The sequence below is a fragment of the Oncorhynchus kisutch genome, linkage group LG8 (assembly GCF_002021735.2).
Source record: "Oncorhynchus kisutch isolate 150728-3 linkage group LG8, Okis_V2, whole genome shotgun sequence".
NCBI classification, from domain to species: Eukaryota; Metazoa; Chordata; class Actinopteri; order Salmoniformes; family Salmonidae; genus Oncorhynchus; species Oncorhynchus kisutch.
This window is the reverse complement of record NC_034181.2, coordinates 34586306-34708201: the sequence shown is the minus strand read 5'-3', so window position 1 is coordinate 34708201 and position 121896 is coordinate 34586306. Positions and strand designations below refer to the sequence as shown.

The window sequence follows — 121896 nt, the reverse complement described above, 5'->3', positions numbered from 1 at the left end:
CATATTCATTCAGACAGAATTCAGCCTGTGGGCAGATGGGAAATGATGGCTAATGAAGCTGTATATTACATACAAAAATAGCAAAGCAAGGGTTTTTCAATCCTTTGACACAGCTCATCTAACTGTGCTAATAGAACATTTCCCAATCCCCTGACTAATGTGATACTCTTGACAGCACAGGCCTGAACAGAGTATAGTGTCAATGTTGATGCACAGTGCTCACATACAGGGCAGGCCACTGGTTCAGAGGACATTTAGCGTCACTAGGCACATGCCCCATCTAGTGTTGCCTGATGAAAAGACATCCCACGGCTGCAGCTCACCCTCTCCATCTCGCTCTAGATATATCAACACACACACACAAGAGCAGAGTGAACTATGCAGTGTGAGTCTGTGTGTATTTACACAGACAGTCTCTGTCCCGTCTCCTGTCCCATGGAGGCCCATTATCTACTGTATTTGTTTATAGAGCGAAGTGACATGTAGCGTATTTCAGACCCCGCACACGGTCTTAGAGTACTTCTTGTGCAAACATACCAATAAACATCTGGAACAAACCTACATGGTAAAGTTTAGACAGATAGGGCAATGGAACATACTTTCTTTTTGTCTAATGTAAGCCGTTGACGTCAACCAAAAAAGGCTCAAGTAACGATGACAATGCTTTTTTCATGTAAGAGGGACATGCAGAACATTCTCAAAAACCAGCCCACTCAAATGTTAAATATGACATAGGCTTTCAACTTAATTGGTTCTGTACCTCAAAAGCTTAGAGACCCAGAATGTAATATTTGAAGGCTCAGGGCTATATCACCGTGTCAATGCTTTGTTTCAGTAATAAAACTTCAGTGTTTTCATACCAATGTTAGGTAATGTTTTAAATGTTATTAGGCTAAGCTTCTTCTGTATACAAACCAAAGGGCAATTCAGGATATTGAAAATGTCCTAATATTTCATAATACCTGATCTTGGATCAATGCCATTATGAAGAGAAAATGTCAATATAATGGCGCTCATGACTAGCACTGACTGAGATGCTGAATAACTTAACCCAATATAAAAATTATCACTCTCAGTTGGCATAAATCTACACCAGGCTAACAAAAACAATGTGCAGTGTCATTGTCAGCTTAGTTCTCAGATTGTCATGTTATGGCACACACACAAAGATATAATTTCAAATCATCTCAGGACTATTACATTGATGTGCGCATATCTCTGGGAAATCTTTTCCTTTGCTAAAAGTTTTTTTCCATTGGCATGCTTCCAGTTGAAGAAAAATCACAATGCTCTCTAAAACATACTCATCTTCTGCCCGGCTCTGATTTGATATTACTCTCACTCATATCGTGGTAACTCCGACAGCTGAGATGCATTAAACCGTTCCTCATTCTCTAAGAATAGATGAGAACACGGATCCTCTATGCTTAGATATCTGTATATTTATCTTTGAGCTATGATGGGATCTCACCACTGGGACTTTGAAGAACATGATGATAAATGACAAAATACAAGTACATATCATAGAGAATGATAGTGGCCAAAGGGCACAATTAGCATGGACTGTGTCATTGAGGACTCCCACCATTTTAATGTGTCAACTGGGTGAGACTTCCAAATTCATTGGCTGATCCCTCCTGTTGGAGTCATGTCCAACCGGGTCATCAGGAGGGATTAGCCTATCGTGAAGAAAATGTACTATTTATAAATGAAGAGATCCTCAATGGAGCTGCCCATACCATCACAGATGCTATAATTGCAGATGCAAAGACAAGTCCTCCATCTCTATAGTCCAGATCATCCTACAACAGAGGCTATGACTACCTCTAAAGAATCTGAATAAAGGATAAACTGTTGTATAACGGTATGTATGCTGAAATTCAAATACTATGTGGGTGCTACTCAAAGAGGTGGTGTGGCGGCATCTAGGTTTCCATATCGAGGCCTCTGGATCCTGCAGTTATCCATCACGTCCTGAGAGAAACACCTACGTTTGTTAGAACTGCTTTTACTGCAAATAAACATAACAATTGTAGGGAGGCCCAACCAGGCTGCACTCTTTCGCCAACAGCTGTGCTTGACATCTAGTGGTAGTCAGACAAACATTTTCAGGTGGAACAAAGTGATTTTCTTGTTTTCCATTTTGCCAAACAAAGCACAACAAACATGAAAAGATTATGGAGACTTGAAGTCTGATCTTTATATTGTAGATAGACGATACAAGCTTGCAATGTAAATTGGGAGTGCCCTAAACCAGTGGTCTCTCTACTCTTTAACACACAAGCAATGTTGCAATTTGAACCAAAAGATAGGATAGAATGCGAAGTCCATGACAATGACAGAGTACACCAGTATATGTTCCGGTCTGTGTCGGAGAAGGCAGGGTGGTGATGACTGTTCAGAGTCGCATGGCGACAGCTGCCCCCGGCGCCTGCAGCTCCTGGTCCAGGAGGCGGAACAGCATGGCACATTTGTTGCGCTGGGGGGTTTGTCCCAGGGTGTGGTGCAGCCGGGCCTGCAGGTAGTGGACATCACGGAGACGCTCCTTACAGTCCAGCATGGAGAAGTAGGCTGCAGCCTCTCCCAGCGATTGCACAGCCAGGCCTAAAGCTGGAGGGAGACAACAGGGAGGAAGACTCTGAACGACTCCTGTCTGTGTACTTACATGACAAAGTAATTGTATCCACAAACATGTACATTTGAGGTAGTGAGTGATATTAAGTTTGTGTGCTACCTGCATGCTTCTGGCCATTGGACCGGGTCCCAGCCATGGCCATCTGACAGCGGGCTGCCAGGAGCAGAGCTCTGCCCTTATCCATGACCGCTCCGTGGGCCAGGATGGGCTCCATCGCCTCATGAAGGACACCCAGAGCCTGCTCCGGCACTCCCAGCATCAACTGAACAGGGGGAAGGAGAACACAAACTATTGGGAGTTTTTAAATATAACCCAGTATGAATTTCCTTGTTTTTCTAAATGTGGCAGTTTACTTGGCATACAATATGCAGTTCTGTCTAAGTTAAGGGGTTTAAAGATGTGTGTGTTAGTAGGTGTAGGGGTTTGAGTATACGATGGTGTGTTTGCCATAACAGGGTTACATATTGCATGTGCACGTCTGTTCTGCTGACCTGAGTGAAAGCCAGGTGAAGGATGGTCTCGGAGGCCAGGGCCTGTAGGTGGTGCTGTCTGGCCAGGGCCAGGGCCTGCAGCAGGAGAGGAAGGGCTGTGGCAAAACCTGACGACTCCCAATGCAACTCAGCTGTGACCAGCATCACCCTGCACAAGGCATACCAATATGTCTAAAACACATAACTGATAAACAACCCTTACCCCAAAAATATGGAGTCTGTTGTTTCATTTAGAGCCTACCTGATGATCATCTCTGTGTACTTGGTCTTCTCGCAGTACAGCTGCAGCCTCTGCAGGATACTGTATGCTTCAGTAGTCCGGTTCAAGGCCTTCAGCACTTGAGCTTTCCTGTTAACACGACAGATATACACATGGGTCGTTCCACGAAAAGAATGCGGTTTGCGTCCCTTTAATATTTTAAGTAGAAATTGTGCACCAATATTGCAGTTTAAAAGCCTGTTCTATGAAATGAAGTGCCCTTTAATATAGACCACCTTCACTAAATCTGTCCCTTCGTCAACACCGTGTCACTTCTAGGAAGATTTCAAACCACACACCCCCAAAATGTATACTAGTTTCCCCATCATTGTAAAACCCTGGTTATTTTGTTACTTGGACAAAGTTATTTCTGAAGATTCTGTCTGTCACTCATTTTAAGGTCAACACTTACATTAATTGAACTCAAATTTTAATCTGGTGAAACTACTTCATTTTAAAAGATTGTTTCAAAAGAAAAATGTAACATTAATAGTTCAATTATAGTGTAAAAAAAGCAGGTGATCTGGTTCTACTCTTTTTGGCAATTTTCTGGTGTTCTGTGGTGGAAAACTGAGCGTGTCGAGAATAACATGTCAACCCTGTTACCCATAGATAGACAGGCTTGAAACGTTTCAGCAATGTCACATTTTTTTTGTGGAGCTTACATTCAGTTGCCCCTCCCTGAGGTACATAACAAGCTTTCATTGTGCCTGTCACAAGAGGATTTGTGGCTGATTTAATATGAAATCATCAACCCTGTTACAGTCAACCCTGTTCCTTTTTCTGCCACTTAGTATAGTCTTATTTATTTGCATCTCTTGAGATGGGAAAAAGTGTGTTTCATCAAGTTGAACATGTGCTCTTTATGACAACGTTTTTGGGACCAAGTTACACAGCACTGGAAGACTGTGTAAAGGTGTTCTATGTTCTGAGTCATGACCATTCCTTACCTATAAAGACCCTCAGTTTTGTTCAAGGCAGCAATGGCTGTGACATGGGGCTCTGCAAGGTGGTATTTCCCATCATTCATAGCTCTGTCAAACTGGATCTTGAGGTCACAGAGCATCCACAGCTAGGTGACAGAACATAAAACATTAGAATGAACAGCCCACTTCATACCAGCCATGTCAGTGTCATCGCCTTTGAAAAGAAGACAATGGTGTTTCTGTGTACCGCAGCAATAGGAAAGTTCTAAACATGGGGATTGAGGCCAAGTCTAAAGTTGATGGATAGAGAAGAGCAGGAGTTCAGAATGGCTCACCTTGGCATGTTGGGTGTGAGGTGGGAACTGCTCCTTCAGATGCTTCAGGACCTCAGACACAGCCCCATACAGGCCCTGGAGGGAGGGAGAAAGGAACATGTAACTGGTGCAGGCCTCACTCACAGCCTACACAAGTGCACATGTCCTGAGCTTTAATCTGGATCACATCAATGGTTAGGAAACAGCCCTGAGTGACTAAATGAGCACGGAGGGAGACGTGACAGAGGGACTGAAGCCAAAGAGAAAGAGGTGGGATGAGGTGTACCAACTACAGTACCTGCTCAGCATGAAGCTCAGCCAGGTGGCAGAGGGCCACAGCAAAGGCCTCTGTGTTGTTCTGCTGGACCCCAAAGTTAACCTGCTCCAGGCTATTCATGTTCAGGAGGAGCTGGGCCTGCTGCTGAGCCATGGTGCTGGAAGAACACATACGTTCAACAGGACATTAATGTTGGAGACATGTAGTCAGTGAATGTGTGTTGGATTAATTCAATTAGTCAAGACTGGATATCAATAATTGACATTCACTCTTTTTTTCTTACCAATCGAGTAAAAAACAGGTTTCATACTGAAAGATAAACTTACTGGTTAGGATTGTTTATGTTCAGTGTGGATTCTGATTGTCAGGGAGGATCAGGATGCGTGAAGGAGACCCACCTCTTGCCATACATCCTCCATATGGACGTTGTCTGAGCCAGGCTGATGTCTATGAGCTCTGACAGGCTGTGCTTCCAGTGCAGGATGTCTGTGTCCTTCAGAGCGTCCATCAGCTCATGGGCTGTCTTGCCCTGGACCGCCCCCTGCTGGACCAGGGACTGAATGCCAAGAGACACCAGGTACTGAGAAGGAGAGAGAGAGGGTGAAGGTAATTTGAGGCTTAGTAAACACCTGGCTCTACTGAACTCCCATAGCCTGACCTCTCAGTTTCAAACCTAAGGGCAGAACCATCATTGCCAGTATTTACTCTTCTAGAGCCACTCTCCAAATTTGTTGATTCTTACATTAAGCCTATTGTGGAAAAACTCCCAGCATTCGTCAAAGATTCTACAGATGTGATTAATAAAATATCAGAACAGTCTAATCTCCCTGACATCATCATATTGGCTACATTTGATCTAGAGAGGCTCTACACAAATATCTCTAATGGAAAAGCCCCAGATGCACTGGGATATTACAGGACCGTGAAGGAGAAATGTCACCACCTAATGAATTAATCTGTGAACAGCTTCTCTAGTTCTCAATCGCAACTATACTGAACAAAAATATAAATGCAACAATTTCAAAGATTTTACTGAGTTACAGTTCATATAAGGAAATCAGTCAATTGAAATAAATTCATTAGGCCCTAATCTATGGATTTCACATGAATGGGCAGGGGTGCAGCCATGAGTGGTCCATGGAGGGCATAGGCCTACCCACTTGGCAGCCAGGCCCATCCACTGTGGAGCCAAGTCCAGCCAATCAGAATACATTTTTCCCCACAAAAGGGCTTTATTAGAGACAGAAATCCCCCCCCCCCCCCCGATGATCTCATATGAAGAAGCCGGATGTGGAGGTCCTGTGCTGGTGTGGTTACATGTGGTCTGCGGTTGGACATACGTCAAAAACTACATTGAATACAGCTTATGGTAGAGAAGTGAACATTCAATTATCTGGCAACAGTTCAGGTGGACATTCCTGCAGCCAACATGCCAATGGCACGCTACTGCAAAACTTGACACATCTGTGGCATTGTGTTGTGTGACAAAACTGCACATTTTAAAGTGGCCTTTACTGTCCCCAGCACAAGGTGCACCTGTGTAATGACCATGCTGTATAATCAGCTTATTGATATGCCACACCTGTCAGGTGGATGAATTATATAGGCTAAGGAGAAATGCTCACTAACAGCAAAGTAAACATTTGTGCACAGAATGAGAGAAATATGTTTGTGCTTATGGAACATTCCTGGGATTTTCTATTTCAGTACAAAAGCTGAAGAACATACACACATCCATGTACATTCTGCAGGTGCTGGAGATGTAGGCAATGTCTTGGAAAATAAAAAAGGCAAAACACTGCTGCTCATGCTCCTAGGTGATTTTATGTCCAACGACAACAATGTCTGATGAAGACCTAAGGGTCGAAACGTTGTTATAAATTGTTTTTTAAATTACCTGGGAGCATGAGCAGCATTTTCCTATCTGTTTTACTTCAGCTCATGAAACATGGGACCAACACTTCACAAGTTGCGTTTATTTTTGTTCAGTGTAAATTCCCACCCAAAGCCTTTCTGATTAAAAACAGTGATCAAGAACCCCCCACACCTTTTTCATCTACAAACAAGGCCCCGATCTTAACAGTAGAATGGTCCAAGCCAGCCTCTACACGGGTTCTAAACAAACCCTCCTTACTCCCTTGAGAGATGGAAATTACGCCTGTAGTTATGGTGCTCAGTGCAACACCAAAACAGAACTGAGTTCCGACACCCTAGGTCTGAAAAAATATGTAGTGTTAAAGGGCCAATCACATGCAATACAAAATGTGATTTCTATCCTACACTGTTTGTGATAACATGTACATGGGCAAGAAATCCAGAAGCTTGAAACAAAGCTCTTTTTGTTCACTTATTCTATAAGACGCAAGGATGAAAATGACCCCGTTGCTTTTCACTTTATCCAATGCGTCTTCTCAATGCCCTGGAATTGTAGAGGTGTGTCACCAGGAGGAGATAATGACAGGTAACTCTGCTGGAGAGAACTCCTCTGGATTCATACTTTAGGCGCCGTTATGACACAATGAGGATTTTGATAGGCGTGTCATGTTGTAATTCTTATCATCTTAGCTTCACACACACACAACCCCTTCACTGGTATGAGGGTGTCCTGTATTCAAGATGACTCTAGTGGCCCGATACTTACCCAACAGGTTACCTTAAATGTAATCTACTTGTTTTCTAGATTTCTTCTGGCTCTACATATGTACAGTGCATTCGGAAAGTAATCAGACACCTTCCCCTTTCCCACATTTTGTGCTGTTACAGCCGGATTCAAAAATGTACTAAATTAAAATAGACACAACACCCAACAAACGAAAACAGGTTATAAATGTTTGCTAATTTATAAAAAATATATTTAAATACCTTATTTACATTAGTATTCAGACCCTTTGCTATGAGCTCCTGTTTCCATTGATCATCCTTGAGATTTCTACAACTTGATTGGATGCCACGTGGTGAATTCAATTGGATACGATTTGAAAAGGCACACACCTGTCTATATAAGGTCCCACAGTTGTTAGTGCATGTCGGAGCAAAAACCAAGCCATGAGGTTGAAGGACAGGATTGTGTCGAGGCACAGATCTGGAGGAAAGTACAAAAACATTCTTGCAGCACTGAAGGTCACTGAAGTTTGGAACCACCAAGACTCTTCCTAGAGCTGGCCGCCCGGCCAAACTGACCAATCGGGGGAGAAGGGCCTTGGTCAGGGAGGTGACCAAGAACTCAATGGTCACTGACAGAGCTCCCTCTGTCCCTCTGTGGGATGGGAGAAACTTCCAGAAAGACAACAGTCTCTGCAGCACTCCACCAATCAGGCCTTTATGGTAGTGGCCAGACAGAAGCAGTCACTCAGTAAAAGGCAAATGACAGCCTGCTTAGAGTTTGCCAAAAGGCAACTAAAGGACTCTCAGACCATGAGAACCAAGATTCTCTAGTCTGATGAAACCAAGATTAAACTCTTTGGCCTGAATGCCAAGTGTCACTTCTGGAGGAATCCTGGCACCATTCCTATGGTGAAGCATGGTGGTGGCAGTATCATGCTGTGGGATATTTTTCAACGGCAGGGACTGCAGCGACACTCACCATCCATCATGATAGAGCTTGAGAGGATCTGCTGAGAAGAATGGGGAAAAACTCCCAAATACAGGTGTGCCAAGCTTGTAGTGTCATACCCAAGAAGACTCGAGGCTGTAATCTTTGCCAAAGCAAAGTAATAAAGGGTCTGAATACTTATGTAAATGTGATATTTCCGTATTAAATGTTATAAATTATAAATGTATAAAATGTTTTGCCTTGTCATTATGGGGTATTGTGTAGATTTATTGATCATTTTAGAATAAGGCTGTAACATAACAAAATGTGGAAAAAGTCGGTCTGAATACTTATGCACTGTATATAGTGTTGCATACATTTTCCTTTTCTTATGACGTTTTTCAGCTTTATTGCTCTGAGAGTATAAGTTCCTTATGCTAACACCACATTCCCTGTATGTTTTTGTTCTAGTAGAAATACACCTATAACATTTTCTGTTCTATCCTGAATTTCTATCTGATATGACAACTTGTGGCCGTTGTGGATAGTTTAGGTGTTATGGGTACCCACAGGTCTCTGCAATTACTTCTGACTCGCTGTGTGGCCTTACCTGTCCCACTATTGTTTGTGGAGATATGCACTGATGAAGGTCGACTGACCAAAAGCTCAGCTATAATTAAAATAAATTTGCTTCTGGCTGGAAGTGTGCATAGATTCTTGTTTAGCCTCCAGCACCTTCACAAATCAGCTTTGGGTGTGCGGTAGATTCTGCCTATTATCTGAATCTATTGCATAAAACCGTACGAGAACCTGGAGTGAGCCAGTCTGCACGCTCATGCTATTCTTACCGGTAGACAGAAGTGGGCAGCCATTTTCACTGAGTCCTCAGTTAGCACAGAACTGTCAGATCCTTTCATCTGTTCAAGGGTATAAAGCCAACTCTGAAAGAGATACAAATACATTAGACAATTTCACAGATAACATATTGGTGCTGAGAAAGTGGTACAAGGTATAGACACGGACCAACCTTGACTACCCATATTGTGTAAATACTCCATGTTGAGCATAGAACATGAAAGTAAAAGCTCCTACCAGGCAATGCTGCAGGCACACGTGATCGTTGGACTCCTGGGCGATACGGATAGCTTCCTGTAGAGCCAGGTCAGCCTGTTGACTGATTTGAGACATTGATTCTTGTCAAATGAAAAATCACCTCTTGCATAGATAAACTGCAACTGATATTGACAAGACTTTCCATATCTACGACCACTACTACTCACTAGTGTCCAAAGCGACAATGCAGTGCTGCCAGGTTGAGGGCAGCGTAGCGGAGACTTCTCCCATAGCCTTCGTCCCCGTTGCTCTTTCCCTCGCTCCCTGACAGGATGAGGCGGTCAAAGTAATGTAACAGACTGTGGGTGGAGATGAAGATGTCCTGGACTCGCATGCTGTTCAGGTAGCTCAGGTAATGCTGCAGACACAAAACAGCTGCCTCAAGCACAATCAGGCTGACCAAAAATCACAAACGCTCACTTTCTTTATGCTCCACACAAATTTCCTGTCAGGTTTGTTTGAGTGAGTGAGTCCACAATATTAACTGATAGTAGAGCCTCACCGCCTCAGCAAAGTCAGGGTTGAACTTGAGCATGTTGTTCAGCTCGTCCTGCAGGGCAGATGGCTTCAGGGCTTTGTTCTCATCATTCTTTAGAAGGTACGCTTGTCTAGCAAGAAAGTACTCTGCTTGCTTCTGCGAGAGTGGGCCTCTGCTTGGGGCATCCTCATTTCTTTAGAAAGAAAAGTAGCAAATAAGGAAAAATAACAATATGCAAAGGATAAACTGATGACCATCATTCTGATGAGAATGATTACTACATGTCATGCCTGATGTTCAACCTTCCCAAGGTCTCCCATGTCACCCCGCTCCTCCGCACACTCCACTGGCTTCAAGTCGAAGCTTGCATCCACTACAAGACCATGGTACTTGCCTTCATAGCAGCAAGGGGAACTGCCCCTTCCTACCTTCAGGCTATGCTCAAACCCTACACCCCAACCTGAGTACTCCACTCTACAACCTCAGGTCTCTTGGATGTTCCACCTATATGGGAGTCAGCTCCCGCTCAACCCAATGAAAGCACTTCTCTTCCTGGCACCCCAATGGTGAAACCAGCTTCCCCCTGAAGCTAGAAAAGCAGAGTCCCTGCCCATCTTCCAACATTAACACACTATTCCCTCTACTACCACCTCTTATTTTACTTATACAAGTGAATTATACAAACCTTAGCTCAGACTCATGCAGCGGTGCAGTATCCAGCTCCTCCTTCTCCATCCTCTCCCCTACATTGTCCTCTGTGCTGGTGAGGTCCATGTCAGAGTCATCTGCAGCCAGGGCAGGCAGCCCCACCTGGACATCACCAGGCTGGGAGTAGTGACTGTGGTAGTACTGCTGCAGGGCTTTGTACAGTTTGTACACCTGGCTGAAGGACAGCTTGTTGTAGGCCAGGAGCATGTGTCTCATGAACAGGCCTGAGAAAACAAAGTCAAGGTCATGATGATAAAACCTCAAATCTCTCAAATTCATATAGCACCACTAACTAAACACGATGCTCCATTGATCCAACCTTTGGACTTCCGAATCAAATTATGTTTACTATTACTCACCAACAACACTGGTCTTATACGCCTCAGAATCAATAGCGCTGAAAGGAGTGGGGAGGGTGGCAAAGAAATATTCCATGTCCTTCAGCTCTCCATCAGCCATTTCATGTAACCTGTTAAGAGAAAGTGTGTGTGATGAGAGCAGACAACATGCATCACTGACCTTCTACACTAGACATAGGCCACAGCAATTGGGTCAAGGACGTATCCATACCGGAGTTTCACAGCATATGCTGTTTGAGGGCAACATTCTTCCACAGTCTTCAGGAATTGGTCAAGAGTCAAGTCTGGACCCTGATAGACAGACAAACCTTTGATAAAGAAAAGCAAGCAATTGACAGTGGAAAGTAGAAGTTGTAAGGTAATCAATAGCTATTACAACCTGTTGTAGAGGCAGGATGAGTTTGTTCAAGCGCCTTCTTTCCTGAAGAGCAATTGGTTTTGACGTGGTCATCTCGTACAGCAAGGCCAGCACAGATATTTTATACGGAGTCACCCAATCTTTGATGCCAAACACATTGGCATGGACCACCCCATTGGTCATCATTGGGTTGAAATACAAACTTTCATGTACGCTCGCCATTGTTTGAATTGGAAAGTTAACTCGCTAGCTAGCTTGCTAAATATTATAAAACTACATTTCAACAGCGTTGTGTGAAGTCAAATAATCAAGAAAAAAATGCAACAATTCGCAAACCATATTATCGAGCTAGCTAACGTTAGCTAAGCTGATATTCCTTGCTAGCTAAAAACGCTAGCTTGCTATCTAACTCCTTGAGTAGCTAACTACCTTTTTTGTAGCCAGGATGCCTAATGTTATTTCAAGTCTGCCACATATGGCAATATTGCCAGTAGTATTTCGGTAACAAACTGCATGAATATTAGAACATGGTTTACCACTCCGTCGCTTTTGCTTCAAACTGCCCTCCTTCTGTCCCTATTTAATGACGTTCCTACATGGCCACGCCCCTAAATGTCACAACAGAGTGGATTGCAGTCATCGATTGGTCCCATCAGCACAACAAAAAGCTCACACAAATGTATTTTCGAATACATTTTAATATGATGGATATCGTCTTCTCCATAAAATGGTAGGTTTTCCATAGTACCATCAGTTCCCTTCATGTAGGTCAGACCTACTTATTCAAGGGCATAATTTTTATATCCTAATTGTACATATCCCATGTTAAATATACCTCACACAATTTAGACTTACATTTGACTTATTAGACACTCTTAACCAGAGCAACTCACAGTAGTGAGAGCATACATTTTCATACTGGTATCCCCTAGGACTCAAACCCACAACCCTGACATTGCAAGCACCATGATCTACCAACTGAGATACACAGGACTCCTCTTGACATGCATTTTTATGAACAAACAAACCAAAACAACAACAACCAAAAGAGGAAAAGTCCCACAAAAAAAGCATACATACAAACCTTTTATATTGCCAGGAATCCTAAACAAACCAATCATGTTCATTAGTAATAGAGGTTTTAATTGCCTTTTAGTTTTAGTTTTTATAAAGTAGTGCCATATTGTCAGTGGTGTAAAATACTTAAGTAAAAACACTTTAAAGTACTACTTAAGTAGTTTTGGGGGGGTATCTATAGTTTACTATTTATATTTTGGGCAACTTGTACTTCTACATTCCTAAATAAAATTATGTACTTTTTACTCCTTACATTTTCCCTGACACCCAAAAGTATGTTTTACATTTTGAATGCTTAGCAAGACAGAAAAATTGTCAAATTCACACAGAGAGAACATACCTGGTCATCCCTACTGCCTCTGATCTGGCGACTCACTAAACACAAATGCTTGGTTTGTAAATGATATGTGAGTGTTTGAGTGTGACTTTCACTTTTCCGTGAGTCATTTTTTATGAAGGTATCTTTACTTTTACTCCAGTATGACAATTGGGTACTTTTTCCACCACTGCATATTGTTAAAATTAATTTATAAAGTAAAAAAAGTTAGGTTTTAAATCAGACCATTTGCATTTTATGATCTGACATTTACTTGTTATTATTATAAATATTTTTTAAATACTACTTAAGTAGGTTTTATGGGTATCTGTAATTTACTATTTATATTTTTGAAAACTTTTACTACACTCAATACATTTCCCCTGACAGCCAAAAGTACGTGTTACATTTTGAATGCTTAGTAGAACAGGAAACGATCCAATTCACACTTATCAAGAGAACATCCCCGGTCATCCCTGCTGCCTCTGATCTGGCGGACAAACAAAACACACATGCATTATTTATAAATGATGTCTGAGTGTTGGAGTGTGCCCCTAGCTATCAATTTAAAAAATACTTAAGTATATTTAAAACCAAATACTTTTAGACTTTTACTCAAGTAGAATTTTACTGGATGACTTTCACTTTTACTTGAGTCACTGTCTATTAAGGTATCTTTACTTTTACTCAAGTATGACAATTTGGTACATTTTTAACCCCTGTAGTTAAAGTAAAAGTTGTCAAGAATATAAATAGTAAAGTCAATTAAAGATACCCATAAAAAAAAAAATCAAGAGTAGGAATGCTGCAGCAGCCCGCAAAATTATTTTTATTCTCAAACCACTTTAGAAAAAAAAGTGAATTATTTTCTTTGGTGTAGGGGAGAGGGGAAAAGTATGTTTATATGCTAAAATCCAAGGTAAAAGTGCCTGCTCATGGAAATGGCCAATGTTACACCAAAATATAAATTCTAAACCACAAACTGAGAAAAACAGTAACTAAAAAAACTTATGGAAGACATTCTTAAAGTACAGTGCCTTCAGAAAGTATTCAGACACCGACTTTTTCCACATTTTGTTACGCTACAATTCTTAAATGCATAAAATAGTTTTCCCCCTCATCAATCTACACACAATACCCCATAAAGTCAAAGCAAAAACATGTTTAGACATTTTTGCAAATAACAAAATGGAAATATCACATTTACATACATTTTCAGACCCTTCACGCAATACTTTGTTGAAGCATTGAGTCTTCTTGGGTGTGACGCTAAAAGCTTGGCATACCTGTATTTGGGGAGTTTTTCCCATTTTTCTCTGCAGATCCTCTCAAGCTCTGTCAGGTTGGATGGGGAGATTCGCTGCACAACTATTTTCAGGTCTCTCCAGAGATGTTTGATCAGGTTGAAGTCCGGGCTCTGGCTGGGTCACTCAAGGACATTCAGAGACTTGTCCCGAAGCCACTTCTGCTGGTGGTGGATGACATGGATGCTGTCACCACCATGCTTCACCGTAGGGACGGTTCCAGGTTTCCTCCAGACGTGATGCTTGGCATTCAGGACAAAGAGTTCAATCTTGTTTCTCATGGTATGAGAGTCTTTGCGTGCCTTTCAGAAAACTCCAAGCGGGCTGTCATGTGCCTTTTACTGAAGAGTCTGGCCAACCTGATTGGTGGAGTGCTGCAGAAATGGTTATCCTTCTGGAAGGTTCTCCCATCTCCACAGAGAAACTCTAGAGCTCTGTCAGATTGAACATCGGGTTCTTGGTCACCTCCCTGACCAAGGCCCTTCTCCCCCGATTGCTCAGTTTGGCTGTGCGGCCAGCTCTAGGAAGAGTCTTGGTGGTTCCAAACTTCTTCAATTTAAGAATGATGGAGGCCACTGTGTCCTTGGGGACCTTCAATGCTGCAGAAATGTTTTGGTACCTTTCCCCAGATCTGTGCCTCAACACACTCCTGTCTCGGACCTCAGTGGACAATTCCTTCGACCTCATGGCTTGGTTTTTGCTCTGACATGCACTAGCAACTGTCAGACCTTATATAGACCGGTGTGTGCCTTTCCAAATCATGTCCAATCAATTGAATTTACCACAGGTGGACTCCAATCAAGTTATAGAAACATGTCAAGAATGATCAATGGAAACAGGATGCACCTGAGCTCAAGTTTTAAGTCTCATAGCAAAGGGTCTGAATACTTGTGTAAATAAGGTTTTTCTGTTTTTTATTTTTTTTAATACATTTGCTTTGTCATTATAGGGCATATTGTGTGTAGATTGCTGAGGATGTTTTGTTTTTTATCAATTTTTGAATAAGGCTGTAACGTAACAAAATGTGGAAAAAGTCAAGGGGTCTGAATACTTTCCGAAGGCACTGTACTTCAGAATCCAATTTAATTAAAACGTTTTATTTAGAGTATTGAAATCTAAAACCCTGTTCTTGGGTATTAATGAGAATATCTTTCCGTAGATAGTGAGGCTTCTTAGTCCTTCACAATTGTAGGGGGCAATTCAAGTGATATTGAGTCATTGTCACGTTTGTCGTATGAGTGAGACCAAGGCGCAGCGTGAGTAGAGTTCCACATAATTTTAATAAATCTAAACTCTGAACAAAACAACAAACAACCAAATGAACCGTGACGCTACTGATGTGCACTAAGGTAAATATACATAGACAAGATTCCACACCAGAAAGTGGGAAAAAGTGCTGCCTAAATATGATCCCCAATCAGAGACAACGATAAACAGCTGTCTCTGATTGGGAACCATATCAGGCCAACATAGAAATACACAACATAGAATGCCCACCCCAAATCACACCCTGACCTAACCAAATAGAGAAATAAAACGGCTCTCTAAGGTCAGGGCGTGACAGTCATAAACCGACCTACCATACAATTAAATATATTCTAGTAACTAGAAGTTACATTTTTTTTTTTTTCTCAATAATGGGGTTAAACTTCAAATTACTCCGTTGTTTTTCATCCTTGCATATAACAATACCAAGATAAGTAACCTTATCTTTAATTGGGATACCATATACTTCCTGTAAAACACAGTCCTTGAGTGGAAATAAGACTGACTTATATTCATTTCCAAAAATGATACCAAGGAAAACTGTTCAATACAGGAACCTTCTTTGGAGACCTCATTCCTGTCTCTCAAAAATATGGTGGTATCATCAGCCAGTTGACATAATTCTAATTCCATGCCAAGTGCTGAAATACATTGAAAATTCCCATTCTTGATATGAAGAGCCATAAATTGAGTAACCAATAAAAATGAAAATGGACAACTTCCCTCTTTGATACAGTATATAACCTACTCTCGATATAAACATTATGTCGTTTTAGGTGAACTGTAGTCAGCAGAGGGCCCCCAAATCCATTGGTAATGCATTACATCAGTGTCTTTTTAGAAACAGCTGCACTGAAATCCCTGATTGTCATTCTGTTCAAGAACATCTACAACTACAAGAACAACTACAAGAACGATCTGCTTTCGTCCACTATTTCCCATATTTTTCCCCAAATGGGTGCACAGGCCCTACAAATCAACATTCAGGGCCTCTAAGAAAAACATTCAATTAAAATCAATTGAATCCAAATGTTGGGCCATGTATGTCATTATTTTTCTATGGGGGAACAACAGTGCGGCTCTGTCTATAGAGTGATAGTGGAAGCACTATAGACCACATACACTAATGTTAGCAGATATGAATTTAATTGGACTATTTCAGATTACTACTAGCAAGAGTGTATATCAGAGAAGATATTTACTTTAAGAAATTCCTATACAAATCAGGTTTAAAATAATGACCGGGCACTCTCTAATAACCAAGCACAGAGAACTTGGGCTCCAGAGTGGCGCAGTGGTCTAAGGCACTGCTTCTCAGTGCCACAGGTGTCACTACAGACCCTGGTTCGATTACACGCTGTATGACAACCAGATGTGATTGGGAGTCACATAGGGTGGTGCACAATTAGCATAAAAGTAGACATCATGCAAAACCACAAGTCCCTGCAAGCTCCTGCACGTCATCTCTAGCTGACACCTTTGCTAACAGGTATTGTGTCAGTTTAAAATGTACACAAGACAGTTCACAGAATTGTCCATTTAAAGAAATATAGCCAATGTATTATGACTTATACTGTAGTACTCTATACACATGCTGCGTTCAACCAATTTCAGAGATTCCTAGTTCCTGACTAGCACATGAATGCGGCAGAAGTTGGTAAAGAGCAACTACATCATTTTGAAGTTGACTGCAGTCAAAACTTCATGACCTTTAATCACGTGGTTTTTTGTCAAGTTCATGCAGTCAGTCATGTAGGCACACAGGCAAGGATATTACTGCCAGTAAGATTGCACCTAAATCAACCATTTATCGGATCATCAAGAACTTCAAGGAGAGCGGTTCAATTGTTGTGAAGAAGGTCTCAGGGCGCCCAAGAAAGTCCAGCAAGCGCCAGGACCTTCTCCTAAAGTTGATTCAGCTGCGGGATCGCGGCACCACCAGTACAGAGCCTGCTCAGGAATGGCAGCAGGCAGGTGTGAGTGCATCTGCACACACAGTTAGGTGAAGACTTTTGGAGGATGTCCTGGTGTCAAAGAAGGGCAGCAAAGAAACCACTTCTCTCCAGGAAGTGGAGATTTCTGAAACTATCTGCCACCATTGTCGCAACCCCTATTACCAGCCTGTTCAACCTCTCTTTCATCTCCTCTGAGATCCCCAAGGATTGGAAAGCTGCCGCAGTCATCCCCCTCTTCAAAGGGGGAGACACCCTGGACCCAAACTGTTACAGACCTATATCCATCCTGCCCTGCCTATCTAAGGTCTTCGAAAGCCAAGTCAACAAACAGGTCACTGACCATCTCGAATCCCACCGTACCTTCTCCGCTGTGCAATCTGGTTTCCGAGCCGGTCATGGGTGCACCTCAGCCACACTCAAGGTACTAAACGACATCATAACCGCCATCGATAAAAGACAGTACTGTGCAGCCGTCTTCATCGACCTCGCCAAGGCTTTCGACTCTGTCAATCACCATATTCTTATTGGCAGACTCAGTAGCCTCGGTTTTTCGGATGACTGCCTTGCCTGGTTCACCAATTACTTTGCAGACAGAGTTCAGTGTGTCAAATCGGAGGGCATGCTGTCCGGTCCTCTGGCAGTCTCTATGGGGGTGCCACAGGGTTCAATTCTCGGGCCGACTCTTTTCTCTGTGTATATCAATGATGTTGCTCTTGCTGCGGGCGATTCCCTGATCCACCTCTACGCAGACGACACCATTCTATATACTTTCGGCCCGTCTCTGGACACTGTGCTATCTAACCTCCAAACAAGCTTCAATGCCATACAACACTCCTTCCGTGGCCTCCAACTGCTCTTAAACGCTAGTAAGACCAAATGCATGCTTTTCAACCGGTCGCTGCCTGCACCTGCATGCCCGACTAGCATCACCACCCTGGATGGTTCCGACCTAGAATATGTGGACGTCTATAAGTACCTAGGTGTCTGGCTAGACCGCAAACTCTCCTTCCAGACTCATATCAAACATCTCCAATCGAAAATCAAATCAAGAGTCGGCTTTCTATTCCGCAACAAAGCCTCCTTCACTCAAGCCGCCAAGCTTACCCTAGTAAAACTGACTATCCTACCGATCCTCGACTTCGGCGATGTCATCTACAAAATGGCTTCCAACACTCTACTCAGCAAACTGGATGCAGTCTATCACAGTGCCATCCGTTTTGTCACTAAAGCACCTTATACTACCCACCACTGCGACTTGTATGCTCTAGTCGGCTGGCCCTCGCTACATATTCGTCGCCAGACCCACTGGCTCCAGGTCATCTACAAGTCTATGCTAGGTAAAGCTCCGCCTTATCTCAGCTCACTGGTCACGATGGCAACACCCATCCGTAGCACGCGCTCCAGCAGGTGTATCTCACTGATCATCCCTAAAGCCAACACCTCATTTGGCCGCCTTTCGTTCCAGTACTCTGCTGCCTGTGACTGGAACGAATTGCAAAAATCGCTGAAGTTGGAGACTTTTATCTCCCTCACCAACTTCAAACATCAGCTATCTGAGCAGCTAACCGATCGCTGCAGCTGTACATAGTCTATTGGTAAATAGCCCACCCTTTTCACCTACCTCATCCCCGTACTGTTTCTATTTATTTACTTTTCTGCTCTTCTGCACACCAATATCTCTACCTGTACATGACCATCTGATCTTTTATCACTCCAGTGTTAATCTGCAAAATTGTAATTATTTGCCTACCTCATGCCTTTTGCACACATTGTATATAGACCCCCCCTTCGTTTTCTACTGTGTTATTGACTTGTTAATTGTTTACTCCATGTGTAACTCTTTGTTGTATGCTCACACTGCTATGCTTTATCTTGGCCAGGTCGCAGTTGCAAATGAGAACTTGTTCTCAACTAGCCTACCTGGTTAAATAAAGGTGAAATAAAAATAAAAAATAAAATAAAAAAGGAAAAACATCAGGGACAGACTGATATTCTGCAAAAGGTACAGGGATTGGACTGCTGAGGACTGGGGTAAAGTAATTTTCTCTGATGAATCCCCTTTCTGATTGATTGGGGCATCGGGGAAAAAAGTTTGTCCGGAGAAGACAAGGTGAGCGCTACCATCAGTCCTGTGCCATGCCAACAGTAAAGCATCCTGAGACCATTCATGTGTGGGGTTGCTGCTCAGCCAAGGGAGTGGGCTCACTCACAATTTTGCCTAAGAACACAGCCATGAATAAAGAATGGTACCAACACATCCTCCGAGAGCAACTGCTCTCAACCATCCAGGAACAGTTTGGTGACAAACAATGCATTTTCCAGCATGATGGAGCACCTTGCCATAAGGCAAAATTGATAACTAAGTGGCTCGGGGAACAAAACATCGATATTTTGGGTCCATGGCCAGGAAACTCCCCAGACCGTAATCCCATTTAGAGCTTGTGGTCAACCCTCAAGAGGCGGGTGGGCAAAAAAACAACACAAATTCTGACAAGCTCCAGGCATTGATGATGCAAGAATGGGCCCAGATGTTACTTGACAGCATGCCAGGGCGGTTTGCAGAGGTCTTGAAAAAGAAGGGTCAACATTGCAAATATTGACTCTTTGCATCAACTTCATGTAAAAGCCTTTGACACTTATGAAATGCTTGTAATTATACTTCAGTATTCCATTGTAACATCTGACAAAAAAATCTAAAGAGACTGAAGCAGCAAACTTTGTGGAAATTAATATTTGTGTCGTTCTCAAAACTTTTGGCCACGACTGTACTTGACAAAATAGATCAGCTCGAACGCCCCCGCGGTCTCGCTTAAGCTCGAGATGCTGGTGGAAAGAAGGAAGACGTAATGAAGTGAGGATCTCTGGGTTGTTGCAATGGTCAGATTATCAGTTTATTGCCACAAATTCCACAACCCGGAGTTGCTATGAAGGTACAATTATTTTCCAAATATTTGTAGTTAATTCTACTTTCCTCAATTTTCAGTAGGTTATTGCTGTCAAGCTAGCTAGCTGTAGTTGACTGTCAGCAAATATGCTAGCTAACTCACAGTTTTTTTGTTTGTTCGTTTTTTGTTCACAAGCTAGGTAGAGGACAATAAATAGATAGCTAACTAGCTTTATATATCCAGCTAACGTTAGCTATGTTGAGTGAGCTGAGTTCAATCATCTCTATATGTAGCATTGATGCTTAGTAACTAATGTAGCTAGCTATTAGCTACTGTCAGTATGAAGCTAGGTACAGTTTGTACAGCTTGTTGCCGAAATAGGCTAGCTAGTTAGCTACTTGGCTAGATTTGATTATTTAACTGTATATGAGTTAGCTAGCTAGATTAAATAGTTTATTCAGGCAAATTCTTTGATGATTGTCCCGACCACCAAGGGAGAGTAACACAGTAATAGCTTGATATTTTGCATCTGTGTCTAACGCTAGGCTACTAGCTAGCACGGTCAGTAGATTGACTGTTTGTCTTGCCTTGTTTGTGACAGATATTTGTGATTTGCATGGATAGTTCAAATCCTCCCTCCTAGGAAGAAATCTTCTGGTCAATTATTGATTTTTGGAATGTATGTTAGTTGTCTGTAGGCTGTTTGTTTTCTGCATCTGTAGAAATCCTAACGCTCATTGGGCATGATATTTAGTCTTTACAGAGGGAGTTCTAATGTTCATATACAATTATCAGATTGTTACCCACTTAATGCATTTTTTAAACGTTCTACCATCTATCTTCAATGAATATGCATTAGTAAGGATACAAACACATACTTTATTTAATTTAATCATGATACAATCTCAAACTTAGACAGCTGTGGTATTTTGCAGATATTAATGGATAATGATTGGTAGAACCTTGTGTATATTCAGATCAGTAGGGGACTCAATGCAGGTACAAGTCAATGTACACAAGCTGATTTACCAGGAGAAACTGCACCTTCAAGAGAAACACCCCCACAACGCATCCCAAAAATGTAAATATATTTAGACTAACAGCAGCAGAAAATGGAACAGTATTACAACAGTATTACAACAGTTGTAATGGGGTGCGTGCTGGTGGCAGGGAAGTCAGGCGCAGGAGAATGAATTTGGTAGAAACGAGCTGTTTAATAAGTATTCAAAACCTCAGAAAACCAAAATGTACAAAATAAAATAAGAGGGTGCAAAACCCGTCGCTCACCAGAACAACTAGAACGCATACATACAACAAACAATCACAGACAAGGACATGAGAGGAAACAGAGGGTTAAATACACAACATGTAATTGATGGGATTGGAACCAGATGTGATGGAAGACAAGACAAAACCAATGGAAAATGAAAAATGGATCAGAGATGGCTAGAAGGTCGGTGACGTCGACCGCCGAACACCGCCCGAACAAGGAGAGGGACCAACTTCGGCGAAAGTCATGACAACATTATTACAACAGTGGTAACAATAGTAGTACACCAATTTATGCACAAATTGATGTGTTGCCTGAGTAAATATATTCCTATATTTGACTACTGCACAGTACTATTGTTCATGTAACAGAGACTAGTATAAAAAGTAATGGGCAAATGATAGGGCCTACGTTTGGAAACGGATTACCTCATTGATAGAGATGGGAGTTGAACTGAAATTGATTTTGTGGAATTATCTTCCCATGTTAATACAGGGGAATGCATTCTCTAGTATTAAATTGCCAGGGAACAGATATTTAGTTGTCATTTGCAGCCTCTCATCGAGGTAATTAGTCAGTTAGTTTATTCGATGCGTGAATCATTTCTCCACTACACACCTTCGCTTTCTCACACGTTCTCCCCTGCAGACAAAAGTATCCCATTTAGAGAAATGTTGATAGGATGTGTTGGATGTAGGTCTATTAGGACCGGTCATCATGCAGTCCCTGGGCATGTCTAGTCTATTGTGCCGTCATCAGTCGCCACAGAGCTATGGGCTATGCTTTTAATTTCCTCAGCCAAAACAAAGTTACGCCTCCAGCCTCTCCTGTGGCTACAATATTAAGAGTATAACAGCCTGTGTTACCTTGACCACTCTATTTTTAGATGTTTTCACACTTGTAATAACCTGTGTGCAATACATTGCGCCATCAAGCCAATCTGTTTGTAGGTATCACTGTGATAATGACTATAGGGTGTCTGGTGTTGCACAGATGGGTCCTAGCTCAAGGAGAGGAGGCTTGTCGACACTACAGGGCTGTTGCTGGTGATGTTTGACAGGGATAACTCCTCACGTCTGTGGAGCTCTGCAGTCTCTTAACACTGCTGTCTGTGTTCTCAAGGCGGGGGCCTCGTCCATGTGGGCTTCATGCTGTGGTCTGCTGAATGAAGTCATGGGCACAGGGGCAGTGAGAGGCCAGCAGCCTGGGTTCGGAGCCGGTGCCGGACCCTTTCGGTTTGCCCCCAGCGCAGGATATTCCACATATCCGCCCACAACCTCAGGGAGCCCCAGCCTCGTATGTAAGGCTTGTGGCCAGGCCTTCTCTGTCTTCAGGAGGAAGGTAGGTGTTGGGTTTGGGGACCATTGGGGTAGCTAGTAGACTTATTGTGTGAATGGCCTATGTCCCAGATGGTTAGAGGGTGTTTTATAGGCTTTGGGGTGATGGCTAGGGTGTGTTTGATAGGCTTTGGGGTAATCAAGAAGGAACGGTGTTTGAGGGTGTTTGAGCCATAGAATAGTTTATAATTGGTTTATAATTGGTATTGACTGAGGAGACACTATAAGATTTAATGCACTGATATTATTAGATATTTTATTAGATCTGATCAGAGTAGCCCTTATATGTTTATTCCAACATACACACCCTACTACAGTAGGCCTACATGTTAAGTAAGGGCCAGTGTTGATTAGTTCCGTCCTTAGACGTAATCTGATGTGTCCTCCGAGGGAGCCAAGATAAGAGATGCTGAATACAGCCAGTTACGTCATGAGACTGCACTTACGAGCCCATGGCACAGCAGTGGTAATTGCTACTCTCCAAATCAAATTGTATTCGTCACATGAGCCGAATACAACCGGTGAAGACCTTATCGTGAAATGCTTACTACAAGCCCTTAACCAACAATGGAGTTTTAAAAAATGTTTTTTTTAAATGACTAAATAAACTAAAATACCAATAACGAGGCTATATACAGGGGGTATAGGTACCAAGTCAATGTGCGGGGGTACAGGTTAGTCGAGGTAATTGAGGTAATATGTACATATACGTAGGGGATAAGTGACTATGCATAGATAATAAACAGCAAGTAGCAGCAGTGTAAAAGAATGGGGGGGGGGGTCAATGCAAATAGTCTGGGTAGCCATTTGATTAACTGTTCAGCAGTCTTATGGCTTTGGGGTAGAAGCTGTTAAGCTATGTTGAGAAAACCACATGTTTTTGTTCTAATGTAGTCTGTGGTAAAAAAAAAAAAGACAAGGACTTAGGCTACTTCCTTAGTCTAGATTTAGATCAGTGTGAGGTTTTGTGGCTGATGCATGCTAATGCTATGGTCTGAAGTTTGTTAGGAGAATTTCTAGGTAAGCACTGTGCTTCATCAAAGGTCTAACCAGAATTCATCAAATGGCAGGGGGAAGGGGGTCTGTTGTGATGACAGAGGGAGACGACGTCTCCATATTGCTGGGTTGAATTCCTTTACTCTGTCTGAACTGGTCCCTCTGCTGCTCTGCGTCACCATGCCAACACAGCGCTTAATCATGCCGCTTGCGTGTTATTACTGTTTGATGTTTGTGACATGAAATGAAGAACTGCCTGCCTCCCGTCCAACTGTCTGGAGAGGGAGGGGAACAGATGCACATGATTGAAAAAATGCAGTAACGGAAAAAAGACATCGACCTTCTGCTTCCTCATGGCTTATTTTGGGCTCCAATATCCCACATTCCTAATCTGTCCAACATAGCCTGTGAAGGTTCTATTGATGATTTCAGAATCTGTGTTGCTTTGTTCAGAACAAACGACCATTCAAGGTGTATAGAGGGAGATGTTTGCACCATTTAATAATTGAACGAGACATGATTTAATCTTCCATCTGCATGAATGTTTTAGTGGAGACAAGTTCTACATGCAGGATATTGTTAGCCTTAGAGTACTGGGCAGGCTTTGTGGATCTTATTAAGGCACAGTGTGCCCTGGTGCCTACATTAGTCTCTGTCCATGTCACTTAGCCTGTCTCTCCACCTGCTTAATGCGCACACTCTATCTCTCTCTCCCCCAGCATATCTGCTGCGACTGTAAGAAGAGTTTCTGCACTCTGTGCTCTGTGCTTCAGGAGAACCTGCGTATATGTGCCACATGTCACCTGCTGAAGGGGACGGCCTTCCAGAGACCACAGCTGATGCGGCTGAGGGTCAAAGACCTACGGCAGTACCTGCTGCTACGTAACGTCCCCACAGACACCTGCAGGGAGAAGGAGGACCTGGTGGACCTGGTGCTGTGTCACCAGGGGACAGAGGGGGAGGAGGACCCCGACAACCCCCTCTACACCCCGCCCCCCTCCGCCGCACGTTCCACCTCCGAGCTGTCTGCGCTCTCAGTCTCCGCCTCTCAGGGGGAAGCTCTCAGCAGGAGCGACAGCTCAGGGACAACCAACCAGGTACATGTGATGCAGGTAGAGAGTGAGTGTAAAAGGTGTTACGTGTGCTCTGACAGCGACTGGGGTCTAAATTAAGAGATGACTGCTACAAATACCTGTACTTTGCCTGCTCAGCTGGTGCAGAGAGCAGTACAAGCTTTACTATGAATGGGAACATAGTAGTCCCCAAGGTATCAGTGGACTAAACAGCAGGTGATTCATCCTAATCCCTGCCTGGACTGGAAGGATTTATAGTGCTCTGTGGAGGTTTCTGTCTGAGTAGGCCTGTTGCGGTGACCATATTACCGGCAGACATTACCGCCGTAATATTCCACGTGACCGTTGAGTCATGGTAATCTCCTCTTATGCACTCAGGACTTGCATTGGTAGTACCCAACTCACTAACGACCATCAGGTCCACTGGAGGCTGCTGATGTAACGTTCCACTGATTCTGCTCCAGCCATTACCACGAGCCCATTCTCCCCAATTAAGGAGCCACCAACCTCCTGGGATCAGGTCCAAATGGCCTGGCTCTGTTGTCCCTCCATCAGGTCCTAATGGCCTAGTACTCAGGGCTCTATTGTCCCTCCATCAGGTCCTAATGGCCTGGTACTCAGGGCTCTATTGTCCCTCCATCAGGTCCTAATGGTCTGGTACTCATGGCTCTATTGTCCCTCCATCAGGTCCTAATGGTCTGGTACTCAGGGCTCTATTGTCCCTCCATCAGGTCCTAATGGTCTGGTACTCAGGGCTCTATTGTCCCTCCATCAGGTCCTAATGGTCTGGTACTCAGGGCTCTATTGTTCCTCTAACCTCACTGACATCAATGCAAATACACTTATCATCAAAACAGTATTGCGATTTTAAAACTCACCTCACTGTGATTGATCAATTTGAAGAAAGAAAGTTCAACAACCTGTTGAAACTGAGTGGAGAACATGTTTGTTGTGGATGTTGTTTCAAAGCCAACGAAATGGACAGTGCTTTCTAAGGTGACGATTAATTCAAAACACCCATACGCATATTAGAGCTGATGCATTCTCATAGGCCTATATACTGTATGAGCCCAAGCCTGAAAATAAACACGGAATTTAAAAAATGATTGTGCCATTATACAATACATAGCCTAATAGCCTACCGCATATTACGCACGGCAGAAAAACGAAATTATTTTATGTAATTGGTCCAGCCTATACTCCAAAATTAGTAATCCCCTTTGAGTGTGGACTGTATTATCATGCATACTGGATAGACTGGTTACCTCATGCTACACTCCAATCTTTCTATCCATGCGTTTGGGAGAGAACATATAGGCCTAGGCGATGCCGTTGGTTCATTGATTGTGCAGGGTGGCTTACAGAGTTAGCCTACAATTGTAGAGAATTTGTATTTGAATTTGAATAGCTTAGTAATAGGGATTTTTATAATCAATAGGCTGACCTATTACCTTTAGCTACAGAATATCTCAAACTTCCACTGATATACCATCTGGTGATGAAGGGGGTCTCATTGTCATGGAAACCCCTCACAGCGAAGCCTTTTATCAGACTGGGACATTTCCAGGAGCCTATTTTGGAGCTAGTTCTCCTGTTTATATAAGCCATGACCTTCTCTCCTTTATACCATCTCCTCCTCTCTCCTTCATTCCTTTCTCGAGCGAGCAGAGTCGGGGTTTCAACAGTTTAATGAAATATGTTTTGTACCTATTGATGTTCCCGAACAGATTTCACTTGGTTTCCCACATTTAACCACTGGGTAGCTGCACGAAACAGGGTTAGAGAGCCCATGGCAGAGAGTTTGGGGGGAATATCACCTGTCATGCAGCGAGAGGCTGCATGCACCTCAAACAGTGGTTGATGAAATCACCGGAGTATCTTACCCGGCATGAGTGAAAAATGCATTTGAGTGCATACAGGTGACATGTATTTGTTCACCTGCTCGTGTTCCTGCCCATTTGATAATGAGCCATTGTAAATTGAAACACATTTTTACATAATATTGAAGACAAAATGAAATTGCTAATAGTCTGATGGGTGAAAATATGATCACTTGATGAGAGAACAGCAGTGTGTAGCCTGAGGCAAGGAACAGAGCACAAGCTTTTTTATGCGACTTTCTCAAATCATCAATAGACTGTAGTTGCATCATGCAGCCCATATATGTTTTGATTTCTAATACATTTGTATCATTCTCAAATAAAGTTGCCAAATAACTCTAAACCTAGCATATATAGGACCTGTTTCAAATGACAACTTTTACGCTCAACATAGACACTTTATATGCACACTCGCTCCAGAATGGGAAAAATATCCTTTCTATTTAATTCAGCTAAGTTCAATAATATTCTTCCTACTATAAAGTCATAGAAAATAATGGCACAGAACTTATAAGCATATCTTGTCTGATAAATGACCAAGCCTATGGCATGGTGCATAGCCAGATAACATACAGCAGGCCAACTCGTATTCTGTTCTTCTTCTATTTTAGGCCTGCCTAAAATAGTGGAGTTATTGTGATGGTGTATATTTAAATAGATTTGACTTTTTAAAATGTAGATGTTCCAGTGACTTGTATGCCTGGAGATGCTAAACGTGTTTATGCTAATTGACGGTCAATTACCGTGAGACTGGTAGTCTATTGCATGACAATAACCGGCTGACAAAGTGGCCCTCCGTCTGAGTCATGTTTGTTTTGTGTGTACAGGATATAGGCGACGCCACGTCTCTCTCCCTCCTGAACCTGGCACCCAGTGAGCACACACCAGAGGTAAATGATAAACCTCATTCCTAGTAGGCTGCTAACTGTAGAAATATGTCCTCTCACAGCGTCTGGAGCTTATTCAGAGGGGTGCAACATTCTCCTGTCCTATTTGACCCTTTCTTTCCAGTGCAGTATGTGTCATGTATGTAATGGCTTATGACTCTCCACGCTCTCCTGCAGGTGAGCCCTCAGACGCGGCCGCGAGCGCGGGCCTCTCTCTCAGACATCTCCAGCCTGAGGGACATCGAGGGCCTGTCTGTTAGACAGCTGAAGGAGATCCTGGCCAGGAACTTTGTCAACTATTCAGGCTGCTGTGAGAAGTGGGAGCTGGTAGAGCGCGTCAGCCGCCTGTACAGAGAGACGGAGGAGAACATGAAGTCATGTGAGTAGCAGTGAGCCTGGTTCCAGATCTGTTTGAGCTGGCTTGCCAACTGCTATGGCCACTACCACACCATGTTTGCCCAACAAAATGGTGTGCAGTAGTTATTTTATCTAAATGTGTTTTCTTTCTTTCCTTCAGTGGAAAACGTCAACACAGCTATAACTGCAGGTAAAATGTCACTCCTCTTGTCTGTCTTTTGTGATGATATGTAGTCTCTGGAACAGGAATGGAAAGTACAGCTACTTGACATGTAAACCCTTCAGTCCTCGTCAATGATATTCTAGCTCAGAGTTCCTGTATCCCATCAATGCTTTGTACCAGGGGTAGATGCTGAGTTGATTTCTGTAGTACAAAAATAACATCATCAGTATTTACTGACTGTTGCTTTACTCCTTCCACACAAGTGGTGGCCTTGCCCCCTCCTCCCATCTGCAATGGAGGGATTGGAGGTAAGGTATCTGAAAAGGGCACATTTTCCCCTGGTCTCTCTTACTGTTGACCTGGTCACTCCTACCATCTCATGGCCCCTCAGCCTGCATGTAACACAGGCATCCAACCTCATACACAGCCCTCAGTCATGCATGCAGGAAGTATCACCTTACTTACTACATGTGGTCCCACTACTACTACTACTACTGCACATCCATCATGCTGTCTTTGTATCTTATCCATACCAAAGGTACCTTCATGCCATCTGAGCATGTCTAGTTATTGGATGCCCCTATTCATTGCCAAGTAAGAACCAGTCACCCATGTGCCATCTTTAAGTTTATTACCTAGAAAGCCAAGATGTCTGTTAATAACTTCACACACACATTTCTAAAAAAGCTAAATCTATACAGCTGCAAGAGGTCTGGGGTCTGAATTCACTGATACACCGTCAGGTGATGAAGGGGGTCTCATTGTCATGGAAACCCCTCATAGCGAACATTTCCAGGACCCTGTATGATTGCTTGCCCTCTGGTTTATACCAGCCATGACCTTCCTAAGATAAGGTACTCTGGATACAAGAGCGAGGAGATATTTTAGCGCGCTCTCTCACTGGCAGTGCCAGTCTCTTCTACCTCTTCAGGGCTTGACATCATCATTGCTCTCCTCCACTCTGATCTGTATGGAATGTCCTGTTCTTCTCTGATTCCTCCCCTCTGTCTTCCTCCAGATGGGGAGAAGGCCCAGCTGACCAACGTGGATGACAACCTGTGCAGGATCTGCATGGACTCCGTGATCGACTGCGTCCTCCTGGAGTGTGGTCACATGGTCACCTGCACCAAGTGCGGCAAGCGGATGAGCGAGTGTCCCATCTGCAGGCAGTACGTCGTGAGAGCCGTGCACGTCTTCAAGTCCTAATGTCTCAACCCACCACTTCCACCATGTCACATCTTCAAAACATTCACCTCCAGAGAAACAGATCTGTGTTGTTCTGTCCCAGTTGTGTGTGTTCTGTTGTTATCCCCTGAAACGCTTACATTATTTGTATACTTGATCATGAATTTGAGAAATGCAGTGTGTTCATTTTTTCCCCACTTCATTTCTTTCTTGGGACGAATCAGTGTTTGACCAATGAAAAGGAGGGCAGCAGTCTACCCTTTATATTAACCCATTCCATTTCTAAACACATCCTTGACATTTTCTCATCTACCGTATTTTTGTGTTATGCTTTTGCTTACTTATGTTGACTTTTAAACAAGAATGTGAGCTGTGTGTGCGTACCATCGTTCCCAGGTACCTACAGAGTGAACCACTAATTGTGACTGTCCCAATGACCAAACCGTATCATGTAATGTCTGCCCATATAGAGGTTTATTTTGATTTGGAAGGAAGTCTCACATTTGTTTTAATTCTGTCATAACATCTTAGCACTGAATGTTAAGATGAATAAGAAAACGGGTGCTAAATACGTTCACATGTTTTTTCTGTTTTCTGTTTGTTAGTATACCAACTTAAATTGTGGATATCGTCACTGTCTGAAAACCTTATCTCCCCAAAAAAACTTCAGGAAATGACCATATTTTCCCATTAACGAAAATACAATTATGAAACTTCAGAAGCTATTTCGAATACATTTTCTTGGTCCTAGATTCAAATGTTCAGAGTACAACATTGAGGGGAGTTACTGCTTTCAATAGATGAAAAACACAACTAAATGTAAAAAAGAAAAAGCATTAATGAGCACGTAATTCCATCAGACAGCAAAAATATGCTTAGAATATTTTCTGTTCTCTTTCTTGGAAGTGGAGGGAATATTGTCTTTTTAATTAATACATTGTTGTAGTTAACACAACTAATCAAATATATAGCTGCAAGTTAACTGCCACTTGTGGAATATAAAGTATATTGAGGAAAAGTGACTTGCTGTACAGTTGCATATAATGTTTCATATCAGTATGAGATGTACATATCTATTTTTTTCCATTTGATTTGAATGTGTAATTGAATTGAAGATTTCCCTCAGATTAGTTTATTAAAGAGTAAGGTTTCACTGTCCGGTGGATTGAAATGTGTTACTGCATTGGTTTGCTTGAGTGGTCTGTCCTCAAATGAGAAGCAGAGCATGATGACAGTCTGTATGGTTGCATCCAAAATGGCACCCTATGGGGCTTTGAACAGTACATGGCACCCCGTGCCCTATGGGGCTTTGAACAGTACATGGCACCCCGTGCCCTATGGGGCTTTGAACAGTACATGGCACCCCATGCCCTATGGGGCTTTGAACAGTACATGGCACCCCATGCCCTATGGGGCTTTGGTGAACAGTACATGGCACCCCGTGCCCTATGGGGCATAGGACAGTACATGGCACCCCATGCCCTATGGGGCTTTGAACAGTACATGGCACCCCGTGCCCTATGGGGCTTTGAACAGTACATGGCACCCCGTGCCCTATGGGGCTTTGAACAGTACATGGCACCCCATGCCCTATGGGGCTTAGAACAGTACATGGCACCCCGTGCCCTATGGGGCTTAGAACAGTACATGGCACCCCGTGCCCTATGGGGCTTTGAACAGTACATGGCACCCCTTGCCCTATGGGGCTTTGGTGAACAGTACATGGCACCCCGTGCCCTATGGGGCTTTGAACAGTACATGGCACCCCATGCCCTATGGGGCTTAGAACAGTACATGGCACCCCGTGCCCTATGGGGCTGTGAACAGTACATGGCACCCCGTGCCCTATGGGGCTTTGAACAGTACATGGCACCCCATGCCCTATGGGGCTTAGAACAGTACATGGCACCCCATGCCCTATGGGGCTTAGAACAGTACATGGCACCCCATGCCCTATGGGGCTTAGAACAGTACATGGCACCCCGTGCCCTATGGGGCTTAGAACAGTAGTGCACTATATAGGCCGAGGATAGGGTTCCATTTTGGACATAGGCACTGAGATTGGGTGGAGAGGTTTCCTGCTCTTAAAATACCAAGCACTGTACTGTATCACACAGTCAACTTCCCTTTGGAAGGGTATGCTAAACAAATTGTGCAAGGTCTGGTCTTTGTATTTGGGAATGTTTAACCTTTTATTTTGGTAATTAAAGATGAATTACATTAGTTTGACTTCGTCTACTTGTCTGGTATGTTGTGATGCCCAGACCACTTTGTCTTGGCAGGCCTTTGAAAAATGCAATTAACAATTTGATAAATGGGAAATTGCTTCAGGAAAATTAATGCAATCCTGTCGGGTGAACTAGTGTTTAGAGTGCTAGATTATGCCGTTGTCTACGAGAAGACAGCTGCAGAGAGCAGCTTCCATGTGACAAATGCTGAATGGAAAAATACAAGCATGGTTGATACATGATCTCAGAGTTGGGTGAGGGGGTTCCAAAAATATGTCCACATGCCAATGTTATTTACTGCTCATTGAAAGCAAAGCCACCCGAGATCACCAGTGACCCTGGCATTTAGGAAATACTCTGCCCTATCAAAAAGGTCACAACTGAGGGTAAAAAATGTCATAGTATGAGAAGTCAGATTTTATACAGAGAAATATACTTTTAATGACAATCATAGCACTTGGTTTTAGATTTACAAATATAAAACTACATCATGTGCATCTGTGTGGCCAACAGCATTCACTTGACATTGTACGCCACAATCACAACACATAAATAATGACAATTATATTATTTGCACAAAACCACAGATATGATTATGGATGATTACTCAAATATAAATAAAGAACATTTAAAATAATGACTAGATCTGTCAATTTTGGAATTAATGATTGGATGAGCAAATGCTCTTTCAAAAAAACGTATTGTATGTATGGGTGAAAAATGATTCAATTACTTTACACACTCACGTTATGTGGTGGCAAGGTAGCCTAGTGGTTAGAGTGTTGGACTAGTAACCGGAAGGTTGCAAGTTCAAACCCCCGTGCTGACAAGGTACAAATCTGTCGTTCTGCCCCTGAACAGGCACCCCATGCCCTATGGGGCTTTGGTGAACAGTACATGGCAACCATCATTAAAAATAAGAATTTGTTCTTAACTGACTGCCCTAAAGGCAAAATAAAAAATTATGGGCTCTTGCTAAAACATGTGAAACACGAGATTGCATTTTCCTGTTTCATACAAATTTCAAAAGGTGTCACAGAGATGTAAAAATACATTTGACTAACTCTTCATATTGGTTGACTGATTCATTTCAAGCTGTATTAAATTTAAGTACGTGAGCAACATTTATTTAAAGATGCAGAAATCGCCCGGCATTTCCTGGTTGCAAAAATTTTAATAGTTCACCCAAATGTTTGTTTGTGGCAAAATAAGCAAGTATAGTGTAGAATACCATCTAAACCACTGTGAAATATATTTTCCATAACCAAAAATATTGTATTTTCAGCTGTTTAAGGCTGGTGCACAAAAGCAAAAGACAAATACAAAACTTAAGAACGGGAAGCATAGAAAGAACTGAACTCTACCGCTTCTTAGACTTGCTTTCAATGACAGGTCTATAACGCACATTTCTATGTGAAATTGGTCAGGTCACCCCAAAAGTTACATATTGCAGCTTTAGACTTTTATAACATGTATTTTATCAGGGTTTTATGTAAAGTAAATCCAGTCCAAGTCAGTAACTACCGTTAAACTGTAATGTCAACTTCAGAAATTGGCACATGATATCAGGTAAAACACAGCATCCAAAAATATATATTACCATCGGTGTCAAGGCAAACTGATATAAAGGATCTGTAGGTCAATATTCAGTTCTATGACATGTCATCTGGGGTCTGTTCATAGGTTGAAATCTGGAGTGTATCAGGTACTGCATACAAAAACTTTCACTGAAACTTAAACATGTTTTGCCCAATGCATGAATTGTTGTATAAAACAAACCTAAATAGTAGAAAAAAATCCCCAACAAATTCAACATAACAAACCTTAAAAAAAAAAGTACAAACACAAAAAGAAACACTCATGCAGGCTGTTTTCCTTCACCATCTCCTTCTGTCCAGTAGCTTTACATCTTCCCCTTTCAGCACAAGGATTCTACAACATCCAGAAAGATCGATGCAAAAAGATCTGCCAAGTCCATTTACACACCTCTGCTTCTCTCCTCAACTCATGTGACATTGTTCGTTCAGAAATGTAACACGGTATATTCTCCAATGAAGAGGAAATAAACATACAAAACCAACCAGTTCAGGCTTGATGGGGGAAACCTTGTCTTGCTCCATTTAGTGCAAAAGGTAGTTCTTATGTTGTGTACATTTTGGCCTGTGTCAGTGTGCCTCAATGAACTAGCTGAGTTTCTGCAGTAATTTGTCCTCTTTGAGGCCAAACTGTACACTTACAGACATCTCAGCTATGAACTGTTCACAGGCCGTCTTGGTCACCTGTTTGCAGTAGCGTAGGTCAATGTGACAGATGCTTCCACAGCGCTTGAAGAAGGTAAGGGAATGGTCTGTCACCCTATTACAAACTGGAGGCGGAGACAAAAACAGCCAGGCATGAGGAAACGTGTACAGAGCCGGATTGAATATTATGTACGCTAAAACACAACAAAGACTATAGTTAAACTCTTAATATAAAAATTGAGATAACAGTTTAAGAATAAATACCTCTTCTATACCCTCTAATATTAACAGATATTATAAAAAGTGAAATAGCAGAGTAACTTAAAAACAGCCTGTGCGGTTGCCCCTATTGCTCATACTGACTGGCTGAGGTTTCCTACCTGACAGGTTGATCTCTGTGAGGGAGTCCCTGGTTGTGGTCCCTGCGGCCGTCAGCAGGTTGACCGACTGGTCGTTGACGTGGTTGCAGTAGCTCAGGTCCAGTTGTGAAAGTACCGGCATATGTCTGATAATCAGACGCAGAGAGGCGTCTGTGATGTCCAGTCCGGCCAGACGCAAGTCCATAACGTTCCTCAGCTTACAACGGTTGTCCAACTGGCCTGAGGGTAGAGAGGAGGAATAAAATTAGTAATTTCCTGTCTCGCAGTCAAACATGGCGAGTAATGGCCTTCATTTTGGTTCTTTAAATAAACACATGTGAACTATCGAAAGATCCCCTCACATTTTCTTCCTAATCGCTTTTAAAAAGAGGAGCCTCACAGTCCTGTCACACCCAGGATAACCACCAGGGGGTGGTTATAACGTAGCCTCATCAATTTCACACAACTCCCCCCTCCGGTTGCCAGTGGTTACCTGGTCTGTTGTCGGTCGGAGGCGAGAGCAGGTCCCTCATCTGGGCATCTTTGAGCCCCTCCACCCACTGCACATCCAGGGTGCGCAGCAGAGGGCAGCTAGATGTGCAGAGGGCAGACACAGCCACCCACGAGCACCCGGAGAGCAGCAACACCCGCAGACCTGCAGGACAGAGCGGAGTAGTGTCAGATGAGTTGCAACGCCGAGATAGAGACAGAGGGATGGACAGTCTCTAATTTCGACCCAAACCATATTTCTCATAGATCAGTGTGACATGGCCATGGTACATACCTGGTAAGCGGTTTATAAGCCAGCTTAGTTGCTTCTTGGAGATGTTGGTCCAGCTGAGGTCCAGTGAGAGGGGCTGTCTGCGGATGATGCCACTCAGCATAAGGGGAGTGATAGATTTACAGCGGTTCAGATCGATTATGGTCCACAGTCTTTTATCACAACACCTGTCAGAGATAGACAATGGAGACACACACTCACTATTTGTAATGGACAGGAAGGTTTTAGATACCTAGATTCAAATATACCAAGTGTTTACGTTTTTAAAAGGCCCGCGATGTGAAGTAACACAGTTTGAGTAGAATGGAGCTCTCACCATCGGTTCCATGTTTTGCAGACACGCATGCAGACACACAGCTCCTTGTGTGTGATGTGTCCGAAGATCTTCACCCAGACCTCTCGCTGCACCGCGTGGGTTTTCCCGTCCACCAGGGGCAATCTATCTGGCGGGGGGCTGATGGGGGGAGGCCGGATGACGTGGCGCTCCATTTGGACACACTTGGGTGGGGAGCGTGGGGGCAGCGGCCGGGTGCCAGGGGAGCTCCTGTTGAAGCCCAGAGGGGTGATTTGGCCGGGGTAGAAGTGGCGCAGCTCCCAGGGAGTGCAGTTAATTTCCTTGGTCCAGAGGTGTGGCCGCTCCCCTCCTAGGTCACTGCCATTGCGGAAGCTCCTCTTTGGCTCTTCATTCTCACTCTCTGGCTCCACCTTCAGGGGCTGGCGGTTCTCATTGGCAAGGCAGTCCTCGGTCTTCTGGATCTCCTGGTTCAGTGCTTTGCTCAGCTCTTTACTCAGCTCTTTGTTTGGTAATCGGCGTTTGCGGCACGCTTTGGGACGTGGGCCCTTCTCCTGGGGTTCACTGCCCCCCTCACTACTGGGGCCAGCCCATGGAGAGCTGCAGTGAGACTGGTCACTGTCTAGAACAGGAGTTTTGAGAGGAGGCCTGGGCAGGCTTGTCTTTGTGTCCTCGTCATCCTCGTACTCTGCCTCCTCCTCGGTATCGCCTAAACGCCCTCTCCTCTCCAGGCCTTGCCGGTACAGAGAGGCCTTCTCCTCTTCATCCACCTCCTCCTCTTCAGTCTTGATCTGATTAAGGAACAGATGTCCATCTGACTTTCCCTGGAGATAGGAAGGTTTAGTTAGAGAGTATGTTCAACTATGTATACCAGAGCACATAGCATCCAGACTTCAAACAAAAGGAGTTGCTTGGCATAGCATGAAAATTGCCACCCATAGTGAGAGTGTAACATTATACTAACAAACACAAACCACATGCTAAAATCGGAGTATCTCTACCTTCTTCCTCACATCAAAGTCCTCTTCATAGTCATCGTCGAAGAGCTTCCTCTTCTTCCTCAGTTTGTCCTCAGGTCTGGGCCGAGGCAGGGTGCTAGGGGACAGGACAGGGGGTTGTCTGTGAAGGGGCTCCCATTCCTCAGGTCTGTGTCTGGGAGTCTCATCCCTCTCAGGCTTCCTCTTGACTGTAGACGTAGAGGTGGACTCGCCCTCCTCCTTGACCACCTTCTGCTCCCTCAGCAGAGAGCCAGGGAGGTTGGACGCGTACTTGAACCCTGGTCCCCTTTTTTGCTTGCAGACCAAAAGGTGGGGAAAAAGGAGACAACTTTATACCTTTTGCTTATCACAACGTTGTCAACAAACTGAGCTACTGTTTCACAAGAGTTAAACGAGATAGACTGTGACTACCACTTCTAGAGAATTTAGGTGTTGGTTTCCCCTGTAACAGAAAGGGCATTGGTAAGTAGCACAGTAAGTAAATGAACAGGAAGTAAAAACCACAAAGTAAATGCATTATGAAATGCCTCACACTTGAAAGAATTTAACTCTTTGGGGAATGTTTTCCAAAGTTCACAGCCTTGTTTATTAAGTCAATGCAAATCCAACACCAGACTACAAAATATGTTGTGGCAACTGAAATCAGTAATATACCCAGTAACATGTACAATGTATATTTCTGCACATACTTGAGGATAAATGATGAATTCATACTGGTACTCACTTTTCCTGTTTTCCCAGCGTAGTTGCATTTGGGACATTCCCAACAGTTGGGAAGTTCATCATTCACCACGCCAGAGGCATCTTTAACCTGAAAACCATGAAGTAAAAGAGCTAGTTGACAAGAAGGGCAGACAGGGAGTCAAGAATAAAGTACAATGTTTTCACCACAGAGAGAAAGCGGGAACTGAAAGCACGACCGGGTCCACTTAACATGAGGTGGTGAAAAACGTTCTTTTCCCCCTCAGACAATTAAAGTGAGAATCTCTGGACAACCGACAACCTCTAGCATCTGATATAAAGACCGTCACACAAATTCCTATTATCAAAAATGAAAAATGTATATTCTTCAGCAATACTTTACCTATCACTTTAGAGTATTGTGTGCATGGAATAGCAAAAAAGCAGTCACAACTTCCCTTCATTTGAACAGGTTTGAGCAAGATCATGCTGTGGTTTGGCAGAATGGTGAGTCACTTGGCATTTTATTTGCATCCGGCTCGACCCGGTAATGTCAACAACACTGCAAAGTTCTATTCTTATGCCATGTGATTTCAGCTGGACACTTCCCCTTCCCAGACACTATATTAGCCTTCTGTAAGTCAATCTGGAGGAAGGAAATTGATGAGCTGGTTCAGTCCGTGTCAAACAACAACAGGAAGTCCCCACCACACCAACGCCTCAAGCTGCCTTGTAAAACTGTCTGAAAGTCAAACACAGTGAATCACCTACCACTGGTACAGCAGCAAACATTCCAGGATACAGTATTACCCTCAAATGAGTCACAAAGCATTATAAAAACCATTCAGGCGAATCTCTCACACACACAAACGATGAGTCATCAAACTCATCAAGTGGAGGCTTGGCCTCGTGTCCAGTCATGACTTGACATGCTCATCCTAGCTCACCTTTAAGCAGTTGGGGTGAACAATCTCACTGCAGATGGAGCACTCCATGAGCATGATGTTGAACTTGTCCTCCTCTTCCTCCAGGGAGTCCTCCTTACCTGCTTCTCCACACACGACACACACAGCCGTGTGGGGCAGGACAGGCTGCAAGGGACAAACACAACATTCCGTGAAACTCATTGATTCAGACACATTGGGTCTACTCTGCCAGTGTGCAATACAATTGGGAAATGGTGTTCATAAGTTGCAACTGGTCATTCTGTGTTTCCTGTTTCAGGAGAATCATTAACAGACATTGGCGACGACGCCAAGCCGTAGACAATTGTCCACTGATTGGACAGAATCTAGACCATTGACACATGAATGAGTCATACTGTGCCAAATAAAAAAAATGTTAGCACTCACTTCCTGTTGTCTCGCTCTGTATCATTGTACTTCTGGTCGGTTCTCTTACGCTGACCATGGTTTTAAACCCTGAACCTCTCATTATGGTTTGTATGTCAAATGCACAGTCTTTGCATGTGGCACAGCACTGCATCATTGAATAAGACAATATTGGCTAACTGAACTCTCTGCTAAATAGTAAGGATAATGAAAAGCCTGTGTGGTTACTATGGCTTTACTCACTGCAATGCACTGCCTCATGATACAGGACTGCTTCATGCGCCCAGGTCCTCCAAACTTCTTCATGTCTTTACAGAAGTGACAGTCTCCACACTCGGTTCGAAGGCACGCCTCACACTTTCGGCAGCGTGTTCTCCTGCGTCTGGCGCCAGACGCACTGCGATTCGACGGCAGTTTGACCACTGCTGACGTCCCCATCTTGGGCTTTGGCCGGTTGGCTGCATGCTGCTGCAGAGAGAAAAATGATACAATTCAAGTTGAGGTGGGCAATTTAATGTACACCGTCACCCAAGACAGTAAATACCATCGACTTCATTACTGAACACAAAGCATCTAGTACTGTATGGTCTAATTCTGACATTCATAAAGCTAGTGAGACAGTAGTGCAGAGGCCACTGGCTGTGAGCCACAAACGTTTCTAGATGACAATGCCAAATCTGCAAATCAGCGTTTGTTCCCCCCCCAACAAAAAAAGATTCTCCCAATGCTCTTCACCCAAGCCTAGAGCCACCAGAAAAATAAAACCATCCAAATGAGAGATTCCCTATGCAATTACTGAGAAACATTTTTGTGCTGCAGAGGCGAGTGTTTCACAGTCCCCCATCTTTTCCTAACCTTTTGAATAGAATAATGAGAGAAGGTGGGAACTAGCAGAGACATACTGTACTTTAACTTTAATGGGAGGGGGTTAGGATTATTTTGAAATAAATAATTTTCATGACTCCTCTTGCAGCAGTAAGGTACACAACTTGAGGTCATGGGAGATACGCTGGGAAAAAAGTTAAGAGAATAATGTGTTGTAAATTGGGTTATTCATTCCCCTGGTGGCTGTTCTTACTGGCACTAAAAACACTTTGTTGTGGGATCGATGAGTGAAATAGCAGGTAGATCTTAAGAAAGGACCATTCTCCTTCCCTGGCAGGCTATAGCATCGGGAGTGGTGGATATGCACCTATAGTGATCCCTGAAGAGAAACTAAACCGAATAGATGTACACCTCAAGTAGAATCTGCTGGTTGTCACAAAGAGCCCGCAGTCCCAGTCGAGCATGGTGACCTGCCTACTATCTCCTGCAAAGGACATCAGTGACCCGCACAGCTCATCTATAAGGCCTATACAACGTTTAAACAACCTACACAAAATACATATATATATATATATATATTTTTATTAAAGGTACGAATTGCATGGTGTCAAAATATGACCGCTATAAAATAAATATACACCAGATCAGTTTTCATCTGGAGGTTTGGAGGAAATATACAGTGCCTTGCGAAAGTATTCGGCCCCCTTGAACTTTGCGACATTTCGGGCTTTGCCACATTTCAGGCTTCAAACATAAAGATATAAAACTGTATTTTTTTGTGAAGAATCAACAACAAGTGGGACACAATCATGAAGTGGAACGACATTTATTGGATATTTCAAACTTTTTTAACAAATCAAAAACTGAAAAATTGGGCGTGCAAAATTATTCAGCCCCTTTACTTTCAGTGCAGCAAACTCTCTCCAGAAGTTCAGTGAGGATCTGTGAATGATCCAATGTTGACCTAAATGACTAATGATGATAAATACAATCCACCTGTGTGTAATCAAGTCTCCGTATAAATGCACCTGCACTGTGATAGTCTCAGAGGTCCGTTAAAAGCGCAGAGAGCATCATGAAGAACAAGGAACACACCAGGCAGGTCCGAGATACTGTTGTGAAGAAGTTTAAAGCCGGATTTGGATACAAAAAGATATCCCAAGCTTTAAACATCCCAAGGAGCACTGTGCAAGCGATAATATTGAAATGGAAGGAGTATCAGACCACTGCAAATCTACCAAGACCTGGCCGTCCCTCTAAACTTTCAGCTCATACAAGGAGAAGACTGATCAGAGATGCAGCCAAGAGGCCCATGATCACTCTGGATGAACTGCAGAGATCTACAGCTGAGGTGGGAGACTCTGTCCATAGGACAACAATCAGTCGTATATTGCACAAATCTGGCCTTTATGGAAGAGTGTCAAGAAGAAAGCCATTTCTTAAAGATATCCATAAAAGGTGTTTTATAAAGTTTGCCACAAGCCACCTGGGAGACACACCAAACATGTGGAAGAAGGTGCTCTGGTCAGATGAAACCAAAATAGAACTTTTTGGCAACAATGCAAAACGTTATGTTTGGCGTAAAAGCAACACAGCTCATCACCCTGAACACACCATCCCCACTGTCAAACATGGTGGTGGCAGCATCATGGTTTGGGCCTGCTTTTCTTCAGCAGGGACAGGGAAGATGGTTAAAATTGATGGGAAGATGGATGGAGCCAAATACAGGACCATTCTGGAAGAAGACCTGAGACTGGGATGGAGATTTGTCTTCCAATAAGACAATGATCCAAAACATAAAGCAAAATCTACAATGGAATGGTTCAAAAATAAACATATCCAGGTGTTAGAATGGCCAAATCAAAGTCCAGACCTGAATCCAATCGAGAATCTGTGGAAAGAACTGAAAACTGCTGTTCACAAATGCTCTCCATCCAACCTCACTGAGCTCGAGCTGTTTTGCAAGGAGGAATGGGAAAAAATTTCAGTCTCTCGATGTGCAAAACTGATAGAGACATACCCCAAGCGACTTACAGCTGTAATCGCAGCAAAAGGTGGCGCTACAAAGTATTAACTTAAGGGGGCTGAATAATTTTGCACGCCCAATTTTTCAGTTTTTGATTTGTTAAAAAAGTTTGAAATATCCAATAAATGTCGTTCCACTTCATGATTGTGTCCCACTTGTTGTTGATTCTTCACAAAAAAATACAGTTTTATATCTTTATGTTTGAAGCCTGAAATGTGGCAAAAGGTCGCAAAGTTCAAGGGGGCCGAATACTTTCGCAAGGCACTGTATTCTGTTGAACATACAGAACATGACTCTTAATGACATAATCAATGCTTTTCAATTAGAGAACACAAATAATGAAACAAGCTCAGTAACAAGAACTTCAAGGCACAGGGAGGGGTGTGAGGACCGTTTATTTGACCTTTATTTAACTAGGCAAGTCAGTTAAGAACAAATTCTTATTTTCAATGACGGCCTAGGAACAGTGGGTTAACTGCCTGTTCAGGGGCAGAACGACAGATTTGTACCCTGTCAGCTCGGAGGTTTGAACTTGCAACCTTCCGGGTTACTAGTCCAACGCTCTAACCACTAGGCTACCCTGCCGCCCCAGTTGACTGCAGAAATCCAAAACAACCACAATCTATTATCAAGCACTGCAAAATCAGAAGGCTATCACACTCCTGTTAGGCTTAAGTAAGCATGTCAACACTGCATGACTGTGTATTTATGGCCCAAACATATCTGCTACTGTATTAGCCAGTAAGTCCATCAATGAAAATAAACATGAATCACAAGACAGCAACAACACACAGGTTCACCAAAAACATCTTACCACCTAGCAATGCTCCTCAATTAAGAATGAATCCACAACAGTGAAAACCTTCCACCCCTGAACTAAACACTGAGATACACACGTCACAGCCCTTACATAATCATCCTCCTGGACTATCCTGGCTAATAAGGACAAAAACCTCAGTTTTATAAAAGCAGATGGAATTCTTGCTGAGGGCTTAAAGAGAGAGAGAGAGAAAAACACACACTACAACAGGGTCATTGAGAACAAAGTGTTCCTTCATGAATACCAAAATAACATTTCACCGGGGACGGGAGACATGCCACAAGAACATTTTCTATCAGGAAGCTTTTCCTCAGGTTTGGAGAGAGAGTTGTTTTTGATGACATTTCATCTTTGGCCATCCTCAAGCATATTTCCAGATCCAAACTGAGATTCTCAAACATATTCCGTTGTTGACGACGCAGCATTTAACAGGGATTTGGAAACACAGACTACAATGCTTTTCAGAATAAATATGATTGACCAATAAGTGTGTGTGAAGACATCAGAAAAACACTGTGACTATCAGCATTGCACAACATTCAAGTGCGATTGCAACACATTCCTGGCACTGTCTTGAACTGTTGAACTTCCAAAAACAGATTTTGAGAGACCTTTGAGCAGAACTCTACAAAATGGTATCCAACACAACAGATCCTTAACATCAAAAAGGCACTAATAGACAGACAGGATCAACGTGTAGGCCCACTAGAATCCCATGTGTGCTGCATGACCTCTTTTCCCCTGGGACACCCTCATCTTCACCCTGACAGAGTGCTTGAGTAAAGTATCTGATACTCTCTTACTCCAAATATTCAAGCGTTGTGTGCAACAGCGTCAGCATGACAAAATGCTTGACAAAGTCTTCTGTGTTTGATGTACACAATTCTGTTCTAGCAAAGGGGCATGAGTTTGTCTTGGTTAAAACAAACAAAATGAGTACTTACCTAACAAGTGGGTGAGTATGGTCTACAAAGCCCTGACCTCAATCCTATATAAAATATGTGGGCAGAAAAAGTGTGTGCGAGCAAGGAGGCCTACAAACCTGACTCAGTTACACCAGCTCTGTCAGGAGGAAATGGGGCAACATTCCCCAAACTTATTGTGGGAAGCTTGTGGAAGGCCACCCAAAACATTTGACCCAAGTTAAACCATTTAAAGGCAATGCTACCAAATTCTAATTGAGTGCATGTAAAAGTTCTGAACCACTGGGAATGTGATGAAAGAAATAAAAGCTGAAATAAAATCACTCTACTATTATTCTGACATTTCACATTCTTTAAATAAAGTGGTGATCCTAATTGACCTAAGACAGGGAATTTTTACTAGGATTAAATGTCAGGAATTGTGAAAAACTGAGTGGTGTATGTAAACTTCCGACTTCAACTGTACACACACACACACAAATAAAAAACGCAACATGCAACAATTTCAACGAATTCATTAGGCCCTAATTTATGCATTTCACATGACTGGGAATACAGATATGCATCAGTTGGTCACAGACACCTTTAAAAAATATATATATTTTTTTAAATGGCATCAGGACCTCATCACAGTATCTCTTTGTCTCTTTGCATTAAAATTGCCATTGATAAGATGTAATTGTGTTCATTGTCCGTAGCTTATGCCTGCCCATACCATAACCCCACCATGGGGCACTGTTGACAACAGCAAACTGTTCGCCCACACAATGCCATACATGTGGTTTGCGGATGCGAGGACGGTCGGACTCATACCCAAATTCTCTAAAACAAAGTTGGAGGCAGCTTATGCTAGAGAAAGGAACATTAAATTATCTGGCAACAGCTCTGGTGGACATTCCTCCAGTTAGCATGCCAATTACACAGTCCCTCAAACTTGAGACAACGCACATTTTAGAGTGGCCTTTTATTGTCCCCAGCATAAGGTGCACCTGTGTAATGATAATGTTGTTTAATTAGCTTCTTGAGATGCCACACCTGTTAGATGGATGGATTATCTTGGCAAACGAGAAATGCTCACTAACAGGGATGTAAACAAATTTGTGCACAACATTTGAGAGAAACAAGCTTTTTGTGTTTCTGGAAAATTTCTGCGATCTTTTATGTCAGCTCATGAAAACATGGGACCAACACTTTACGTGTTGCGTTTATATTTTTGTTCAGTGTAGACCCACACTATGAGGTTGGATTAATACTGTGAAAATGAATATATTGCCATTTTAGTGTAAGAGCTGTTTGAAAAGACCACCTGAAATTTTTGTCTGTTTTGATGGGAGTCTTGGCCTGCCTGGCAACATCACCAGGCGGTATACATAATTAGCATAATAATAAAAAAGCCCCATAAAAATCCATCAATTTAAGATAAATATCTGTTTTTTGCATTCGGTGCGTCTCAGTCCACCGCATCTGCCGACGTCTCACTTCAGCATCTGCGTTGAAAAGGTAACAGAGCTAGAGCGTCTGATGCCTCGCGAGGATCCGCAGAAGGCGGGTGGGAAAGCTGCCATTACCGTCAATATTACTCGCCAACGTGCAATCATTAGACAATGAAGTAGACAAGGTACGATCAAGAATAGGGGGTCGGAGGGGGTCGGTCGGTGCATATTTGTAAACCACAGCTGGTGCAACACAGCTCATCACCCTGAACACCATCCCCACTGTCAAACATGGTGGTGGCAGCGTCATGGTTTGGGCCTGCTTTTCTTCAGCAGGGACAGGGAAGATGGTTCAAATTGATGGAAAGATGAATGGAGCCAAATACAGGACCATTCTGGAAGAAAACCTGATGGAGTCTGCAAAAGACCTGAGACTGGGACGGAGATTTGTCTTCCAACAAGACAATGATAAACATAAATAATAAACAAAAATAAACATATCCAGGTGTTAGAATGGCCAAGTCAAAGTCCAGAGCTGAATCCAATCGAGAATCTGTGGAAAGAACTGAAAACTGCTGTTCACAAATGCTCTCCATCCAACCTCACTGAGCTTGAGCTGTTTTGCAAGGAGGAATGGGAAAAAATTTCAGTCTCTCGATGTGCAAAACTGATAGAGACATACCCCAAGCGACTTACAGCTGTAATCTCAGAAAAAGGTGGCGCTACAAAGTATTAACTTAAGGGGGCTGAATAATTTTGCACGCCCAATTTTTCAGTTTTTGATTTGTTAAAAAAGTTTGAAATATCCAATAAATGTCGTTCCACTTCATGATTGTGTCCCACTTGTTGTTGATTCTTCACAAAAAATACAGTTTTATATGTTTATGTTTGAAGCCTGAAATGTGGCAAAAGGTCACAAAGTTCAAGGGGGCCGAATACTTTCGCAAGGCACTGTATTTGCAGTGTTGACCCTTCTTTTTCAAGACCTCTGCAATCCGCCCTGGCATGCTGTCAAGTAACATCTGGGCCACATCCTGACTGATGGCATCACTGGGGCGGTAGGGTAGCCTAGTGGTTAGAGCATTGGACTAGTAACCGGAAAGTTGCAAGTTCCAACCCCTGAGCTGACAAGGTACAAATCTGTCATTCTGCCCCTGAACAGGCAGTTAACCCACTGTTCCTAGGCCATCATTGAAAATAAGAATTTGTTCTTAACTGACTTGCTTAGTTAAGTTTTAAAAAAATATTTAAAAAATGGCAGCCCATTAGTGCATAATCAATGCTTGGAGCTTGTCAGAATTTGTGGGGATTTGTTTGTCCACCCGACTCTTGAGGATTGACCGCAAGTTCTCAATGGGATTAAGGTCTGGGGAGTTCTGGCCATGGACCCAAAATATCGATGTTTTGTTCCCCGAGCCACTTAGTTATCAATTTTGCCTTATGGCAAGGTGGTCCATCATGCTGGAAAAGGCATTGTTCGTCACCAAACTGTTCCTGGATGGTTGGGAGAAGTTGCTCTCGGAGGATGTGTTGGTACCATTCTTTATTCATGGCTGTGTTCTTAGGAAAAATTGTGAGTGAGCCCACTCCCTTGGCTGAGAAGCAAACCCCACACGTGAATGGTCTCAGGATGCTTTACTGTTGGCATGACACAGGACTGATGGTAGCGCTCACCTTGTCTTCTCCGGACAAACTTTTTTCCGGATGCTCCAAACAATCGGAAAGGGGATTCAGAGAAAATGACTTTACCCCAGTCCTCAGCAGTCCAATCCCTATACCTTTTGCAGAATATCAGTCTGTCCCTGATGTTTTTCCTGGAGAGAAGTGGCTTCTTTGCTGCCCTTCTTGACACCAGGCCATCTTCCAAAAGTTTTCACCTCATTGTGCATGCAGATGCACTCACACATGCCTGCTGCCATTCCTGAGCAAGCTCTGTACTGGCGCCAGGACCGTCTCTCAACTTTAGGAGACGGTCCTGGCGCTTGCTGGACCTTCTTGGGCGCCCTGAAGCCTTCTTCACAACAATTGAACAGCTTTCCTTGAAGTTCTTGATGATCCAATAAATGGTTGATTTAGGTGCAATCTTACTGGCAGCAATATCCTTGCCTGTGAAGCCCCTTTTTGTGCAAAGCAACAATGACGGCACACGTTTCCTTGCAGGTAACCATGATTGACAGAGGAAGAACAATCATTCCAAGCACCACCCTCCTTTTGAAGCTTCCAGTCTGTTTTTCGAACTCAATCAGCAAGACAGAGTATTCTCCAGCCTTGTCCTCGTCAACACTCACATCTGTGTTGAGAGAATCACTGACATGATGTCAGCTGGTCCTTTTGTGGCAGGGCTGAAATGCAGTGGAAATGTTTTTTTGGAGATTCAGTTCATTTGCATGGCAAATAGGGACTTTGCAATTAATTGCAATTCATCTGATCACTCTTCATAACATTCTGGAGTATATGCAAATTGCCATCATACAAACTGAGGCAGCAGACTTTGTGAAAATTAATATTTGTGTCATTCTCAAAAGTTTTGGCCACGACAGTACATGCTACCACAATCAGCCGGACTAAGCGGTGTCTGTATGTAGCCTCGCTACTTTTATAGCCTCGCTACTGTTTTTCACTATCTTTTTACTGTCGTTTTTATAACTTTACTTACCTATTGTTCACCTAATACCTTTTTTGCACAATTGGTTGGAGCCTGTAAGTAAGCATTTCACTGTAAGATCTATACCTGTTGTATTCGGCGCATGTGACAAGTAAACTTGACAAGTCTTATGGAAAGATGAGACGCTCATGAACATGTTGGTAGTGTTGCAACAAATGCTTTCTGGTCTTTCATATATCTCTTTGATGTAGGAGAGACACTTCAGAACAATCTTCCTTTTGAGACTGTAGTGAATCTGTTCTTCAATATGTTTATATAGGCTAATACAGTGCATTCGACAAGTATTCAGACCCCTTGACTTTTTACACATTTTATTCTAAAATTGATTAAACTGTCCCCCCAATCATCAAATCTACACACAATACAGCATGACAAAGCAAAAACAGGATTTTAGAAATGTTTGCAAATGTATAAAAAAAAACAACCTTTACTCTGTTGAAGCACCTTTGGCAGCAATTACAGCTTTGAGTCTTGGGTGTGACCTTACAAGCTTAGCACATCTGTATTTAGAGAGTTTCTCCTATTCTTCTCTGCAGATCCTCTCAAGGTCTGTCAGGTTGGATGGGGAGCGTAGCTGCAGAGCTATTTTCAGGTCTCTCCTGAGATGTTTGACTGGGTTCAAGTCCGGGCCCTGGCTGGGCCACTCAAGGACATTCAGAGACTTGTCCTGAAGCCACTTCTGCGTTGTCTTGGCTGTGTGCTTAGGGTCGTTGTCCTGTTGCAAGCTGAACCTTCACCCCAGTCTGAGGTCCTGAGCCCTCTGGAGCAGGTTTTCATCAAGGATCTCTCTGTACTTTGGTCCGTTTATCTTTCCCTCGATCCTGACTAGTCTCCCAGTCCCTGCAGCTGAAAAACATCCCCCCCAGCTTGATGCTGCCACCACTATGCTTTACCGTAGGGATGGTATTGGCCAGGTGATGAGCAGTGCCTGGTTTCCTCTAGACGTGACGCTTGGCATTCAGGCCAAATAGTTCAATGTTGGTTTCATCAGACCAGAGAATCTGGTTTCTCATGGTCTGAGATTCTTTTAGGTGCCTTTTGGCAAACACCAAGCGGGCTGTCATGTGCCTTTTAATGATATTGTGGCTTCCGTCTGGCCGCTCTACCATAAAGGCCTGATTGGTGGAGTGCTGCAGAGATTGTTATCCTTCTGGAAGGTTCTCCCATCTCCACAGAGGAACTCTAAAGCTCTGTCAGAGTGACCATCGGGTTCCTGGTCACCACCCTGACCAAGGCCCTTTTTTTATTTAACCTTTATTTAACCAGGTAGGCCAGTTGAGAACACCTTTATTTAACCAGGTAGGCCAGTTGAGAACACCTTTATTTAACCAGGTAGGCCAGTTGAGAACAAGTTCCCATGTACAACTGCGACCTGGCCAAGATAAAGCAAAGCAGTGCGACAAAAACAACACAGAGCTAAACATAAACAAATGTACTGTTAATAACACAATTGAAAATAAAAATATAAAATAAATCTATGTACAGTGTGTGCAAATGTAGAAGACAAGGGAGGTAAGCAATAAATAGGCCATAGAGGCGAAATAATTACAATTTAGCATTAATACTGGAGTGATAGATGTGCAAGTAGAGATACCCTCTTGCACCCCAGTAAGTAATAATATGGGGATGAGGTAGTTGGGTGTGCTATTTACAGATTGGCTGTGTACAGGTACAGTGATCAGTAAGCTGCTCTGACTGCTGATGCTTAAAGTTAGAGCGGGAGATATAAGTCTCTGATATTTGCAATTCGTTCCAGTCATTGGCAGCAGAGAACTGGAAGGACAGGCGGCTATACCTGCTGTAGCACGTGCTATGGGTCGGTGTTGCCCTTCTCCCCTGATTTCTCAGTTTGGGCGCGTGGTCAGCTCTAGGAAGAGTCTTGGTAGTTCCAAACTTCTTCCATTTAAGAATGATGGAGGTCACGGTGTTCTTGAGGATCTTCGATGCTGCAGACATTTTTTGGTACCCTTTCTCAGATCTGTGCCTCGACACAATCCTGTCTCTGAGCTCTACGGACAATTCCTTCGACCTCATGGCTTGGTTTTTGCTCTGACATGCACTAACAACTGTTGTCCCAACTAGACAGGTGTGTCTTTCCAAATCAGATGGACTCCAATCAAGTTGTAGAAAAATCTGAAGGATAATCAATGGAAACAGGATGCACCTGAGATCAATGTTGAGTCTCATAGCAAAGGGTCTGAATACTTATTTATTTTTAATACATTTGCAAAAATGTCTGAAAACCTGTTCTCGCTTTATGGGGTAGTGTGTGTAGATTGAGGGATCTTTGTTAAATCAATTTTAGAATAAGTCTAATGTAACAAAATGTGGAAAAAGTAAATGAGTCGGAATACTTTCCAAAATAATATTCATCATAATAATTCTAAATATTTTTCACCATGGAGAATTAAAATTATAAATCAAATAGCTAAACTTTCATTGGTACAACCTTCTAACAACAATTCCAGAAAGCTTAGTTGACCCCCCCCCCACTGGCTTAGACTGAAGGTTTAATTAAAGAGTTTCATTCCTCTCTGCCAATATTAGCTCGTTTTCAGGTTACAGATCCCTCTTGTTAGGCTCATCCAATTAGTCCCCTCACTCAGACCACTGCTAGACAGTCCTAGCAAAATTCTTGCTTGAGAAATTGCAATTGCTCTTGGCTAAGAAGCTATTTGTGTTTCCTTTTGACCACTAATTCAAGAAACAAAATAACAATTATTTTATTGCATTTGGTCTTTAAGACCTTTTTATAGTATTTTTAACCAAAGTGGTCTTGCTGGTATGAAATATTACAGAATCTAGTCAAAAATATGAAGACTAATGTTTGTCTACAGAGTCTTGAGCTTTAATAGTTCCAGACAAGGAACATAAACAAAACAACTGACCAGCACTTACTGTAACTTGGCTGACTAATGTGCCTCGAATGTTAGGTAAGTTTGTTGAGGCCCTCAAACACTAGGCCTAGATGGGGGCCTGGTCTGAGTAAGGCCCTCTGACTCACAGTTTCACTGTGGATATCAGTGCTATGGTAGGAAGTCACATGGTTCACCATCTGCCTAGCTCCAGTGGACCCCAGGACGCCACACCACACAAAAGGGGGGGGGGGGGGGGGGGGTGTCTATGACATCTCTACAACTCTGCCAAAAAAATAAGATTGAAATCATCTCCTTCATGAACAATGACTGTGCGAGTGGGTGTTTAAAGGGAAATGTCAAAATTGTTCTACTTCATACAACAATGTGAAAAGTGTGCGTTTCTGTTTGTGTTAAAAAAAGATGGAGGAAGAGAAATGTTTCCATTGATGTCGGTGGGCATCATGTGATTTTAACCCATTCTAAGTAGGCATTGCCTACTAATTGGTTGATGTCATTGGAAATACTTATCTTCCGCTTATCGTTTTTACTACATCACATATGTTAATCTTGGCGTGGTGCTGGAGATGATGAATATGAAGTTAAATTCTCTTTAATTTTCTCTTTAATGTATTGTGCTTCCTAACTCATAGCTCCCCAGGAAACCACCATTTGTCTTTTAATTGAAGCTGAGAGAGCAAGGAGTTTGAAGCTGGGTTGTGTTTGAATCAGTACTCAGTGAAACAATCCTACATCTTCCTCCATAAGGTCCTGGATCCCACTGGTCTAGCGTGTATTTTCTGCTTGCGGGGCAACCTACAACGAAAAGTAGCCAAACAGGCAAGAGCGGTCAAGTAGTGCAGTAAGAGCTAACCGTTTTTCTGTAAAAAAAGGGGTAAATCGGTTACGGAATTGGCGGCGGAGAGAAAAGTAATTGCTGTTTTTTTCTCCATACATTTTCCTTGGAGTTAAAGAATTTTGCCGTTTGAAATCTAATTCCTGCAATTCTACATATTTGGGCATGGCTATTTCTGTGTTCTTGTGCTCAAACCTAACAAAACCAATGTAGAACCCAATCGGGGCCCCTGGGCATGTACCCTGCTTGCCCTGTCAGTAATCCAGTCATGCCAGAAATACTCCTACATTTGTTTTTAGACATTTCTATTCTCCCTGACTGTTAAGCTTTTATTTTCATGATTTCTAATTCTCAAAGATTACAAATGCACGGTATTTGCATGTACAAAGTATTCAGACCTTCACTTTTTCCACATTTTGTTACGTTACAGCCTTATTCTAAAGTACATGTTGTTTTCCTCAATCTACCCCATAAAAACAAAGTGAAAACAGGTTTATACATTTTAGCAAATGTATAAAATAAATAAATATGCAAATACCTTATTTACACAAGTATTCAGGCCCTTTGCTATAAGACTAGAAATTCCCCCACACCGGTCTATATAAAAAGGTCCCATGGTTATTAGTGCATGTCAGAAAAAACAAGCATGAGGTCGAAGGAATTGTCCATAGAGCTACCGAGACAGGTTTGTGTTGAGGCACAGATCTGGGGAAAGGTACAAAAATATTTCTGCAGCACTGAAGGTCCATAAGTACAGGATGGCCTCCATCGTTCTTAAATGGATGAAGTTTGGAACCACCAAAACTCTTTCTAGAGCTGGCCACCCAGCCAAACTGAGCAATCAGGGGAGAAGGGTGGGCCTTGGTCTGGGAGGTGACCAAGAACCCGATGGTCACTCTGACAGAGCTCCAGAGTTCCTCTGTGGAGATGGGATAACCATCTCTGCAGCACTCCATCAATCAGGCCTTTATGGTAGAGTGGCCAGATGGAAGCCACTCCTCAGTAAAAGGCACATGACAGCCCGCTTGGAGTTTTCCAAAAGGCACCTAAAGGACTCTCAGACCATGAGAAACAAGATCCTCTGGTCTGATGAAACCAAGATTGAACTATTTGGCCTGAATGCTAAGCGTCACATCTGGAGGAAACCAGACACCGCTCATCACCTGGCCAATACCATCCCTACGGTGAAGCATGGTGGTGGCAGCATCATGCTGTGGGGATGATTTTCAGCGGCAGGAACTGGGAGACTAGTCAGGATCGAGGGACAGATTAACGGACCAAAGTACAGAGATCCTTGATGAAAACCTGCTTCAGAGCACTCAGGACCTCAGACTGGGGTGAAGGTTCACCTTCCAAAAGGACAACAACTCTAAGCACACAGCCAAGTCAACGCAGGAGTGGCTTCGGGACAAGTCTCTGAATGTCCTTCAGTGGCCCAGCCAGGGCCCGGACTTGAACCCAATCTAACATCTCAGGAGAGACCTGAAATTCGCTGTGCAGCAACACCTCCCATCCAACCTGACAAGAACTTGAGAGGATCTGCAGAGAAGAATGGGAGAAACTCCACAAATACAGGCGTGCCAAGCTTGTAGCGTCAAACCGAAGAAGACTAGGTTGTAATCGCTGCCAAAAGTGCTTCAACAAAGTACTAAGTAAAGGATTTGAATACTTATGTAAATGTGATATTTATCAAATAAAATGGAAATTTGCTAACATTTCTAAAAACCTGTTTTTGCTATGTAATTATAGGGTATTGTGTGTAGATTGTTGAGGAAAAAAACAATTTAATACATTTTATAATAAGGCTGTAACGTAACAAAATGCTGAAAAGGTGAAGGGGTGTGAATACACTTTGAGAATGATCTTTTCGACATACTTTGTGTGGTTTGAGTCATTCAAGTTTACACTGAAAGCATTTTTCTGTCCCGAAAATGTATATTTTGTTTATGTGCGGTGCGCCTCTGCTAAATTAATAGAGGGTAAACACTGACAGCTCATTGTTCCCTCTCCCAAACCCCCTCTTAAAAGGCACAGAGCATGGTGAGGCCTGAGTTATATGAGCAATGAGGGTCAAGAAAATCATGTTATGTGAGAACAATTCACAGGATATGAGGTATTTTCTTAGTGATCCAGATAGTTGAGACATGGAAGAAATATGTATGTGTGTAAAGCGAGCTAAACCTGAATGTGACATAATGGAGCTACAGCTGGCATGGGCTGAGGTAATGTAATCGATTTACTTTAGTTTAAGTAACAAACCAAGCCTGAGGTTAAGTGAAGTGAAAGGCCCCACATGTACAGCCATGCTGCCTCCTACACTACTCTCCCACACCCTCACTGTTCACACAAAAATACCAGTCACAATGGCCCATCATTTTCCATAATCACAGTAGCTTGACCAAGAACACAATCTGACAGGTCAGTGTGTGACAAAAACATCTAGTAGTCAGAGAGACCATGTATATTCACTGTGTCCTCTTCAGGTTTGATTTAAAACACAAAAACTGAGCTCTGAGGATACTGGATCACATAAGAAAATCAAGTATGGAGATCAAAGAACTACTTTGGTGGGTAGCTCATTCCTTTCTTTCTTGCGTCTGTCTGACACAAGTCGTTTGGATACAAGAGCCAGGGACAGGAGAAGGCGTATGTCTAAAACCTGTGAAATAGCTAAGCTAGCTCTTGCCCAGTGGATTAGTTACCGAAACAAAATGTTTCCCTTTTCCCTCCATTCCCCTGATCAAATTACTACCCTATTCCTGCTCATGATGGCAAGTGAGCAAAGATCGAGAGAAAAGAGGACGGTGGGGGGAGAGAAAATACGTTCTACTCACGATTACAGCTCTAAAGCAAAGCCCCTCTTGAAGAAAAACAACAGCATGCCGATTAGAAAACCAATGTGTTCAGTGTCAATGTTCTGTTGTCTAACCTGTTCAGATTCTGATTCATAATCCTCTTCATCTGCACTCAGTGACAAGGCCATAGTTCCTCTCTTCTCATCGTCTGTCCAGCGTTTTAGAGAAAACTGACATGGCTGAAGCTTCCAGCCCGGCTGCTGTTCTGTTCTCTATTCACCGCTCTCTCTCTCTCTCTCTCTCTCTCTCAGTCGCCCCCCTCTCCCTCTCTTCACACACAGGAACAGGCAGCTGCATAGGCACACACAAGGCGGCAGGAAGCCTCATGCATATGCGTTGGGAAGGTCCGGGGGAACAGGCCAAGCCAATGGAGAGACAGATGGCATTCGGTTAAATGTGTAGATATATGTGAATGCACTCCTTCGCGCCCCCACCCCTCACCCCCTTCACAGTTGTGAGCTATAATTTTTATGAATTTTTATATCTTTATCTCTTATTATTTTTTATTTTTTTAAGTAAACACCACAAACTCATCTCGGGGAAGAAAAAAAAAGGCGAAACTAATCTACGCCCGTTCTGATAAAAACCTTAGGGCATCTAGCCTCGGGGGATGCCTTGCTTGACCACACCCTCCTTCCTTGCTCCTGGCCTGCCCTGCATCTTCCACCAATCCAATGGTTTCTTATGGACAGAAAAGAGCAGAAGCTCTGAGCTGTCCGATCAGGTCCATTGTCTACTCTCCGGCGCCCAGAGTCAGAAATGGTGGTGGAACTGGAGGGGGTAGGGAGGGAATGGTCAGGAATAGCACAGACCGAGGGTCATTAGAGAAGACAGGGGCAAGGGTAAGACATCTGGGTCGTCGGGAATGATGAGGGCGGTTGCATGTTCTAAGACAATATTTTTCATAATGATTGAGGATGTATTTTACTTGGTGACAGATATAAGAAGCCATCAGCTGCTCTGGGTTTGATTGCTCTTTCTTAGTGTCTACGGATAGGCCATTTGCTCCTCTGACTATCTCGTGATTTCTTGGTGTTCCAGTAAGTACTAATGTAGGACATTGAGTACTTTCTTTGGAATAATTAAATGAATTGCTGCAAAAGTATTACCAATTTCACAAAAGTGTGTCATCATCATTATACTGTAAGTCTGTTCTAATAATGTCCATAACCGTATTTTGTTGTTGTTCAATTCATTTCTTGCATCTATGCATATGAACAAATGAAATGGAATATTGCTCAATGCGCGTTATACTGGAAAACGATTCTACAAACCTCTGAAGAGTTTGTTTAGGTAAGAAAGACTCACGAGCCTTTGATTTTCTCATCTGTTTGTTGAGAAACATTTATTGTCATAGGAGACTGAAATGACACATTTACTGCCATAGCCATCAGTCACACTCTTTGAATAAGTCCATGTGAAACTCTTGAAAATGAGGCAGTATATGCTGTTTTCCTTTTCTGGTCACAAGGGACTTCATCTACTTTCTGTTTCTAGGAGCTTTGCCAGGACATTTAGTTCAACACTGAGTTTGACTGGCTGCAGACTGCCCCCAACAACAGGCAATAACACATACAATAAGATTGTTCTGCATGCCTAATTGAGCCTTGTCTTCTCTGACATAAGGGACATAGTACATGATTGTGTCCTCACCCACCTTTTCTTGAGTACTTGGTCAGTGCATAAACCTGTCACCAAAACCAATTAGAATCATTTTAACTGCGCAGATACTCTCAAAGCCAGCAGCAGCAGCACTTGTGTGAGGGGAGAGATGAGTGTGAGAGAGCACATACAATCAAAGCAATATAAAATGAAGAACACATTGCACTAGTATAAATGTGCACACCAAATAGCTTAAAAAGGAAGACCAATAAAGATGAGTTCAACACATTAAAGTATTTGAAAAAAAAGCAGTCCTTACAAAATTATTTCTAAGACTTCATTCTCAGGCTTCATTGATTTGTCATAATATAGGATATGGCCTCCACTAGGTGGGAGTCAAAGATGGCTGCTCAATAGCATGTTTCCTATCAAATCCAGTAATTGGATAAAACATTAATAATAAGTGCACTAATGAACACGACCAAGCCAATAGCACATTAAGACAGTTTACAACACGTCCAAAGTCACAGATGCATCGAACTGTTGCAGATGGAATTCTGGTACTAGAATCTTGTCAATCTTCTATGGCTGAAATGCAAGAAGTGAAAATATATGTTATACATTTGTGCAATTCTATAGTCTATGGATGGACAAACAAATATAATCATCCCATTGTATTTAACACATTGTTTGCATTATTTAGACGAAGTTGACGAGGGCTATTCAAACATGCACCCATACAGATCTAGACTAGACACACAACCCACAAAGAAATGTTCATAGGCTACAACTACAACTTCCGCAAGAAGGCAAATAGAAACAGCATTGGATTGTGGGTAGTATCGTGTCATTTCCTGAATTAGTTTAGAAGTACAATTGTATGTCAAGTCGCATGAGTCCGCAGCGCGTGTATTTTTAATCGACTCTTCAACTTGGAAGAACAACAGGTTGACTGATTGAAAAGTTATTACCAGTAGCCAGCAATGAGTTTGAACGAGCACTCGTTGCAAGCTCTGTCTTGGAGAAAACTTTACTTGAGTCGAGCAAAGCTGAAGGCTACGAGCAGAACTTCAGCTCTCCTGTCGGGTTTCGCAATGGTGAGTACCAGGACCCAGTCATATAGATTGGAGCGGATGACAACTTTGACAAAATGTAGTTATGACGCACTATTTCTTAAGACTACACCTACCGGTAGACTATCCTACCAGCCCGGTCTCATAGACGACGTAACATAGTAAACGTAAATTCTAGTAAATCAAATTAGTATGATTTGTAGCCTGGTCTCAGATTATATGTAATATCGTCAAAGTAAATCAGAGACATCCAAAATAGTATTATATGTTACGTTTGGTAAAGTTATATAAGACAGCTGGTTACCTAAGGCAAAAATGAAAGTAAGGTTGTTGGATGGGTGTATAACGCAAGTTCAAATCTTATTACGGACAACTTTAACATTTTAGCCAATTAGGAACTTTTGAACTACTTACTACTTTGCAACTACTTAGCATGTTAACTAACCCGTCCCCTAACCTTAACCCTTTTAGCTAACCCTTTAACCTAACACCTAAACTTAACCCTAACCCCTAGCTTAGCAAACATAAGCCACCTAACTAACGTTAGCACCTATTCCAATTTGTTAGGCAGGTGGCTAACATTAGCATAACAAATTTGAATTAATAACATATCTTAAGTTTGCAAATTTATAACATATACTAATTGTAATTTGTAACATATCATACTAAATGTATGATGGACAGCCACAAATTTTAATACATACCATATGAAACGTAACATACTAATTGGAGGGTCCTCGATTCACGTTTACTATGTTATGTCTACCCATGAGTCCAGGTTGCAGCATCCTACCAGTATTTGACTACAATGCTGGATAAACCAAGACTGTTTTGATTGAAAATAACCGGCAAACATATTTAACGATATGCAATAGGCCTACAATTAAATGTATTTCTGTATGAAACTGGTTACATTGCAATTTTGATGCATAGATTTGCATATGCATAGTTGAGTGCATTTAAATGTCTCTGCAAGTTAAACCACTATGCAAGGCCAGATGCAAATTAAGGATGGCATTAGTGAGTCATATCTAAACCTTAACCTACCACAAGTAAACTGCAGCAAATCTGACAGTCACTCACCCAACAGAAAGTTGGACCCAGTACAGTTGTCAGCTGGTCAAAAACTCTAGGCTAGGCTACATCTTCCTGTACAGTCCTGCACCCAATAGAGGGTTGCAAGGTGATGTACGACGCCTCCTGGCGGCCATGTTTGGAAGACCACCGAATCAGTTCTTCTGACAATAACAGCTGAGTGTCTACCCCAAGCTGCATGATAAGTGTTCAAAACTACACTGCTCAAAAAAATAAAGGGAACACTTAAACAACAAAATGTAACTCCAAGTCAATCACACTTCTGTGAAATCAAACTGTCCACTTAGGAAGCAACACTGATTGACAATAAATTTCACATGCTGTTGTGCAAATGGAATAGACAACAGGTGGAAATTATAGGCAATTAGCAAGACACCCCCAATAAAGGAGTGGTTCTGCAGGTGGTGACCACAGACCACTTCTCAGTTCCTATGCTTCCTGGCTGATGTTTTGGTCACTTTTGAATGCTGGTGGTGCTTTCACTCTAGTGGTCGCATGAGACGGAGTCTACAACCCACACAAGTGGCTCAGGTAGTGCAGCTCATCCAGGATGTCACATCAATGCGAGCTGTGGCAAGAAGGTTTGCTGTGTCTGTCAGTGTAGTGTCCAGAGCATGGAGGCGCTACCAGGAGACAGGCCAGTACATCAGGAGACGTGGAGGAGGCCGTAGGAGGGCAACTACCCAGCAGCAGGACCGCTACCTGTGCCTTTGTGCAAGGAGGAGCAGAAGGCGCACTGCCAGAGCCCTGCAAAAGGACCTCCAGCAGGCCAGAAATGTGCATGTATCTGTTTCTGACCGTTTGAGCAGACTCCATGAGGGTGGTATGAGGGCCCGACGTCCACAGGTGGGGGTTGTGCTTAGGGCCCAACACCGTGCAGGATGTTTGGCATTTGCCAGAGAACACCAAAATTGGCAAATTCGCCACTGGCGCCCTGTGTTCTTCACAGTGGCTGGAGTGTGCCAGCAGTTCCTGCAAGAGGAAGGCATTGATGCTATGGACTGACTCGCCCGTTTCCCAGACCTGAATCCAAATGAGAACATCTGGGACATCATGTCTCGCTCTATCCACCAACCCCACGTTGCACCACAGACTGTCCAGGAGTTGGCGGATGCTTTAGTCCAGGTCTGGGAGGAGATCCCTCAGGAGACCATCCGCCACCTCATCAGGAGCATGCCCAGGCGTTGTAGGGAGGTCATACAGGCACGTGGAGGCCACACACACTACTGAGCCTCATTTTGACTTGTTTTAGGGACATTAAATCAAAGTTGGATCAGCCTGTAGTGTGGTTTTCCACTTTAATTTTGAGTGTGACTCCAAATCCAGACCTCCATGGGTTGATAAATTTGATTTCCATTGATAATTTTTGTTATTCTGTTGTCAGCACATTCAACTATGTAAAGAAATTCTTATTAAATACTTTTTTTTCATTCAGATCTAGGATGTGTTATTTTAGTGTTCCCTTTATATTTTTGAGCAGTGTACTTAATTCAACACCATGGTAAATTATTGTGCAGTATTTGGCTGCTCTAACAAGGGCAGAAAGACTACGTGAAAAAATATTTTTACAGATCATGAAACACCAAGGAGATAAGACTCAAGAACTGTCAAAAAGCAGAGACACCTTTTTCCCGTCAAGACCTGAACTCGGACAGCTGTTAGTACAGGAGCTGCTCTGATCTTTTCATCATTGGAAGAAGCTAATCTCTGCTTCAGTTGCATAATGCCAAGGGGCCATTGCAAATGCCTATAAGGCTAATGTCACCATACTGATGGTCCAGTGGTTCCCAACTCCAGTCCTCAAGTAACCCCAAAAGTACACCTTTTTATTTATGTCCTGAACAAGCACACCGGATTCAACTTGACAACTAATCGCCAGGCCCTCAATGAGTTGAATCAGGTATGTGTGCTGTTGGGTTGTATTCGAGGACTGGAGTTGGGAAACACTGCTGTAGGCCTATGGCTGCATTGACATAGCCATTATCATCAGCTGCAAAATGGGTTCACATGGCTGTTACTCTCTCTGGATATCAATCAAATAAAACAATTTGGGGTGCTTACAACTGATCAAAAAGGTCATGTTCATTTGAGAGTACAACACAGCAACACAGACAAGTCAGAGACCGATTCCCTTCCCCTCTTTATTGCAGGATTGTGATCTGTGATTAATTAACACTGACACTAGTTCATTTTGTATAATGGATAAGTTACATTTAAACACTTCACTTCGAAGAATCAATACTTTGACTATATGAAATAAAGTGTGTGGGTAAGCTAACTCTTATGTAAAGGTTTAGACATTTTAGTAACAAGTACCTAGGCTATTATTATGAAAGCATCATTTCATCTTTACAAAAAAGTCAATACCAGAGGTAGCCAACCTCACACCACTGATCCCTATTCTCCTTGGTGAGCAGACTTCTATTCCAGCCCAGCAAAAGCACACTTGATTATCAACTAATTTGGTTTGAGAAGTTGAATCAGGTGTATTAGTGCTGGGCTGGAATAGAAGGGTTGGCTGCTCCAATTGTAATAGGTTTATTCATTGTTTGACTTTTTTGAAACTATTTTTATTTACAACATTTACACACCACATGGTATACAAGGATGTACCCTTATTCTCTTGGGACATTCATTGGGACCTCTTCATCTGCATACAGGTTTTCACAGCTTGCTTTATCTGACGACAGAAAACATCACAAAGAAACAGGCTTAATCATACTCAAATAAGACGGCACTGAATGTTATGTTTCTATATCTCTCTTTCCCCAGTTTCTCTCGCTAGGAACTGGAACTCGAATCTTTTCATAATGTCCACCTGCAACAGTACATACCCTATCCAGAGTAGCCTACTCTATCCCTTTGACAGCTGGTGCCCTTAATCCTTCTACCCTCTTCCATGCCATGGCTGTTAGCTAGCTAGATACAAATGACTTTCGAGTTTGTTTTTAATTTACGACAACGATGATGATAAATACCGTGCATTCGGGAAGTATTCAGACCCCTTGACTTTCCACATTTTATTACGATACATCCTTATTCCAAAATGGATTCATTCCCCCCCCCCCTTCAATCTACACACAATACCCCATAATGACAAAGCAAAAACTGTTTTTTAGAAATTGTAGCATGTATTCTAAACTGAAGATCATGATTAGGTGATTATTGGAGTCCGATGTGTTAGCTGGGGCAAAACTGACACTGGAGTTGCCCACCCCTGTTTTAGTCAGTACTTTGTTGAAGCACCTTTGGCAGCGATTAGAGCCTCAGGTCTTCGTGGGTATGACGCTACAAGCTTGGCACACCTGTATTTGGGGAGTTTCTCCCATTCTTCTCTGCAGATCCCATCCAACATGAGAGAGCTTGAGGGGGAGCGTCGCTGCACATCTATTTTCAGGTCTCTCCAGAGCCGTTTGATCATGTTCAAGTCCGGGCTCTGGCTGGGCCACTCAAGGACATTCAGAGACTTGTCCCGAAGCCACTTCTGCGTTGTCTTGGCTGTGTGCTTAGGGTTGTTGTCCTGTTGGAAGGTGAACCTTCACCCCAGTCTGAAAACCTGCTCCAGAGCGCTCAGGACTTCAAGAATTTCTCTGTACTTTGGTCTGTTCATTTTTCCCTCAATTCGGACTAATCTTCCAGTCCCTGCCGCTGAAAATCTTCCCCACAGCATGATGCTGCCACCACCATGCTTCACCGTAGGGAAGGTGCCAGGTTTCCTCCAGATGTGAACGCTTGGCATTCAGGCCAAAGAGCTCAATCTTGGTTTCATCAGACCAGAGAATCTTGTTTCTCATGGTCTGAGAGTCTTTAGGTGCTTTTTAGCAAACTCCAAGTGGTCTGTAATGTGCCTTTTACTGAGGAGTGGCTTCTGTCTAGCCACTACCATAAAGGCCTGATTGGTGGAGTGCTGCAGGGATGGTTGTCCTTCTGGAAGATTCTACTGTCTCCACAGAGGAACTCTGGAGCTCTGTCAGTGACCATCGGGTTCTTGGTCACCTCCCTGACCAAGGCCCTTCACCCCCGATTGCTCAGTTTGGCCAGGCGGCCAGCTCTAGTAAGAGTTTTGGTGGTTCCAAACTTCTTCCATTTAAAAATGGAGGCCACTGTGTCCTTGGGGACCTTAAATGCTGCAGAAAAGTTTTGGTACCTTTCCCCAGATCTGTGCCTCAACACAATCCTGTCTCGGAGCTCTACGGACAATTCCTTCGACCTCATGGCTTGGTTTTTGCTCTGACATGCACTGTATAGACAGGGCAAACTACCTGCCCTGTATGACACCTACAGCATCCGATGTCACAGAAAGGCCAAAAACGACATCAACAACCTGAGCCACGGCCTGTTCACCCCTCTATCTTCCAGAAGGCGAGGTCAGTACAGGTGCATCAAAGCTGGGACTGAGAGACAGAAGCTTTTTTTTTTTCAATCTCAAGGCGACTTTTAAATGGCCATCACTAGCCGATTAACACCCAGTTACGCAACCCTGGACCTTAGAGGCTGCTGCCCTATATACATAGACTTGGAATCACTGTTACTTTAATAATGGAACACTAGTCACTAGTCACTAATAATGTTTACATACTGCTTTACACATCTCATAACAATATACTGTATTTTAGTCAATGCCACTCCAACATTGCTCAATCTAATATTTCTTAATTCCATTATTTTACTTTTAGATTTGTGTATTGTTGTGAATTGTTAGATACTACTGCACTGTTGGAACTAGGAACACAAGTATTTCGCTACACCCGCAATAACATCTGCTAAATTTGTGTATGTGACCAATAAAATGTGCTTTTATTACATTTTGTGTGCCTTTCCAAATCATGGCCAATCAATTGACTATACCGCAGGTTGACTCCAGTCAAGTTATAGAAACATCTCAAGGATGATCAATTGAAACAGGATGCACCGGAGCTCAATTTCAAGTCTCATAAGCAAAGGGTCTGAATACTTACAGTACCAGTCAAAAGTTTGGACACACCTACTCATTCCAGGGTTTTTCTTTATTTTTCTTTATTTTTTTCTTTATTTTTTGGATAATAATAGTGAAGACATAACTATGAAATAACACATGGAATCATGTAACAAAAAAAGTGTTAAACAAATCAAAATATATCGGTGATTCTTCAAAGTAGCCACCCTTTGTCTTGATGACTGCGTTGCACACTCTTGGCATTCTCTCAACCAGCTTCATGAGGTAGCCACCCGGAATGGATTTCAATCAACAGGTGTGCCTTAAGTTAATTTGTGACCCGATTTCAGGAAACTAGGTATGTGCCTTTTAATAACAAGTTTTTATGCCATCTGTAAATACAAATAAAGAAGTTACATTACCAGCCTAGTTGGTTTAGCCAAAGAAAAAGACAGTAACCTTCTCACTAGCCATGATTGGCTGAGATAATGAGTGGGCTGGACATGCTGAGAAGTTTCAGATTGTTCAGCAGCGTAGCGTCTTGTCTATAAAATGAGCTGCTCGTTATGCGTAGATAATTCTTTCTACTGCAGTTTTTTTTATAAAGAGAGAACGTTAGCAATGGAGAATGGCAAATATGTTGCTTCTGCTCTCAACATTGCTGCCCTGAATTTATCAGGCGCTATCGACAAAGGTCAGTGGGAAAAAGTTGTGATGGACTACTTTCTGGAGGACGATTGTGCCATTCTGACTCTGAAAATGAATCAGACGATGAGGAAATCCCTGATGTTAGGTAAAAACATTTCCAGTTGAAGACTTGAGTCTTCTGATGATGGTGATGGGGAAGAAACAGCGATCAACAGTGTTGTTGTCACGGAAGAAGTTGACCAAATTTTGAAATCCGTGGAACACAACGGGCCAAACAAGCTGTGCAAACTAAACGGAAACAACACAGGATGTCTTTTATTTAATCAAAGGGGTTGCAGGCTGCCATGAAGCTTTCATCCATGTATATGGGTAAGAATCTAGCTACAGTTTCAGCTATTATACATTTCTAATTTTGTCCGTTTTTATTGCAAGTTGAGGCTTGCTGTTAGCTAGCCAGCTGGAGTTTGATGGCTGGCTTGCTAGCTGATGTTAACGTTGAACCTAGTTTATTCGGGTAACTTTAGCTATGACAATCGGTTTGTTTTGCTAGTAATGTTACTCTGAATTGGGATTATAGTTAAATTTTTAGCTAGCTAACATTAGCTGGCTGGCTTGCTAGCAAACAATTTGTGTATGAATTGTGTGTGATGTTTTCTCCAGAATGCCATTTCGCATTGCTAGTTATAGCCTAATGTTAGCTAACTAACATTGAACTTATGTGGTTAACATTAGGTAGCTATGACGATCTGTTTGTATTGCTAGTTAAAGCTTGCTGTTAGCCAGCCATCTAACATTAGCTGGATAGCTATCTAGCTAACATTACGTGTATGAACTGTGTCTAGTAATATATCAGAATGCCAGAAGAAAAAAAATTCTGGATTTTTAATTTTTTTTTAGCAGAAGTAGAACACGACTGCCTCTCCTCCACCAGTCACACAAGGAGAATGGTCTAATGCCTCCCATCAAAAAGAGAGCTGGCCCAAGCAAGCAAAGGCAGCAGCGCAGTCATCAACTACATGCACCATTTCTTCACCAACTACAGAGTTGGGGAAACACGTGTGGACCTGAATTGTGATAACTGCAGTGGCCAAAACAAGAACACGTTTGTGCTCTGGAATTGTGCCTGGCAGACCATGCACAAACTCCATCAGTCTGGACCTTCACTTCCTGATCACGGGCCACACCAAGTTTCCCCCCGACTGGTGCTTCGGCCTCATCAAGCAGGGCTTCAGAAAGACCAGAGTGAACACTTTGTCTGAGATTGCTGGTGTTGTGAAGGACAGCACTGTGACGGGTCAACATCCAACAGCTGGTTGGACTGGAGGACGGTACGGTGCTGGTGGAAAGCTATGGCTGGGAACATCTGACTCCGTACTTCAGGCCGCTGCCACAGATCAAGCAGTACCAGCACTTCAGCTGAAAGTAATTTTCATTGTATTGCATGAGGTTATTCTTCTTGGGAGGTGAATTGATGTTGTACAGGGTTGTAATGTCTTCTGATTAATTTTATTTTTTATTTTTTAGTATTTCCCTGTTTTACAGCTTCGATGCTCTGGAGCCTGGTGTTGTTGCCAAGGAGCATTGACTGTCACGACCAGGTTTCAACTTCTGCGCAACGCTGACATCCTTCCTCCAATAGAAGGTCTGCCTGTACAAGCACCACCTGGACTGGACACAGCTAGACAAACTTATCTTTTTGAGAAGATCAGGGAGTTTTGTGACGAAGAGGCTATGGACATCACATGCCCTGCACCAAAGTCAACGGCAGAACAGAAACAGGCTCTTCGACTATAGATTCCCTTGTTCATGGCGTGATTCGGGCGGACCAGTCATCAGCACTATCTGCAGTGCCTCTATTCACATGACTCTCTCCTAACACACATCCCATACGTTGCTCCTATTTATTTCTTTATCCTGCTGCTCCACCACTTTACCCCTGATTGTATGCGTGTAACTACCTCGTCTATCACTGATATTGATATTGTTCTTGTACAAACTGTGTACTTTTTTGACTTTCTGATATTGCTACTATGCAAGTAACCATTTGGCTGTACCGTTTATACCTTCTGTAGAGACCATCCACTTAGCAAGACTTTGATATTGATATACAGTTGAAGTTGGAAGTTTGCATACACCTTAGCCAAATGTGTTTAAACTCAGTTTCACAATTCCTGACATTTAATCCTAGTAAAAATTCCCTGCCTTAGGTCCGTTAATCACCACTTTATTTTAAGAATGTGAAATTTCAAAATGATAGTATAGCTAATGCTTTATTTCAGCTTTTATTTCTTTCATCACATTCCCAGTGGGTCAGAATTTTACATACTCACTTAGTTTTTGGTAGCATTGCCTTTAAATTGTTTAACTTTGGTCAAATGTTTCGGGTAGGCTTCCACAAGCTGGGTGAATTTTGGCCCTTTCCTCCTGACAGAGCTGGTGTAACTGAGTCAGGTTTGTAGGCCTCCTTGCTCGCACATGCTTTTTCAGTTCTGCCCACAACTATTCTATAGGATTGAGGTCAGTGCTTTGTGATGGCCACTCAATACCTTGACTTTGTTGTCCTTAAGCCATTTTTCCACAACTTTGGAAGTATGCTTGGGGTCATTGTCCATTTGGAAGATCCATTTGTGACCAAGCTTTAAACTTCCTGACTGATGTCTTGATGTTGCTTCAATACATCCACATAATTTTCCTTTCCTCCTGTAGCAAAGCACCCCACAACATGATTCTACCACCCCCGTGCTTCACGGTTGGGATGGTGTTCTTCGGCTTGCAAGCCTCCCCTTTTTCCTCCAAACATAACAATGGTCATTATGGGCAAACAGTTCTCTTTTTGTTTCATCAGACCGGAGGACATTTCTCCAAAAAGTACGATGTTTGTCTCCATGTGCAGTTGCAAACCGTAGTCTGGCTTTTTTTATGGCAGTGGCTTCTTCCTTGCGGAGCGCCCTTTCAGGTTATGTCGATTTATAGGACTTGTTTTACTGTGGATACAGATACTTTTGTACCTGTTTCCTCCAGCATCTTCACAAGGTCCTTTGCTGTTCTGGGATTGATTTACACTTTTCCCACAAAAAGTATGAAGGCTGCGTGGTCCCATGGTGTTTATACTTGCGTACTATTATTTGTACAGATAAATGTGGTACCTTCAGGAGTTTGGACATTTCTCCCAAGGATGAAGCAGACTTGTGGAGGTCTACACATTTTCTGAGTTCTTGGCTGATTTTCTTTTGATTTTCCCATGATGTCAAGCAAAGAGGCACTTGGTTTGAAGGTAGGCCTTGAAATACATCCACCGGTACACCTCCAATTGTATCAAATGATGTAATTAGCCTATCAGAAGCTCCTAAAGCCATGACATAATTTTCTGGCATTTTCCAATGAGGTTTAAAGGCACAGTCAACTTAGTGTATGTAAACTTCTGACACACTGGAATTGTGATTTAGTGAATTATAAGTCTGTAAACAATTGTTGGAAAAATGTCTTGTCATGCACAATGTAGATGTCTTAACCGACTTGCCAAACTATAGTTTTGGTAGTGTGGTTGAAATTGGTGGTGTTGTTGAAAAACGAGTTTTAATGACTCCAACCTAAGTGTGTAAACTTCCGACTTCAACTGTATATATAAAAAGGAATATTGATATGTGGTCGTAACATGATTTTGTGACATACGGTCACATATCGTTGCGGTATCAGTGTCCACCACACAAATATATGGCACATACACATAAATATGGTGCATGCATCTGTTTATGTACTGTACATGTGCACCTCACTCAGGTTTCAACTCAGTTTGCATGGCCTGATCACATAGTATCCCATACATAAGTTAAGTGCATGTGTAACAGTATGCTAATGTACTGGTGTGAAGGCATTTGGGCAGTGGCCAAAAGTACTTAGGTAAAACTATCTGTACCTTGTTTATATTTTTGGCAACTTTTACTTCACTGCATTCAGAAAGAAAATGTACTTTTTACTCCATACATTTTCTCTGACAGCCAAAAGTACTTGTTATATTTTGACAGGAAAATTGTCCAATTCACACACTTATCAAGACAACATCCCTACGGCATCTGATCTGGCAGACTCCCTAAACACATGCTTTTGGAGTGTGCCCTTGGCTATCCTTCAATAAACCATTTTTTTTATGAAAAAAATAAGAGCTTGTGCCGTCTTGTTTAATATACGGAATTTGAAATGATTTATACTTTCACTAAAGTATGACAATTTTTAGTACTTTTTCCACCAGGATGTGGCTTGGTGTTATAGCATTTATTTCACATGACCCATCAATTCCGACAAGTGTGTCTGGGTAAGCATCATCTAATATTTATAAACTCTTTTTATCTGGACACTTTCTGTTTACCTGGAATTTTTCCTTGTAGGCTACCACCATTTTTAGTCTTAATCTTTACTACACTACTCACTGTTTAGCACATGACCTCATGTGAATCCTTAAAGAGATGGGCGGAGCTTGCTTAAGAGGGTGTGAACAATGCTGAATGGGCGTAGACAAAGGAGAGCTCTCCAGTTGGTACCAAAACATTCAAGGGCCCTTTTCTCAAAAGTGAGTTATCAAATGTATCAACATTCAAAGCAAAATTACTTTCCCATTGTTCCAAAAAGCATGCTGTGTATAATATACCATTTTGTAGTTCTGAGTCTACTTTTATCCAATGTAAAAAAAAAAATACAACAAATTCTGCTACATAAGACCGAAACCAGGTGGTGAATCACATTTGTGGAATTTCTTTCCTTAATGCATTTCAGCCAATCGGTTGTGTAGGGATGGTATACAGAAGATAGCCCTATTTGGTAAAAGACCAAGTCCATATTATGGCAAGAACAGCTCAAATAAGCAAAGAGAAATGACAGTCCATCATTACTATAAGACATGAAGTCAGTCAATCCGGAAAATTTCAAAAACTTTAAACGTTTCTTCAAGTGCAGTCGCAAAAAAACATCAAGAGCTAGCTCTATGGCTCTCATGAGGACCTCAACAGGAAAGGAAGACCCAGTTACCTCTGCTGCAGCCCAAATAAATGCTTCAGAGTTAAATAAGACACATCTCAACATCAACTGTTCAGAGGAGACTGTGTGAAGCAGGCCTTAATGGTCAAATTGCAGAAAAGAAACCACTACTCAAGGACATCAATAATAAGAAGACTTGCTTGGGCCAAGAACACAAGCAATGGACATTAGAACAGTGAAAATTTGTCCTTTGGTCTGATGAGTCTAAATTTGACATTTTTGATTCCAACCGCCGTGTCTTTGTGAGATGCAGAGTAGGTGAGTTGATGATCTCCACATGTGTGGTTCCCGCGTGACACTTTGCTGGTGACACTGATTTATTTAGAATTCAAGGCACACTTAACCAGCATGGCTACCACAACATTCTGCAGCGATATGCCATCCCATCTGGTTTGCGTTTAGTGGGACAATCATTTGTTTTTCAACAGGACAATGACCCAAAACACACCTCCAGGCTGTGTAAGGGCTATTTGACCTAGAAGGAGAGTGATGGAGTGCTGCATCAGATGACCTGGCCTCCACAATCACCCGACCTCAACCCAATTGAGATGGTTTGGGATGAGTTGGACCGCGGAGTGAAGGAAAAGCAGTCAAGTCGTCAGCATATGTGGGAACTCCTTCAAGACTGTTGGAAAAGTATTCCAGATGAAGCTGGTTGAGAGAATTCCAAGAGTGTGCAAAGCTGTCATCAAGGCAAAGGTTGGCTACAAGATAGCTAGCTAGCTAATACGAATTTAGCTAGCTGGGTGGCGATATTTAATTCACTTAGCTAGCTAGCTATTCAGTATGATAAGTTAACTAGCTAATAATACAGCACATTTTTTAAAATAATTTTCTAAATATATTTACTAAAGTGAATAGGTTCTTCCACTGCCTCTGTATTCTGGGTGCTTAGAAAAAAACTAAATAATGGGAAATCTTCCTGAATTGTTTTTCGGTGGTAGCAAAACACAGCCAGCCATGTGGACGATTGGGGGACACAGGGCAACAAAGTTCCACCAGACTGACTGGTCTTCCAACATGGCGCCCTGTGTGGCTGCTACATGATTTGTAACAACTGCAACCCCTCTATAGAGAAAAAACATGGAATTGTCACATGCAGTGGTTGAGCTTTAAATTACATCATTGTCTTTGTTCAGATTGTTCTGATTCCTCATCCTGTTTGCACGTCGCTCTTTCAGTCAAGCTGTAACCGTGTGAAATTGTCTCTTTCAGGTGGCTATGGTGGAGGTGCAGCTGGAACAAGATCATGTGTATCCCCAAGGGCTGCTGATAGCCTTCAGCGCCTGCACCACTGTCCTTGTGGCAGTGCACCTTTTCGCCCTGATGATCAGCACCTGCATCCTGCCAAACCTGGAGGCCGTCAGCAATGTTCACAACTTGAACTCGATCAACGAGTCGCCCCATGAGCGTATGCATTGCTACATTGAGCTGGCCTGGGCCTTCTCCACTGTCATCGGCACCCTTCTCTTCCTGGCCGAGGTGGTTCTGCTGTGCTGGGTCAAGTTCCTGCCCCTCAGTCCCTCAACTGTTAAAAATAGCACCGACAATTATGGAAGGGCAGCAGCCATTGTCTCCACCTCCATTATGGTGCCGTTTGGACTGGTTTTTATTGTGTTCGCTGTGCACTTCTACCGCTCTCTAGTGAGTCACAAAACTGACCGTCAGTTTCAGGAGCTGGAGGAGCTGTCCAATATCACCCGGCTGCAGAACCAGCTGGACTACAGGGCGGAGACAACCGGTCTGCAGCCCTCCTCCGTCGACTTCCCCTGACGGGAGCACACACACAAGTAGGGAGTTGGAGCAGTACACAGTTGTAAGAAATGTATTATTGACTTGTTTTTCTGTATCTATTTGCATGAGCACCATGAGAAAGGATACTTTATATAGTAATATCATATTTCTTCAGATGTTTTGTATTGGGATTTGGACTCTGCTTTAGGCATTTTTCTACTTGTGTAAATAGTTGGAGAGGTCAGAAGCATTTGCTTTATATTGTTCACTAGTTTGGACTCAAGCCACTTTTAAAAAAACTTTGCATGTCTATTGTCTTCCTTATGGCTTCAGAAACAGATCTGAATAGCTGAATGTGAGTGAGCATCTGTGTGAAATTGGTTTTTAAATGTTTTGTACCTCTTCATTACATAGATGATATTTGTAGTTATGTCACATACACAACTACACTAAGTTTTGTCTAAGGTGGCTGGGGAACACAGTGTGGGACGAACATACTGTAATAACATTTTGTGAAGTAGTTGGATTTTAATTTAACAAAATGATAACTGGCCAATTTCCATGAAAGGAAAACTGGTCAGAGCATAATATGTAATAACTGCTGTAATAGTGCTGGTGCAAGGGAAAAGCAGAATTTAGATTTTTAGTCAGTCTGGAATATATACCTCATATTTTAACATTTCAAAGTCAGTACAATTGATCAGATTTGCTCTGATGGTCATTTGATGAGTTAATGTATTTTAAGCACGCTACTGTTACATGAGACAAATACAAGTGTGAAATTTGAAATGTACACTACTGTACAAAGGTTTGGGGTCACTTAGAAATGTCATTTATGAAAGAAAAGCTCATTTGTCCATTTAAAATAACATCAAATTGATCAGAAATACAGTGTAGACATTGTAAATGACTTGGAAACGTCAGATTTTTTATAGAATATCTACATAGGCGTACAGAGGCTCATCAGCCACCATCACTCCTGTGTTCCAATGGCACGTTGTGTTAGCCTTTTAAAATGATAAACTTGGATTAGCTAATTGATCATTAGAAAACCCTTTTGTAATTATGTTATCACAGCTGAAAACTGGCCTTCTGTAGGCTAGTTGAGTATCTGGAGCATCAGCAGTTGTGGGTTTGATTACAGGTTCAAAATGGCCAGAAACAAATAACTTTCTTCTGATACTCATCAGTCTATTCTTATTCTGAGAAATGAAGGCTATTCCATGTGAGAAATTGCCAAGGAACTGAAGATCTTGTACAATGCGGTGTACTACTCCCGTCACAGAACAGCGCAAACTGTCTAACCAGAATAGAAGAGTGGGAGGCCCCGATGCACAACTGAGCCAGAGGGCAAATACATTAGTGTCTAGTTTGAAAAACCGATGCCTCAAGTCCTCAACTGGCAGCTTCATTAAATAGTACCCGCAAAACACCAGCCTCAACTGCGAAGAGGCGACTCCGGGATGCTGGCCTACACTACACTGCATTTCTGATCTTTTTAATGGACCAAAAATGTGCTTTTCTTTCAAAAACAAGGACATTTCTAAGTGACCCCAAACTTTTGAACAGTAGTGTATTTGTTTAACCTTTTCCTCTACATTATGTAATTAGACAGGTTGGTTGGGATATGGTTCCCAGTTCCTCATGTCAGGCTGAAATACCACCTTCAATGTGAAGTACTTTTCTTAGAGATTGTAAAGCTGTTTGTTTTGCATTTATGACAAATCACAAGTAGCTTCTTCTAAAGGAAATGCTTCAGAGGGCAAATTAATAAATGCATTTTTATGGAGGCAATATATTCAGATCTTTGTCGTCGACCTCTTAATGTGATCCAAGTGCACATATTTACTTTCATCAAATAATGGCACATGATCTTCTGTTTTTATTATTTATGAGTCAATTGTGAAGCGTTCTCTTCCGTATGGTCCACCAACCAAAGGACATCCAGCCAGCTTGACACAACTGTGGGAAATATTGGAGTCAACCCGCATGGAAGGAGTCCTTAATGTTTTATACACTCAGTGTATACTGTATGATGATTGTAACATCCCCCTAAAATGCCATTTGAGGCTAAGATTTGTAAGAGGTCTTTGAGTGCCTGGGGCTTATGAAACCCCACACAATTATATGTCTACACTGCATTGTCTGGTGCCAAATCATTGTCTTATACTGTATTTCTGTTACATTGTGGTGAGACTCCAAAGGGCAGAGGATTGGATTGATATGACCTCTTTATTAGACAATCATTGTGCATTTTGTATATTTGATTATGTTATGCATAACAACCCTATGCCTACTGAATAAAGAATAAGAAAATCCATCTTATGTTGCTTCATTTATTCATATTAAAGTGTTTTTAAATACTTATACGAGATGTACTTTGAATTACTGTTAGAGAGTCAACCTTCTTTTGAATGAAAAATATTGGATGCATCAATATGGAAAACAATGGTACCTTCAATTATTTGCAATGTCCTGCTCAAATTGTTGAAGACCCAATTTCCTTATTTGTGGGTCTATAACTTGAGGGCATTGTCCGTTTCTTTTAAAGAAATACATTTAGAAGATATGTCGAGTTAGCAGGAAGGAAAACCACAAAGGAAGTGGGTTAGCACAGGGTAAAATGAAGTGGACACGCAGCATCAAAAGTGTAAGAGGACTTGTCGTAGGGAGGAGTCATCTGTGTTTTCCCTGAGAGTATAGGTCTAGAGCACTGTCTATCAGGAGCTCACGGTGGGGGATAGCATTATCTCTTGGGTCACAGAAAGGCACAGAATCCTTTCCATTTTGCCTTCCTTGTTGCTGCAATGGCTCGTTTGATAGCCTCTCTGAATATGTCCTCCACATTCTCCTTGTATTTGGCTGAACACTCCAAGTAGAGGTCAGCGTTGATCTTCCTTTTGGTCTCTTCACCCTGCTCAGATGGAGGAAAAAAGAGATTTTTAAATTGAGAGGCACCAACAAGACATAACTATTCCGAGCTAAATCTTCCTGTTGAGAGTTTGATTTCAAATGGAATATATTGCATGACATGAAAAGGTTCCCTGCCTGACACGAACTAGCCAAAAATAAAATGTCAGATAAATACATTTATTCCAGGAGAAAGGGTGATTCAGAATTGTGATTATCACTCAGATTTGGGGTAAGTGGGGATTTGCATTGTCATTACGGTCATTAACATAGTCTCATCACTGCTATTGATCTTTTGAAGGTGTTTTTGGTTCAACCCTTCTGATCAAAGTCTACCTTTCCCAACAAACCACCCTAATTCAACCACTTGTATTGCATTATCAATAAACCCAATAATAATGACATATGTAAATTGTACAGCAGATACAGTATATTCAATGTCTATAAATTATACATAAGGCTATGTAGGAAATCTCTACCTGGATGTATGTGATGGGGTTCTCGCCTGAAGACCACAGTTTCTTTGCCAAGACCTTGTCTTTCCGCAGGTCTGTTTTGCATCCTACCAGTATAATGGGCACGCCACGGCAGAAGTGATGCACCTCGGGGAACCACTGAAAGATATGCTAAACAGAGTTAGATATTCTAAACATTCTATGTCATGCAGTGAAAATACATGTATAGTCAGTGGGATCTTTGTACAGTCCATAGAATAATCCCTGTGAGGGTGACTGCATCTACTTTGCAAAACAAATGTACCATGAACCTGATAAATACTTGCTTGAGCAAGTATTCAAAATATATTTCTGATTGTCAGCTGACATTGTCACCCATCTTCAGGTACATTAATTATGTTGTAGATGTCATGAAACTTATGGCACTGTATGTTAATGCTTCTTCCTCCTCCTGTGGACTGAAACAGACAGAAGAGCAGTAAAGTATGAAGAGAGTGCAGTACCTTGATTAGCAAATTGTCATAACTTGATGGGCAAGTGACATCATAGCAGATCAATATCAGGTTGGCACTCTGATAGGACAGAGGGCGTAATCGGTCATAGTCCTCTTGACCTGAAATAGATGGATGTGTATTAGCAATCTGTCATGAAAATCGCATAGCCAAAAAAATAAAAAAATTAGATAAAAACTAGTTGGCTACTTAAATCAATGCCAGCCTCATCTGTTATTCCTTTATCTTTATTTAAAATCTACTATGACTCTCCTGAGTCACTCTCACTTAAAGTACATTATGATTCTTTAACAACCAGAGGGTGTCTGTTACTGCATTTCTAAGATACTGTAGATCTGACTACTTATGAGCACAACACGCCCACTAAAGACTCAGGATACCTGTTCAGCCAAGTGTTAGTGCACTGGTGCTCTCAAAAGCATGGATATGTAAGACCTGACCTGCAGTATCGTAGATGTTCAGACGAAACTCAGCGCCTCTGTACCTCACGTTGGCGACACATTTTTCAAACACAGATGGTACGTATTTCTGAAAGATAGACAAAAATTGAGTTTCAAATCCAGTAAAAAAAAAAAAAGTTATTTCATAGATGGTAGCTAAAAAGGTTGAAGTTAACTTTGCTCTTTTTGTCATCTCATATGCATATATAAATTGTGTTGTCACTTACATTCCTCACAGAAATGTGTCTACATGCAGAGTAATAATAGTACCTGTATAAATCATGTAAATAGATGGCCTTTTCCCTGAAAAGTGTAAATAGAGAAGAGAAGCAGCCAGCTGATGAGCTGGCTTTGTCAGTTGTCTTACCTCTGGAAAGTCTCCTTTAGTGCAAACCTGGAGTAGGGAGGTTTTCCCACATCCACCATCACCTACTATCACAACCTTAAACTCCTCTCGCCTCCTGGTATGCCCACTGCTCACCCCTGACATGTTCTGTAGCATGCTTCTCTCTGAGAAGCTAGATGAAAATGTGGCAAAAGAGCCTCCACTTGTTGAAGGGGATAATGGAGGCAGACACTTGAGATAACAATAAATTGCACAAAAAAATGAGTAAGAAAACTAGCTTAACCTAGTGAGTTACTAGCACTGGACTACCGGTCCATTGTCACCTTCTACCAGTGGTTTTAAGGAGGCTCCTCTTGATTGAGTACCTACCCCTCCTATAAAAGAAACCCCCCTTCTTTCCTTTCCTGAATGGACACATTACCAACACCTTATCAAGGAACACAAAAGCCAGAAAAGATTGAATTAAAAAGGAAGATTATCCTATCTACCTGACAATCTCTTGTTCCTTAGTTGCAGAACTAAATAAACTGTTAGCAAGAGAGTGAACAAATGGAAACGCTTAATCTATGCCCTGGAAACCAGCCAAGTAGCATTATGGCTATATGGTAGAATTGGCACTGTTCCTCCCTTTCAAAACAGATTGAATTCATGTCACCTAGTGGATCAAATGTTAAGGGATGACGTACATTATTCAGATAGTAGATCCTTTATGTGCTAATGTATAGTGTACTTGTTTGTAGAATCCAATAAGCCACTTTTTCTCTGCTACTGCACGGAGTGCCAAGTCTAGGACCAAAAGGCTCCTTAACAGCTTCTACCCCCAAGCCATAAGACTGCTGAACAATTAATCAAATGGCTACCGGACCATTTACATTGACGACGACCCCCCCCCCCATTTGTTTTGTACACAGCTGCTACTCACTGTTTATTATCTATGCATAGTCACTTTACCCCACCAACACGTACAAATTACCTCGACTAACCTGTACCCCCACACATTGACTCGGTACAGGTACCCCCTGTATATAGCCTTGTTATTTTACGGTGTTACTTGAGTTTATTTGGTAAATATTTTCTTAACTATTCTTGAACTGCACTGTTTGATAAGGGCTTTTAAGTAAGCATTTCACGGTAAAGTCTACACTTGTTCTATTCGGTGCATGTGACAAATAAAGTTTGACTTGATTGTAGATTTAGGTACTTTCTCCAACAACTAACTAGATCCTAAATTTTCCAATTTCCGCCTAGCTGTATACATTTTAATGTAGGCCTATATGGACAGAATCATGATATTATTTTATTCTGTTTAAAGTATCGACCCACTGGGCAATTTCAACTTGGAAATTTGGGTAGTATTTGGTTGATATCCAATAAAAATGTCTGTTTTTGGTTTAGTTGTCATCTAAATGTGTTACCACTGAGCTTTCAACCATTTTAAAACACAACAACATTCAAATTGGAATACAATGTGAGATATTTTCTATTTATACAACAACTTAGTGTTATCACTTAGTGTTATCACTGTGCTTCATCTAATAGCACAACCAAATTACCTGGATTGCAGTTGAGATTAAATTAAAAGTACATGGCGCAAGTGATCAATGCTGTTCAGATTATTACAGCAATTGGGAAGATCTCCACAGACCTGACCTTTGCATGCTATCTTGAACAAGCATGCTTTCAATGATTACATAAAAATATATTTATAGACAGTAGACCTCAAAATGTGGCCGTGGATGTTACTTATTTTAAGGTTGGGTAATTACTGTTACATCAGCTTCTAAGATATATTACAAAAATATTATTGAGTCGTGTTTGGTTGACAACACAATCAAACATTTAAAGGCTCAATGTAGCTGTTTTTATCTCAATACAAAATAATTTATTGGTAACAATTAAGTACCTTACTGCGATTTAAAACAATTAAAATGGTAAAAAAGAAACAAAAATATCTTCATAGTAAGAAAGCAATTTCTCAATCAATAATTTTGTTATGATTGTATGGGAGTGGTCTGAGTGGAGAGGGGAAAACTAAAAATGTGCTATTATTGTCCACCAAAACAGGCTGAAATTTCAGGACGTGATTTCAAACAGCTCTTACACTAAAAGGGTATTATCATGAAGCCTTTTCATTATTTCACACTATTATTCCAACCTCAGTGTGGAAAGATACATAATTTTTTGACTGCAATGGACCTTTAAATGATATCTAATGCTTGGATAGTTTCATCTGAGCCACTGGCTTATTCCTATTCTTCAACTTTTAGTTAGATGGTTTAGTTAGAGACCTGAAGCCAACATAACTTGTCGACAAGTTAACAAATGACAGGCTAATAGGCTATTTACTATATTGCAAAAGTGATTTTGAATTGTGTTTGGTTGACACCAAAATCCAGTTTGTCTACAAATTATTAATTTATATGTTGGATTCACGTCGCCATCTCAACCTAGAATCAAAGTTAAAGAATAGGACCGGATCAAGTCAAACTTTATTTAGTCCTATTCTGTAGCCCTTTACACTCATACCCATATATGGATTGAAAATGGCGGACTTGGAGACTAATACGCTCCTAAATTGGAGCACAGTAACGTGCTATATACTGTATAACGCCAGAGCTCAGGCTCTGCGCTTCACAACTCTGTATGGGTTTTGACTGACAGCACCGTTCATGACAAGAAGTTGCTATCATCCCTCCCGTTAATTGGCCAACTTCTGCTAAATGTTTGCTGTCTGAGTGAGGAAAATGTTTGTAAATTATGAGGAATCAATGTATTTTGAAAGAAGAGATGTTGACAATTATAATAAATACCACTTTGATGTCATACAAGCAAGCCAAACCCATGAGAGTCCAAATGTGCACGTCCCAAATCAAATCTAATTTTATTTGTCACATACACATGGTTAGCAGATGTTAATGCGAGTGTAGCGAAGTGCTTGTGCTTCTAGTTCCGACAATGCATATCAACGTTTATGATCGCTTATGTTTGATGACGTGGGGGTTATACCCTAGGTTTCCCTGAACAGAATGAGCCTGTTTGTAGTATGGTGAAGAAAATTTGATTTAGTCCTATTCTGTAGCCCTTTACACTCGTACCCATGTGGTTTGAACATTTCAGACTTGGACACTGATACGCACCTACGCCACTTCCACGCATCTGAGTTCTCTCATGACTCCCTTCTATTTGCACCTAAATTATGAACTGCTTCTCTGAATTGCCTTGTGAAAGCCTAGCACTGTAAAATCTTATTTTTGAACTTAGCTCGTCTTCCCTGCAAACAATAATGAGTCATTAGGATGTCCCCGGGACGTCACTAAATCACCTAAAGTCATCAGGATGTTGTGTCTCGGTCCCCTGGAGGTTTTGTATAGTTCCCGGTTTGTCTTGGGGGGGGGGGGGGGTTTAGGACTTTCTTGGGATGTTGTGTCATCATGGCCCCTGAACATTCTTGGGACGTTGTGTCATGACCCCCTGGAGGTTTTTGTCTAGTTCTCGATTTGTCCCAGAGACGTCACCTGATGGTTACAAAGAAACATTCTTCCCCCCACCAAAAACAAAAAAGTTATACACCGGGTTCGCACATCCTAGTACACATCACCCCTCGTTGCTGTCATCTAGCCTATTAAGGCCCTGATTGGTGAACCACTGATCCAGATTTGTTTACATGTCCTTACCTGGGATTTGAACTCACAATCTCTTGGTTCACAGCATGGCAATCTTCCTGCTACACCACCATGTCCATCACTGACTGATTTTACCTGTAGGCCTATTCCTACTCTTTGCACTTCAAAGTAAATCTCAGCTCTGTTAAAACACACTGAATAAAAACAAATAAATGTATCATAGACAGTGTTTCAGGAGTAATATTAAAAGAGAATAATATGCCCCACCAACAGACAAATATGCTGAAAACTCTAACTGAAATATAGTGGTGGAAAAAGTACTCAATTGTCATACTTGAGTAAAGATACCTTAATAGAAAATTACTCAAGTAAAAAGTGAGTCACCTAGTAAAATACTACTTGAGTAAAAGTCTAAAAGTATTTGGTTTTAAAACTACTTAAGTATCAAAATGTAATAGCAAAAATATACTTAAGTACTGAAAGTAAAAGTATAAATAATAAAAAAAATGCTCTATATTAAGCAAACCAGACAGCACCATTTTCTAGCTTTTTCATTTATGGATAGCCAAGGGCACACTACAACATAATTAACAAACAAAGCATTTGTGTTTTGTGAATCCACCACATCAGAGGCAATAGGGATGACCAGGGATGGTCTCTTGATAAGTGCATGAATTTGACCATTTTCCTGTCCTGCTAGCCATTCAAAATGTAACAAGTACTTTTGGGTGTCAGGGAAAATGTATGGATTAAAAAGTACACTATTTTCCTTCGGGATGTAGTGAAGTAAAAGTAGTCAAATCTAAATAGTAAAGTACAGATACCCCAATAAACTGCATAAGTAGTGCTTTAAAGTATTTTTACTGAAGTACTTTACACCACAGCTGAAATACATTAAATGAAAGCAATGAGAGAATAGTCAGATTACTAATATATATATATATACACACACACACATACACACACAAAAGTATGTGGACACCCCTTATATTTAGGAATTTGGCTATTTCAGACACATCGTTGCTTACAGGTGTATAAAATTGAGCACACCGCCAGGCAATCTCCATAGACAAACATTGGCAGTAGAATGGCCTGACTGAAGAGCTCAGTGACTTTCACTGTGGCACAGTCATAGGATGCCACCTTTCCAACAGTTCGTCAAATTTCTGCCCTGTGAAGTAGAAACCTCTAGGAGTAACAACAGCTCAGCCACGAAGTGGTAGGCCACACAACACTCACAACCAAGTTCCAAACTGTCTCTAGAAGCAACGTCAGCACAATAACTGTTCGTTGGGAGCTTTATGAAATTATTTTCCATGGTCGAGCAGCCTAAGATCACCATGCACAATGCCAAGTGTCGACTGGAGTGGTATAAAGCGCGCCACCATTGGACTCTGGAGCAGTGGAAACCCGTTCTCTGGAGTGATGAATCAAGCTTCACCATCTGGCAGTCCGACGGACGAATCTTGGTTTGGCGGATGCCAGGAGAATGTTACCTTGCTCAAATGCATAGTGCCAAGTGTAAAGTTTGGTGGAGGAGGAATATTGGTCTGGGGCTGTTTCATGGTTCGGGCTAGACAACTTAGTTCCAGTGAAGACGAATCTTAATGCTACAGCATACAGTTACATTCTTGACAATTCTGTGCTTCTAACTTTGTGGAAGGCCGAAATGGTTTGTCAATGGTTTGTCAAGATCAGTGTGGAAGAACTTGACTGCAGTGCACAGAGCCCTGACCTCAACTCCATCGAATACGTTTGGGATAAATAGGAACGCAGACTGCGAGCCAGGCCTAATCGCCCAACATCAGACCTCACTAATGCGCTTGTGGCTGAATGGAAGTGAGTCCGCTCAGCAATGTTCCAACATGTAGTGGAAAGCCTTCCCAGAAGGCTGTTATAGCAGCAAAGGGAGGGACCAACTCCATAAGCTGATGATTTTGGAATGAGATGTTCGACGAGCAGGTTTCCACATACCTTTGGTCATGTAGTGTAGCAAAAGAGTGCAAGCTGCACTGCTAAGTGCAGAGACGTATTATAGGTAATGATGTAGGGGACTTCTGAAATTTTACCGACTTTGTGGCACAGCACTAAGAAAAGCATACCCCAAATCCACAGGTTGTGAGTTCAAATCCCAGGTGTGGTCATATTGAAAAATCAGTACTAAGTGATCATGTATTCATACTGTCATTGATGAAAGATGAACACTATTTTAGCTGAACAGCGTACCACTTACGTTAAACTCCCCCATACAATTTCGTTACTTATAAAATGGTAGGGGACACCTAGGACCATCACATGACAAAAACCTCCAGGGGAACATTACACAACGTCCCAAGAACATCATTGGGGACGTCACCGGGACAAACCGTGAACTACACAAAACCTCGAGGTGACCATGAAAAAGTCCCAAGACCATTAAACAACATCCCAAGAACGTCCTCTAGTCACCCCCGGGACAAACCAGGAAAGAGACAAAACCTCCAGGAGACCATGACACAACGTCACAAGAATGTTCATGGGACAAAGCGGGATCTATAAAAAGGTATCCCAGAGAACATTCCCTTAGGACCATCACATGACGTCCCAAGGACTAGTAAAATGAAAGTCCTGAGAACATCCCTAAAAAGGTCTTGACGTGGTCTTCAGTGATGTCCAGGAAATGTACAGGGAACTAGACAAAGGCCTCCCAAAGAACGTTCCCCTGGGAACATCACGCGACGTCTGGAGGACTAGTAAAATTAAAGTCCTGAGAATGTCCTATAAAAAGGTCATGACAGGGTCCTCAGTAACATCCTGGTCATTTACAGGGAATTTCAATAAGGTGCCACAGTGAACATTCCCTTGGGACCATCATGCAACGTTCTTAGAATGTTTGCAGAACGTCAGTGGGATAACTTTGCGTCAAAACCCTTAAGGGACCTAATGGGAACATCGCCGAATGTCCTCAGGACATTCCCGGTTTTCTGGGATGTTGGCAATAGAACGAGCTTTCAAACTATGCCCTGATCCAGATTGCAATTTCTAATGGACTGTTTTTTTCAACAGTAATTGTGTAAAAGGCAGGGATGCAGAGCTGTGTTTAAAAGAAAAAGTGTTTTCTTTAGTTCCTCACAGCAAGGAGAGCTCAGAAAACCACCTAATAGTTGAAGACTCTTCTTTGAGTCATAAATGTGCATTGAAATTATTTAGGAACTGTGCACACTTTGAAGAGGTGTGTGACCACTTGGATACACCAGTTAGATCTCACTGAAACCCTTAGAAATTGTGTCACATGTTGCACCTACCCCCAATTTTCCAAGAACATTCTTACCATGTTACAGAATGTATCCAGACTATTTACAGATTTTGTAAATCAACAAATGCGGCAAGAAGTACAGTACATCTCAAATGCACATTAAATCAACAGTGTAATGTTTGGTTTCAGTCTTGTGTCAGGTAAACTGTTGTGTATTGAACTTTGGTCTAATCATTTTCCCATAATCGTCAAACTTCATTTCCAATTGCTACCATGCTTATGCGTTTCATATTTATTTCTGTAAGAAACAGTTCAGTTTATCCCTATAGGCTAATTCCCATGAGTATAAGGGGTTATTAACTTAGATTTTTGGTTGAGATAGACATAAATCCAACATATTAAATATTCATTTGTATACAAAATGGAATTAAAGCCAGACTAAGTCAGTGGCACAGATGGAACTATCCAAGCAGAAGATACAGTACATATCCCACAAATGTTGATATTTGGTTGTGTTGACAACCAAATCCAAAATTAAATAAAAATGTTATGTCACATGCTTCGTAAACAACAGGTGTAGACAACAGGGGAATCCTTACTTGGCCCTACCGAACATTAGAGAGAGAAAAAAATAATAACGCAAGGAATAAATACACAATGAGTAATGATAACTTGTTTATACACGGGTTAGCAGTACCGAGTCGATGTAATTGAGGTACATACAGTGCCTTCAGAAAGTATTCTTACCCCGTGACTTCAGTGGAGGCTGCTGAGGGGAGAACGGCTCATAATAAAATGCTGGAATGGAGCGAATGGAATGTATTTGATACCTGTCACGTGTGCTTCCTCTCCGGCCTCTAGGTCACCAGGCTGCTCGTTATGGCCCACACCTGTCACCATCGTTACGCACACCTGCGCATCCTCATCACCATCTATCACTCCAGTGCTTAATTGCTCAATTGTAATTACTTCGCCAATACGTTATTGCCTTACCTCCCTAATCTTACCCCACTTGCACACACTGTATATAGACTTTTCTGTTGTGTTATTGACTGTACGTTGGTTTATTCCATGTGTAACTCTGTGTTGTTGTTTGTGTCGCACTGCTTTGCTTTATCTTGGCCAGGTCGCGGTTGTAAATGAGAACTTGTTCTCAACTGGCCTACCTGGTTAAATAAAGGTGGAAAAAAAAATCTGACTCACCTGGACTCAATCACTTCCCTGATTACCTTCCCTATATATGTCACTCCCTTTGGTTCCTTTCCCAGGCATTACTGTTTCTGTTCCAGTGTCATGTCTGTGCGTTGATTGTGGTGCTTGTTTTGTAATTAGTTGCAGTTTATTTATTGAAACACTCACTCCCTGAACTATCTTCCCGACTCTTAGCGCACTTGTTACAATACCATTCCACTTCAGCCACTACCATGAGCCCATCCTCCCCAATTAAGGTGCCACCAACCTCCTGTGCTTGACTTACTCCATGTTTTGTTGTTACAGCCTAAATTCAAAATGGGAGACATTTTTCTCACCCATGTACACTCTATAGCCCATAATGACGAAGTGAACATTTGTTGTTAGAAATGTTGGAAAATGTATTGAAAATGAAATACATAAAATATTTACATAAATATTCACACTCCCAATACTTTGTAAAAATGCTTATTTTCTCAATTGAGATCAAAGCCAAGGCTGACAGTCGGTCCTAATATGTTTCAGGATGGAGAATGTTTTTTCAACTGAGGTAGTAGATATGGGAATGGTCAAGACCAGCCAGGTAAGGGACAGATTGAAAATTCCCCCGCCTCCACACTGTTAAAAATATGTTCACATGACCCTCCCCCTCAAAGAATTAACTCAAAATAATGTTTAAGACCACACATAAATAACTGTACAGACCCAGCGTTTATAAACGTGGACATCGACTTTGCCACTTCAGCATGCTTTTGTGGCACAGTTGTTGCCACATGAGGCTACAGGCCAGAAGGTTGAGGGTTCGCCGACCACCACAGACAAACTCACTCTCCCTGTCTGTTTTACTACAGATCAGAGCCGGCTGCAGACAATGATCAGCTAGGGGGAAATCCGATTTCCAACATTTTGAGGCCATATTTATAATTATATAAAATAATTGCAACAAATTTTCCACCAACAGGTTTCTATGCCAATGCACCACACAAACCACACAAACAAAGCATACCGACTTCGGGCCCTTCGTTTTCAACACCACAATAAATAGGCTATGTCAATCTCGGGCAATTAGAAAATACACAAACAAAAATATTATTGCAACATGTAAAGTGTTGGTCCCGTGTTTCATGAGCTGAAATAAAAGTTCCCAGAAATGTTCCATGAGATCAAAAAGCTTATTTCTCTCAAATGTTGTGCACAAATTTGTTTAAAATCCCTGTTAGTGAGCATTTCTGGTGTACCTTGTGCTGGGGACAATAAAAGGCCACTCTAAAATGTGCAGTTTTGTCACACAACACATTGCCACAGAGTTTTGGGTGAGCATGCAATTGGCATGCTGAATTGAGGAATGTCCACCAGAGCTGTTGCCAGAGAATGTAATGTTAATTTTTCTACGATAAGCCACCTCTAACATCGTTTTAGAGAATTTGGCAGTATGTCCACCCAGCCTCATAACTGCAAACCACGTGTAACCACGCCAGCCTAGGACCTCCACATCCGTATTCTTCACACCACGATCCTGGTTGTTGTGGATCGTAGTGGTTGTAGTCCTGCCGTCTCCTTCCTCTGCTCGGTCTCCCTACGGCCCTACAGACTGCGGAGGCCTTGTTAACGCACGTCTTCCGGCACTACTGGGTGCCTGAGGACATAGTGTCTGATCTGGGTCCCCAGTTCACTTCGAGGGTCTGGAGGGCGTTCATGGTTTTCACCCTGAGAGTAACGGGCAGGTGGAGAGAGTTAACCAGGATGTGGGTAGGTTTCTGTGGTCTTATTGCCAGGACCGGCCAGGAGAGTGGGCGGTGTTCATGCCCTGGGCAGAGATGGCCCAGAACTCGCTTCGCCACTCCTCCACTAACCTCTCCCCCTTCCAGTGCGTACTGGGGTACCAACCGGTTCTGGCTCCTTGGCATCAGAGTCAGACTGAAGCTCCTGCGGTGGACGACTGGTTCCGGTGCGCTGAGGAGACATGGGACGCCGCCCATGTTCACCTTCAGTGCGCCGTGATGCACCAGAAAGTCAGTGCAGACCGTCACCACAGTGAGGCCCCAGTGTTCGCACCAGGGGACCGGGTCTGGCTCTCGACCCGAAACCTGCCCCTCCGCCTGCCCTGCTGGATTCTGGGTCCGCGGTTTGTGGGGCCTTTCAAAGTCCTGAGGAGACTGAACGAGGTGTGTTACAGGCCCCCCCCCCCCCGATTACCTTATTAACCCCTCGTTCCATGCGTCTCTCCTCAGGCCGAAGGTGGCTGGCCCACTCCAGGAGTCTGAGGTGCGGGGGCCTTCAGTACCTCGTAGAGTGGGAGGGAATATGCTGGGTTCCGGTGGAGGACGTGTTGGGAGGAGTTCCACCGTCTCCGTCCGGACCTCCCTGCACCTCGCCCTCTGGGTGGTCCCCGAGGCCGGTGTCGGCGGGCTGCTGCAGCTGCGCTTCAAGGTGGGAGGGGGGGTACTGTCACGACTTCCGCTGAAGTCGGTGCCTCTCCTTGTTCGGGCGTCACCGGCTTTCAAGCCATCGCCGATCCACATTTCATTTTTCCATTTGTCTTGTCTTGTCTTGCTACACACCTGGTTTGAATTCCCTCAGCATTAGACATGTATATAACCCTCTGTTCCCCCCCATGTCTGTGTGTGGAATTGTCTGTTGTTTCGTGTATGTGCACGCTAGACTGGTTTGCGCTGGGTTATGTCAACCCATATTGTGTTTAGTGTTCTTAGTGCCGTGTGTTTTGTTCGCCGAAATAAAAGGCTCCTTTGGCTCCCCAACTTCTGCTCTCCTGCGTCTGACTCCCTTACAGCCAGTTATGCATACCTAACACTTTGTGACATCTGCTGGTGTAAAAAGGGCTTCATAAATACATTTGATTGATTGATTGGTAACTACTAAATAAATGTGACAAAAGATTAGGATTTAGGATTTTCAATTGACTTTTTATGTCTCCTACATTACGGGAACCCTGGAGTGTTTATTCACCAGGAGGTTGCTCCATCTGACTCTTATGCTCAGGAGAAAACAAAATGTTGTACTTCCGGCTCCTTGTTGGTGGACTTTACAGCCCTTGGACATTGCCAGTGGGCAGTGATGAGCACACCCTCCAAAACTGAGAGTCTGCAAATGATACATCTCTACTACTATGTTCATTAGTATTTTTCCAACAGAGAATTCAATCTTGTGTTCATGAAACAAGAAACATTGTTTAATACACATATGGTGTCTCTACATTCAGGACACCAATCCTCTGCAGAGACTGACTGATGGGAGTTCATAATTGACAAGGTACAGTGCATTCGGAAAGTATTCCAGTCCCCTTCCCTTTTTCCACATTTTGTTACGTAGCTCTTGTTCTAAAATGTATTATATAAAATGTTTTCCTCATCAATCTACACACAATACTCCACAATTACAAAGTGAAAACATATATTTTTTGTTGCACATTTATTAAAAATAAAACAGAAATAACATATTTACATAAGAATTCAGACACTTTGCTATGAGACTCGAAATTGAGCTCAGGTGCATCCTGTTTCCATTGATCATCCTTGACTGGAGTCCACCTGTGGTAAATTCAATTGATTGGACATGATTTGGAAAGGCACACACTGGTCTATATAAGGTCCCACAGTTGACAGATCTGGGGAAGGCTACCAAAACATTGAAGGTTCCCAAGAACACAGTAGCCTCCATCAATCTTAAATGGAAGACGTTTGGAACCACCAAGCCTCGTCATAGAGCTGGTCGCCCGGCCAAACTGAGCAATCGGGGAGAAGGGCCTTTGTCAGGGAGGTGACCAAGAACCCGATGCTCACTCTTACAAAGCTCCAGAGTTCCTCTGTGTTCTTGGGGACCTTCAATGCTGCAGAAATGTTTTGATATCCTTCCCGCTCCCTAGACCCCACGGACACCCGGGAGGGACTTAATCCCGACCAAGAGAACACAGGAAATTCCCCCTAGATAGCGCTTTGGGAAAAAAGGTGCTATCTAGAACCTAAAATAGTTATGCGGCTGTCCCCACAGGAGAACCCTCTGAAGAACCCTTTTGGGTTCAAGGTAGAACCCTTTTGGTTTCAGGTAGAACTCTTTGGGGTTAGGCCTCCCAAGTGGCACAGCGGTCTGCGCCATTGCTAGCGACTCCTTGTGGCGGGACGGGCACCTGCAAGCTGACTGCGTTCGTCAGTTGTACATTGTTTCCTCCGACCCATTGGTGCGGCTGGCTTACAGGTTAAGCGAGCAGTGCGGCTTGGCAGGGCTATTTTCTCATGGCTCTCAACCGTCGCCTCTCCCGAGTCTGTACGGGAGATGCAGCAATGGGACAAGACTGTAACAACCAATTAGATATCACGAAATTTGGGAGACAAAGGGGTAAAATTATCAAAAATAATTTCAAAAAGAACTCTTTGGGGTTCCATGTAGAACCTTTTCCACAGATGGTTATACAGTACATGAAACCCAAAGGGGATCTACTGGGAACCAAAAAGGGTTCTATATGAAACCCAAAGGGGTTCTCCTACAGGGACAGCCAAAGAACCCTTTTGGAACCATTTTTTCTTAGTGTGGCCTCTTCACAGAGGACAATGGTGCTCCTCTTTTCTAGCTTCCTCTCCTAGCGGCCTCTCTGTAATCAGCAGAGACTCCTAACCATGTGGGTGTTTGGCTTAATCCTAATCCTGGATCCCACAGGAAGATGTCCTTGCATGGCCTGGAGAACCAGCCAGGGCTGGTAGATGTGGAGAACCAGAGAGAGATGGGGAAGTGCTCCTGGAGGGGGGTACAATGGAGAATGAGGTGGAAAATGAGGCGGAAGATGGTTTCTAAAATGACTGCCTCGCCTGGTTCACCAACTACTTCTCAGACAGAGTTCAGTGTGTCAAATCAGAGGGCCTGTTGTCCAGACCTCTGGCAGTCTCTATGGGGGTGCCACAGGGTTGAATCCTCGGGCCGACTCTTTTCTCTGTATACATCAACGATGTCGCTCTTGCTGCTGGTGATTCTCTGATCCACCACTACGCAGACGACACCATTCTGTATACTTCTGGCCCTTCTTTGGACACTGTGTTAACTAACCTCCAGACGAGCTTCAATGCCATACAACTCTCCTTCTGAATGCATGCTCTTCAACCGATCGCTGCCCACACCTGCCCGCCCGTCCAGCATCACTACTCTGGACGGTTCTGACGTGTTATTTCTTACATTAGTACCCCAGGTCATCTTAGGTTTCATTACATACAGTCGAGAAGAACTACTGAATATAAGATCAGCGTCAACTCACCATCAGTACAACCAAGAATATGATTTTCACGAAGCGGATCCTGTGTTCTGCCTTTCAACCAGAACAATGGAATGGATCCCAGCCGGCGACCCAAAAAAATGACTCCGTAAAAGAGGGAAACGAGGCGGTCTTCTGGTCAGACTCCGGAGACGGGCACATCGTGCACCACTCCCTAGCATTCTTCTCGCCAATGTCCAGTCTCTTGACAACAAGGTTGATGAAATCCGAGCAAGGGTAGCATTCCAGAGGGACATCAGAGACTGTAATGTTCTTTGCTTCACGGAAACATGGCTCACTGGAGAGACGCTATCGGAGGCGGTGCAGCCAGCATGTTTCTCCACGCATCGCGCCGACAGAAACAAACATCTTTCTGGTAAGAAGAGGGGCGGGGGCGTATGCCTTATGGCTAACGAGACGTGGTGTGATCACAGAAACATACAGGAAGTCAAATCCTTCTGTTCACCTGATTTAGAATTCCTCACAATCAAATGTCGACCGCATTATCTACCAAGAGAATTCTCTTCGATTATAATCACAGCCGTATATATTCCCCCCCAAGCAGACACATCGATGGCTCTGAACTAACTTTATTTGACTCTTTGCAAACTGGAATCCATACATCCTGAGGCTGCATTCATTGTACCTGGGGATTTTAACAAGGCTAATCTGAAAACAAGACTCCCTAAATTGTATCAGCATATCGATTGCGCAACCAGGGATGAAAAAACCTTGGATCATTGTTACTCTAACTTCCGCGACGCATATAAGGCCCTGCCCCGCCCTCCTTTCGGAAAAGCTGACCACGACTCCATTTTGCTGATCCCTGCCTACAGACAGAAACTAAAACAAGAAGCTCCCACGCTGAGGTCTGTCCAACGCTGGTCCGACCAAGCTGATTCCACACTCCAAGACAGCTTCCATCACGTGGACTGGGATATGTTTCGTATTGCGTCAGATAACAACATTGACGAATACGCTGATTCGGTGTGCGAGTTCATTAGAACGTGCATTGAAGATGTCGTTCCCATAGCAACGATTAAAACATTCCCTAACCAGAAACCGTGGATTGATGGCAGCATTCGCATGAAACTGAAAGCGCGAACCACTGCTTTTAATCAGGGCAAGGTGACTGGTAACATGACCGAATACAAACAGTGCAGCTATTCCCTCCGCAAGGCTATCAAACAAGCTAAGCGTCAGTATAGAGACAAAGTAGAATCTCAATTCAATGGCTCAGACTCAAGAGGTATGTGGCAGGGTCTACAGTCAATCACGGACTACAAGAAGAAAACCAGCCCAGTCACAGACCAGGATGTCTTGCTACCAGGCAGACTAAATAACTTTTTTTCCCGCTTTGAGGACAATACAGTGCCACTGACACGGCCTGCAACGAAAACATGCGGACTGTCCTTCACTGCAGCCGAGGTGAGTAAAACATTTAAACGTGTTAACCCTCGCAAGGCTGCAGGCCCAGACGGCATCCCCAGCCGCGCCCTCAGAGCATGCGCAGACCAGCTGGCCGGTGTGTTCACGGACATATTCAATCAATCCCTATACCAGTCTGCTGTTCCCACATGCTTCAAGAGGGCCACCATTGTTCCTGTTCCCAAGAAAGCTAAGGTAACTGAGCTAAACGACTACCGCCCCGTAGCACTCACTTCCGTCATCATGAAGTGCTTTGAGAGACTAGTCAAGGACCATATCACCTCCACCCTACCTGACACCCTAGACCCACTCCAATTTGCTTACCGCCCAAATAGGTCCACGGACGATGCAATCTCAACCACACTGCACACTGCCAGAACCCATCTGGACAAGAGGAATACCTATGTGAGAATGCTGTTCATCGACTACAGCTCGGCATTCAACACCATAGTACCCTCCAAGCTCGTCATCAAGCTCGAGACCCTGGGTCTCGACCCCGCCCTGTGCAACTGGGTACTGGACTTCCTGACGGGCCGCCCCCAGGTGGTGAGGGTAGGCAACAACATCTCCACCCCGCTGATCCTCAACACTGGGGCCCCACAAGGGTGCGTTCTGAGCCCTCTCCTGTACTCCCTGTTCACCCACGACTGCGTGGCCACGCACGCCTCCAACTCAATCATCAAGTTTGCGGACAACACAACAGCGGTAGGCTTGATTACCAACAACGACGAGACGGCCTACAGGGAGGAGGTGAGGGCCCTCGGAGTGTGGTGTCAGGAAAATAACCTCACACTCAACGTCAACAAAACTAAGGAGATGATTGTGGACTTCAGGAAACAGCAGAGGGAACACCCCCCTATCCACATTGATGGAACAGTAGTGGAGAGGGTAGTAAGTTTTAAGTTCCTCGGCATACACATCACAGACAAACTGAATTGGTCCACTCACACAGACAGCATCGTGAAGAAGGCGCAGCAGCGCCTCTTCAACCTCAGGAGGCTGAAGAAATTCGGCTTGTCACCAAAAGCACTCACAAACTTCTACAGATGCACAATCGAGAGCATCCTGGCGGTCTGTATCACCGCCTGGTACGGCAACTGCTCCGCCCACAACCGTAAGGCTCTCCAGAGGGTAGTGAGGTCTGCACAACGCATCACCGGGGGCAAACTACCTGCCCTCCAGGACACCTACACCACCCGATGTTACAGGAAGGCCATAAAGATCATCAAGGACAACAACCACCCGAGCCACTGCCTGTTCACCCCGCTATCATCCAGAAGGCGAGGTCAGTAGAGGTGCATCAAAGCTGGGACCGAGAGACTGAAAAACAGCTTCTATCTCAAGGCCATCAGACTGTTAAACAGCCACCACTAACATTGAATGGCTGCTTCCAACACACTGACTCAACTCCAGCCACTTTAATAATGGGAATTGATGGGAAATGATGTAAAATATATCACTAGCCACTTTAAACAATGCTACCTAATATAATCAAATCAAATTTATTTATATAGCCCTTCGTACATCAGCTGATATCTCAAAGTGCTGTACAGAAACCCAGCCTAAAACCCCAAACAGCAAGCAATGCAGGTGTAGAAGCACGGTGGCTAGGAAAAACTCCCTAGAAAGGCCAAAACCTAGGAAGAAACCTAGAGAGGAACCAGGCTATGTGGGGTGGCCAGTCCTCTTCTGGCTGTGCCGGGTGGAGATTATAACAGAACATGGCCAAGATGTTCAAATGTTCATAAATGACCAGCATGGTCGTATAATAATAAGGCAGAACAGTTGAAACTGGAGCAGCAGCACAGTCAGATGGACTGGGGACAGCAAGGAGTCATCATGTCAGGTAGTCCTGGGGCATGGTCCTAGGGCTCAGGTCCTCCGAGAGAGAGAGAGAAAAAAAAGAGAGAATTAGAGAGAGCATATGTGGGGTGGCCAGTCCTCTTCTGGCTGTGCCGGGTGGAGATTAAAACAGAACATGGCCAAGATGTTCAAATGTTCATAAATGATCAGCATGTTCGAATAATAAGAAGGCAGAACAGTTGAAACTGGAGCAGCAGCACGGCCAGGTGGACTGGGGACAGCAAGGAGTCATCATGTCAGGTAATCCTGGGGCATGGTCCTAGGGCTCAGGTCCTCCGAGAGAGAGAAGGAGAGAATTAGAGAACGCACACTTAGATTCACATAGGACACCGAATAGGACAGGAGAAGTACTCCAGATATAACAAACTGACCCTAGCCCCCTGACACATAAACTACTGCAGCATAAATACTGGAGGCTGAGACAGGAGGGGTCAGGAGACACTGTGGACCCATCCGAGGACAGATAATGTTTACATACCCTACATTATTCATCTCATATGTATACGTATATACTGTACTCTATATCATCTACTGCATCCTTATGTAATACATGTATCACTAGCCACTTTAACTATGCCACTTTGTTTACATACTCATCTCATATGTATATACTGTACTCGATACCATCTACTGTATCTTGCCTATGCTGCTCTGTACCATCACTCATTCATATATCTTTATGTACATATTCTTTATCCCCTTACACTGTGTATAAGACAGTAGTTTTTTTTTAAATTGTTAGTTAGATTACTTGTTGGATTATTACTGCATTGTCGGAACTAGAAGCACAAGCATTTCGCTACACTCGCATTAACATCTGCTAACCATGTGTTTGTGACAAATAAAACATTTGATTTGATTTGACTTAGAATATGTGGACAACTACAAATACCTAGGTACCTAGACTGTAAACTCTCCTTCCAGACTCACATTAAGCATCTCCAATCCAAAATTAAATGTAGAATCGGCTTCCTATTTCGCAACAAAGCCTTCTTCACTCATGCTGCCAAACATACCCTCGTAAAACTGACTATCCTACCGATCCTCAACTTCAGCGATGTCATTTATAAAATAGCCTCCAAACACTCTACTCAGCAAATTGGATGCAGTCTATCACAGTGCAATCCGTTTTGTCACCAAAGCCCCATATACTACCCACCACTGCGACCTGTATGCTCTCGTTGGCTGGCCCTCGCTACATATTTGTCGCCAAACCCACTGGCTCCAGTTCTATAAGTCTTTGGTAGGTAAAACTCTGGCTTATCTCAGCTCACTGGTTGCCATAGCAGCACCCACCCGTAGCATGCTCTCCAGCAGGTATATTCCACTGGTCACCCCCAAAGCCAATTCTTCCTTTGGCCGCCTTTCCTTCCAGTTCTCTGCTGCCAATGACAGGAACAAACTGCAAAAATCACTGAAGCTGGAGACTCATATCTCCCTCATTAGCTTTAAGCACCAGCTGTCAGAGCAGCTCACAGATCACTGCACCTGTGCGTAGCCCATCTGTCAAAAAAAATATGTATTTATTTCACCTTTATTTAACCAGGTAGGCTAGTTGAGAACAAGTTCTCATTTGCAACTGCGACCTGGCCAAGATAAAGCGTAGCAATTCTACACATACAACACCACAGAGTTACACATGGAATAAACAAAACATACAGTCAATAATACAGTAGAACAAAAGAAAACAAAAAGTCTATATACAGTGAGTGCAAATGAGGTAAGTTAAGGAAATAAATAGGCCATGGTGGCGAAGTAATTACAATATAGCAATTAAACACTGGAATGGTAGATTGGCAGAAGATGAATGTGCAGGTAGAGATACTGGGGTGCAAAGGAGCAAAATAAATCAATACCGGTATGGGGATGAGGTAGGTAGATAGATGGGCTGTTTACAGATGGGCTATGTACAGGTGCAGTGATCTATAGCCCATCCCACCACCTCATCCCCATACTGTTATTTTATTTATTTTGCTCCTTTGCACCCCAGTATCTCTACTTGCACACTCATCTTCTGCACATGTATCACTCCAATGTTTAATTGCTATATTGTAATTATTTAGCCACTATGGCCTGTTCATTGCCTTACCTCCCTTATCCTTGCTCATTTCCACACACTGTATATAGACTTTTCTATTGTTTTATTGACTGTATGTTTGTTATTCCATGTGTAACTCTGTGTTGTTGTTTGTGTCACACTGCTTTGCTTTATCTTGGCCAGGTCACAGTTGTAAATGAGAACTTGTTCTCAACTAGCCTACCTGGTTAAATAAAGGTGAAATAAAAAAAATTATAAAAAATGAGGCGATTGCAAAGGATGAGGTCACTGCAGAGAGCCACACCCTCCCCTGTCTCCTCAGTCAGTCCCTGCCTCTGTCATCGTTCTCACCATGAGGAGTTGGATGTCCTCCACAGTGTCTGGAGGGATGGCCTGGGTGAGGGGGACGCCAAGGAGCTGCATGTCACCTATGACAGGCTGCTGCAGCAAGACAATGGCTTCAGCTGGCTCAGTGACACTCTCTGGGTCCCCCCCCCATAACACATCAAATCAACTAAAATGTTATTTGTCACATGCCCCGAATACCACAGGTACAACCGTACAGTGAACTGCTTACTCATAAGCCCTTAACAAACAATGCAGTTAAAAAAAATATCAAGTAACAAATAACTGAAGAGCAGCAGTAGAATAACAATAGTGAGGCTATATACAGGGGGTACCGATACAGTCAATGTGCGGGGGCACCGGTTAGTTGAGGTAATATGTACATGTAGGTAGAGTTAAAGTGACTATGCATAGATAATAAACAGAGAGTAGTAGCAGCGTAAAAGAGAGGGGGGGGGGGGTGCAAGTAGTCTGGGTAGCCATTTTATTAGATGTTCAGTAGTCTTATGGCTTGGGGGTAGAAGCTGCTCAGAAGCCTCTTGGACTTGGCCCTCCGGTAGCGCTTGCCGTGCGGTAGCAGAGAGAACAGTCCACGACCAGGGTGGCCGGAGTCCTCGACAACCTTTTGGGCCCACCTCTGACACCGCCTGGCATGTCCTTTACTACAGAGCTGTTATTAACATACTGTCGCTGGGGTGGGAAACTGATACAACTAATGGGGTCACAACTGTTATTAGGGGTTCAAGCAGCAAAAGAAAGCCTATTCCCATGAGATGGTAAGGCCTAGGAGGTTGCAACCTTGCATGATGGTAAGGGGCCAAAGGCCACACCCTCTCATGGAATGGCATGCCAATTGACCACATGGTGGCGCTATAACAAGCGATACAAAATGCTAACTTTAAAAGACAATTTTAACAATTTTAAACAGTTCCATAACACACCGGGGGCGGGCTCTGTGTTCCTCTCCTTTAGCATTTAAAAGTACAGGGTGGGGTATGAAAATACCTTGACCTGGAAAGATGGTTTGTTGCAAATATGTACATGATGAGTTATGTCTACATGAGAGCTAATGGCGATGTATTCAGTTTGTGTCAAGCCTTTTACTGGGTTCTTATGGTAATTGTTTTCTCAGGTATTTCTTTTTAAGACAGAGTGGAACTGTATATTTATAATTGATTTGCTACATATTTTTGATAAGTTCACTCTCAAATACAAACAAACACTGTGAATGATGGAGTCTCAATGCAGATCAATTGTTTTATTACATGCTCTTAAATACGAATGCTAAAAGTAACAGTTTGAAGTGAAAGGATACAAATAACTTACATTTGTGTGTTCTTACTATGCATTCATTATTTTGAGTTTATTACCTCCCTCCTGGTTAGGTTGTGGTTTATTTGTTATTCTTTTTTCAGAAATAAAGTAAATAAGACAATATAAAGCTAAGACTACAGAGTGAGGTCACATAAAAAAAATATTTAAAAAAAAGCCAGTATTAAATTATATAACTGGCTCAAATTGTATAATGATGTCTGCTCTGTCGCTGTTGCTACTGTATGTATTGTACATCAACATATCTGATTCTGATCAGTCACAAAAACAAATATAACAATTTGGCTTCAAGTCAAAATGATTTAGTATGTCTTTTTACAGCATCACTGTATTATTCTAATAATGAACAATCGTTCCTTACGTTTGACTCCACAAGCACTGTCAAATCATAATTCCATTTATATATAGTGTGTAGATACAGCTCTCCAATAAATCATTGAACAAATTATTTGCAAGCTCAAATATGGTTAGACACACCATTAGGGGTCAGGATAGTCAAGTTCCCTCTAGCATTCTGGTCTGCCTCGATGGCTTCGAAAAGAGCCTTGAAGTTGCCTGCACCAAAGCCCTTGGAAGAGTACAAAGACATGTTTTTACATCATTTTCAGTCTAAATGTAGACCTGCACATCCACCTTTATCATCACTACATACTGCAAATAGATTTTTCAATAAACTAAGAAAGCTCATATTCTTAAAATCATAATGGTTTCATATTGTTTCATTTGTAATGCTCTATGATATTTCAAGCTACTCTCACCTGATGGTTGTGTCTCTGAATGACCTCCAGAAACACCGTGGGACGGTCCTGAACAGGCTTGGTGAAGATCTGGAGCAGGTAGCCACTCTCATCAAAATCTACTAAGATCTTCAGCTCCTGTCAAAGCAACAGGACATAAAAGTGCTTATCAGGCTGAAAAGCTAAGAACCGAGCATGGAACTTCAAATTAACGGATTGTAATTGCCATCCTTATGCATTTAACTATCAGGTATTTGGATAAATTAAATGTAATAAATAATTGGAAAATGTATTCAAACAGCAGGGAAAGTTGTGTCTCTGACCTCTAGAATGTCCAGGTCCTCAGTGATCCTGACTTGGGAGTGTTGGAGATTCTTTCTCAGCAGCTGGTAGTAGGTGTCTGGCACACACATGAACTCCATGCCACGCTCTTTCAGGTTACGGATCTACAACAAGGAGAATACACTAACCACACCAAGCTTTCATCTTCCATTGATGTGTATATTATAGTGACCAGGTTGAGCTTAGCCTTTATTTGTGAAAAGACTTACTGCAGTGATGATGTCTGATGTGTTCATGGCGATGTGCTGGACACCTGGGCCACCGTAGTATTCCACATACTCCTGTTAAATCCAGTGAGTTTAGCAAGGTACAAGCTCTACACTTGACTTTTTTGTAATGCTACGTTTCTTAAAGGTACAATACTAAATATATGTCTATGGAGGACATTTGTATGTCTTTGTTACATAAGTAAATACCTCTTGACATACTTAACATATTATATATTGAATAACAAGGCATATGACTTGCCTGGATCTGGGACTTGCGTTTTCCCATGGCTGGCTCATTAATGGGCATCTTCACTGTCTCTTCATAATTGGCCACAACGATGGAGCGCAGTGCACTGAAATCTGTCTGCAGCTGCTTGTCATCCACCGACCAGAACCGGTGGAAGAGCAGGTTCTTCTGGTACCTATGGAAACAGAACCAACTACTCAGGAATCTTTGTGTGTTTAATGGATAGGTGAGAGACTACACTATATATATCCCAAGGCCCTAATCCTTGGGCCTTCCCTTTAGAGATCAAACCCATCCCTGTTTTTCATCTCAGAGCTACGACCTCTAATTGACTCCAGATGTGGGGAGCCCCTGGGACCCAGCTCAAAAACTGCTAAGTAATATTAGTCTCTGACCTATGCCAAACAGCCTGGGTTACGTAATACAGACACGTCCCCATCCACCCATCTATCCACCAACCAAACCACTGCTGTATGGAGAAACGTGAAGAGCAGTCAACTTGGCTTTACTTGCATTGGATGGAAACCATTCTAGAGAATGTCAAATTAACCCTAAAATGTTGTCTATTAGACTGCTGTTTTTTTATATTGCGATTAGTGTGTGGTAGTTTTTTTTTAGAGGAGGAAACTGATATCCATGGATGTTTTTGTCTGGAACAAAATGTACAGTCCAGGATGTGTAATAGTAGGACAGCAGGTAGCCTAGCGTTTAAGTGCATTGGGCAAGTAACCGAAAGTTCACTGGTACAAATCCATGACTAGGTGAAAAATCTGATGATGTGTCCTGGAGCAAGGCACTTAACCCTAATTGCTCCTGTAAGTCACTCTGGATAACACCATCTGCTAAATGACTAAAATGTAAATGTTGTAAATCCTCTAATCTAGATCTAGACAATGCCTTACCATTCCACCACAGGCACCATTTCATCATCCGGCTGGTTCCCCACAACATGGTCAATGAAGTTCAGTAATCCACTGGGTCTGTAATGTTAGATAAGGCTTCACAGTGACGCCAACTGCTTAACTGAAACAGTCTGTCTCGTTTACAATGATCTATAAAAGCTCATTTCAACACCAGGTAAAATTGCTCATACTCACAGCTTGGCCAACAAGGGGTCCCGGTGGAGAGGAGGATGGAACCCTGGGAGGAAAAGCCCTTTGTAGGCTGTCCTCTCGACAAATGTGTGTGTTGTGTCCCCATACTATAGTGATATAAGAGAAAATCCCAAATCTAGAGCATACTGTAAATCTACTTTCCTCTGCTCAGTTTCAGCAGATGTTGACTGACTTACCGTCTGGAGAACAGCTAGCTTAACCCTGCCATAATTGTCCTCCAATACATACGGCTCTTTCACTATGATGGCACCACGCTCTCTGGCTTTCTAAAGAGTATAATAGAGAGATAAACATATGCACATGTGATAAAGATCCAGGAAGATTAAAATAATTATCCTATAGCTATGCGTCTTTTCAATAAATCCAAGAAAAAGATTGCAATCCTTAATAATATTTTCAACCCATCTCATTAGGAAAGAAGCATTCTCCTCATTCCAGAAAAAGCTGATATTTTGGATTAAATAGCAAGCATGCTTTGATACCTGCACAAGGTAATCACAGTTCTCCACAGTGAATGCAATGTCCCTGGCGCCATCCCCATGCTTCACCAAGTGCTCCCCCATTTCTGAATAAGGGAGATGGACAAAAGTGCAGTATATTAAAATCAAAGTGAGTGAAGTAGCACACTAGTCAGTGACAACCAATCTCATAATATTTAACCATATGAACGGTGACGTTTTTGTCATACCGGACCTTTGTTTCCAGGGTTGAGGGCGGACGCGAATACATACATAATCTGGGAAAGACAAAACGCCCAAAAGTTACATGATAGACAACCAAGGAACTTCCATCACTTGTAACAAGTTACGATCTATTATTAACATGTGCCATAATTAATTCAGGATATGCTGCAATGCTCTGCTCACCTTGCCTTGTTTGACCACATGAGACACCACATCACGACAGCCTGTCTCTAAACCCTGGTAGGCCAACGGTTCAAATCCAAGCTTGTTACAATAGTAAGATGCTGCCTGTTGAAACAGAAGAAAAACACCAGTGGCACTCACAACCAAACACTTGTACATTTACTGTTTAGGCACAAAACCTTAACACAATTTCTATACAGTGTGTTGTTGTACTGTAAAGGACTGGTGTGCTGGGAGCGCCACCCCTTGGTGATGGAGTGGGAAAGCATCTGGATCAAATTAGAGGAGGATGAGGTCTACTCTGAGGTTTCATGCCTATTGTCCCTCCACCCCTTAAAAGAGCCAATAGCCATCCCCCTCAGTGAATAGTCCTCTAACTTTGAGAATGTTCAGGAAAAATGTAACAACATGCAAAACTATTTAAAATCAGCATAATGAGCTTCATACCTGTTTGGCATTTCCAACCCAGAATGTGATGTGGTCGAAACAGATGAACTTGCCATGGTCATGCTTCAAACAAAAGCAGAACAATTTAATACTGGTATGTGAGGGGGATACATCTAGCATACATCAGACCATATGACAGCAATTAGAAAATATTAAATGTAAGAGAACGATTATGCATATTTAAACATATTGGTAGTCTAGTTACATTTTTGAAATCATACTTTGAACTAGTTAAAATACATATCCATAAAAAATGATGGTGTGTTCATTAAAATATCTATTCACAAAGAGTATTAATTGAAGGACTTACATGTTCACCTCTGTCTGTGTAGGTAGTCTAAATAGATACAAAACATTACACATAAGCATAACGTTTAAAATCATCATTCCAACGACTAATACATCTTGGAATGTGAGATTGTAATTATAAATTCAATAACAACTGACAAATGTATCTAAATAATACAAATGTAACACTTTTCGAATGAATATATATTTTCTCTTACCATCTTGTACCCTTCGGCTTTCAACTGCTTGAAAATAAACTCATTACAATAAAGGCAAGCATTTAAACGTTCAGAATGAAGTTCCACGCCCTGCCGCTGTTCGAGGAGGAGTACACGGAAGTATGCGGAGATATAGAGAGCGAAAGAGAGGTTACGCAATCATTTCTCATCCCAATATATATGTTTAAAAAAATAATGTAATGTAATGGTACAGTAATGGTACGCTTGGAATACATTTCATACTAGAAGTTTATCTTAGGTGCATCACATAAATTAGGTGCATACATCACATATAACAAAAAGTGATATGCGAAAAAAATGCACTTACCTTCTCTTCTCAAATACCGGAAAAAGTTGTATTAAAAACTAAATTGTTATTTATTTTTAAAATGAAACTATGCAAAGACAGAAAATGCACTCAATCTTTTCTAGTCAGGCCATGTGTTTGTATTTAGTCTCGAGAGGAGGTTCGCTCGTACAGGTTTCCTATTGGCTGTTTATTTGGAGCAGTCGCCACAATTTTCACATTGCAGAAACAAACTATTGGTAGGCCTCAATAGTCTCCCCTACCCCTCCCTCTTCATAATTAGTCATCCGTTAATGACAATGTTTTATACCCTCTGTATCATTCTTTACAAATCCTTTATCACCAACGTTTGTATGAACATGGTTATTCCAGACGTTTTCAATTGATCTATTGTTGTGTGTGAATGACAATGTTGCCTGATGTACTTTTGCCCAATGTGACAATATTGACAGCCCTCCCAACTGATTTACATAGTAGTGAAGATGATACACTACTACACTAGAGCTCATTTCCTCAATTGAACTAGTAGTCTGTGTCTTAAGAAAGTGATGTCAACAAATTGGTTATATTCCTGCATAAATGAGGAAAGCATGTATCCCTAGTGTGGAAATGGAACAGAAAGGCTGCCGAAAAGCTAATTATTCGTAAAGAAGAAGATATTTGACAGATTGTACTGCAGAAAGAGACACCTCTCGAGCTATTCTTTGCTTCTTGGATTTTGAGCGGCTTAAGTTTGACAGCCTCAACAGCATCAACACAACAATAGGTTGTATCTTGTCAACGTGATCATTAGATGTGTGTGTGTGTGTGTGTGTGTGTCCTTATGTTCCAATGGGAGTGAATAAGATGAAGTCAATCAACGAAAGCAATGCATTTGATAACCCTGTAATTTCCCTCAAACACAGGGTCTTTACACTGACTGACCCCCTGTATTCATAAGTGACACTTTACCATGCAAGACTATCACATGAACGCTCTCTGGTGTAACAATATATACGCAGAAATTCTGTAAAACACAGATACTGTTTGTAGAACAGATATTGTTCTATCAATTCTCTTTTAGCACCACAGACTAATGAAAGTGCAATGTCACAGTAATGAGCATTTGACACCTTCAGCAACTGTCCCTGATGGGTTTTGTTTATCTCTGTTACCAGGGGGCTTTTTGCTGTCAAGAGACGCAATTAGAGACAGTAAATGAAGACGGTGCTGCTTACACAACAGTGTGATGTTGGAGTGGTAGACGGTTGATCTTTACATTCTGTATATTAAAAGAAAGTATGATTATTCATGGTCTAGACACGAGGCCTACTGATTTCTGCTAATTCAATGGTGTAACTTAACTGATCCAAAAAAAAGGCACAACCATTTCATTATTGTCTAATTCACAATTGATGTATAACAACATAATACAAATACATCATCCAAATATGTTCAATTCAGGCAGCTTAGTAAAAACAAATACTTACGTCAGTTTGATAGCCTGGGATAATTGGCTTGGGCCATTTACAAAAACCAGAGTTAGACAAGCGAGGCATGAAATAGTTACATGAGACAGAGAATAGTTAATCATATAGGTGTTACAAATGCTGTTATTACCACTGAGCCTAATGTATCCAAACTATTAGAAAATACAAAAGTGATTGTACACTTTAAACACAAAGGCCTGTGAAAACAGTAAGTAAGAACTATTCATATAACTGAATATGAGGCAGATTGCAGTGTATTCCCATGACAAATAGCACCCTTAGGGGAAAGAAGCAACACCTCGGGCAATTAAGACCCTCCTAGTCGCAGGGCTTACAGAACAGTGTATAGCCACTGAGTTTACAGATCACTACTCAGTGCGGAAGAACAATACAGCAGCACGGACCAAGCAGAAAGTTGAGGAATAACAATGAGTGAGTTATCTTTATATAAACCACCACAGCAACTGGATGCAGGGACACCAGGAGAACAGGATGGAGAAGAGTCTCTTGACAAAGCAGTGGACATTTCTCAACCCATCTCTCTCCTGATTAATTCTGTCAGTCTCAGTGACGAAAGCGCGGAGGACCGCATCCCTGCAGAGAGGACAACTCAAGCAAAGGTGCAGTCTGTTTTCCAGCAGGTGCGCAAGCAAGTCAAATCACAGGTGGGCATGAACGTCCCAAGGAATGGCATTCTGGAACTCGTTCAGATGGTCAAAAGCAGAGAGCTGGAGATGGCAAAGGTGAACGGCGCAGAAAACACAGAGAAAGCAGGTGCAGAGATTTTGGAAGACAAGCGTACCGGTGAGATGGATGTCAAAAGGGAGGAGCTTATAGCGGTTTTTCAACATGAGCTGGAGGCCAGTAGTGAGGCACTGAGGGAGGAGTTTAAAGAGCAGATCACCCAACTGCAGATAGAAATGCAAGCCTACACAGACCAGGCTCTGAAGAGTCTTGAGTCCAAGGTGCCGAACAGGCAAACATACTCCCACAATATACTCCAGCGGATGTATCAAGCAGAGCAGCCAGAGACCAGGAGTCTTGAGAAGAAGAAGAAGAAGTCTCCAGCAGCACCCTTACTGGGCTCTGGTAAGACCAGAGTTCTGAGCCGAACCATGACAACTCTCACCCCGAAGACATGTCCCCCTATCGTCCTCGGGCCTCGCTCTAAATCAGAGACCTTGAGCTCCTCGAGGGATAACAGTTCTCTGCCTCACTTCAAGGATCCACACTTCCATGTTCTCTCTTTTCGGAGCCCCAAGTACCATCAGTCCTGTGGACCTCTACTACCTAGCTGCCCCCCACGTCTCAATTGCAAAAAGCCTCTCCGCACCAAAGCTCAGACAGGAAACTCACACAGTTGCATTGAATTGGATAAAATGTAATTGCTGACACAGAGATAATAGATTGACCCAAAAGGAATTTGGGGAGTTGTCATAGGCTACATGTTACCTTCTCATAAGATGCCTTATCTGAAGTCAGTGCAGCCAGCCACACAGACATGCTGAGTTGAATGCTCAAAATCAGGTGGGATGCTGTTGTTTACATGATATTTTTTACATGAAGTGAAATACTACGTTTACTTTTGTTCCATATTAACTATATGGCTATGTTAGATCTGTTAATATTTTCAGTCTATTTGATTTCTAATTCTTAACTTGTTTTAAGCGGTACCTCCTGAAAGGGCTGCAACAACTTAGAATAAGCTAATAGAAATGGGGTGAATTTCTAATTACTTTGTTTCAAAAACCCATGTTTCAATCATAGAAATAGTTCACATGGTATATGATTGTATGGAAAGATAAAACATTTCTGCTCTAGGATCACAGCTGATATTTACAATATGCTTCACAAATCACACTGAAAACTTCTCTCTAGTCTAGAGCCTCCAAAGAACCTTGCTCAAGATTACAGTAAACAATTGTATTATTGTCATTTGTGTGTGCTGCGAAGGATACGGTGAAATGTAACTTTAAAAAGTGATACAGAATGTTAAATAATGGGCGGCAGGTAGCCTAGCGGTTAAGAACATTGGGCCAGTAACCAAAAGGTCACTGGTTTGAATCCCAAGCCGATGAGGTGAAAAATGTGTCGATGTGCCCTTGAGCAAGGCACTTAACCCTAATTGCTCCTGTAGGTTGTTGCGGTCGGCAAACTACCTGGCCTCCAGGGCACCCGATGTCACAGGAAGGCCAAAAAGATCATTAAGGACAACAACCACCCGAGCCACTGCCTGTCCACCTCGCTATCATCCAGAAGGCGAGGTCAGTACAGGTGCATCAAAGCTGGGACCGAGAGACTGAAAATCAGCTTCTATCTCAAGGCCATCAGACTGTTAAATCGCCATCACTAGCACATTAGAGGCTGCTGCCTATAGACTTGAAATCACTGGCCACTTTAATAAGTGGAATACTAGTCACTTTAATAAGTTTTACATATCTTGCATTACTCATATCATATGTTTATACTGTACTCATGTGTTTATACTGTATTCTATCCTATTCTACTGTATCTTAGTCTATGGCACTGACATTGCTCGTCAGTGGCATATATATTCTTAATTCCATTCCTTTACTTAGATTTCTGTGTATTGTGTAATGTTGTGAAATTGTTAGATATTACTTGTTACTTGTCATTATTGTCATTATTGTCGGCTCTAGAAACACAAGCATTTCGCTAGAACCACAATAACATCTACTAAACACGTGTAAACACTAAACACGTGTATGTGACCAATAAAATGTGATTTGATTTGGATGAGAGTGTCTGCTAAATGACAAAAATATAAATGACAAAATGAAATATCTGTATAATTGAGTGAGACTAGAGAACTGGATGTGAATTCCTCAGGGGTCTGGGTTGCCCTCAAAATGAGTCAAATAAGACTGTAACACTTCAATATCATTAGAACAATACACTTCACAAGGTGAACAATAAACAGCAATAATACCCGTTGCTCACTCACTGCTTTGCATCCTTGTGTTCAAGTGCAGCTACACGTCACATTTAGAACTTTGAGTAACAACTGAACATACTTGTCTGATGGGAGTTTTTAGGCTGCAACAGATGTCAGAGGGAAAAAAAGAGGTACAAATGAGGGGATGGCACTGGATGACCAGGTCGTAGGGCTGTAGTGAACATATTGTACTACAACAAGAAACATTTAATAAAGACTAACATAAATCAATAAAGATTCTTTTGACAGCATGAAATGACTGATGCAATCTATAAGTGATTAACAGGTGCTGTGAATTGCAGGGGTTTTGTAAATGATGTTGTGTATGTTCATTGTTTAAATACATGTATACAAATACCTGATCACGAGAGATGACAATGGCTACTTCAAACACAGACCAATCAGCAACTGTAGCACAAGGGGGCGTCACACCTCAGAGGTATTGATCAATTGAGTCAGGTTGTTTTTAGGTAGAAGGTTCATCAGTGGTAAAGGACTGAAGGACCAATTACGATATAAACGTTATCATTACCACCATCGATAAAAGACAGTACTGTGCAGCCGTCTTCATTGACCTGGCCAAGGCTTTCGACTCTGTCAATCACCGCATCGGCAGACTCAATGGCCTTGGTTTATCAAATGACTGCCTCGCCTGGCTCACCAGCTACTTCTCAGATAGAGTTCAGTGTGTCAAATCGGAGGGCCTGTTGTCCAGACCTCTGGCAGTCTCTATGGGGGTGCCACAGGGTTCAATTCTCGGGCCGACTCTTTTCTCTGTATATATCAATGATGTCGCTCTTGCTGCTGGTGATTCTCTGATCCACCTCTACGCAGACGACACCATTCTGTATACATCTGGCCCTTCTTTGGACACTGTGCTAACAAACCACCAAACGAGAGTCAAGGCCCTACAATACTCCTTCTGTGGCCTCCAACTGCTCTTAAATGCAAGTAAAACTAAATGCATGCTTTTCAACCGATTGCTGCCCGCACCCGCCTGCCCGCCTAGCATCACTACTCTGGATGGTTCTGACTTAGAATATGTGGACAACTACAAATACCTAGGTGTCTGGTTAGACAGGGGTGGCAGGGTAGCCTAGTGGTTAGAGTGTTGGACTAGTAAGCGGAAGGTTGCAAGTTCAAACCCCTGAGCTGACAAGGTACAAATCTGTCATTCTGCCCCTGAACAGGCAGTTAACCCACTCTTCCTAGGCTGTCATTGAAAATAAGAATTTGTTCTTAACTGACTTGTCTAGTTAAATAAAGGTATAAAATAAAGACTAAACTCTCCTTCCTGACTCACATTAAGCATCTCTAAAATTAAATCTAGAATCAACTTCCTATTTTGCAACAAAGCCTCCTTCCCTCATGCTGCTAAACATACCCTCGTAAAACTGACTATCCTACCGATCCTTGACTTCGGCGATGTCATTTACAAAATAGCCTCCAACACTCTACTCAGCAAATTGGATGTAGTCTACCACAGTGCAATCTGTTTTGTCACCAAAGCCCCATATACTACCCACCGCTGCGACCTGTATGCTTTGTTGGCTGGCCCTCGCTACATATTTGTCGCAAAACCCACTGGCTCCAGGTCATCTATAAGTCTTTGCTAGGTAAAGCCTCGCCTTATCTCAGCTCATTGGTCACCATAGCACGCACTCCAGCAGGTATATTTCACTGGTCATCCCCAAAGCCAACACCTATTTGGCAGCCTTTTCTTCCAGTTCTATGCTGCCAATGACTGGAAGGAATTGCAAAAATCACTGAAGCTGGAGACTTATATCTCCATCACTAACTATAAGCATCAGCTGTCAGAGCAGCTTACCCATCACTGTACCTGTACACAGCCCATCTGTAAATAGCACACCCCAACTACCTCATCCCTTTTCTGCATTGTGTCCCGCCACCCACCAACCCCTCTTTTACGCTACTGCTACTCTCTGTTCATCATATATGCAGTTACATTAACCATATCTACATACTACCTCAATCAGCCTAACTAACCGGTGTCTGTATGTAGCCTCGCTAATGTATATAGCCTTGCTACTGTTATTTTTCACTGTCTTTTTACTGTTGTTTTATTTCTTTACTTACCTATTGTTCACCTAATACCTTTTTTTTTCACTTTTGGTTAGAGCCTGTAAGTAAGCATTTCACTGTAAGGTTTACATGTTGTATTCGGCGCACGTAAGAAATAAACATTGATTTAAAAATAAATTTTTTATTGTTGCTCTTTTGCACCCCAGTATCTCTACTTGCACATTATCTTCTACATATCTATTAACTCCAGTGTTAATGCTAAATTGTAATTATTTCGCCACTATGGCCTATTTACTGCCGTACCTCCCTAATCTTCTACATTTGCACACACTGTACATTTTTCTATTGTGTTACTGGACTGTACGTTTGTTTATCCCATGGTTAACTCTGTGTTGTTGTTTGTGTCGCACTGCTTTGCTTTATCTTGGCCAGGTCGCAGTTGTAAATGAGAACTTGTTCTCAACTGGCCTACCTGGTTATATAAAGGTGTTCTCAACTGGCCTACCTGGTTAAATAAAGGTGTTCTCAACTGGCCTACCTGGTTAAATAAAGGTGTTCTCAACTGGCCTACCTGGTTAAATAAAGGTGTTCTCAACTGGCCTACCTGGTTAAATAAAGGCTAAAGAAAAAAAAAGAAACAAAGGGAACTGGGAAGTCATACAGATGTAGGATCTTCATCTTATCACCCTGTGCAGCAGCACGTTCCTGCAGGAGATTTAAAAAGGCTTTTCCCTCAATGTATTAACCCCTACAAAATTGTCCATTAATATACACATAATAATTCACACTTCCTGTTGCTGCAGGATTATTTTCTGTAGTCTAATTTTATAAGCAGTCACCTAACCTTTTTGTCATAATAAAAGGGGATTTCAAACAAATGTTGTTTATGATTCTGAATACAGCTACTTACTTATGAATCACAATGAGAACTATTGGTGAATCAAGTTAAACACCATTCTAAATGACTTTATATTGTACATTTGCGCCCTACATCTCATCAGGCAGGCACCATTGTTGGCTTTGCAGCCTCCTGTCATGTCACAAAGGGAAGCTCTCCAGCAATTGTCTTCTACACCCCCATTTCATACATAAATATACATAATCAGCCATTTTACTGACCTTGATGGGAGACAGAAGGAATTTAACTGGATATGGCCTCAAAATCAGCATTATCAGTGTACTGGAACTGCAAACAAAGTGCTTCAATAAATATAGTATAATACAATATTCCATGGCTATAGCGACACACACACACACACACACACACACACACTCTCTCTGTCAATGAAAACTGCCGTGATGGATATTCCACTCTGCTGTTAATCTATGCTGTAAATCTGCACCTGCAAAAAGGAAACACATTTTTATCTGGAGTTTCTATTTGATCTAACAGTATATAGCCTAATGAGGGTTAGGCACAATACATCCTATCACACTTTATATTCAGAAATAAAGCATCATCATGTGATACAGCTGCAAAACGTAATAGCCTATCTTTGTTTAGGTGTTCAGGAGTCTTATGGCTTGGGGGTGAAGCTGTTTAGAAGCCTCTTGGACCTAGACATGGTGCTCCGGTACCGCTTGCCGTAGCAGAGAGAACAGTCTATGACTAGGGTGGCTGGAGTCTTTGACAATTTTTAGGGCCTTCCTCTGACACCGCCTGGTATAAAGGTCCTGGATGGCAGGAAGCTTGGCCCCAGTGATGTGCCGTTCGCACTACCCTCTATAGTGCCTTGCGGTCGTCTGAGCAGTTGCCATACCAGGCAGTGATGCAACCGGATTCTCTCGATGGTGCAGCTGTAGAACTTTTTGAGGATCTGAGGACAACAACCTACAAACACTAGTGTCACCCGGCAAACAAAAACTATCTACCGGACATTTCTACAGGACATCATCTACTTAGCTACGTGCAATACCATCTGTATGTACAGTATGTTTGTATAAGTCTATAGGTAAGTTTATAAGCATAAGTCACATTATATCAAACACATAATCAAAGGGATAACCACAGTACATTATCTACCTAATGATTTTACTGCTATAAAAAGCTACTCAAATTCCATAACAAATTACTTATTCTCCCAGAATTTAAAATGCCATCTCGAGTGTTTGCAATGGTTCTTGGATCAGCCTGAGCAATGTCATAGCCCTCAAAGGTGAAACTTTCCAGATTCTCATCTCTTTTCATTCTTGTATCCAAGTTTATAGGAGAGTGGAACCCACCAACCTTCGGCAAACAAGTCAGAAATGTGTCTGGCCATGCTGTTGGCTCTGAGAGGGGGAGTAGTATAGTATATACCTGCAATAGATAATGGCGGTATTTAAATGTCAAAGATTCCATACAATGCCATACAAACGACTTGAAAAATTAAATATCACAGTTAGTACTTACTTCAATAGTTATCACTATAACAGAAGTCCATGGAAGACACTGCAAAGAAAATAAACAACATGATACATGGCAGGATCTTACATCAAGGATTTCAAACTTTCACTTTGCATCCCAATGCCCATGACAATTTAACTTGCAAATATTAAGATCAATTTATTGGTCAATTGCCAACCAAAATTTGAGTTCCACTTTAAACCAAACCTCTTGAAAGACACACATACAGGTTTCGGAGAGGTGCGGGCTCGCAGAGAGCTGTTAAGTGCCTTGCTCAATGGCACAACAGCAGGCAATGACATCTAGGATTTGATACCAGCAACCCTCCAGTTGCCAGCTCACTTCCCACCAGATTTTTCCTGTCAGACCCAGGATCGAACTGGCAAACCTTTGGTTGCTGGCTCGCCTCTAACCACTAGACTACCTGCCGCCCTTCATATTCACTGGATTTTTATGATATATCTATTCTAGGCTATGAACTTGGCAGAAGATACCGAACCTGCCATTACACTTGTTTACACTGAGCAGGTGTGAGATATGGGTCCGAGAACCTAATTCAATGCAGGGGTGGGATATGCTACTGTACTGCAAATTTGACCTTTATCCACACTGCTCCATTGAGAAGATTGAAATATTGCTTGTTTTACAGGGAATGGGGAAGCATGAGCAGTATTTAGCAGTATTTCAATCATCTTAATGTATTGTATTTCACCCAGTGTTGACAACTTAGCGACTTTGTCGCTATATTTAGCGAGTATTCAGACCCCTCTAGTGACACATTTTCAAGAAAGCGACTAGCGACAAATCTAGCGACTTTTTCTGGTGTTATTAGAGACTTTTGGAGACTCTGACGTGAAAGCACGTATCGTTCTTAATCAACGAGCTGCGGGTGCTGCGGTGGGCCCCACCCCGTCCCTAAGCACTCACAGGCGGTCCAGTCCTCGCGCAGCAGTACCTCCCAGTTTCAGTCAGAGCAGGAGATGTTCACCCCTCCCGTCCAGACTGCAAATTAATCGCGCATGCGGGAAGCCGCAGCTGACTGATCCCGCCCTGGTTTACATTCAGGGCGGGATGTAAATGTAAAAAAATAAATAATAATAATAAACAACTAAGTAACTCCGCCAGAGTGTCTCTTTTGGGTCACTTTTGCCGGTCCCAAGCCCGGAGAAAGGAGGAGGGTTGGAATTGTGACATAAAACCACCCAGAATCGACAGAAGAAAGTTCATTTGTAGTTCTAAACATATTTAGGGTGTTTTTTACTCACTTCTTGTCTCTCCCACGACGTTATTCCTCTTTCCTACAGCGTCCATCACAATTACATGCACATGGCAGATTATGCAAATGAGGTGATGATGTCATGAGCGACTTCTAGCGACATTTAGGACAGCCAATAGCTACTTTCCTTACTGAGGAATTGGCAACACTGATTTCAACCCCAGTGCAGTTTAGTGTAAACAAGCGTAACTGTAGGGTCAGTGTATCTTCTGGCAAGGTTATTAACTAGCTACGTGGTTCACTAACCAGCTAACTATTGCTCAAGATAACATTGAGAGCAACAAACATTATGTTTTGAAGCAATAGCAGGCGCCATAGAAGTTTACAGTCATGTCAACATTTTTCTACAGAATTGTAGCGTGATAGGCAATGCATCCATACACTGTTCCAGTTTAGGTGGTGAACAGAACCATTTAATTTAGCTAGCATATTGTAACGGGCTAATGTGGTGCTCCATTAGCCGTTACAAGATGGGTACTGTTTGGTGTATGCACAGAGAATTTTCTACCAACCTTAACTTTTATGTGTAATGTAGTTGACTGGAGACAATGGCTACCATAGCTAGATTCACAAGTTGAAGTAACTTTTGAGTGTAATGGAGTTGACTGGTGACTTTGACATGAATATATACCATTCACAACATTTGGATGGAAGCTATAATCCAGTTATAATAAATAAAGTTGTTCCATGAAATCAGGTTTGGCTGTGCTGCTTTCAATGGGGAAAGATTGCTTCCCCTCCTCTTCTTGTAGGCCTAAGGCATGTGATACATCAGAAAAGTGTTATATAAATATTTTCAACCTAAAATATTGTCATATAATTATAAACACAGTTTATATGGGTTCTATGCCAAATGTCTGGACAAATAACCCCTAAAAGATATGTAAACAGACCATAAATGTCTCAATTGTTGTTTTCTTGGAAAGCTGTGAGTATTACATGATACGATGTCAGTTCTAGTTGCATGTACAACTTGTCTAAGTCCTATCACCAACTGATTTCAGTCAGTGTATGGCTGTGGGTTGACTGCATTGTTTGAATGGAATGTTTTTCATATTGTTGGAATGTTGGACAAGGAGGCATACAAGCAAAGGGTGGAGAGGACCCTCTTCTCAGGAAACGCAAGGGTGGCCTGGCAAGGGATTAAATCCATGGCTTGTGCCCCCATATAGGCAGGGGGAAAACCAGTGCTGACTTTGGGGGATATGAGGGCCAGAACATGGCTAATGAACTGAATCTTTTCGTCTCAAGATTTGAATCAGACAACTTTGTGTCGGAGGTAACACAAATAGAAGCATCATTACAAATGTTTGAGAGAGTTGTTGTTAAACAGTCTGATGTTTTAAAGTTGTTCAGGGGATGTAACACATACAAAAGCCCAGGCCCAGACAAAATAAGTGGACATGTGTTAAAGCACTGTGCTGAACAATTAGCTGGTGTTTTTACAGACATTTTCCAATCCTCACTCGACCAGCAACACGTCAGTATTGTGGAAAAACTCAATAATTATACCAATTCCTAAAGCATCTATTCCACTCTGTGCTGAATGTCTACCGCCCTGTCGCCTTGACATCCTGAGTAATGAAATGCCTTGAGAAACTTGTGGAAAGTCATATTCTCAGTGTCACTCAGAAGCTTCTCGACCCATTTCAGTTTGCCTATCAGCCTAGCAGAGGAGTTGATGATGCCATTCTTACCCTCCTTAACATGGTCTATAGACATCTAGCGGGTGCCAAATCCCATGTTAGGGTTCTGTTTGTTGACTTTTCTTCTGCCTTCAACACAATCCAGTCTTATATTCTGGCACAGAGACTCATTCGGGACTTCTCCTTAGATTATGGGTTTTGTTGCTGTTGGACTTCCTGAACCAACGCTCACAGCGTGTCAATATAGGTCCCCACATGTCGGATATACGCAATACCAACACAGGCGCTCCTCAAGGATGTGTTTTGTCCCCACTCCTGTACATCTTGTACACTAATAGTTGTACTAGTTCCCATACTGACAGACACCTTGTTAAGTTCGCTGATGACACTGCCTTGATCAGCCTGTTGCATGACGACGAGGAACATCATGGCCCGGTCCTAGATGACTTTGTAGAGTGGTGTGAGGAATCACACTTGGTCCTCAATACCAACAAGACCAAAGAGATGTGCATTGACTTCAGGAAGCGTACAACACCTACCTCTGCAACATCTATCAGAGGTCAGAACATAGAGATCGTAGAGGAATACAAATACCTGGGTGTCCTCTTGGACAATAAGCTTCAGTGGAGTAAATGTACAGACCTGATCTACAAAAAGAGCCAACAGAGACTGTACTTTCTCAAAAAGCTGGAATCTTTTAATGTAGACTGTACTATACTGACTCTGTTTTACATATCTTTTATTGAGAGTATTTTAACTTTTTGTATTGTTTGATGGTTTGGCAATGCCACTGTCAGCCAGAGAAATATGCTGAGAAGGATTATCACCACAGCAAGCAAGGTACTTGGAGTCAAACAGACAGGCCTGAATGAGATCTTTAAGGTCAGGGCCCTCCGCAAGGCTCACTATATCATTTTAGACCCAAGCCACCCCCTGTACCCATTCTTTGAACTACTCCCCTCTGGGCACACCCCTCAGCAGGAAAAACAGAACTAGACAATCATTTGTACCAGGTGTGATATCCCTCCTAAATAGCTCGGGCTAATGTTCCTATCGACTCCCTAAGGCCAGCAGGCTAGTCTTTTTTTTTTAAGTGTTATTTCTTTATGTATTATAAATATTATTTAAAAAAAATATTGGTATGTAACTGATATGAAAGTTGTATTGTCAATTTTGTTTTGTATTTAAACGCCACTTTAAATGTGTACATGACACTGCAACAACATTTCCACATGGGGACAATAAAGTCAGTAAGTAAGTATTCATTTGACAATTCTATGGAATCATTCCACTAAAACTGGCTGGCTAGCTAGCTAGTTAACGAACATACAGTGCAGATACATTCTTCAATATGTGCTGAGGAGTATTTTTATCCGCTCACACAGTATTTTTTATTATTATTATTTTTCATTTACATTTATTAGCGGGTGCTGCAGCATGCTTACTTCCTCCGGCTATGTATCTTTATCACAGCAAAGCCAAACCGTGGTTGACCAACTACCTGACCAAAATGGTGACCCTTAACTCCGTCATAAGAAGGTTCATAACCATTCTAGTTCATGCCCATTCTAGGATCTCTATGGGTGTGCAGAAGGGTCTCTCTCGCTCTCTCTTCTACTTCTTTATGAAGCTGCCATTTGCTGACCAAACTGAGGAATTGCAAAGTGATGAGTGTTACCTCTTTTTGGTCAGCAGATGGCAGCTTCTGCACACCCATAGAGATCCTAGAATGGGCATGAGCAAGGTCACCATTTTGGTCAGGTTGTTGGTCAACCATGGTTTGGCTTTTTGGTTTCTCATCAACAGCAAACATTTGTGCTGGAAATGTAATTGGAGTAGGTGCTTGCAATTTGTTCTTTGTATTTGCAACTTTAACAATTGTTTCTATATTACAATAATAGAATACACAACTGCAACTTTTAAAACAGCCATGCATCTCTTGATCGTCGCCAGCGTCTGTCCCAAGATCCCTGCTTGCCCTCGTAGCCCAACCAGGCTCTGATAGATTCCAGTGCAGAGCTAAGGCAAGCTAACTAATACTGGGGGCACCTGTCAGGAAGAAGGGGGGGTCTCTACAGGCCCTAGGATTCACGATGCCATAGAATTGGATGGGTATGTGACAGGAAGGAGGTGCAGACAGAGCACAGCATCACACCAAGTAATCACTGAGGCAGCTTTGTTCTGTTATTTGTGCAGCAATGGCCCCTATTGATATGTGTGCTCAAATCGAGGAAGCTGTCAAAGGCACCTGGCAAGGGTTAGGGGCAGTAATGTTTGATGGCGTCGCAGAGGTCTACAGGGTGAGACATGGTGAGAAATATGGAAGAACATCACTGATATATATTATAATGCAAATGTTCCTGTGTGAGCATCACTAAGTCATAGCCTTGGAAGCCCAGTCTTCTCACATCAATGAGATGGGACTATCTAAGTCATGTCAGATCACCTGAATGAGTCAAATTCTTACCATGTCAGAACTTATTATTTGAGTTTGGTAATAATTGGTTCAATAGAATGTACCCTTTTGGTCATTGTTTTTATTATTATTATTTTTTTGCAGGATCCGAGCACCTGTATGCATCCAGCTGAACTGGCACTGGGTATGGGCAATGACAGGAGATGCATTTAGGTCTGTAATGGGCATGGGGGCAGTGTGCCCAGAGGCACCACTCTCTCACAATGGATGGGATAGAGGATGTTGTGAAGAGGAGCTTTGTACCCCAGGGAGGATGAGCCTTGAGCGCCCAAATCCGGAAGGCCACGAACCAAGCACATTCAGCTCTGGCCAAGGCACGCTGTCATCGGAAGCATCACATAACGATGTCCACCCAAAAGCACTGCTAATATGCCTTGGTTTCTCCTGTGATAGGTTGTTTTGAAATTCCTCAATATTATAAGGAATCTAGTCATCATTCAGTTCAGTTTAGTAATAATGGAAGTCATCAGGGCTTCAAAAACATTTTCTGATTATTTTTGTGGCCAGGTTTATTTTCCACATGCCCATCCATCCTTGATTCTGAAAACCAGGTTATTTTATTGTCACATACACCGGATAGGTGCAGTGAAATGTGTTGTTTTACAGGGTCAGCCATAGTAGTACAGCACCACTGGAGAAAATTAGGGCTAAGTGCCTTGCTCAAGGGTACATCGGCACATTTTTTACCTTGTCGACTTGGGTATTCAGACCAGCGACCTGTCGGTTACTGGCCCAACGCTCTACGACACGTAGTACCGGACAGGATGAGGGATCCAGGTGGCTGCCTGTCTGTCTATCCATCTTACCCCACATTGCCGTTGTTCATTTCCTTCAAAACACATATGCACTTCCTTCTTTTTGAACCTGCCTAGCTGCTTATTGATGTTTATTGCACAGTTAAAACCGATGACAAAGTTATCGTTGTTGTCTTGGTGTTGACATGGGAGCACAGTTATTTTACTGCTCCTTTTGTTCATAAAATATATATATATATTTATTTACTTTTTACCCCTCCACCACCCTCCTCTTCGGAGGACAAATATTGTATTTTTTTTTTTTACAGCTTTTTTGCTACATATACGTACATTTTAACTATACATTTTACATACACATTTTACATATGCATTTTACATACGTGGTACTTTTATATATAACAACAATACATTACCAAGCAGACTCTTTAATCCCACCCCTCAGCCACACTCAGCCCATCCCACCTATCACCATAGACCTCAGCTCTTTAATCCCACCCCTCAGCCACACTCAGCCCATCCCACCTATCACCATAGACCTCAGCTCTTTAATCCCACCCCTCAAGCCACACTCAGCCCATCCCACCTATCACCATAGACCTCAGCTCTTTAATCCCACCCCTCAAGCCACACTCAGCCCATCCCACCTATCACCACAGACCGCCCTTGTTTGGTTTCCATGTGCCATATATTTTTCAATTGTGCTGTGATGTGTTACAAAATGTTTGAATCTTTCTAATCGATTGTGAGCTAAAGATGGAAACCTTTCCTACGAGTATTCTTATATTATTTATTGATTGGCTATGGCTTTTCAGATCGCCCCAACACTGCTATTTGTAAGGTTCATTTTAACTGAATGTTGTTTTTTCATCAAATAGCTGCTGTCTCATCAAAAAGATCCCCCTGAAATTTTTTTTTAGCGGGGCATAATTTTCACCTTCTCGATGATGTCTGAAAGGTGTCACATATATCAGATTATTAATAAAGGACAGATCATCAATAAGTCAAGCTTTATTCAATGCATATCTAATTTGGACATTACTAATGATCACACCCACACATCACAAATGGATAATCAGGTCAATTTTTTACATCTCAACCATTAGCAGGGCAATGAGGAAGGAAGTCAACCCGTTTTGAGGTCAGTCAGTGTCACGCCCTCTGTTTTTACATCAGTCTCTGCTACAACACAGCTGTCTCTCAGGAATACACATGTTGTACCCTCTACTGTGTCTGGTACTTGTCATGCTTGACCGAAATAGGTAGTATTATTGCTCAGTTTATGATACTACTTAAAATGTATGCGACTCACAATGTGGAGTATTTTAATTTCCTGTAGAATGTCAATGATCAGAATTCTGCGAGAAGTGCCACCGATCCTGATTTACATCTAGTATTTTATGCTTCACTTACTGTATTACAAAATACAAGGGTCTTAGTCTTCATTCTTTATATCCTTTTATGCACTCGTCCAACTGGCTGAAATCCTCCTCGCCCAAGCAGCCCTGTCTGACACTGGTACCAGTGGGTGGAACAAGGTGTGGTCCTGTGCATGAATAAAAACAACATGTCTAAACAACATCGGTCCATTCAGAGATTCTGCTTTAATCAGATGCCTGTTAAAAACTTCTCAGATCTCCCACCCAGTGAAGGCCCAAAAGGCCAAACTGTTACCATCCCAATACTGCTGCCTTACTGTAGACAGTACAGGTCTGGGCTATCTCACCTGTACAGTGTGTTGGTGTAACAGGTTAGTGAGGGAAGGGCACTTCCTGGTCGAAACAGGACAGCTGATGATGTAATGGGTCACTACTCAACATACAGCCTAGGGGAAGATTATCTGAGACACAGTACAGTGTAGTACAGCTACAAAGAGAGAAAGAGAGACAAAGAAAGAGAGAGAGACACAGAGAGAGAAAGAGAGAGAGAGAGAGAGAGAGACAGGGACAGAGAAATACAGTTAGTTACAGAGAGACAGAGAGAGTGAAACACACAGAAAGAGAGAGAGACACGTTGAGAGAAAGACAGAGAGAGACACAGAGAGAGAGAGAGAGAGAGAGAGAGAGAGAGAGAGAGAGAAAGAGGGAGAGAGACAGCGAGAGAGAGAGAGAGAGAGAGCGAGACACAAAGAGAGAGACAGCGAGACACAAAGAGAGAGAGAGACACAGAGACAGAGAGAGAGGAGGAGGAGTAAAGATAATGGTTCTAGACACTGTAACATCATGGTTGTGTATTGGCCGTCCAATTGTTCTCCTTTTCATTGTAATGCATAAAGACCTGTATTATCCCATTAGCTCAGATTACAAGATCTTCAATTGCTTTCTTTGTTTAGGTTTAAATCCCAATCAGTGAGTGATTGTTGACAACTTGCTGGCCACATAGAAAAGTTTTTTTTTTTTTTACAATACTCCTCTATCCTCAAGTTACACTATCTCGATTTTTCAACGTCCATCGTCCAATATGGATATTATTTAAGTCACCATTCATCAAAGCACATGAGTGTCTTACAGAGAAGACACACTGCAGACACCATAGTATTTTGGGAGAAAAACAAGCTCATTACTGTAAAGACAGCAATTATAGTCATTCCTATCAATCACTATCAATGGAGCTTCGTATTAATGTTTTGTTCCGCAAAACCGATTTCGTAGCTATAGTGACATATATAAATGAAACATATGAAAAACCTAATCTTCAAATAAGCGACAAGAGTGGTGAGATAAGCTTGCGGCATTGATCAACAATGATAATCTTTGCCTGGGGGTCCGTTTGTCCTTTCTAACCTTTCAGAGTGGAGAGAATTGAGTCCACACAGAGAATGGATGAGGTCTGCCCTGAGACGTCTGTTGATGGATCAGACCTTGTGAAATGAGTTAATGTTTGTCCTGCGGTCACAGGAGGATTATGAGGGGGTCCTGACAGAGTGACCCATGGACTGTCAGAGTGTATAGGGGGTCTGCCCTTTGACCCCAACAGATTGGAACCAGCCAGGTGGATTAACAGGCTCCCCACCGGCCTGCCCTTTGGCTGAGGGTTGAAAAATACTTATGGAAATACGATTTTTCTCAGTCGGGTTTTGCTCATCTACGTCTCTCCTCTTTAATTCACTCACAACCTGCAATTTCTTGGGTTACGCCACACACACACAGGAATGCTGGCTGTGTGTCAGGGCAGGGCTCACAAATACCATGGTGTGAGCATGTGTGCAGAATGAGTGCTTCACACACGTTAAGAACAGGGGAGAGAGATCGGAATGCATGGAACAGAAACTGAGGTTTCCACACAACACAAGGCAGCTGGTCAGGCTGAAGTGCATCGGACATAGCTGAACAATTGTTCAAGCCCTGCTATGGAGGCTTGCTTTGCAAAACGCCTAAATGAATTTTCCAGAAGGTACATGGCATGAAATCATTTGAAAATTATGAAAGTGGAGGCTTAAACCTCACAAGAGATATTAGGATATTGAACTTTGAGGTTCCCAAAAGACAAACTGTTCTCAGTTTCAGTGATTTACTTACTTTTACTGCCATTATGCTTCATTTTTGCAAGCTCTTTGAATATTTATCACACTGTAACACTGTCTGGTCTCCTTTGCAGAAGGATAAATGGTTCCTTTGAACTGGGGTGAAGTCAGAGATTGTTGACATTGGTTGAGTAGTCTCCTATAAAGTGTTGTTTAACATCAAGTTAATGTACCTTTCTCTATTTTCTTCTCAAACTGCTCATTACAGTGCTGTGGAGAAGCAAGGTGGGGGTGGGGGGGGTTTTTAAAACATCAAAGGAACTCACTTTGGGGGGCTCCTCTGCGAGAGAAAGACAAATAGAGAGAAACCCACAGTGTGGAAGGGTGTGTGGAACTGATGTATTGTAAACGCACAGGACAGGCAGGGAGATGAACCCATGGAAAAATACCATCCCAATATTAAGAGTCCTAAATTGCTAGTTGGGTCATGGGGTGGGGGCATTCCAATGAGTTGGTTCTGGAGCTGTTGGATGGTTGTTGGTTGTATTTAGGTTTGGTAATGGGCAAATAACTTAGTTGAAATATACACAAGGACTTTTAATGAAATACCATTATGTCCTTATATAGGATAAAGCTAACTCCTTCATCTTCTGGGGAAGGAATCAGTTTCATCCACCCCGACCAGCCTGGTCTCATAGATTAAACATAACATAGTAAATTGAAATCCAAACCGCTCAAATTAGTATGATATGTTTGCTATGTGTGGTATGGTTACATAAGGCAATAGGTTACTTAAAGCAAAAAAATGAAAGTTGGGTGGTTGGTTGGGATGGATGGGTATGAGTATAACGTGAATGTCCAGCAACCCAAAAGTTGCATGTTTAAATTTCATCACAGACAGTTTTAGCTAATTAGCAACTCTGCAACTACTTACTACTTTTTAGCTACTTTGCAGCTACTTAGTAGGTTAGCTTACCTTTACATTAACCCTTTAACCTAACTCCTAACTCCTAACCTTAACCCTAACCCCTAGCCTCACTAATGTTAGCCACATAGCTAATGTAAGTGCTAGCCACCTAGCTAACGTTAGCCATAACAAATTGGAATTAATTTGAAACCATATGAAACATAACATATCATTCTAATTGGAGTGTCCTGGATGTACGTTTACTATGTTATGTCTACCCCTGAGTCCAGGTTGCCCCGACAAGAAAGGGGTTCCTGCTACTTTCTGGGGTTCTCAGAGGTCAGACTTGGTCATGTTTGGCCCATGTGTTTTGATGGATCAGAAGCTCTATTGTCTAGACTGGTGTGGAGCCCATGCACAGACGCATTCAGTTATTAACACTGTTGTGTGAGAGTCCTAATCCTCCAGCCAGATAGGGTTTCCCCTTTACAGACAAGCAGACTTCAGTTCCTCCACAAGGCCACAGTCTCAACTCAGCCTGTTTTTATCGTTAGACAGCATGTGCTCGTACAATCACCAATAACACACTGCTCGAGCTAGTGATCACTGTACATCCAATTATATCATGTTTCACTTCAAACCTATCCGTGGCTTATGGTCATATCTGATGTTGGTTGTGTTTTTAAGGTGGTCACTAAAATCCAATGTGACCAGGAAAGACTTGTTGAATCTGACACACTCTGTCATTCTACATTTAACTTACCCCTAAAATTATGAATGAGAACTTTTCATTAGTAGTTACCGTCCTTTCATTCTTTCTTTCTTTCTTTCTATCTATCCCCCCCCCCCCACACCAAATTGTGTCCCATTAAAGTGCCCCTAACCTGATCCCCTGAACGTGGGCTCCAGTGGCTCCTTTGTGTTACAGCTCACATGTAGCCAGGGTAGGGTCTAATAATTATGCCCTGTGCTAAGCAGGATGACACCCCAGGCCTCACTATTCTGTGGAGGGATGGAGTGGGGGAGGGGTGGTGAGGGGTCCCTAAACCTCTATTCTCACAGCTCTCTTGTTCCATTCTCTATATGTAACTTCACTAATTGTTTTTTGTTAATGATGTGAGGTTCTAACAGGATCTTTGTGAGTACACAGGCCTTTAGCAAGTGCTTTGTTTGTTTGATGAACATTTGAGTATTTGAGTTACTGTTTGTATTTTTAAATGCCTGCTAATGTGTTATGGGCTCCATTCTCTGATCTCAGGTGTTTTCTGTAACTTTATTTTGACATATGATACTGTGTGTGTGTGTGTGTGTGTGTGTGCGTGTGTGTGTGTGTGTATGTTCATGAGACAGGTGGACGGATGCTGGGGGGAAAGTAGGGATAGTGTTGACAGGCTGTGGAATGTGTCAGATCTCTGTTTACACACACACACACACACACACACACACACACACACACACACACACACACACACACACACACACACACACACACACACACACACACACACACACACACACACACACACGCACACACACACACACACACACACACACACATGCACACACACACACATGCACATGCATACACACTAATTACTGTGTGTTTGTATGCGCTTGGGTGTGCCTGAAATGCGTGCACATTTGTAGCTGTGTGGGTGGGATAGGACAGCAGGGAGATCTGAGGGGAGGTCCGGAGTAGCGACCTGCAGTTGTGTTTGGGTTCAGTTGTGGGGTGCTCAGATGCTCCATTTGAGTGTGGCAGCTCACGCTGATGACAACACTCAAGGACAGACACCTGTGTTTCTGGGGTTGGAGTGGGGACTACAGGAGGAGAGTTGGACTGGTGGTGAACATCAATTAAGCAGGGTATATGCTGCATGGCTTTCTCCATTTTGACATGGGGTGACAGTTGTGTGAACACTGATACTCACCCCCAGGGCTGGTTCCAGGCATAAACAACATAAGCGGTCACTGAGGGCCCCTGGTCACTATATATATTCTTTAGGAACTCAGGTTGCACATCAGCATTTTTTCTCTTGTTACACTAAATATACAAAAGTATGTGGACACCCTTTCAAATTTGTGGATTCTGCTATTTCATCTTCCACCGAGTTCCAAACTGGCTCTGGAAGCAACGTCAGCACAAGGACTGTTCGTCAGGAGCTTCATGAAATGGGTTTCCATGGCCGAGCAGGCACACACAAGCCTAAGATCACCATGCGCAATGCCAAGCGTCGGCTGGAGTCGTGTAAAGCTCGCCATTGGACTCTGGAGCAGTGGAAACGTGTTCTCTGGAGTGATGAATCACACTTCACCATCAGTTGAGAACCCTGACTAGCATAAGTATGTGATACCAAACTGAATCAGAACATCTACTGCGTTCTCAGCCAGGCAGGAGACAGCTTCCTGCTGTAGATGAGCAACCCTGGACTGTGTGAGTGGGTTTGCCTCAAAAAGCATCTTGCTTCAATTTATTCCAGTTCAGAATTTAAAAAAATATGACTTGTATTTTAACAGTGACAGTTCCAACCTAGACTTTTTCCACCAATCATTTCTACATTAAGATGAACAGGAGGCCTGATCCTTTTTCATCTTCATGTGTACTGTTACTTAGGGTTGCACTATCAGTTATTTCTCAGAGTTTGTATGAAACCAAGAGAGAGAAACTCATCGCGGTACTTGCGTTTCATGACAATTGAGTTCAGTCAGAACTTGTGGCTAGCTTGACTCCATCGGATGACAGAAGTGAGTGAGTGGGAATGACTGGCAGCACATCATGCTTAGTCATTGGCTGACAGCACATCATCAGTTGCACTTGGCCAAATCAATTCCAGTCATTCATGAAATGATTATACATTTACTCTGACATGTCGCCACCCACCATTAACAGGTCCGTGACCCATATTTTAAGAAAGGCTGATCTAAACACACACTCATGCACACACGCACACACAAAATCACAGAAAGCGTGTCTGGGATTTTAAAAAGCTAACACTGATGCTTTTTCACTGGCTGTAACCTTCATATTCCCACACTGCATTGGTCAGCTGGTATTCTGGGTGAGTTATCCAAAAACTGCCACTGGCTAACACCAAGCTGTCAGT

At 42.5% G+C, this 121896-nt stretch overlaps 6 protein-coding genes across 8 annotated transcripts; 2 read left to right on the top strand and 4 right to left on the bottom strand.

Annotated features, from left to right (window-relative positions):
• Positions 1-2167: 2167 nt before the first annotated feature.
• Positions 2168-12026, bottom strand: anapc5 (anaphase promoting complex subunit 5). Its single transcript, XM_020489812.2, has 16 exons — positions 11472-12026; positions 11304-11383; positions 11093-11202; positions 10711-10957; positions 10050-10218; positions 9715-9905; positions 9527-9608; positions 9283-9375; positions 5301-5482; positions 4924-5059; positions 4647-4721; positions 4336-4457; positions 3368-3475; positions 3127-3274; positions 2735-2897; positions 2168-2610 (listed from the first exon to the last, which is right to left on the bottom strand). The coding sequence occupies exons 1-16, from the start codon at positions 11670-11672 to the stop codon at positions 2399-2401; spliced, it is 2319 nt and encodes a 772-aa protein (XP_020345401.2). The 5' UTR covers positions 11673-12026; the 3' UTR covers positions 2168-2398.
• Positions 12027-20163: 8137 nt separating this feature from the next.
• rnf34a (ring finger protein 34a) lies at positions 20164-31630 on the top strand. 2 transcript variants are annotated; one of them, XM_031830178.1, is made up of 8 exons: positions 20179-20298; positions 22646-22864; positions 24576-24953; positions 27637-27699; positions 27874-28075; positions 28214-28243; positions 28480-28524; positions 29235-31630. In XM_031830178.1, the coding sequence occupies exons 1-8, from the start codon at positions 20293-20295 to the stop codon at positions 29420-29422; spliced, it is 1131 nt and encodes a 376-aa protein (XP_031686038.1). In that variant the 5' UTR covers positions 20179-20292; the 3' UTR covers positions 29423-31630. The 2 variants fall into 2 exon arrangements, with proteins under 2 accessions (XP_020345406.1, XP_031686038.1); XM_020489817.2 differs by lacking the exon at positions 28480-28524 and having other exon boundaries at positions 20164-20298.
• A 401-nt stretch (positions 31631-32031) lies between these two features.
• LOC109895810 (lysine-specific demethylase 2B) lies at positions 32032-53984 on the bottom strand. 2 transcript variants are annotated; one of them, XM_020489815.2, is made up of 10 exons: positions 53644-53984; positions 38555-38779; positions 37928-38071; positions 37024-37110; positions 36315-36602; positions 35326-36125; positions 35013-35176; positions 34722-34883; positions 34250-34468; positions 32032-33994 (listed from the first exon to the last, which is right to left on the bottom strand). In XM_020489815.2, the coding sequence occupies exons 1-10, from the start codon at positions 53695-53697 to the stop codon at positions 33813-33815; spliced, it is 2325 nt and encodes a 774-aa protein (XP_020345404.1). In that variant the 5' UTR covers positions 53698-53984; the 3' UTR covers positions 32032-33812. The 2 variants fall into 2 exon arrangements, with proteins under 2 accessions (XP_020345404.1, XP_020345403.1); XM_020489814.2 differs by having other exon boundaries at positions 36303-36602; positions 53644-53982.
• Positions 53985-56008: 2024 nt separating this feature from the next.
• LOC109895813 (calcium release-activated calcium channel protein 1) lies at positions 56009-71987 on the top strand. The gene is made up of 2 exons (XM_020489819.2): positions 56009-56268; positions 69149-71987. Exons 1-2 carry the CDS (start codon positions 56155-56157, stop codon positions 69704-69706), a joined length of 672 nt encoding a protein of 223 aa, XP_020345408.1. The 5' UTR covers positions 56009-56154; the 3' UTR covers positions 69707-71987.
• On the bottom strand, positions 71802-82036 carry LOC109895097 (rho-related GTP-binding protein RhoF-like). The gene is made up of 6 exons (XM_020488744.2): positions 81936-82036; positions 74352-74502; positions 73985-74072; positions 73536-73645; positions 73057-73191; positions 71802-72581 (listed from the first exon to the last, which is right to left on the bottom strand). Exons 2-6 carry the CDS (start codon positions 74484-74486, stop codon positions 72426-72428), a joined length of 624 nt encoding a protein of 207 aa, XP_020344333.1. The 5' UTR covers positions 74487-74502; positions 81936-82036; the 3' UTR covers positions 71802-72425.
• Positions 82037-94547: 12511 nt separating this feature from the next.
• On the bottom strand, positions 94548-99694 carry LOC109895814 (4-hydroxyphenylpyruvate dioxygenase). The gene is made up of 15 exons (XM_020489820.2): positions 99440-99694; positions 99112-99207; positions 98916-98942; positions 98606-98668; positions 98159-98263; positions 97986-98028; positions 97775-97857; positions 97469-97558; positions 97275-97378; positions 97080-97157; positions 96190-96352; positions 95931-96002; positions 95703-95825; positions 95401-95517; positions 94548-95210 (listed from the first exon to the last, which is right to left on the bottom strand). Exons 2-15 carry the CDS (start codon positions 99112-99114, stop codon positions 95100-95102), a joined length of 1182 nt encoding a protein of 393 aa, XP_020345409.1. The 5' UTR covers positions 99115-99207; positions 99440-99694; the 3' UTR covers positions 94548-95099.
• Positions 99695-121896: the final 22202 nt, after the last annotated feature.

Bases quoted from the DNA above. Each gene is read 5' to 3' on its own strand.
- anapc5 (XM_020489812.2), bottom strand. From the start codon at position 11,672: ATGGCGAGCGTACATGAAAGTTTGTATTTCAACCCAATGATGACCAAT. The intron at 11,203-11,303 runs GTATGGATACGT...TTCTCTTAACAG, and splicing joins GCATATGCTGTGAAACTCCG to GTTACATGAAATGGCTGATG. The intron at 3,476-4,335 runs GTAAGGAATGGT...TCGTGTTAACAG, and splicing joins AAAACTGAGGGTCTTTATAG to GAAAGCTCAAGTGCTGAAGG.
- rnf34a (XM_031830178.1), top strand. The intron at 24,954-27,636 runs GTACATGTGATG...TTGTGTGTACAG, and splicing joins GCTCAGGGACAACCAACCAG to GATATAGGCGACGCCACGTC. The intron at 27,700-27,873 runs GTAAATGATAAA...GCTCTCCTGCAG, and splicing joins CCAGTGAGCACACACCAGAG to GTGAGCCCTCAGACGCGGCC.
- LOC109895810 (XM_020489814.2), bottom strand. From the start codon at position 53,697: ATGGCCTTGTCACTGAGTGCAGATGAAGAGGATTATGAATCAGAATCT. The intron at 38,072-38,554 runs GTGAGTAAAGCC...TGTCCCTTGCAG, and splicing joins TCATGAGGCAGTGCATTGCA to CCTGTCCTGCCCCACACGGC. The intron at 36,603-37,023 runs GTGAGTACCAGT...CCCCACCTTTTG, and splicing joins ACGCTGGGAAAACAGGAAAA to GTCTGCAAGCAAAAAAGGGG.
- LOC109895813 (XM_020489819.2), top strand. From the start codon at position 56,155: ATGAGTTTGAACGAGCACTCGTTGCAAGCTCTGTCTTGGAGAAAACTT. The intron at 56,269-69,148 runs GTGAGTACCAGG...TGTCTCTTTCAG, and splicing joins TCCTGTCGGGTTTCGCAATG to GTGGCTATGGTGGAGGTGCA.
- LOC109895097 (XM_020488744.2), bottom strand. From the start codon at position 74,486: ATGCTACAGAACATGTCAGGGGTGAGCAGTGGGCATACCAGGAGGCGA. The intron at 73,192-73,535 runs GTACTGCACTCT...CATATCTTTCAG, and splicing joins ATGACAATTTGCTAATCAAG to TGGTTCCCCGAGGTGCATCA. The intron at 72,582-73,056 runs GTAGAGATTTCC...CCATCTGAGCAG, and splicing joins ACCCCATCACATACATCCAG to GGTGAAGAGACCAAAAGGAA.
- LOC109895814 (XM_020489820.2), bottom strand. The intron at 98,264-98,605 runs GTATGAAGCTCA...CTGTTTCAACAG, and splicing joins GGGTTGGAAATGCCAAACAG to GCAGCATCTTACTATTGTAA. The intron at 96,003-96,189 runs GCAAGTCATATG...TGGATTTAACAG, and splicing joins AACGCAAGTCCCAGATCCAG to GAGTATGTGGAATACTACGG.